Source organism: Crassostrea angulata, chromosome 10 (genome assembly GCF_025612915.1).
Source record: "Crassostrea angulata isolate pt1a10 chromosome 10, ASM2561291v2, whole genome shotgun sequence".
NCBI classification, from domain to species: domain Eukaryota; kingdom Metazoa; phylum Mollusca; class Bivalvia; order Ostreida; family Ostreidae; genus Magallana; species Magallana angulata.
Window position 1 is genome coordinate 44,461,161 of NC_069120.1, and position 134,127 is coordinate 44,595,287.

The 134,127-nt window shown below is 33.0% G+C and overlaps 9 protein-coding genes across 25 annotated transcripts; 4 read left to right on the forward strand and 5 right to left on the reverse strand.

Annotated features, from left to right (window-relative positions):
- The first annotated feature begins 1,955 nt into the window (after positions 1-1,955).
- LOC128166831 (PDZ domain-containing protein GIPC1-like) lies at positions 1,956-10,713 on the forward strand. The gene is made up of 5 exons (XM_052832237.1): positions 1,956-2,366; positions 4,532-4,901; positions 6,040-6,140; positions 7,747-7,828; positions 9,917-10,713. Exons 1-5 carry the CDS (start codon positions 2,061-2,063, stop codon positions 10,102-10,104), a joined length of 1,047 nt encoding a protein of 348 aa, XP_052688197.1. The 5' UTR covers positions 1,956-2,060; the 3' UTR covers positions 10,105-10,713.
- A 2,512-nt stretch (positions 10,714-13,225) lies between these two features.
- Positions 13,226-24,160, reverse strand: LOC128166836 (synaptobrevin homolog YKT6-like). Of its 2 annotated transcripts, none has more exons than XM_052832243.1 (8): positions 24,039-24,160; positions 21,750-21,902; positions 21,394-21,476; positions 20,511-20,611; positions 19,392-19,450; positions 18,174-18,282; positions 17,748-17,849; positions 13,226-14,730 (listed from the first exon to the last, which is right to left on the reverse strand). In XM_052832243.1, the coding sequence occupies exons 2-8, from the start codon at positions 21,851-21,853 to the stop codon at positions 14,695-14,697; spliced, it is 594 nt and encodes a 197-aa protein (XP_052688203.1). In that variant the 5' UTR covers positions 21,854-21,902; positions 24,039-24,160; the 3' UTR covers positions 13,226-14,694. The 2 variants fall into 2 exon arrangements, with proteins under 2 accessions (XP_052688203.1, XP_052688202.1); XM_052832242.1 differs by having other exon boundaries at positions 18,174-18,285.
- Positions 24,161-26,570: 2,410 nt separating this feature from the next.
- Positions 26,571-34,933, reverse strand: LOC128166832 (phenylalanine--tRNA ligase alpha subunit-like). Its single transcript, XM_052832238.1, has 12 exons — positions 34,796-34,933; positions 32,516-32,653; positions 31,206-31,307; positions 30,253-30,371; positions 29,841-29,933; positions 29,444-29,572; positions 28,882-28,997; positions 28,468-28,552; positions 27,983-28,082; positions 27,361-27,607; positions 26,881-26,995; positions 26,571-26,740 (listed from the first exon to the last, which is right to left on the reverse strand). Exons 1-12 carry the CDS (start codon positions 34,931-34,933, stop codon positions 26,635-26,637), a joined length of 1,488 nt encoding a protein of 495 aa, XP_052688198.1. The 3' UTR covers positions 26,571-26,634.
- A 24-nt stretch (positions 34,934-34,957) lies between these two features.
- LOC128166833 (calcium uniporter protein, mitochondrial-like) lies at positions 34,958-54,257 on the forward strand. Its single transcript, XM_052832239.1, has 7 exons — positions 34,958-35,092; positions 37,418-37,466; positions 42,369-42,548; positions 45,890-45,997; positions 49,808-49,968; positions 50,671-50,874; positions 51,364-54,257. The coding sequence occupies exons 1-7, from the start codon at positions 35,000-35,002 to the stop codon at positions 51,562-51,564; spliced, it is 996 nt and encodes a 331-aa protein (XP_052688199.1). The 5' UTR covers positions 34,958-34,999; the 3' UTR covers positions 51,565-54,257.
- Positions 54,258-55,537: 1,280 nt separating this feature from the next.
- On the reverse strand, positions 55,538-60,048 carry LOC128166834 (ER lumen protein-retaining receptor 2). Of its 2 annotated transcripts, XM_052832240.1 has the most exons (5): positions 59,880-60,048; positions 59,033-59,292; positions 58,546-58,798; positions 58,049-58,124; positions 55,538-56,873 (listed from the first exon to the last, which is right to left on the reverse strand). In XM_052832240.1, the coding sequence occupies exons 1-4, from the start codon at positions 59,968-59,970 to the stop codon at positions 58,054-58,056; spliced, it is 675 nt and encodes a 224-aa protein (XP_052688200.1). In that variant the 5' UTR covers positions 59,971-60,048; the 3' UTR covers positions 55,538-56,873; positions 58,049-58,053. The 2 variants fall into 2 exon arrangements, with proteins under 2 accessions (XP_052688200.1, XP_052688201.1); XM_052832241.1 differs by lacking the exon at positions 58,049-58,124 and having other exon boundaries at positions 59,880-60,047.
- A 4,186-nt stretch (positions 60,049-64,234) lies between these two features.
- LOC128165661 (collagen alpha-1(XXV) chain-like) lies at positions 64,235-86,127 on the forward strand. 15 transcript variants are annotated; one of them, XM_052830410.1, is made up of 28 exons: positions 64,236-65,239; positions 65,912-65,996; positions 72,077-72,093; positions 73,533-73,568; positions 74,255-74,281; positions 74,383-74,418; positions 74,654-74,716; positions 75,069-75,128; positions 75,262-75,291; positions 76,439-76,555; positions 77,144-77,170; positions 77,290-77,316; positions 77,430-77,507; positions 78,554-78,625; positions 79,104-79,217; positions 79,527-79,586; positions 79,823-79,912; positions 80,367-80,417; positions 80,804-80,836; positions 80,944-80,979; positions 81,317-81,352; positions 81,639-81,683; positions 82,058-82,120; positions 82,864-82,926; positions 83,047-83,091; positions 84,176-84,259; positions 84,606-84,690; positions 84,885-86,127. In XM_052830410.1, the coding sequence occupies exons 1-27, from the start codon at positions 64,979-64,981 to the stop codon at positions 84,681-84,683; spliced, it is 1,734 nt and encodes a 577-aa protein (XP_052686370.1). In that variant the 5' UTR covers positions 64,236-64,978; the 3' UTR covers positions 84,684-84,690; positions 84,885-86,127. The 15 variants fall into 15 exon arrangements, 12 of the variants coding, with proteins under 12 accessions (XP_052686370.1, XP_052686376.1, XP_052686377.1 ...); XM_052830411.1 differs by lacking the exon at positions 73,533-73,568 and adding an exon at positions 72,227-72,244 and having other exon boundaries at positions 64,258-65,239; XR_008241079.1 differs by lacking the exons at positions 83,047-83,091; positions 84,176-84,259 and adding an exon at positions 82,564-82,621 and having other exon boundaries at positions 64,235-65,239.
- Positions 86,128-89,222: 3,095 nt separating this feature from the next.
- LOC128167176 (cytochrome P450 2C3-like) lies at positions 89,223-93,668 on the reverse strand. Its single transcript, XM_052832751.1, has 4 exons — positions 93,350-93,668; positions 92,636-93,148; positions 89,952-90,395; positions 89,223-89,858 (listed from the first exon to the last, which is right to left on the reverse strand). The coding sequence occupies exons 1-4, from the start codon at positions 93,666-93,668 to the stop codon at positions 89,680-89,682; spliced, it is 1,455 nt and encodes a 484-aa protein (XP_052688711.1). The 3' UTR covers positions 89,223-89,679.
- A 13,016-nt stretch (positions 93,669-106,684) lies between these two features.
- Positions 106,685-117,646, reverse strand: LOC128167686 (uncharacterized). The gene is made up of 10 exons (XM_052833542.1): positions 117,577-117,646; positions 114,873-114,920; positions 114,702-114,767; positions 114,522-114,623; positions 108,111-108,158; positions 107,964-108,029; positions 107,822-107,857; positions 107,658-107,726; positions 107,477-107,545; positions 106,685-107,290 (listed from the first exon to the last, which is right to left on the reverse strand). Exons 2-10 carry the CDS (start codon positions 114,918-114,920, stop codon positions 106,901-106,903), a joined length of 894 nt encoding a protein of 297 aa, XP_052689502.1. The 5' UTR covers positions 117,577-117,646; the 3' UTR covers positions 106,685-106,900.
- A 69-nt stretch (positions 117,647-117,715) lies between these two features.
- Positions 117,716-118,611, forward strand: LOC128167687 (uncharacterized). The gene is made up of 2 exons (XM_052833544.1): positions 117,716-117,736; positions 118,159-118,611. The coding sequence occupies exons 1-2, from the start codon at positions 117,734-117,736 to the stop codon at positions 118,567-118,569; spliced, it is 414 nt and encodes a 137-aa protein (XP_052689504.1). The 5' UTR covers positions 117,716-117,733; the 3' UTR covers positions 118,570-118,611.
- The last annotated feature ends 15,516 nt before the right edge of the window (positions 118,612-134,127 follow it).

A 134,127-nucleotide genomic window follows, 5' to 3' on the forward strand; every position in this document is an offset into this window, starting at 1 on the left:
TATTTAGTATTAATTAACCGGTAGGAAAATGATTACCTGACGGCTGATGATCAATGAAAATATTCAGTCATAACTGGAACACACTTGTTGATCAAAAAAGTTGAAGTTGAAAACGGAAATTCATAAGAATCCGGAAAAAAGTACTTTACCACACATTTTTGTAGGGGGGGGGGGGGGGACATACATGTGATACATTTCTATAGCATCAAAACTTAAAAAGACCTCTGTTTAAAAAAATTGAGTTTTTATGAAAAAAACTGTGCACTCCCCATTTGAAAACTGTACATAATCTGATAATTCGAACAATAATAATCAAATAAAGGCTGTACATCAAATGTTGAAGTATCATTAAAAATATGCATATAAAAGTGAAGCATTTGTTAGATATGGTAATTTCCATACTTCCTCATTCCTATCAAATTCGGGGTGCTTCAAGGAGACAACTGATTTGAGCCCCACATTATTAAAATGTTTAGAAATGACCTCCCATCATATCTACAGGGTTGTATTGACTCTATATTATTATAGTTATATTTAAAAAAAAACATAGACTGTTTAATGTATATTCTGATGACATATGGGTTTTTCATCATCACCAGGACTGTCCAGGAGGACTTCAACATTGGCTAAGCTTGTATTATACAAAAAAAGATTGAAAGTTGATTTCAAACTACAGAAACATTTCCTTAATCTAAACCCCGGGAAATCCCATAGTCCCTACTAATCGAAATACGTCATATGTCAAACGGCTTACTCATAATTTGATATACCAAATAACTAACGAATTTGTTGTGTCAAATACTAGTAATTAATTCAGTTAAATCAAATTAGTAAATATGGAAAATTGTATCATATTATAATATTTATTCATATTGTCACCCCCCTCCCAAAAAGAACCTTCAGACTTTACAAAATAAATCTGCTTTGAACAAAATACCCGTTCCGTGATGTGACACCCCCTCCCCTCCCCGGCTTTAAAAATCGGGAGTGAGAGAGAGAGAGAGAGAGAGAGAGAGAGAGAGAGAGAGAGAGAGAGAGAGATATCTTGCAGAATTTTAAGATACAGAAGATTCAACTCTTAAATCATACTAAATATACAGATAGATAATGTGTATTCCATGTGAGCCGCAGGAATTGGACATTATTAATTGTCTATATATTTTTTTAATATTTTAGAGGTATTTTCCGAATATAAATAAAAATTGATATCAATAAATTTAATTATTTATATCAAATAATGATAATCATTGATATCAAATAATAATAATTAATATCAAATAATAATAATTAATATCAAAAACCTATTCTGTGATTTCAGAAAATCATTTTTTTTTGTTGTATTAAAAAAAGTCGAGTTCTTGATATCAGAAAAATTAATCATTTTTTTTTTAAATTTTGATATCAACTGAAAAATCATTATAGTATTTTCTTATATCAAAAAATCGATTTTACACATTATATTTTCTGATATTAAAAAAGCATTTTCTGATAACAAAAATTCGAATTTTTGATATCCTGATATCAGAAAATGCCTAAAAAGAATTAAAACGTAAAATAATTGTTAACGCGTATGTTGTAAATATAACTTTGTGTTTTTAATCTCTACTTATACAAATAAAAAAATGAAAAAGCAAGATTTAAGTTTGCTATTTCATGTCCATCCTTTCTACCTACTTGGTCCAATCAGAATAGACATTAGATAGGTGCATCGTAGGTGTAAATGGGGACATAAAGGACACATTGTCATTTCCGAAAAAAACAAGTCTTTTTCTTAGACAAATGCTCAGGAAGTGGATACATTTGCATAACTTTTCAAAGATGACTAAACAGTAAAAGCAAAATAAACTAAATTTTGAAGAGTGGGTTTTAAAATTTTTAAGGAAACAATGTGATGTTGCTATATCTATATCAGGAAGTCGGAATCGAGAATATTTTCCCATATAGCTTAACTTCCGCTTCCTTCGCCAAGGTGTATCATTCCAAGGGTTACCTGAGTATATGTGAATTACCGGAGTTTGAAACGATTTTACAGCGATATCTGGACTTTTAAATTAGCAAGGATGCATAAAATATTCGGAAAAAAGAATAAAAGTAAAGATAATCTCGTCGAATATTCTCAAAATTCAACGGGAAACGACGGACCCCGCCCAGCCGAAGGTAACAACACACCTGACACTAATGGCACAACGCAACAACAGCAGCCAGCGGTACAGAAAAATGACCCCCCGGCACAGCCTCCTCGCCCGAAGCTTGTATTCCACTGTCAACAGGCTCATGGGAGTCCCACGGGAATAATTTCTGGCTTTACCAACGTTAAAGAACTCTATCAAAAAATAGCTGACTGCTACGATCTACCTGTTTCAGAAGTAAGTGCTGTGTATGAAGTTATAATGTTGTTGTCGAATTTGATCTTTATCGTATCACATTGAGTTTGTTGAAATTCAAGGGGCCCAGATTCGTATCCCGGTCTGATTGGTAATAATTTCTCTCGTTCCATTACATTTGGTGCTTTTCCATTACCCCCTGAACTTGGAGGTTAACTCCTGCAAGGGGAAAGAACCTAAATGTTGATTATCAAGGACCGATGATCGTTTTAATAGGGGAGAGGAATGTGACAGTCAAACTGGTTCGAACACCTTCGCTATATATCCGGTTAGTTCAGTGGGTAGATCTAGAGCTGCTAGAGCACCTACCTGACAAGAGATTTAGGGGGACCCTAGCTGGTTCGAATCCCAGTCTGATCTGTCATCATTTCTCCTATCCCTTACAATAGCTATCCAACAACTGTACATGTGATCAGTAGTTCTCATGACAATCTTAAATAAAATGTGTTGTATGAAACATTAATGCGGTCAGTAATATAATACATATGTAGGCCTACTAAACCATTTAATGTTTAAAGACTCATGATATATACATATACATTCAGGTACAAATACAGTAATTTTGTAATTAACTTGATATTTATAGTTACTTTAATGTTCAAAACTTGTACTTAATTGTGTTTAAACAATTATGTATTCAGTTCCAACAGAAAATAAAGCAGATTTTAAATTCAGTAATGTATTATAAGTGCTTGTCAAAATTGTAATACTTGACTTAATAATGTTCAATGTTGTATATATAAAGCTACATTCTAATAAGAACTAATAAGTTTTCAAGTCATGGTACTGCAATTAAGATAACATGAAAATAGAATGGGTACATTTTGAAAAATAGAATTAAAAACCTAATATGAAGGAAGCTGAGACCAATATAGTAAAGCAAAGAGGAAATTATACATATGAGTGATTTGTACCACTGGGAAACATGAAGGAAAAGAAATTACAAAATAAAATGTATGACATAATTAATCTACTTGTGACGGTTTTTACCTCTATTTTGATTCTCATGGGAAAATTTTTAAGCTAAACAATTAACATTGATTCTCTGTAAAGAACTGTGTTAAACCTTTTACAAGTTCCTATAGTATTGTAAATTTATAAATGGAGCTGCCTTACACTTATATTAAGAATATGAGCAGTATTAAAAGGAAAAAATGCATAAAAATCAATAAAGTGTGAATTTAGTTTCCATAGCAATATCTGATGTACTCTAGTAGCTAAGTCCACTATAATGAATTTTCCTCTTTGTATTGTTACTAATACAAGTTATTAAAAAAAATCCAGTAAAAGTAAGTCAAATTGAAAATAATCTATTGATAAATTGTAACAGAGAAATATGAGTATATTAGAATATCCTTAGAAAATTGAGTAGAAATGTGTACCCTATTTTTCAAGGGCCATAGGTTAATTGAAATAATCCATTTCTGGGTTTATGGATTGAATGACTGTTCATTTAGCTGACAGTTTTTGCAGTGAATGTAACAGATTGACAGACTATATAGGACTACAGAATATATCAATAAGGTCACATCTCCACAGATTAATTTCCCATTGATTAATTATGGATTGTGTCTGTCTGAATCAGATGTGTATCCTGAAAAATGCACACATGTAGGTAATATAGGTTGAGGTAGTTTATGGGAACTGATGTGTTACTGGCTGGCACAATCTACCTTTGGATAGAATCATAAGAGATAGTGAGAGCTCATAGTAGTGCCATACCTGATCATGCATTCAAAATTTTGAAGTACAAACTGCATTTACCCATGACCTTGACATGTTTATATTTCTAGAAGAATATTTAAATCATATTGAAAGATAAAGTTCTCAAATGTAATGTACCAGGTAATAGACTACTATTAAAGAACCTCATTGCTGTTTTAACTTTTTCTTAGCAACAATGTATGTGGTTCTTTTGTTAATATTATCTCTCTCTCTCTCTTTCTGTCATCTCTCTCTATCTCTCTCTCTCTTGCTCTCAGGTGCTCTCTTGCTCTCATGTGCTCTCTCGCTCTCATTTTTTGCTTTTTTTGCTGCTACCAGTATATCAATATTGACTTTTGTAAACATGGTAAAATACATGTATTATCTGAAGCTGTAAAACTGACCCTGTACTAATTTTTGTCATTTTATTTGAACAATTACAGATACTTTTCTGTACCCTGAACACTCACAAGGCAGACATGTCCCGACTGTTAGGGGGACAGATTGGTTTGGAGGACTTTATATTCGCCCATATCAAAGGTCGTCCGAAGGAAATGGATGTGACCAAATCACAGGATGCCTTAGGATTGACTATTACGGACAATGGTGCTGGTTACGCATTTATCAAACGAATTAAGGAGGACAGTATTATGGACAAACAAGAACTGATTTCTGTCGGTGATCATATAGAAAAAATTGATGGCAAAAGTTTAGTGGGGTGCAGGCATTTCGAGGTGGCCAAAATGCTGAAGGATATTCCAAAAGGAACTACTTTTACCATACGAGTTGTTGAACCCATGAAATCAGGATTTTGTAAGTTCATATGTATTTATATATACATAAGAGGTTGATATGATTTGATAGACTTGAGTTTCTCTAAACCCACAATTGGTAAGGAAATTTGGAACATCTAAATTTATCAATAAATAGATTTGACATAATCAGATATTGGTATTTACCAGTACTACATGTTATAAGTGTGTAGTTGCAAAGAATTGATAATTATAAACACAGATCTTTATTTTGGATGAAATTCTGCCACACCAACAATCGTTAAATTTTTGAATTTTTACCTGGTTGGATTTTTGGTGATCTTATTTGTATTCTGTTTTTAAATTAACTGTCCATCAGATTAAGTTGTATTCTAAAATGATGAATTCATGGAGTATTCAAATGTTTAATGTAATTTGTCATTCTCATGCAGCAAGTATGGGTAAACATTTGTTTGGTATTGTGTTTTTATTTCATACCTTTTATTCATATCAATTTTACATTATTTAAAGCTCAAAACTTTACCTAACTTTCTAAAACACTAAAAGCAGAAGTATTTGAGTTGTTGCATTTTGAAATTATTGATGCATTGCAAAGTATTTATCATGTCTACTCAACTGTAGTTACATTTTAAGATTTCAAAAAAGTCATAAAAGTATAAAGTTATGTTGAGTTTTCAGTTTACTTGGACACAGAGATTAAGTTTCAGTTGTTATGAAATCTTCATTAGTTTTACCTACACATCTTAAAAATCTGCTTGCAAAATCACTTCAGTTCATTTGAAGGTTGTTGTCTCACAGAAAGTGAAAAATCAATAGAATGTACTAGCTTGTTCTCCAGACAGTATAAGCTTCTTAATTAGTAATCTGATATATCATGAAAAATAAACTGATTGTAAAGAAGAAAGCTCATGAGCATTTATTGTGTATCCACACCCTGGATGTTGTAAATCGGTGTACAATGTCACCAAAAATTCAACCCCATGCTCCATAGACTCGTCTTTTGCCTCCGTGGGTCCCTATTATGTTGTCAATGTGTCAAAACAGATGAATCTCTGTTATCAAGTCCTTAATGAGGTCTTTATAAAAGGTGCAGGTTTATTGAATAAAATGATATAAATGAATACCATGAGTTCTGACTCGGTGGTAAACCTCACTCTTTTTTCTTTCATATTTCATAGCATTCGTGGAGAAATCCAGCGGGAAGAAGGGCAGTGGAAACTTGGGATCAGGCAAGCAGACGTTACGACTACGGTCCTCAGGACCAGCCACAGTTGAAGTCGTGAGTACATAGATTTTGTGATTGTTCATTGGATATGTATTTTAACCGGACCATTTGTTTTGAACAAAATCATGGTATGATACATGTATACCAATAATTATACTGCTGGTATTTTCTTTTCCTTGTTGGTTCAAAGATAAAAATAGATGATTCTATAGTACATCTTTGACTAAAGATATGAAGTGCAGGAAATGAAGGGAGATGTTAATTAGGTAATTAATCGGTTGATTAAAGGACTTTCCTACAGACCTTTTGTCAGACCTATAGAGAGAGAGAGCAATGTTCCATTAGGGAGGAAATGTTACTCTGTGTTCTACTCTCAAGATGGAGAGTGATACATTATTGAGGTGATAACGGTGTTTATTCATACCTTAGCTATTCAGGTAAAATAATCAGGCTTAGATAAAAACACAGGTTTTTTATTGGACTCTTGGCAAAGTCTTCAACAGAAGCAATGAAAAAAATACCAATGACTAATAAAGAAACAGCTTTGATGGACATATTTATTGGGAGCCAAGTTCCTTATTTTGGTCTAACATGAGAATTACATGAGCATGTGATCTGGGAGTAAGGTTAGGGAGGATGAAAAGTTAAAGGCTGTAGACTTTAAGGGAATTGTATAATATAACAATGTTGATTGTAGCTTTACAATCACTGATAGCTGGCCTCTTGACCTTTAGTTTATTATGACAGTTTATCAGATATTGTGGACTGTTATAAGTGATAACGGCCACATTGTACAGCCATGTTGTTGTAATCTCGGCTCCTGTCTCCCTATCGGATAACTGTCAATGATAGGTGATACTAGTACATGGTTGGAATGTAACAAGCTACCACAGAATATATACACCCATAATATTTAATGATGAAATTGATGTTTCACTAAACTTCAAAAGCTGTAATGAAATCAGATCTCATTATGTTATAGGTACATGTATATGCAAATCAGGACTCATGCAATATTTCATGTAACTTTGATGGTGAAATACAGCAATGTGCAAAAAATCAGGACATTCCTGATGTATGTTGTGTTACTAGCGTTGTGCAAGAATTTATCTGCAAAAAAATATCAGCCCAATCTTGATGTCTTTCAATTTAATAGCCTATATAACTTGTTGTAAATCAAATAAAAGTGTTTGTAAAACAGGAAAGCTCAATGGCAGCAATAGTTTGAAGAAACACGTTTTCTGTCTCCAAGTGTAAACATATCACTGTCACATACACCAGTTGGTCTTGTATTTATTCTTTTAGATTCATGCTTTTAGTAAATTTTAAGCTCAGTGGCAATAAAAGTTTAAAGAACAAGTTTTCTGTCTTTCTAGTGTAAACGTTTCACACATATATCAGTTGACAGCATATTTATTCTTTTTGATCCTTGCTTCTAAAGTTTTGCTACTGGCCTAAGACCAATTCTTGCCAAAAACCATATAAAGTTTTATGTGTTGACAAAGTGACAAAACAATGCACTAGCAAAAAATGTTACTTGGGAGAATTGGTCTTTGGCCAGGGAAGATTACATGACACTGAGATACTGTGTAATGTAGTTAACTTGTTTTTGTTGTGTCTCCACAGTTGTATTATTTTTGTTTTTGTTGTGTCTCCACAGCCTGATGACGTGGTGAACGTAGCGGTGGATAAGGTCAATGGACTGTTGGAGTCCTTCATGGGCATCAATGACACAGAACTAGGTAAGACTCCCACACAGTGACACTATACGACCCCTCGTGTCCCAACCGACCACATAATACTGCGTAGTATCATGAAAATACCTCATGGTTCTTATTATTGCTATACACTGTATAAATGCAAATCAAAAGACCATAAATGACGGAATGCACTTCAAATGAAAAAAAAATGTTACTGAACTGAATTTTATTTTACCCTTTCTTGTGAGCATTTTAAGTGTTTATCGATGCAAATCAGGAGAATAGCACCACCATGATTTATATATAGTTGAAATATCTTGAAAACTTAGAATTTTGATCTTGACAAGGAAGTTTTGTTTCTAGGAAACAGAGTTTTATTATTTTTAAGGCAAAAAGAACATAAGGTCTTGTAGATAGTGTAGATTAACTCCTGTTTAATGAAATTGGAAAATTAATTAGAGACGTGTTTTACAGCTAGTGTTCATCTCATGTCAAATGAATTTAATGAGATCAGATGCCCCTGGCATAAGTTTTACTTACATCTATAGCCCCAGACAAGCTGATAAACTACTCTCTTTAAGCCAGACAGACATCAACTTTAAAATCTCCCAATACAATTCGAATTTACCTAAGGGCTACTCCAAATGTGCCAGTGATTAATCAGATTGTAAAGTCTTCAATTAGACTAAGGATTTTTTATTCTTAAGACCTGTGTTGATAGTAAAATATTTATCTTCATTAAAAACAAATACCTCGTAGTGCATGGACTCGATCCAATAAAAAAGTTTTGTTATTTTCTAAAGAGAGATTTGAAAGAAACAGATTGCTTTGTCTTGATACAAAGGAATTCAAATCATGAGCTTTCTCCAACCTCTTTTTAAATGCACAAAAAAAGTTACATGATGGATTGATGCAGGAATTAAATTGTTATACAGAGTGGCACCAGAGCATGCCTTGTCTGATATTACTAGTAAAAGCAATCTCATCAAGATTCTAAATGGTTTTTGTGTTTTAATAAAAGATGGAGAATAATGAAAAATGAATTACCTGTATTACATTAATTCGTATCTTCATCTGAAAGATTTGACCATTTGTCCGAGAAACTTGATTTTGAGATATAAATTAAGTTTTTCAATAATCTTTGAGTAATAGGATATGCTATTTAGCATTTATGTCCAACAATGTCCAACAATGTCCAACAAGCCGTTTTGTCAAGGATCAAAGCTAGAGCACATACGTATTATATACATGTAATATCTAAGGTCTTTTTGCAAGTTAAAATGTATGTCTTTAAATGACATTATTTAAACCATGTTTTCATTTAATAACCATAGAGAAGGTAATATCCTAATCGGACTGAATAGGATGATACATTCTCGGTTATCAAAGGAAAACCATTCCCCTTCCATTGCACTCATCAGGGTCTGTCAGGTATCGATAGAAGGTCATCTTCATGCGACCTTTACTTCTGACCAATCAGGGCTATAGAAAATCTTTTGAAACTACCGTTACATGTATTCAAAAGGAGAATACTTTAAAAAATTAATTCATGTTTGTTTTATATGTAACCCCCAGTATTGAAGAGTTACACCTCTTTTAAAACATCTGCATGTTTGGTTGGGGAATATTTAGATTAGTATGCAAATGTAGAGGCCGTGTGAAGATGACCTTTCATCGATACCTGTCAGACTCTGTTGAGTGTAAGGAGATTGGGGGGGGGGGGGGGGGTTTAATCAGACTGCATCCTCTTATCAGTTTAACAATTAAACATTATTGGCAAAGTTCATTTTGACTTGATCACAGTGGAATATTAAAAATGTTATATCATAACTGATAACAGTGATATCAAGTTCAGTTGAACTTCGATATCTTGAACACTGATATCTCGAATACAATGCATATGTCATTTTAAGAGATTTGTAAGTCCCAACCTCTTACCAGTATTTTTTAAAACTATTTTATCCTAGCTCTATCTCCTATATCTCAAATACTCTGACATCTGGAAGTTTTTAAACAGTCTTGTCTAGTACCAGATAAGGAAGTTTGACTGTAGATACCTGATACTCTATCAAAACTACGATGAAATGTAATGCATGTACTATTAACCAGTGCATTGTTTTTTCACCACAGCTCAAACAATATGGGAATTGGGAAGCAAGAAAGACAACCCAAGTGATTTTGCAATGGCTATGGACAACAGTGAGCTCAAAGACTTTGGTTTCACAGATGATTTTATTTTCGACCTGTGGGGTGCAATATCCGATGCTAAGAGTGGAAGGCTTACAAAGGACGTGCAGGAATTTAACGAGCAGTTTTAAAAATGATTACATACACTTTCTTTTTACATGAACTTACACAAGTTGTGGTAATGTGTTGTGATAACTGTTTTGTCCACATTCCCCCTCCATCCCTTCAATTGTTTTTATGATACATGAACTTTCACATGAATACATATCACCATGTTCACATTTAATACTTATAGAATTGAAAGCTGTGCTTTTAAGTTGGTTCACATGTTTGTGAAAGTTGTGTACATATATTTTTTATCAATTACCTTTTCGCACATATTTAGTCTTAACATTCCTCAATCATATTCTTTGTTGAAAGTTGATTTTTTTATTTAAGATACTATAATTAAAATGTTATTTTTTTGCAAATTTTTATTGATTGTTACAAGCTGATTAATTGTTTATAATCATACAGTTAGTTATATGCTCGAAATGTGATCTCAATGCTCCCAAAAGAATATTTTAAGAAATATTTGATTCATTCACCTCTGGTTGAGTCAGTATCATGTTTTGATATAATTGGTATTGGTCACGAGTGCCTAATTTATGATAGTATTCTTTTTTATGAAAAGAAGGAATCGAGTTTTATAGTTTTCAAAATGTAATTACAAAAAATGCATGTTTTCAAAATGTAATTACCCGGGTACAAAAAACTGGATGAGGACGTTGTCTCAGCCAATCAGGGTGAAGTATTTGTAAAATAATTACTGGTACACTTCACATTCACTTTCGTAAATGTACTGAATTCCTGCAGATTTTAGTAATGAAATATTAAGTCATGCTAGTGTGTCACTCTATACAATGAACTTGTACAGGTTTTTTCCATTGATGCCACTTTTGAACAAAATGTTATTGTCTACACATGATTGTCCGCAATGCATGGTGCAAAATGCATTGTCATAATTTATTTTTAACATGGGCAACCTAATATTGTGTTAGGTTCGCTAAGTTTTCCATGCTTTTAGAAATGACTTCTTTGAAAAGAGAACTGACATATTTTTCTATAAATGAATATGGTGCCATTAATCCCACACTTAAATAATTTACACACACGTAGACGTTAGTATATACCACACAGTCCACACCTTTCACAGGGATATAGTCTTAGCTTTCCTATCTTACACTGAGTGCAGTGTGTATACATTGGTCCAAATTAGCTTGATGCTCTTCTGGTGTTTTTTAAGAAACATTTCATAGATGTATATTTTTCCTCGACATTCCATTGATTCGCATCAATTATCTGCTCTATGGAGATGCAGATATCTTGTTTTTTCTTCAACATTGCCACATAGAAAGAAAGCTTTACCAGTATTTTGTAAAGAATCATCAATCTCTAAGCATGTTTGCATTGTCATTTGAAGGACAGAAAATTTATAATGAAATTACAATTTAAATATACAGTACAAGCTATCATTCCAGCAGACATTCATTTACACTTGGGTTTTATTGACCATTATAAAATATCTACCATAGTTAAGCCAGCTGAAAGTTTGAATGGATACAAAAGATTGCACTTCTGTAACTGGTACATGTATCGCAAGAATTGTAATTTATTCTGCACTTTTCCCATGTGTTTTGGTTTTTAAGGATAGGTCTAAATGAGGTATATATGATATTGTGTTCAGGACAATAGTATTAGCATGCACTGTGATATGAAATCCAACTTGACTAATTAGCATGTCTTACTTCCTTTGCTGTAGATTAAAGCTTTAAGTTCTAACACGAATAACATATTATTAAAGCTAGCTGCAAATAATTTCATTACTTGGAAAAACTCCAGGTTAGTGCTGTGTGTATTAAAACTTTAACATTGATAGCTTTCTAGATTTCTTTAGTTTAAAACTTTGTGTTGTGAAAGGAGTATGTGATGTTTCATCATCGAAGGTGGCTTAGGATGTAAGGAGAATTCTTTTGTCAAAACAACACTGAATTTATTTTTGAATTTTCATCTAACCCACTAAAAAATGTTGATAATGAATAGACTTGTGAAACAGACTTTGTTCTGTATTTAAGGATGATCTACCCTCAATCCTCAGTGCGCCCGTTCCAATGTTGTCTGAATGTCTCTGTGATCGATGTATGTTAAGTGTTATACCTGTAGTCATATGTCTTGTTTAAAATCATTCTGTTTTTCAACTTCTTAAGTTTGGAATTTGAAATATATGATTGGCATTCGTTTGATCATTCCATCTTATTGGCAGACAAAAAAATCTTCAGTCTTGAGAGGTGTAAACCCTATTTAGCAGATGGAATCAAGTGATTATATAATTTTACTTATGGGTAGACATTTACCTCTATACAATATATAGGTATGTGTACTTCCAGTTCAGAAGGCCAGCTAGCAAACAAAAATCATCACTGGATCACTACATATGTATTAATATTAAATATTCATCAAGGTTATATATAAATTCTAAAATGTCCTTGTAGAAATATGAGCATCTTTCTCTACATTTTTTTTTGTGAGGTCATTTTTTTATATCCATTCTTTTATAAGAAAGGCTAATCTAGTTATAGTTAATCTTTTATTTAAAGAAAAATGCATATCATAAGAATGATACATCAAACACCAGTGTTTGCTAAGAAATGAACTTATGCGAAACAAAACACGTACATTGAATCAGTTATGATTTTTTTTATCAAAACATAGCGAGGGTGGTGTGATTAACGACCCCTAACAAAAGCATGCTTTTTGCATCAGATTAAAGCCATTTTAAACAAAAATAGTTTATACCGGTTGTGACTTTTAAATTTTTAGAGATTTTAATTATTTTGTACATTAATTGGTAGACATGAAGTTAATTTATTCAATGAAAGCTGTAAGGAAGTGATGATGCTGGCTCATCACTATGTACAATAAATCTTTTCAATGAAACAACAGCTGTTGTGCTATTTATTCTTCAAGCAGTGGATCTGCTGAACTAATAAACCTATACTGACCGTTGGCCTGAATTACACTATAAAAGGGTCATCCCTTGAGCCATATTGGACCAAGAGGAGAGATATTATGATCCAAACAAGAATTGATCACATAATCTATACTATAATATATAACCTTCACCTAGAGCTTCTATGAGGCAGCCCTGTTAAATATGCCCTATGATGAAGTTTACTCATAAGTCTTCATCTTCATCTAAAAATTCCCAAGAAATCTAAGTCTTTATATTTTATTTCACTCTGACTTCCAAGAATGTTTTCTTATGATGTTATGTACAAAATAAAATGAATATTACACAATGTACATACGTTCTATGTGATGAATTTATATGTATAGTTACAGGTTTCAGTATCAAATATTCATAAATACACATACAAAATACATATATATAGATATTCACAAGCACAGTCTTCACCTTCTCTGAAATACATTACTGACTTATACTGTGAAATCCTGTTGCCTAGGCACCAAACAAACCATCTTTATTATTGCATTGTCTAAACATCAAAATAACAAATATGAACTAGACATGTGTTACTGACTTGATAATTCATGAAATTACCATAATATATAAATGTTCAAATACATTAACAGATGAATATTTAAAACAATGTAAACTTAGACCACAATCAAATGACCACATATATCTCAGATGATTGTACATGTTGGCTGTGGTTTACGATTATGCTGTTCAGTAGCTCTTCTGTAACTTCCCTGTTGTGAAGGATATTCTCCCACAATTAGCTAGTTAAACCACCATTATAAATATGGGTGTTTCCAAAAAAAAAAAGGATGAAAAAAAACTAATCAAATCACTAAGTTTACTTTCACAAAGGCATGTATCATCTGAGTAGGTAGTGAGATGGGTCATTCAATTTTTTTTTTCAAACAATTCAAAGGTATTCATGGATATCTATCTTCAAATAATTCTTATTTTCAGTGTAATATGCATTGTTATGACATTTAGGGATATAATGAGTTGAAAATGACAGATAAATTTAAACATATGTAATTTCAAAATCTAACCACCTTTTGCCACACTTCAGAGGGAATGCAAAAATAATACATGTGTTGAAATTAAAAATAGAGTTGCTGACAAAGCATAAATAAATCCTGAGAAACATCTGCTTTGAAACTGTATACATGAACAAGGTAATACAGGGTAATTCAAAAATAGAAAGCAGTTAGGGTAGACATCAGCACCTTTTAGATGATCTGGGAGTTTTCATAAGAAAAAACAAAGAACTTAATTAAAACAATTTTATGCATTCAAATCATGACATTAAGTCATGTCATTTATCAAATCACATGCTGTTTAAAATGCAAGATACACATTTTTTAAAAATATTGAATACATATAATCATCATTTTGTTAAAACAAAAAAAAAAGTGAAATAAACTACATGTATAGCACTTAATTTGATATAAAAAACTAAATTCCTGACACAAATCGGAAATCAATACAAATGACAAGCTGTAAATATTCAACACTGCAGTGCTGGTCCCTAGCTAGGTTACTTAGTCAATCTTCAAAAGCAAGAACTGAAGCCTTCCTCACAAGTACTGATAACTTCTTGTGTATCATTACAAGCTGCTATATGTCTGTGCTGTACCAAGAGCACAGATATGTAAATGTAGTAAAATCAACAGATAAAACAATGCTTCTCTACTGAATAGTGTGATCATAATATTACACAGCAGGAGTTGGTCTTCCTTGCCTGTAGAAAAAAGAGAGTAAATTATGAATTTGTAGAGAACAGAGCAAATAATGAAATTTATCTAAATGTGGAAAAACACAGTAAGTCTTTAAACTTTGTTTGAGAGTCTTTAAAAAATTAAATAGATACATGTAATTTAACAGCATGCGTGATAAGTGCATTATTGAAATAAATTTATAAAAGATTATTTAAAAGGTAGCTAGATACTATGTTTTCACCATAAAACCTCCCTAGGAAACCTGTGACATTTCCCTAATCGACAGCATGTCACAACACAGAGATTGATGCGTTTTATTAAATTGTTTAATTTCATAAATCTGTAGCATAGCAAATATGACATCATACTACTGAACCTCAAATTCCAAGTTCTAATACGACCATAACTTTTTTTCATTAATGATGATAAAATAATGAAATTCATGTCCCCCCCCCCCCCCCCCCCCAAAAAAAAAAACAACAAACAAACAAGAGGCCCGTGGGCCACATCGCTCACCTGAGGAACAATAGGTATGATAAAATCAGCTTAATGGAGTCATAATACAAACTATCTGGACAATGTACAATAATACATGTAGATCCTGTATAAATAAAATCCATTTTTCCCCTGGATATTCTTATGTTTATAATCATTAGTCCCTTTTCTAACAGGATGATTTTATAGTCATATCATATATTGAGTATTGCAGTTCTCAAAAAGATCCTTAACAATAGTTTATATATGGGATATAAACCTACATCAAACTCTGAACCTTCTTGTGAGGCCAAAGAACTGTCCTGGGGCCAAAGTCTTAACAATTATAAAGAATCATCTGGCTGATAAGTTATGAGAAGAAGATTTTTAAAGATTTACTCTATATATTCATTTGTTAAACTTGGACCCCCCATTGTGGCCCAAACCTACCCCCGGGGGTCATGATTTTCACAACTTTGTATCTACACTACCTGAGGATGCTTCCACACAAGTTTCAGCTTTGCTGGCTGATTTGTTTTAAGATTTTTAAAGATTTACTTTATATATTCCTATGTTAAACTTCGACCCCCATTGTGGCCCCATCCTACCCCCGGGGTCCATGATTTTCACAACATTGAATATACACTACCTGAGGGTGCTTCCACACCAGTTTCAGCTTTCCTGGTCTTATGGTTCATGAGAAGAAGATTTTTAAAGATTTACTCTGTATATTCCTATGTAAAATTTCGACCCCCCATTGTGGCCCCACCCTACCCCTGGGGGTCATGATTTTCACAACTTTGAATTTACACTACCTGAGGATGCTTTCACACAAGTTTCAGCTTTGCTGGCTGATTAGTTTCTGAGAAGATGATTTTTAAAGATTTACTCTATATATTCCTATGTTAAACTTCGACCCCCCCCCCCCATTTGGGGCCCCACCCTACCCCTAGGGGTCATGATTTTCGCAACTTTGAATCTACACAACCTGAGGATGCTTTCACACAAGTTTCAGCTTTGCTGGCTGATTAGTTTTTGAGAAGAAGATTTTTAAAGATTTACTCTATATATTCCTATGTTAAACTTCGACCCCCCATTGTGGCCCCACCCTACTCCCGGGGGTAATGATTTTCACAACATTGAATCTACACTACCTGAGGATGCTTCCACACTAGTGTCAGCATTCCTGGCTGATTCGTTTCTGAGAAGAAGATTTTTAAAGATTTACTCTGTATATTCCTATATAAAAATTCGACCCCCCCCCCCCTTGTGGCCCCATCCTACCCCCAGGGGTCATGATTTTCACAACTTTTAATCTACACTACCTGATGATGCTTCCACACAAGTTTTAGCTCTCCTGGTCTTATGGTTCATGACAAGAAAATTTTTAAAGATTTACTCTGTATATTCCTATGTTAAACTTCGACCCCCCCCCCCCCTTGTGGCCCCACCCTACTCCCAAGGGTCATGATTTTCACAACTTTGAACTTACACTACCTGAGGATGCTTCCACACAAGTTTCAGCTTTGCTGGCTGATTAGTTTCTGAGAAGAAGATTTTTAACAATTTACTCTATATATTCCTATGTTAAACTTCGACCCCCCCCCCCCCATTGTGACCTCATCCTTCCCCTGGAGGTCATGATTTTTACAACTTTGAATGTACACTACCTGAGGATGCTTCCACACAAGTTTCAGCTTTGCTGGCTGATTCGTTTTTGAGAAGAAGATTTTTAAAAATCTACTCTGTATATTCTTATGTAAAACTTTGACCCCCCCCCCCCATTGTGGCCCCACCCTACCCCCGGAGGGTCATGATTTTCACAACTTTGTATCTACACTACCTGAGGATGCTTCCACACAAGTTTCAGCTTTCCTGGCTGATTAGTTTCTGAGAAGAAGATTTTTGAAGATTTACTCTATATATTCCTATGTTAAAATTCGACCCCCAATTGTGGCCCACCCTACCCCCGGGGGTAATGATTTTCACAACATTGAATCTACACTACCTGAGGATGCTTCCACACAAGTGTCAGCATTCCTAGCTGATTAGTTTCTGAGAAGAAGATTTTTAAAGATTTACTCTATGTATTCCTATGTTAAACTTCGACCCCCCCCCCCCCCCCCATTGTGGCCCCACCCTACCCCCAGGGGTCATGAAAATTTTCATAAATTCCTAATTATCTCCCTTTGCAAAAAGGCGTGGTCCTTAATTTTCACAACTTTTAATCCCCTTAGGCTAAGGATGCTTTGTGCCAAGTTTGGTTGAAATTGGCCCAGTGGTTCTAGAGAAGATGTTGAAAATGTAAAATTACAGACAGATGGACAGACGGACAGACAGACGGACAACAGACAAAATGTAATCAGAATAGCTCACTTGAGCTTTCAGCTCAAGTGAGCTAAAAAAAACTTTTTTCTATCATTTTCAAGTTGTGCTATTGCTGGAGTGTAAATTATTTAAAAAAAAAACCACTTAAAGTTTGAACTAATTTGAGAGACTTCCCTTATTCCGAAAGTGTGGATGACCAGGTTTTAAGAAATAATATCAGAGATGTAGGCAAACTTACTACTTGGAAAAAAGCTTTGGCGTGCATGCTGAGTCTATCCGAATTGTCCACCATATCTTCGAGCTTCTCCCCCCGCTCCAGAATCTTCTCTATCGTGTCATACTGTCAAAGTGTCATCATGAAATATCAATATGCGTTTAATTCATTATACCTGCATACATTAAATGTTTCTGGATGGGTAACGTTGGTACACCTTTTTGCATACCTCTCATAAAACTACAGGAATGCTTCTTTAATTGCACTTGGACGAATCAATTGCATTAACAAACTCAAAACTAAAGATATCTTTACTCATTTTGATCCACTGATAAATAAAAATACTTTTGATTCGTATTAATATCAATTTATTCTGCAAAGGATTCATTCTTGTGCAAAGGATTGCTTAAACTACAATGGTCCTTTTCTTGAATGAATTAAATCACCTACCAGAATAATTTTTGTTTCATCCAATTCACTCTGAATTTTGGTCATTGAATCTGCTTGCTTGGGATCCTGGTATTTCTGAAGGTAACCGGCTAACTCTCCATAGACTATCCTACTAAAAAGGAATAAACCTAATCAATACTTAAATATCCGTATAAAATCAATATATTCTAGTGCCTTATTCATTCAAGAAATTGGTGCATTACTTTAAACACTCGCACAACGCCATGCACATTTAAACAATAAATATTTATACAAATATAATCATAAGAGAGAAAAGATTGCATTATTCATTGACAGAAAACCAGACATAAACATAATTTTCTAGATATTTACATCCACCAAGTATCATTTCTTCTATTTCTTACGGAAACGTATACATGTAGTTAATTCATAGCTCTATAGAAACAGCCAGACTGAAATCCACACGCCCCGTTTATCAATTGGACGAAATTTACAGCAGCTGAAGCTGACAAGAAACTGACAGGACAGAAATTGATACGCCCTGTTTATCGATTGGTCGAAACCTACAGCGACCCAAGAAAAATCGAGGACTGCACGAAATAATCATGGTGATGTCAGACTCAAAGTATCACAGGAGACGATTTGGCTTTTTCTTTTAACTAACGTACTTATGTACATTAACAGTAAATAAATGAATTTTACTTACTTTTCATAATCAATCCATTCATTAGCTAAATGAAAGATGTTAAAATAAAATGCTTTCTTTGGTGATTCATCCGAGTTATGAAGGTAGCGATCATTGCAAACAATATTTACATAACCCACTAACGCTAACGCGGGTTATATGTTTTTTTCTGCAATGTGACAACCTTCATATCTCAAATGAATCACCAAAGAAAGCATTTTATTGTTTAATTGAAAACATGTCAATGAAAAACCACATGAGATGCGGTAAACCATAAATATTATAGCATCATGCAAATGCCAATGCTTCAAACTTCATACTTGTAACAGTATCAATGTACTCTGCAAAACAACTACCGGTATATCACAGATATAAGTAACTGTGATAAATAACCCGATATCATAGAAGTCTTTTAATTAGCCTAAGGGAGAGATCGAATGACAAAGATGACAAATCTTAACATCATGACAGCTCTCCCATTCTTTAGTCAAACTTTTTTTAATTTTCAAAATTCACTATAAACATACCGGTATTAAATAACAACCATATCTTTAAACTGAACACCCATTTACCTCTGATTAGCTGTTGGCCACTGTGACTTAGGAACTTTACCTGTAAATTCTTCCAGAACCTGTTAAATACATTAAAAGCAATACATACATGTTCTACATAATTGTATAATACCACATCTGAGGAGAAAAAATGCCTAAGCAGTTTATGTACCTGGATATTTAAGGATAAAATATAAATTTACAATAATCTTCATTTCCCAACAATTATTTATACATACTGTAGATTCCTAATTTTATGTAATTACTTAATTCTGCCGATTTGTATCAAATTCCATGGATATACATGTAATATCAGGATCACCAAAACTTTTCTAATAATTCCATATAGTCAGGACTGTTAAAAAATGAAAGCCAGCTAGATTATATAAACTCCTAAAGGGTTCCTTCTTGTGATTTAACCATAAAAATTATTCGCGTTTAATTAAATGTCAATTGGTATTAAAACATTGTTATTTTAAATAGATATGATTTTATAAAGCAAAGGACTATGTGCGGTATCCTCAAATATCTGCCCCCGATTTCAACCAATTTTTAAATAGTATCGTATAAAAATAAAATCTTCACAATTCATTGTATAGAGGATGCCTATAACTTTAATCTTGATTTTAGTCATAATTGCTCATTCGCTGCTTATCTATGACGTCACCTAAATGACCTAATTTCAGCTAATTTGCAAACAAATGAAAATATTCTCATTTTTGCTCTATATTTTGCATTCGGAAGTATAGAGCGCAGGTCTGCTCAAGTGCGATTTTAACATATGTTTTTCTTCAGATAGATATACACATTATACTAAAAAATGGTAGTTGAGCAAGCCTGCGCTCGATGTTTCCCAGTCGAAAAACCATCGGAAAACACCCATATTTTGCTACAAAACATCAATTTATCAAAATAATGCCATCTTCATGACGTCATTTCTACATTATGACGTCACTATGGTGATAACCTTTTACACCTGTATTTCCAATATGATTTTAGCTATCTTTTACCTTATTTTCAAAGCTCTTTTTAAAACTTTGATTTTGGGGGCAAAAAATGCATAAAACCGCACATAGTCCTTTCGGGTGGTTTCCTGCAGTTTTGTAAAAGGGTGGACTTTAATTCAATGTTCTAACATACCTTATTGATAAGAGTGTGGGCCACTCTCTGTGGGTATTCATGATCTGCGATCACTAATCCCGTTAGACAATCACTCCTGACATAAACATGGCAAATGTACTCTGAAAAATATTTAATACAACATCATAGTGGTACATAATCTTGTTGTTGTCCTAAGACTCTCAATACATATGAAGCCATTGTTGTAATAAACTTTGATATATTCATATCTTCTCTCTTCAAATTAAAATTAAATTCTATGTACACCGTACATTTAAAAAAGTTATATCTTATTCTCCAAAAAAATTCAATAATGGTTGAAGATCTCCCATTTTTTTGTGTTTCAATACAGAAATCGTATTAAGGGGGATGTTGTTGTAAAGAGGAGACCAATGAACCCCCTTCATATTTTTTAAAATTTTTAATTCTTCAAAATAAGTCTGTAGCTCCGCAGTTCGACGGCTGTTTTTAGTGATTAAAAGGGCATTGTTCTGATCTTGTACGCATACTTCTCAAACAAACTGACATACATTTTGTATGTAGGACTTCATATTTATTGCTTTTATATCTGTTGGCAACACTTTTGGTCAGTTTCGGGCAGAAACAAGCCAAAATTTGGCATTTTATATTCACACTCGTTTCCCCTTTATATAAAAAGATTTTATATACTAGTATAGGGGAAACGAGTATGAATATAAAATGCCCCATAGTCGTGATATTTCTGTTATTTTTCGACTGGAGACATACCAGTATATAAGGGGTTGTTAATGATAATTAATAAAAGAAATTAAAATTTAAAATAAATTGGAAAAAAAAAATAGAAAAGGGGGGGGGTTAGTGCACGGTCCAGTCCACAAGCACCTGTGCCTAAGTTAGTGAATTAAGAGTTGAGCTTTGACCAAACCTTTTTCCTTCATAGATGCTCTAGACCCAACCATTGTTCTCTCTGCCACAATTTGACATGTGAAGTCCATAAATTCTTTTACACTGTTAAAATAAGAAACAATACTATATCATGCATAACCCATTAACCCGCCCCCTAAAATAAAGAAATAAATGAAAGTTCTGAATTCCAACTATTTTTTTTTCTCCGCACTGAACATTTCTGTATAATATTAGTGACTGTAGAAGATATTAAACTCAATGATTTGTATATTGTTCTTATTAACATTATTTACATATAATAGCATAATTTAATATTCTCACAACAATATGCAAGCATCGATTCATAAAATATCCACACATGAAAAATATGTGTACCTAGATCTTTGAAAATATCCAAATGGTGATAATTCATGTGCTGAGGCCAAGGAGTTCACTTTTGTCTCCCCTTTATGAAGAACGGCTATGCAGTAAAGCTTCATGTTCGCTTGATCCTTTCAGATAAATATTGTACTCAACTGATGTCTAAATCTGAAAATACAATAAGTATGAAAATATCATGAGAAATATTTGTACCTATCTTCAAATAATTGTACCTATCTTCAATTAATTGTACCTATCTTCAAATCGTTTGAAGATAGGTACAATTGAATTAAAGATAGGTGTAAATAATTATACCTATCTCTAAATAATTATACCTAGGTACAAATGAATTATACCTAGGTACAAATGAATTATACCTAGGTACAAATGAATTATACCTAGGTACAAATGAATTATACCTATCTTCAATTCAATTAAAGATAGGTTCAATTGAATTATACCTATCTCTAATTCATTTGAAGATAGGAAAAATTCATTTAAAGATAGGTACAATTGATTTGAAGATAGGTTCAATTCAGACATATCTACAAAGGATTTGAAGATAGGTACAATTCAATTATACCTAGGTTCAATTCGTTTTGTGTATTGTTGAAAATAATGAACGCTCCCTTGAAGACATCTCAACATGGAGGGAAACGAGGGAAGCACCAACAACGAAGATGAAAGAAGAAATAAATATATATATATATATATATATGTGTGTGTGGGCAATATATTTGCAAAAGGCATCATTTACTTATTAAAATATACATGTATATCAATAAGTAAGCCAAAAACATGTATACCCGAATACCCCAAAAGTGACAGAGTTAGGGTAGTGACGTAGTTAGGGTCACTATATACCTAAATAAAAAACTGGCTTTATTTTTTTTTCTATAAATTTTATCAAAGAATGTATAATTCAGTTGATAATTACTCTATTTATTGAAGCGGTAACAATTATTATGAGTTTTTGTTTGTTTTAAGGCTCAATCTTTCGGAAAGTTGACAAAATCATATTGCCTATTTTGTCACCCCGATCCCGATTTTATTTCGCGCCAGTTGTGACGTAACAGAAATGACGTACTATACAGGGAGTATTCATTATTGCCAATATTTTAGTAATTGAAGATAGGTTCAATTCAATTGTACCTATCTTTTATTCAATTGTACCTATCTTCAATTCATTGCATTTGTACCTATCTTCAATTCAATTGTACCTATCTTCAAATGAATTAAAGATAGGTATAATTGAATTGTACCTATCTCTAATTCAATTTGAAGATAGGTACAATTGAATTGAAGATAGGTACAATTGAATTGAAGATAGGTACAATTATTTGAAGATAGGTACAAATATTTGAATATATGTTAATTTGGCGTTCCATAACCAACAACCCCTCTATTTGATGGGGTATCAAGTGCCTATAGAAATTTTTGAAAATAAAGATAAAAAATATTAAAATCATGCATTCTGACTGTATTTTGGTCTAAACGTTCTACATAAAACAATTAATTTAAGAAATGAAGATAATAATTTTTCTATTGATCGACGTATCGCATTGATGAAAAAGTTTTCCGGTCAATTTTTTCTTTGATACGTCGATCAACAGAAAAATTATTAACTTCATTTCTTATCATTTTCAAATCAAAAACTTTGAAGTGTCATTGATCAAAAATGTTAATAATGTAAATCAGTGAAGCGTCGCGTATGAATACAAAACAACAACAGCAACAATATTCAAAATGGATGCGCCTTCATCTGATGCAGTACTATACAGGGAGTATTCATTATTGCCAATATTTTAGTAATTGAAGATAGGTTCAATTCAATTGTACCTATCTTTAATTCAATTGTACCTATCTTCAATTCATTGCATTTGTACCTATCTTCAAATCAATTGTACCTATCTTCAAATGAATTAAAGATAGGTATAATTGAATTGTACCTATCTCTAATTCAATTTGAAGATAGGTACAATTGAATTGAAGATAGGTACAATTGAATTGAAGATAGGTACAATTGAATTGAAGATAGGTACAATTGAATTGAAGATAGGTACAATTATTTGAAGATAGGTACAAATATTTGAATATATGTTAATTTGGCGTTCCATATAAAAATTGTTTCCCAACTGAACGAAAACAGATGATAAATAATTCAGACAAGTTATCACAATCAGGTCTCGATTGTCATTATCTGAGGAGGTGTTTTTTCTCCATAAACATGAGAAACTTTCCATCTGTTTGTTTCTTTACATTACTAATATTCTGAATCTACTTACATCAACGGGCGTTACTTACCATAAAATGTACAGCTTCTTATTAGTCGTTTTTTAAGATAAACATGTGATCAAGTGATATCGATACGTTGTCAACAATATGCTGTCATACAGTTACTCAATATCAATTTTTAGCATAGGCGCTCCCCAGCTAATTTTGTAAATGACGAATGATGTCTATTTATATGTTATATGTCTACCCTCCATACTATAAAATCAATAAGGCCTTGTTGATTTAATAGTTGATTTAATAGTATAGAGGGTAGACATATATACAAGTTAAGCTTTGTTAAATACTTCTTTTCCAGTATAATCTTATTCATAATCAAGTAAATTTCAGCTGATTTGAGAAAATATTTCACGGTGTAGTGAGCCACCTTAATTTGAAACGCGTACAAGGTTCTTGTTAGTTGGGATCAACTATAGTATGGAAAATGAGATCTTAAAAAGTCAAAGTTAAAGTAATTTCATAGGATGGTGAAGCGTATTTAACCTCTAGCTGAAATGAATTCACGAATATTGGATCTTTGGGTTTGCTCATATAGATCTTCTTTTAGCGATTGGCGTTCTTTTGATCTTTCTTAATTTTAATTACAGATTTGCTACAACATGTGCGTGGTTGTTACCTGTATAAGCCCCTTTCAATTAATTGATTTAACATACACAAAAAAATTACTTTGAAAATTAAAAATCTCGAGACGTCTTTAAAAAAAGGGGCCCGGTTAATACAGGGTCCTAGTTGAGCGTACGTTTTATCCTTCTGCGTATGCAGGCACGTAGCATCGGGGGGGGGGGGGGGGGGGGGGGCAACCTTTTTGCCCAACAAAGACATACAAAAAATTGAATTAACGTGGATAACATGGAGTTGCCCCCCCCCCCCCCTTAATGGGACCATGTAAAAAAATTGAATTTAAGACTAGTAGCAATTAATATTATCTTTGCTATCTTCCGCCACGAAGAAAAAGGGGAAGTTAATTAAAAATAAGATTTTGAACATTATTAAAAAACTGATTATGAAAATTAATCATTTAATTATTGAAATTACACATTTTTATATTTAATTTAGCCTGAACAAATATAAAAATCCCAGAAAGATAAGCAGCTCCTCAACATATCAAATTAAGTACCGGCTATCTAAAAATGACTTTAAAAAGTCTTTTACAACAAACTTCTCAGATAGATTATGCAAATTTATTTACTGGTAATACAGGCAATTGGAACTTAGAGCATGAATAGGAAAACGCACTCCATAAACATCGTAACATGGCTGCCTTAACAGTGATCCATTCCACAAGCTGACCGATCACCTGGTTTTATTATACAATTATTTGTCAGTTAATTAACTACATTTTACAATGCCAACACCATGATCTGAGCTATAGTTTTTCAGTGAAATCAAATTTACTGCATCTCTTTACTTTTTAGTGCTGTAAATATTCCATGAAGAAAAATCCAATCTATATATTTCAGTAAAGCTTTATAAAGATTTCACAAAATGAAATGAGCTGCCATATTAATATCAGAAGCTTTAATTGTACAACTGTAGTACATTAATTTCCCAATATATTTCAAAGTTAAACATTGAACCTCTCCTGTAACCCCAAGATTAGTCCAAGGTCACAATTCCACGATTTAGAATCTATCCTTTCTAATTATAGGATTGTACTTGTAGCACTGTAGATTTTAAACATTTTCGCTACATATTTCAATGTTAAACTTTAAACCCCTCATGGGGCCCAAAGTATCAATCGACGATTTCAACAATATTTGAGGATGCTTGCATAGTAATCTCACAACATGTAGCTTGCAGTTTTTTAGAAAAAAGAATTTTAAACATTTTCCCTATAAACCGGCATTTCTATCTGTTATCTCACAAATTGTAACATTGTAGTCTTGAGAAGAAGATTTTTGAACATTTTCCCTTATACGTATAAGGGAAAATGTTAAAAAATCTCTTCTCAAGAACCAATCTGATTAAAATCAGATCCTTTGATCCGCTCACTTAGATCGATTGCTCAAGAACTACAATGTCCCTCGTATATGTTTAACTTTGCGGATGTGGGTTATGTATTTTTTTCCTGATATAATCGCTACTTTCATAATCTGCATTAATTATCAAAGACAGCATTTTATTGTTTATATTTACATCTTTTTTTGAACAAATTAATAAATTGATTGTAAAAAATAATTAAAATTCACTAAATTACTGTCAATGTACATCAGAACGTTAGCTAAAAGAAACTGCCAAATCGTCTCCAAAAGGAATTTGAGTCCGACATCATTCATGATTATTTCGTGCAGACCGTGATTTTTCTTACGTCGCTGTAGGTTTCCACTTTTGACCAATCAATAAACGGGGCGTGTAGATTTCAGTCTATCTGTTTCTATAGAGCTATCATTTGACTATAAGTTTCCGAAAGCAATTGAAGGAATCATGTTCGGTAGTTGTAAATATATAATTAACTAAGGGGTAAACTATATCACAGAAACAAGTGCCTGTGATACCAAAGTAAAGAGTTATATGTAAAGTAATTCCACAAATATATTTTGAAAATGGTATTTGAAGTTTTTTTATTACATAAATTATATGACGATCATTGTTGTATGAGGTACGTTGTTTAATTGTCAAGAATACAAATCGGGTTATCGTACACCATTTGTAAGTTCACTTTAGGTCCAATGAGTGTTCGGATGTCGTCAATTTTGTACTTGATCATGGTGGGCCTGTAAAATAAGGGAAAAACGATCAAAATATTTCATAAATGGCTGTCCTCATCTGTTCCAGTGGTTGTTTCGTTTTCACTTTATGATCAATTCACAATTATCAGTAACCTTCTGTTAGATTTAATAATATATATGAGTACCTTTCAAGTGATAAACCCCAGGCTATCACAGACACATTTTCTGGAAGTCCCATGGGAAGTAACATTTCAGGTCGGAAAATACCAGAATTTCCAATTTCTACCCACTTTTTAAGTCCTAAAAGAAAGGGAAAATGATATATAAAAGACCATATAATCAAATACATATAAGCAAGTAAAAATTCTATTGCTACATGTCTGCCTGGCTATTCAGATTAAAAAATTCATGTTATGTCCACGTTGAATAAAAGGTCCTTGAGTGTAGAGGTAGTTAAGATACAAACTACAAAATAAAATAATTTTACCATTTAAAATCCTTAGACTATCAGGTGAAAAATATTCTAAATTTATTATGATAATCCTTATCCTTCTAAATGTACAATGTATATGTATCATTACAATATTAAATATTGGGATTAAATTCCATGTGCAAGAAAACTGGTAATTACATGTATTTAAACATTGGAAATATATCTCTTTTACCTTCGTGGTAGCTGAAGATTTCCATGCTGGGTTCTGTATAGGGGTTGTAGGCAGGTTTGAAGCGCAGTTTAGTGATGCCCAACTTTTTGAAGAATTCCTGTATGATTCCCATGAGATCTCCAAGTGTGAGTCCATAGTCTGCCACCGAACCCTCGATCTGGTGGAACTCTGCTAAATGTGTGTCATCAACATTCTCATTTCTGAACACTCTGTCTATTGAAAAGTATTTCACTGGTTTGAACTCTTTCTGCAAAAAAGAAAATTCACAAGAATAGCTAAAGGACAGCGTAGTATAGGTTTTATTACATGGGGTCATCCTTTTATTTGCTGTATCAATGTTACCATTTTGTTAAAATGTATAGAGCTAATTTGATTTTTCAGTCCAATGATTTTTGGACATTGCTCATCAAAAAAATTAAACCCCCCTCTCCCAAAAAATAGTCAAAGTGTTGTAAAATTCAATCCAATAAATTACTTATTTCATCAATTTTTTAAAAACAAAAAGAGTTATAAAAAATGCTTTGAATGTTGCTGGGGACAGAAAAAACTTTGCTATGTCTTTGAAGTCACTATATCCATGTACCGGTATGTAAAAATAAAGTTTACAACATTTTTAACTAACCTGTTGGGCCAATTGGTATAACATTCTGGCTGAGTTTGCTGTTGTATGAGTTCTTAAAATATTCTTCTCAGCTTCCTCTATCTTCCAGTCCACTTTATACCTTTAAAAACATAAACATATGAACTACTGCAAACACCACTATTTTCAGATAGGTACAAATACTGTAAGTCGTTTTAATTCTATGATGTTAAAGTTTCATGATTTCTCAAAAAGTACCAATCACAATGGTTTAAATTTCACACTCCAAGAAAACCAATTGATCAAAGTATAAGCATTAACATGTTTTAAAAACTTTTGTTAGTATTTACGATGGGTTTAATTTTGTGGGAAAATGATAAATCGCGAACATGGTGAAATTAAAACCATCGAGATTATATGCCAATTTACAGTATATAAACTACATATTCTCTCTAGCACGCACAATGCTGTTTTATGTTCTAAATAACTCCATTCCAATTGGCCACCATTTGTACATTTGGTCTTACCCTTGTGAACCATGTCCTCCTTCCGAGTGGATTTGTTTTACTCGATATAAATAATCCATTGGAAAGTCCTTGGCAACTCTTGGTTCTGTGAAACAATAAACATACTTTGGTCATTCAACCAACTGTTTTATGAGTTCATAAACACAATTTTGGTACATTAATGGTGTCTATTTTTGTAATAAGTGTACAGTAAACACACTTGCAGCAAACGGGCATAAAACAAATTAATATTAACAGCAGTCACTTTTATTTTCCTAATTTTAAAAATGTCTAATGAACTTATAAATCAACAAATTCTGTTGATAATGAATCAAAATTGCTTGTCATGGCGCTTTGCTATAACCATGATTTGCTATTATTAATATTTTCCAGAAGTTATATCAAGTACAAAGAGCATTTTTGAGTAGTCCTGACCTGAGATGAAGAAGGTGTCATGTGCGTCCCTGGCCGGGTGTTGTTGGGGTTGGAACAAAGAGTCAAAGTTCCAGAAGCAGCTCTCCACAAAGTTCTGTGTGGGCATCTCCGTGAACCTTCAAACAGAACAATACTGACATCAAGCTAATAATTTTATCAAAAGAACCACCTAACTAACTGCTAAGTTTTATACACAGGTAATTCAGTTTATATCAAAATAAAAAAAAAGAAATCTTTGAGGTTGAAAATTTTTTTCATCAGTTTATTCCAATATTTAAAATGTGCCGGTCCTGTTAATTACTCAAAATTTCAATATTTCTTCTTTTAGAAAAAAGCTAGAGTGATTTTTACCATGCAATCTTTACAAATGAATAACACATTGTAGTTTTTTTGTTTTGTTTTTTTTTAAAGAAATCCTTGTGGTTCCTATTTCCTGGAAATAATAATTAAAACTGTGTGTTTAGTGGAATTCTAACCCCTGTGGTATATTCAAATATAAAGGAACTGATAAAGTTCCATAACTGATGAAATACTAAACCTATAGATACAACCATGCACATACCCCATTTCAAGGAAGATCTGTCTGTACTGGGCCCTGACCTTGAGCAGGGGGTGAAGGTGACCTGCTGCAGGGGGCACCCCAAGGGCGTCAAAGTTGTACTCTTTGAAGGCTTTAGTTTTCCAGGATCCACTAAAGATTTATTATATTAATACAGACAATAATCACAGGTAAATTTTGTTCATTAATTTATACATTTGTCAATGAAAAGTGAAAAACTAAACAGTTAATGTTTTGGTAAGGCATTCAACTGATTCTACACATTATATACATGTATGTGTACCTAATTTAATCAAGTCTTATAATGTCATATTTTAAGCTTATCTAATACAAATTAATTCTATATAATTTTATCAATTTAAATATTGTATTAATGTAAGGTTAAGAAAATAATTTGTACCTCTGTATCATTTCAGGAGTCAGGTCAACTTCAGCCTTACTAATGGACAAAGTGAAGTTATCTCCCTTGGAGACTTTATATCCAACTTCTTTCCTGTGAAAATAAAATAAAAAGTAGTTTAATAGAACAAAATTTAACATAGATACAAACACCAGTATGATTTTTTCCCAAATAATAGTCATCAAAAAACCAGTTTATCACCTATAAATCGCAAGATAAAGTTGTCTCAAATAAAATAAAAGTTGCATAACAGTAACTAATAATTTTGTTCTCTCCAGTTTTGATCATCTTCATTAAGAATCATTTTATCCTAAGGAAGAGCCATCATTATATCCTAGTAATTCATAAAAGTTCCTGTTCAATACACTTTTATCAAGTTCCTGACTTCCATTTACAGAAAAATAAGACTAACACTTCTGTGATGAGTTTCCTCTTCTTGAAGTCAGCTTTTTGGTTATCTGGTATGCTTCCTGAATCTTTTGCTGCAAACTTCAACATGCATTCTTGGACTGCATCTTTAATAGAGTCAATCTGAAAGCAGACAATACTCTTAATAAATGTATATGAAATATAATAATTTTAAAATAGCCACACACACAAAAAGAAAATATAGCCTATATTGTAAACAGATCTAGACGAAAATATCTTTGGTACAAGATTTTTCTGATAGAAATTTAGAGTGAACAATATCTTAAAATTTCTTGATATATATTATGGTATAATAAAATGTTACTATAAAGGTGCTGTCAAGCGATGCGATTTTTCAATCAATTTTCAATCAATAAAGCCTATTCAATACATGTTTATCATTGTACAGGAAAAGTCATTGTGACATCAGATTCTCACCAGAGAGTTGATTGAAAATCAGACGCTCATTTAATTTTTTAATCGACTTTCAGACTTTGCTTTTGACTTAGACGGTCACACAGTACGATTTTAGTCACTAAAATATCGCATGTGAGAATCGGATGGAAAATTGCAATTTTTTTTAAAAGAGAGTCAAATGAAAGAAGGAATACACTAGCTAGTCTCAGGCATGTTACTACTGTAAACCTATTTTATTTAGCATGTATGATATTTGGTGGAAAATGATTTCTCACCAGGTTAGCATGGATTTGATTTAGCACATTTCTGAATTCCCTTTTATCTACAATGTATTATGTTTACAGTACATGTATTAAGACATGTAACCCGGAAAAATTATATTCTCTCTACAGAAAAAAAACAGGTGTACAAACCTGTCAGGTTTGTCTCAAAGGTCAGTAGGCTAATTTACATGCATGCACACTATTAAGAACAGACGTGCTCTTGTACAAACTAGTCCGTCAGATACACACACACACAGCCACTGTAGTCTAAACAAACCTTTTTGAATACTTTGGGTCCACCCTCACAACTTTTATCCATCGTTACCCAGCCAGCCTGCATTGCTTTACTAAAACCTATTTTTGCATTTGGAACACTTTTCTAAAAAGAAAGAAATAGATGTAATTAAAAATAAATTTCTAGTAGATCATACAAAAGGAATTTAATACTTATAAATCCTACTTACATAAATTAACCAGGATTTTATAACGGATAAGTAATAAATACACTTTATGTTAAAAATAAGTTCATTTTTTCAAATATCATTGTAATAAAACTCCTTTATTTACTTATTTCATCTCTTATGTTATATCCATAGGGAATAATGCATGGCAAAATCTGTATCACATCCCACATCACTGAGACTCTAATATCAGCCAGAGGGCTTATATTGGTCCAAGGTTGACATGGGATGTGATAAAGATTTTGACATTTAATGTTGTTTTTCTTATAATATTTGAATTTAGAAAACAAGTTTTTTATTTTCACGTTGAAAAAAAAACTTTCAGGCATTTAATCACCATCTTAAAACTGCATATTTTTGATGTTCAAATGTATTGTGACGTCATCTATACTAAAAATGTTCAGATCTCAACGCCAAAGTTTCGACTTCAGTAGGGATGGGACGATCCACCGTTACAGTATTTATTTTGAAGATATTTGGATTGATACATTTACCATTAATACAACGATACCTAAGCAAACTTTTTTATTTTCAAAAAATATCCGAGCTTCATATATCAGCTACTTTTAGTCTGCACACCTAATATGAAAGTACAAAGATAAAGGAAAACCTCATTAAGTTGTCAAAACTGTTAGGAAGCTAAATCTGGAGTGTGGAAAACTTTTGGATTACTTGTTTATGAAAAAGTAGTGTATACGAAACTTAAGTAATTTGTAAATTGTGCAATGCTCATTTTAAATATAATAAAATAACTTTGGACATGCGGAAATACATCGATTGAATAAATTCTAAACCCTTATTCATGTTTTCATTTAGTTGCAATGTATTGTGATATGATGATGTATTGTATCACATCTCATGTATTGTGATATGTACCAAATCGGTTAAGTACAGTATCGTCCCAGCCCTAGACTTCAGATATGCACAGAAAAAGAGAATAAGATCTAAGGTAATTCAAATAAAAAGTGCAAAACAAGTTCTGGAAAGGTGTAATAAAGGGTAAAATAAAGGGCGATGATAAGGGGTGTGATAAATGCACATGCTACTTTTCATAGCTTCATATCAGGGGTGCAAAGAACCTGTATTTTATACCAAGTAAGTAATAAATGTTTGTATTGGATGCTACCATTATCTGAGCCTGGGGAATCCCCTCTGGTGGTACTGCATTGTACACCCTGGCCTCATGGCTGCCATTCGCTGCGACATCTTTGCCTTCATCTGTTAACTCCCAGTATTTATTTGTGTACTGCTCTACTTTGATAATCTTTAAAATAAAACAATTCAAATACTTTATAAAAAATACAGTCATGAATTGTAAGAAGCACATGGTAAAAACCACAGAATGATTACACACGGCCAAACGTGTATCTATGTATCTTAATTTTAATAAAATATCATAAAATAACACTACTCTAGTGTATTGTGGACTAATAATATGGGCGCCTGTAAAGTGCGAAACGAAATCGAAACGAAACGAAACGAAATCAAACGAAACGAAACGAAACCAATCGAAACAAAACGAAATCAATCGAAACGAAACGAAATCAAACGAAACGAAACCAAAAATCCAAACGAAACGAAACGGAATTTAAAGAAAACTAATATCAATTTTGACTACATAAAAGTGAAAATAAATTCATAGAAATAAATTTTTGAACCATAAAATATAACTACCTGTATGTTTCAGATTGGCGCTGTAATTTTTTAAGCCGATTATCCGAAATTTGCAAAAATTATATAATTATGTTAATAAGTGATGTACATTCCTATACCTTTTAATGTTTCTTATTTGTTTCATTAAAAGATAAAAATGATTTTCAGACGTTTTGAGAGAGAGAGAGAGAGAGAGAGAGAGAGAGAGAGAGAGAGAGCTTAAAAATTATCAGCGACATCACATAGCAAAGTATATATGCAAGTTTTGGAAGAGAGAGATAGAGATATGATGATGATACTGAAGGGGACATTCTAACAACAATTTTCTTTCTATCGATTTGAAATATTGTAAAAATGAAACGATCGAATACAATGTGATTTATAGCATACTGGTTGGTTACCAGTTTCTAACATATAATAAGAAAGTATAGCATGAATTTGGACGTCGTAGTTTGACAAAATTAAAGTGCAATATAAAGAGGTTTTTTACCTGTTCTCTTTCTCTCCCTTTCACACGCAAACACAATGTATTTGAATCATTTTTACAATATTTCATATCGATATAAAAAAAATCGTGTAGTTGGAAAGTCTCCGTAAATTCTGTAAACGCACTATATTTAGGATGTACAATATTAGGCGGAATATAATTTTTCAACAAGTTAACATGGATTTGATTTAGCGCATTTCTGAATTTACCTTTTTATCTACATATATATTTTACATTTGGCAATGAACTTGATTTTGCGGACGCCGTTTTCCGCCAAAAACGCAAAATAGAATACATAGCCAAAGGGTTAAGACAGTTTTAGAATACGTTTACAGTATAATCATCTTTATATTGCAAATTAATTTTGTCAAATTACGACGTCCAAATTCATGCTATACATATTACAACAGTTCTTATTATATGTTAGAAACTGGTAACCAACCAGTATGCTCTAAATCACATTGTATTCGATCATTTCGTTTTTACAATATCTCAAATCGACAGAAAGAAAATTGATGTTAGAATGTCCCCTTTAGTATCATCATCATATCTCTCTCTCTCTTTCTTTCTTTCTCTCTCTCCCAAACTTGCGTATATACTTTGCTATATGATGTCGCTGATAAGTTTTAAGGCATCTCTCTCTCTCTCTCTCTCTCTCTCTCAAAACGTCTGAATATCTTTTTAATCATTTAATGAAACAAATAAGAAACATTAAAAGGTATAGGAATGTACATCACTTATTAACATAATTATATAATTTTTGCAAATTTCGGATAATCGGCTTAAAAATTTACAGCGCCAATCTGAAACATACAGGTAGTTATATTTTATGGTTCAAAAATTTATTTCAATGAATTTATTTTCACTTTTATGTAGTCAAAATTGATATTAGTTTTCTTTAAATTCCGTTTCGTTTCGTTTCGATTTTTGGTTTCGTTTCGTTTGATTTCGTTTCGTTTCGATTGGTTTCGTTTCGTTTCGTTTGATTTCGTTTCGATTTCGTTTCGCACTTTACAGGCGCCCCTAATAATATAGATGTATATGTAAAAGTCTTAGTTCGAATTTCCTCTACTTCCTGTTTCAGTTATCACGTACATCACATAACTTACAATATGCTCATCGTCTTTTTGTAAAAACAGCAATTTTATAAACTTTATCACATATATATGCAAAGTAAAAAGATTATTTTAGAAATATATTGCACATATGGCACTGGTGTCATGTTGCATCATAGCCGGTTTGAAACGAAAGCTAAAAAAATCTTACATCGCCAAGTGACTGTAGACTCTTAACCGCCCCAACAATCTTTTGATGATCCTCCTTAATCGATTGTGATAACTTTAGTGTGTCTATTTCACCTTGTTTGTCGACTTCTGTCAACACTACTTGTGACAAGTCGGCCATGCTTGTGTTTGGAAGGATTTTACATCGGGCGTGGGATTCTTGTACGAGTGGTTTGCAGGACAGAAGATGGCTTCCGCTAGACTTCTGTGTGTTGTTAGGCAGGACTTTTACCAGCAAGTGCACGGTGTGTTGAGAAGGAACCTACTCCGAAAACAACAAGTTAGTATTTTATTGACCTTTCAAGTAGTTTTTATTCATGAAAACACAATCTTGTTCACGGATTCTTTGATTGTTAACATTGCAAAATCCCATTGGTACACAGTTTGTGTCAGGTCGGGGCACCTGAAGTGTCCTATATGAACTCATTGGCAAAGCCTAAGTGAACGTTGATAGATTGTTTTGTCACATTATGTCACATTACCGATTATATAAGTTGTTGTTTAGTAAAAAAAATTTCTTAGTTTTTGATGGAAACAGGAAGAATATATATGCTATCAAGGGAAATTAAATGAAGTGGATTTTAAAAGCGATTACGTGCGATTTCTCTTCCTGATTGCGACTGTTGTAAATCGTAATGAAAAAAACCCCACTCCTTTAATCTCTAAGACTTCTAAGTCATTTTGTAAAATTGCTGCAAATAATTATTTTGTATCTTTTATAGCATGAAATTGTGTTTAAATAATTATTTACCTAAAGCTACATGTACTCTTAAAAGAAAATGAGTAATTTTTAAAAACATCCTTCTTCTTTTATAGAATAAATCTTAGTATTTTTAACCTAAAAGATAAATTAGAATGGATCATGAAAATAATGAGATAATTAAGAATGCTGATAGTCTTTGAAGTATAAATTTCAGTGTTGGCAATTCAAATTAAGTTTTTTTTACTTCTGAATCTGATGCAGAGATAAACTTTTTTGAAATTTGAATTAATATGAAATTTAGAAAAACTTCGTCTGATTTATGATAGTTTTGTAAAAGTCTGTAGTAAAGTATTTTATATATGTAGAAATGCCTAATATGCTTGATACTTATAGATGTTCATACCATATGCAAAGCCATTCAAATTATGTGCATGTAAACTAAAATAATCAATAAATACATGTATATCTGTGATTGAATATGCAGCGTTGAAACTTTACTTCATGCACTTTATTACTGTATTATAGAACAGAACAGTGAAATCATGCAAGAAAAAACAAATCCATTTATTAGCTGCTTAGGATCAGTCAACTCATGAACAAAGTATTGCCAGGTATCTGATTTTTCAGGGTCCACCCTCACAATTTTTAAAGGTTATGGTAACAAAATATGCCATTAAAATGCTGTACAACTGTGTAAACTTGAAATAGTGTCACACACTGTTTTGATTTTATGATAAGACAATCTTTTTAAATTAAATGTCTAGACCATTGAAATGCTAGGTAAAGCCACATAATCATTTAATAATAAGATTTTCTGGAACACAAGTGTAAGCTTTAGTATATGACCTAACATATTACATGTACATGTAATGTTGACTTGACACCATATATGCGTAACCTTGCAAGAGAAAAGCTTGCTGCCTCCCACACCTCCTACTACAAATCCATGGGATTTAAATTTCCTCAGCCATATCTTGCACACACTGACACAAAAAGGAACTTATTCAAGTGAACAGTACACAGATGATTGTGTATCAGCTGAGTGATTTCTAGTTTACTTTCAAACCAGTGAAGATTTACAAGGGAATTGAAACGAGAATGATGTAGCAGAAATACACTGCTTGTAATACATGTACACAGAGTATAAGATGCTCCCAGTTTTTAAACATGAGTTAATGACAGCTGTCTGGATTTCATTAGCATGAGGTTAAGATATAAGACCCTTTTTGCTGCATTGTTAATGTTCTGTAGTGGTAATTATTATACTGGTGCTCAGAACAATATATTGCTTCCAGTGTGTATTATGTAATGATGTACACACAGATTTTGCTGTACATCTTTATGTGTCCTTGTGTACTTGGATATAAATGCCAAAATAATGAAAAAATGGAAATATCTCAAACTTCCTCATACCATTAGATTTTTAAAAAAAATTTCACTCTTACCGGTAATTGTTTAGGAAATCATAAAAAAATGAAGATGGGGATATTTGAAGTGGAAGTACATTTACTCCAGAGTAACTTATGTTTTACAGCAATGTGGTAGTACCTTGCCATGTAAAATGAATAACAGAGTTTAAACAAATGTCATCATAATTTTTATACATAGGTTCAGCCAATTGCATATACCTGTACTATTCTCAAAAATCAACCTTTTAATATATTTAACTGTATACCTCAAGTTAGACAAATTATTACACTAAATTTAATGCTATCATAGTCATAAGGATATGAAGTGTCATTTTCAAGTGCATTTGTCAATCTGTAGATTACATGTATTGTATGTATTGTGTGTTTATCTGAAGCAGCAAGAAATAGTCAAAATTACCAGTAAGTATGCATATTTACAGTTTGAACATTTCAAAAAAATAATGAATACATCAGTTTTCATTTTATTTTTCAGATTAAACCCCTGATATGTCCATGTAGTTTTTATTCCTCACTTACCAAAGGTAATTGTGTTTTAAATCTATATCTATCAATATGCATCTCTCAGTATACCCATAAATGCAATGTGTTATTCTTTTTTATCTTAGTGCTCAGCAGACACTGGGCCAGATAATTAACATACACACATGTAGTTTGGCACAAATTCTAACTATGCCAGTGATGGTTTCCCATTCCAAGCATATTCATTTGCATATTAGTATTGACAGATAAGCATATTCTATGGTAGTCAGTATCAGCTACGATGTGAATCATACAATGATATTATTATTGCGGTGACCCGAAGTCTCATTGTGGAAGCTCTGAAAAATCAAATTTCATATTTCCCTTGATATTTCTCTTCAGCGTCAAATAGGTTGCTTTAAATTTCTGATGCTTTTGGGTTATGAATAATGCATATTTATAAATGTTTGATTTGCACAGTATGCATTTAGAAGGTACAAATTGCTTCTATGACAGGACATACAAATAGATTTTTAAGCCATTGGCATGAAAAAGGATATCTTATTTGAGTACTGCATGTAGGTAATTTGTATGTATAAGCTCTATTTACATTTAACTATTTTCTAAATCTGTCCAGACTGACACAGACAGGTGTGATGTTTGGTGCATTTCACTGAATATGGTACAATGATTAAACTGGGTATGCATCTACATGTACATGCTTGTACAACCATTGGGAGTAAATCAGTGTGTGTACATGTATTAAGTAGTACTCTATGAGTAGCAGTACATGTATGCATGAACAATCACATATTTAAGAAAAAACGACATATTTACTCTCTAAAGTTCATGTGAAAATATGGGTGAATATTTTAACAATTATTCAAAACCAGCAAACAAATTCAGAGGAAAAAAATTCCAATACTGAGTTGATACGAATAGTGTTCCTACACTGAGTGGCCTTCAGGCTTCATTGGTTAGTTGTTATCATGCACTTGAGTGCTGTTTTATTGTTGTCATTTTATCATTAAAGGACTTAAAAGTTACAAAAATTGTCAATTATCTGTCATCAGGAATTGATTAGTAGCGCATTTTGTCAGTGGGAAAGTGCAAACTGAAATTAAAAGATAAATGAAAATGGTCGACAAAAGCAATTGAATTCTCCAGATCACAAATTTTATAGTTATTGCAAAGATTTATGGTGAACAGTCTCTACACTTGTAGATGGAATTTTAGGTTTCATAAGATACATGTACAAAAGAAGCTATAAAATGACTGCTACAAGTAAAAGAGGCCGTGTTGGAGGTTGGTTTCCATCGTAATTCATTTTAATACCAACAGTTTTGTGGTAATGACTCGGTACTATTATTGACTAGAATTCTGCCAGTGGTAATACGATGCTCAGGATCTATAGGTTTTTTTGTTAGTCTCCAGAGGTCCCTTTTTTGTCTTTAATGATATTATTATGATGGTTAAAGCAACAGACATATTCAGTGGTAATGATTGCAGTGTTGGTTGGTGCCTTTGAACTGTTGCAATTTTCATTCCCAGTTTTGTCATCTAACAGAAATGTTGGTTATTTAGTAATTCATTGACATTTTTTTTTTAGATGTTGGATCAATAAAATTTAGGGTTTATTGAAGAAACATGAAAAAAAAATCTTGTGGGTTTGAGAGAGAGAGAGAGAGAGAGAGAGAGAGAGAGAGAGAGAGAGAGAGAGAGAGAGAGAGAGAGAGAGAGATGTACTGGTATTTTTCAAGAATGATACCAACTTCATTTAGGATCAAATTGAATATACACATGCACTTCATAGACTAGAATTTTTAGGGATGGCTGGAGCTAGATATGGAAAAGAAATTGAATAGATGAAAGAACATTTTTGAAAGGAAAAATTACAGAAAACAAAGTTAATTGCTAGATAAATATATATGTACAGCCTACTGGCACTAAGATTATTGTATTATTCAATTTGAGTCACAAGAGTAATTCTTTTAGAATTGAAGTGAACCAGATGGGTTTCCAATGACTGATATATCTTTATTTGATAAATTTTTTTTACTGACGGCTTCTGACATAGCAAAAAACATTTTTTCTTTAGGGTGACTTAGTGGCTCTTTGTAGATTTTTGAATTTTAGTGGCAGCTGTACTTAAAAATTTTCTATTCTCTATAAGCTAAAGTTTTAAAAAACTCTCAGGGAGAGAGGGATGGGGAGTTTACTTCTAGAGTTTATTGAAACTTATGCTCATTAAACATTGACATAAAAAGGGGTTTTAATTGTCAAATTCTACAACAGAATATGTGCTATTTTAATGTATTGTTTATATGAAGTGTCTATGACATCTTAATCTGATTAACGGATACTTTCATAAGTTACTGCTCAGACAATTGGACCAGTTGGCTGTGTTCCTACAGACTCCAGGTGTGACACAAGGTGACAGATGTGGCTCTTCTTAACACCTACACTCTAATCTGATCCTGGGGTGTACTGGCTGGGGGGTTACTCTGTCAAGAATGATATCTCCATACATACATAAGTCTGGCAGCCAGGTATTAGTTTGGCCAGCAATGATTCTGTAGCAATGAAATGGTTAACCATACATACATACATACATACATACATACAGAATGGGTTACTTGAAAGATTTGATTGCCTCTTTTTTGACATTCACAACCTTGTGGAGCTTTATCATAATGGAAATCTTTCAGATAGGAGTAGTAATTCAGGGACTTATCATTTCATATTTAACTGTGAGTAAATTTAGTCCTTGCAGATTCAATCAAATACATGTATTGCCGAGCTTAGGTAATGGTTTTCAAAAAAACTGTCTTTTTTTTATGGGTACACAGTAATTAAATTTTGTGTCTCTGTTTAAGGAAATGGTAGGTAATCATAATAATCAAGTTGGACTGTAGGGTTCAGACAATTCATGCTGGACTGTCATTAATCAAATGTCCAAAATACATTGTCTGGCTGTATATTGCCAAAGATCAGCAGCCTTATGAATAATCTGGTGAATAGTCAAAAATTTACAATGAATCTTTTCTTTGTTAGGAAGGGTAAAAAATAAATAATTCCAGGACGAATCCTGCTCAAGACTTATGCTGATTGTCTGCTTATATCAAATAAACACTCAAAGATCAGTCATCAGTAGAAATGGAATGACAACAGCAGATTTGTAGTGGGAAACAAAATTGATTGAGTAAATTCTCAGGGGGGAAAAGTATAGTAATATTATCAGATCCTAAATGTTTTATATCCTTGTTTTCAATTAAAACACATAATTGCCCTTTCCACATAGTTCTGTATCTAATTTATGCATTACTGGGTAATTGTCAAAGGGAAAGCAGTTCTCATGGTATTCTTGCTTAGCATTTATTGAAGCATAATACATATATATGGTACAATGTCTTTTTTATTATACCCCCTGCTCCGAAGGAGAGGGGGTATACTGTTTTACCCTTGTGTGTCTGTCTGTCTGTCCGTCCGTCCGTCCGTCTGTCTGTCCGTCCGTCCGTAACAAAAATTTCTGTCGCATTTATCTCAGCAACTATATTTGCAGATGCTTGAAATTTTAACACAGTGTTTGTTAAGGCATGCCATATCGTGGGATATATTTTTGTACCAATCGGACGCCAACTTCCTGTTAAATGACGACTTTGCTTATTTTTTAACCAAAATTTTCAAACAAATTTTCATCAAAGAATTTTCAGCAACTGTTTATCGCAGATGCTTGAAATTTTTACACAGTATTTGTATAGGCATGCCATATCGTGGGATATATTTTTGTACCAATCAGACGTCAACTTCCTGTTAAATGACGACTTTGCTTATTTTTTAACCAAAATTTTCAAACAAATTTTCGTCAAAGATTTCTCAGCAAATATTTATTGCAGATGCTTGAAATTTATACACAATATTTGTATAGGCATGCCATATCGTGGGATATATTTTTGTACATTGGCGTCAACTTCCTGTTAAATGACGACTTTGCTTATTTTTTAACCAAAATTTTCAAACAAATTTTCATCAAAGAATTTTCAGCAACTGTTTATCGCAGATGCTTGAAATTTTTACACAGTATTTGTATAGGCATGCCATATCGTGGGATATATTTTTGTACCAATCAGACGTCAACTTCCTGTTAAATGACGACTTTGCTTATTTTTTAACCAAAATTTTCAAACAAATTTTCGTCAAAGATTTCTCAGCAAATATTTATTGCAGATGCTTGAAATTTATACACAATATTTGTATAGGCATGCCATATCGTGGGATATATTTTTGTACATTGGCGTCAACTTCCTGTTAAATGACGACTTTGTTTATTTTTAGCCAAAATTTTCAAACAAATTTCCGTCAAAGATTTCTCAGCAACTATTTATCGCAGATGCTTGAAATTTTAACACACTATTTGTATAGGCATGCCATATTGTGGGATATATTTTTGTACCAATCGGCATCAACTTCCTGTGAAATGATGACTTTGTTTATTTTTAGCCAAAATTTTCAAACAAATTTTCGTCAAAGATTTCTCAGCAGCTATTTATCGCAGATGCTTGAAATTTTTACACAGTGTTTGTTAAGGCATGCCGTATCGTAGGATGTATTTTTGTACCAATCAGACGTCAACTTCCTGTTAAATGAGTACTTTGTTTATTTTAGCCAAAATTTTCAAACAAATTTTCCTCAAAGATTTCTCAGCAACTGTTTATCGCAGATGCTTGAAATTTTAACACACTATTTGTTTAGGCATGCTATATTGTGGGATATATTTCTGTACCAATCGGATGCCAGCTTTCTGTTAAATGTCGACTTTGCTTATTTTGCATATTCACATCAGAGCGGGGGTATCACTAGTGAGCATTGGCTCACAGATATCTTGTTTATGAACTTCAGAAGTATGACACGATTGAACAAAGCTTGTTGCGTAGAGTGAATAAACTTATCATGCATGTTTCCAGATTTCTCAGAAGCCCGAGTAGAAGTCAGAGATGGCCTCTCGGTGTTTACAGTGCCTTTACCATCCCGAAGAGAAAACTGTGAATTCACGCTTAAACCAGTGTCTCAGACAGTGGGGGATCTACTCAATTACATGACACAAGAAGATGGGGGCATTGACAGGGCAGCTGTGTACACTGATGGTAAGTCAAAGGGGGCGAGGTCTACCCCGCATACCCTGAGAATGAGAGGTTGAATGAAGGGGGTAAAATTTATTGGATAAGTAAGAGAGGGTGACATTCTACCATATATAAAGGATAAGAAATTAAGAAGGAAAGAAGAATATTTTTAAAAGAAGTTAGAGTGGTAAATTTCCACCACTTAGAATGTTTAACTTAGTAACAGGGAGTGACATTTTTACCCCATATACAGAATGCAATGACAAGTCAGAGGGGTTGACATTTCTACCTCACCATATGCAATAATTAAGAAGAGTTGACATTTTTACCCCACCACATACAATGGTAAGTTAAAGGGGTTGACATTTTTACCCCACCACATACAATGATAAGTAAGAGGGGTTGACATTTCTCCCCCACCACATACAATGGTAGGTAAGAGGGGCTGACATTTCTCCCCCACCACATACAATTGTAAGTTAAAGGGGCTGACATTTCTCCCCCACATAAAATGGTAAGTCAGAGGAGTTGACATTTCTACCCCACCGCATACAATGGTAATGTTAGAGAGTTTGACTTTTCTCCCCCACCACATACAATGGTAGGTAAGAGGGGCTGACATTTCTCCCCCACCATATACAATGGTAAGTTAGAAGGGTTGACATTTCTACCCCACCACAGATTATGATAATTAAGAGGGGTTTGCATTTCTACCCCACTACATATAATGGTAAGTTAGAGGGGTTGAAATTTCTCCCCACCACATACAATGGTAAGTTAGAGGGGTTGACATTTTTACCGTACCACATACAATGGTAGGTAAGAGGGGCTGACATTTCTCCCCCACCACATACAATTGTAAGTTAAAGGGGCTGACATTTCTCCCCCACCATATACAATGGTAAGTCAGAGGGGTTGACATTTCTACCCCACTTTATGCAATGATAAGTAAGAGGAGTTGACATTTTTACCCCATCACATACAATGGTAAGTCAGAGGAGTTGACATTTCCATCCCACCGCATACAATGGTAATGTTAGAGAGTTTGACATTTCTCCCCCACCACATACAATGGTAAGTCAGAGGAGTTGACATTTCCATCCCACCGCATACAATGGTAATGTTAGAGAGTTTGACATTTCTCCCCCACCACATGCAAGGGTAGGTAAGAGGGGCTGACATTTCTCCCCCACCATATACAGTGGTAAGTTAGAGGGGTTGACATTTCTACCCAACCATGATACAATGGTAATGTTAGAGAGTTTGACATTTCCAACCCATCACATACAATGGTAGGTAAGAGGGGCTGACATTTCTCCCCCACCATATACAATGGTAAGTTAGAGGGGTTGTCATTTCTACCATACCACATACAATGGTAAGTTAAAGGGGCTGACATTTCCACCCCATCACATACAATGGTAAGTTAAAAGGGTTGATATTTCTCCCCCACCATATACAATGGTAAGTTAGAGGAGTTGACTAATTATACCCTACCACATAGTACAATAAAGTTAGTGATGTTTGTATTCTATATTTGTTTGATGAATTTATGATGGTCTTTGTCTCCCCTCCAATTGCACCTCAATTATGACTAGAGTTCATATAGTAATCTATGGAGTGTTTTCCTTCCTTCCTTCCTTTTATGAGTTGTTCAGGACATGCACTCAGGCAATATTGTGGTATTTTTACAGTGGGTTGGAGATGTAAATTTGTCAACAAAACATTTTTTTTATTTTTCCAGAAAGCTTATTGTCTGTTAGTGTGTGTCTTTAGTTTTAAATGTTAATTATAAAATACCTTCCTCAACATGTTCTTGACATAAAAAAGATCAAAGAAAATGTATGCCTCATGAGGAATACAATTTTTTTAACATGTACTTTTGCTGTGAGTTATGCTTCTATGAATCGCAAAGTGAGTTTGATAGATCTGAATCAAAATAAAAAGAAAGGTGTTTATTTTCATTATCAATGAAATGCCAGGCCTGTCTCAATTGGATAAAGAAAAAATGAAAATTTGTTATTTTACATGACACTAATATCTGCTTAATTCAGGAAAGCATTTTAACAGTGTAGATTATATCTCAAGTAGGTCAAGATATGGCTCAGCCCAATGTAACTACAAGCTCCACTTGTCTGAATGGAAATATGATTGACAGATATCTACTGCTATCTGTCATCTATCAAAATGACAGTGGGAGTCTGAGATTGAACCCCCTTTAGGCAGAAACAAAGTAAAAACAGTGGTTGACCTTCAGTTAAGATGTTGGTGTCTGATTTCCTGTATAAGGATATTAAATGTATTGTATGCTTTAATCACCCATGATGATCATTAATTAAAATACAGAAATAGACTGCTAGATAGACGTTGAACTATTTTTATATTTTGTTACTGTAAAAGTGGTTATTTACACGTGGGGAAATTTACACTAGTTACGCGGTAAGCTGAAAATCGCGTAAAATGCCCTTGTGCATATGGTAAAATATTAAACACTTTAGAGTGGTAAATCGCGTATCCGCATATTTAATACCCACGCGTATTGTCTGACAATAGAAAACGTGTACTTAACCACCAGCGTAAATAACCACTTTTACAGTAGGTTATAGCTGAAAGATTTTTGATGTTTCACAGATATTATTTTATTTGACCAATCTTTAGACCTTGAACTTTTGACCATTTTAAGATATGTAATTTTATTTCAGATGTTGTAACGATATTCAGGTCCACCATTACTGACTGACATTTACCACTTGACCTTAACCAGTAGAAAATGTATGATATTTTATAGATATAATATTTTGTTTCAGATGGAGTATGGATATCCTGGTCCACCACTATTTACTGACCTTTTAACCTAGACCTTTTGATCTTAACTTCTTTGTACTGTAGCACATGAGTGATATTTTATTGATATTTAATAGATATACTGGTAATCTTTTGTTTCAGATGGAGTAAGGATATCTAGCTCCGCCATGACTGACCTTTGAACCTTGACCTTGAGCAATGTACCTGTATGTTACTTTATGATATAGGTATAATCTTTTGTTTCAGATTTTATTTCAGATGGCATATGGATATCATGGTCCACCACTATTGACTAATCTTTTGACCCTGACCTTTTGCCATTTGATCATTTGACCTTAACTTCTCTGTACTCTAGTAATTTTATGATATTTTATAGATACGGTATTTGATAGGTATAATCTTTTGTTTCAGATTGTGTTAGGATATGAAGGTCTAACACTACTGACCAACCTTTTGACCCTGACCTTTTGACCTTTTAACCATCTGACTGTAACTTTTCTTAACTGTAGTAATTTTATAATATTTGATAGATATTTGATAGATATAATCTTTTGTTTCAGATGGTGTAAGGATATCCAGGTCCACAACCATAGATGTCCTACTGAGGCATAACTTCAAACTCGTCGTTAACAGCACAGAGTATGATATCAAAGCTCCAGAGGGATTCCGTACGTCTAAATGTTCTTTTTTATTAATCTCACATATTTTGATTTCTAACTCTTTTATTAAAGAAATATCAATCTAGAGGTTCCCTCTAAATTATGTAAACATTATATTTAGCATGTATGATATTTAGAGGAAATTGGCTTTTCAACAATAATTGGTACATATATTACATGTATTAGATTCGATCAGCTTATTTCTGTTTGTATCCATCAAATACATGTCTGATGATTATGGAGGATTATGGATTATGATAATAATGATTGATTGATATGTTTAAAGGGCAGCATTTCAATTTGTCTCTTATAATCATTGGTATCATTTATAAATAATTGTTTTATATTCGAATGAAGAAAGCATGCGAAAATAGAAATGCATTATTTTTTCAAGACTCAAAATCAAAAGGGAGATTACGTCTTAGAGAAATTTTAACTGGTGATAAACTGTTAGGATTGTTAATGAGACCAAAATCTCCTCTTCAATATGAGGGTTAAACCAAAATCTCCTCTTCAGTATGAGGTTTATACCTAACAAGGCAGAATCTTTGTGTGTAGAGCGGTGATTTATTGGATGCTGCAATTAGCTGTTATTGATGCCCCCTAATTAAGCTCCCTCAGATGTATCTTCTGGAACAGACTGAGACCCCAAAGCACAGATCTGAATCAGATTATTGACCATAAACATGGATGTCTGCTGGTGATCACTGTCTGGTTAACGAAGCACAGCAGCTTGTTTGGACTTGTAGTGTCTCCGCCTGGTCAACATAGTTCTCTTATGGCACTAAAGCACGATTCGCAATTGCTTTCCTAAAAATTAGATTGCTCCTGGAGGTGTACATCGTATACATAATGAAATCCACTCAGATATTGGCTATTTCTCTGATATTAAAGCCCTGATTCAATAATCCAATACAGTTCTACCAGAAAAATATATCATAGGAAAAAAGGATTGCAAATGTTTAATTTTAATGAAAGCTGAGTCTAGTACCGGTAATCTTAAATGGAGGCTGGAAGTTTATCCCATTTCATGTAATATTAGGTGTCGAGGAGCAGAGTGCCTCTACAAGTTTAATCAAAGCTGATTGACCATCATATAAATATGCCCTATGATTGCATTCTGCATTGCAAATATGCATTGGACATATTGTGACCACGATTTTGTCACATGTACCTGGTTAATTTCCACTGATATCTTGAGAGCCTTTTACCTGAATAGGAAAGACACTATTTGATTAATCCGCCCATATGAAGACAAGACACCAAAAGGTGAATAGGGAAATAAATGAGGTCCTTGAAAAATGCATATTTGACTATAAGGTTTACATAACACCTATATGGTAATGTTAAAACAGCCTTCAGTCATGCACTGATTTTTTTTTAGTGAATGTTAGTGTTTTGTGAGAATTTCAGTTTTTTAGAGAGTATACCTGATGAGTTTGATTCTGAAGAAAAGAGAACTCATCCTATTAATTGCAGTATTCCCCTGCACGTAATATTTATTTATAAGCATGCAACTCTTGAAAGGATTCTCAGATTTGATGTTCATTGACAACTGGTATGTCTAGACTCTGACTGAAAGCCTAATGCATGCATGTTTATATGTTGTGAGACATGCTGCATAAAACTTTCACATACCAGTGAATGGAGTCATCAAATGTAGGTGGATTCCTCAGTCAAACAAGAGGGGCATTGTTTATTCTTTACTTCCATGGAAAGGAGCTGCTTTTGATATTTAATTAAACCAAAACATTAGGTACCATACTTATAATAAGTGTTTAGAACCTAGCTGCTTGCTGTATCAAGTAAATGAGTAGACAGCCTTATTTGCTACAATTGATTTAAAGTTTGAATTGAATATACTGCAAAGTAAAAACCATCTGTAACACTTTTATAATACACGTACCAGGGTAATTATATATGCAAAGCTTACTTCTCTACCTTCCGTCTAATCAAGAACTTGAAAGTGATTCAGCAATAAATATGCTAAAAAACATTTCCTTCTGTGATAAGATTCCTAAATACAAATTTAACATTTTCTAAAATAACATTTCTTTCACCATGGACCTAGCTATCTCTCTCAGGATATCTCAGGTCACTGCTCCAAAGATTTTCTTTTCTGAGGCATCCATCCATATTTCTCAGTATGTTTTTAGGCTCTGATCAGCAATATGTGAGATATATACCTGGAACCCTCTCTTCTATCATGCTGGGGATGAAATGAACTTAATTGTGGTTCTCTACCACCACTGCCATTTTCCCTGTTGTTTGTTTATGTCAATGTGTGACAGCTATAAACCTCTGGAGGCATCAGTTTTTATCTGCTACCTGTTTATTTACTATGACAGTGATATGTAGGTTCATTTTTTTTCTTGCTGAAATGTAAATTGATTTCGCGGATCTAGATGTTCTATCCCAATTTGATTAGTTGGGCAAGGATTGATGAAATATATTAATACAGTAGTTTGATCAACAGTAACCTCATCTTCGCTAGCCAAGGGTTTTCGGTCCGCTCTGCTCCGTATATGAGGAGAGGTGCAGATCAGAAACCCTTGACTTGGGAAGATGGAGTAATCTCTAATATAATCTTGTATATGTACATGAAATAAACTTTGAATGTTTTTTTTTTTTTAAATTAGAATTTAGTTGAAGTTTTCTATCTGTACGTCTTTTTAACTCTATTTCCAAACACCCCCCTCCCCCAATTATTGTAAAAAGAAAGTAATCATGATATTTCCAAGTCATTAAAATTTCAAACCTTGTAATACTTTAGGGAACTGAAATAATCTATGCAACATTTAATTCACACAGAGGAAAGCCAGTAAGTTACTTTGTGCTAACAAAGCATTTATAACAAAGCCAGCAATTTCCAGTCTATGGAAGTGTTTTACCAGCTGTCGCCCTTTCTGCATTTTGTGTAGGCGGGTGTGTCGAACTCTGAGGGGGATCCTAATGACCTAAAACTACTGCTGACTCTGAATCAATAAGGGGAGCATATTAGTATCATGTAATATTGATACTCTACCTGAGAATAATGGCTTACTGAGAAGTGTCATTCCCAGAGAGTATGTCGTTTATCAATTCCACTTCAGTGTTTATCTACCCATGTGAATTGATTTATTGCTGATAGAATATACCCCACTCAGAGTTATTGTTTTAGAATATTGATTTGTTGCTAAAGTGGAAACATATGCATGGATATTTACAAGAAGTCAGTTGTAAAAAATTCATGTTTAATACATGTAGCTAATGTTTGCATAATACAAAGAAATCTTAATGTGAAATTTTTAAAGGATCCTCTAGCAAAAATATCAAGTGGCACTGTCCATTTGTCAATGTGCATTGTCTATTCATCTTCATTTACATCCTATAATTTATATAATGATGTTCATACTCTAACAGCAAGTTTTAGTATCATCAAGACATGCAATATGTGTATACATATATATTGTAGATACAGCATATATAAAGATATGTGTAAACCTGTGAACAGGTTTTGAGATGATAATGAGTACCTTTCAATATTTTCAAGTAATTAAGAAATATACAGTATAACCTGGGAGATATTATTACTTCAAGATATCTCAGGGTTTGAGTTATTGAGGGAAAATTGGTCAGGACTTCAAAATCACTTAGACATATCCATGGTATTCAAGACATCTGTGTTTAAATGTAGTATGAAATATTAAAGGATTAAAAAAAAAAAAGAAAGATGCTAAATATTTGATAGTGAGGTTTTGGAGGGAGTAAATATGGCATATAATCATTATGCACACTGTATACGATGGAAATATAAGATGTGTGACTAATTGTTTGCAGAAGCTACCACCAGTGAGGACCTGAAGGAGCTGTCTGATGCCAAGAACTTAATCGCCCACCTCTACTCATCAATGAATGTAGAACAACATCAGATAGAGCAAGAGAAAGAACTCCTTAAGAAACTAGAACACCTGAAGATGGAGTTAGCTCCCATGGAAGAGGTATATGCAGCAGACTGTTCAATGATTTTCAGGGTCAAAGGTGATGATTTTATTAAAAAAAAAATTAAATTAGCCACTACATTTGATGTTATTGGTTGAAGAAACAAACACAGTTTCCTGCTTGTACATAGCTGTCATTGTAATTGATCAGGGTGTTCTATTAAATGGCAGATTACCAGAGTAATGAAATTTCCCTACAGACAGTCATGTTTTAGGCTCCAAAATATCCTCATCAAACTGTCTAATCAACCACAAAAAGTAATTAGGTTTTAGATCGATCAATGTGTGTGTCCAATGTTTGTCTCAGATCTTGTCTACCAGTATTTGAGGTATCTGTCGTACAGGTGAAATGAAGTTACAATGCAATGTGTTCAGATCTACATATAGATATCTTATGTGAAATAAACTGATGTGATATACAATGCAATGTGTAATAATTTATCATGAAATTTATCTTACTCAGTGAATAATATTAAATATCATTTAGAAACATAGGAAACCTTTAACCTGGTCAAATCAAGGGTGCACAAGGAATAACCCCATGTTGTATTCCATACACCTGAAAGCCTGGGGTCTCTGAGTACCCGGTATATGAAACACAACTCAAGGTTAATCCTTATTCACCTGTACATCCCAAATATTGGACCTGAATTATAATGTTGTAATGTTATAGATGTAATATTTCTGATTTGATAATTGTAGAAAATGAACAAGCTGAATGCTGTGGCTCAGCGGCGGACCTCGTTCTTGTCATGGGCGGGACTTGCAGCTATGGGGGTCCAGTTTGGGTTCCTGGCCCGCCTGACTTGGTGGGACTACTCCTGGGATATCATGGAACCGGTCACCTACTTCGTGACCTATGGCACCACCATGGCAATGTTTGCATATTTTGTTCTCACTAAACAGGTAAATTATCAACATTATTTACACTTTTAATTTTACTTTTCGTCGTGTGTAAAAGTATTCAAGTATGTTTGTCTTAAACATTCAAGTTTGAATCATCATAACATTGGAACCTACAAGTTTTCTATACGATATACTGCTTTTAGTGTAACAGGAATTTTGGTGGTATCAGGTCAAATGCTGCTGCATTGAAAAGGGGAACAACTCAATTTTTCTATAAAAATTTTAAAAGTGAAGATCAAATTATACCCATGTTATCCATGTACAATATTCCTAAGCATTGGTTTCTCCCCATCTTTTTCAAATATTTTGCTAGTTAGGACACTTATTGATATACACACTAATATATTTATAGGAGTATAAATTTGCAATGTGTTTCATTATAGAAAGACCTATAATACAAAATCCCTAAACATTGCTTTCTACCACTAATAATTTTTCCAGTCATGAAGCTGAATATTTCACTTATATCATACCGATATATTTTTGTAGGAATATAACTTTGTGGAAGTCAAAGACCGACAGCATTTACTCTCCATTCACGGCAACGCCAAGAAGGAGGGAGTGGACATCAGCAAGTACAATGAGCTCAAGGAGGCCTCGGCCAAACTGGAGTACGACATCCGGCGACTGAGGGACCCCCTGCAGCTTCACGTACCCATGCTGAATCCGTCCAAAGACAGCAGTCAGTGATCACCATGTTCCTGTGTCAGCGGGCATTAGTCTTAGCAGTTGAGAGGATAGGCTGGGTTGATAGTTAGTCTGGTCAAATAGCATAAGAATATACACCTTCAATAATATAGTCAATTATCTTCTCTAACTCTCCCTGTAGCCTATGTTATTTTTTCTTGTTAATTTTGGTAACTGATTTTTAATGAAGTTTTTTTCCACTCGGGACTGATATATATTTTTCTTTTTTAATGTCAAAGTAGAAAGTGTTAAGTTGGAGAGAATTAATTTAAACTGACTGAACAAACCTGTGATAAGACAGTCCTGTTGGTAGCTCGCCACTTCTTTAGGGGAACAGTCTTAAAACCTGTTAAATCCCTTGGCCATAGTAAAGAGAGAAAAACTCGATCTATCAGCAGACAAGTTTGGGATTAGTAGAGGCAGCAATATATCAAATAATCAGCTATTGATTTTGATAGCAGTTATTATTAACCTTGTGTTGTGAACAAAGAAATCAAAGTTTTTGAAAAGAGGAATTTCTAGGCTTTTTTCATAGAATAACAAACAGCAATTGCAGGGTTTAAATGTTAACTTACAGCATGTAAAAGAGAAGTGGTTTTGGTTTTTTTCTCCCAAAAGAACAATAGTATGAGAAAATTAAGTCATTTTCTTTTCTGACATGAAAAGGATTTCAACAAAGGTTGGACAATTGTGCTTTTGTTTTAAGCAGTGATATAATTGGCCTGTCAGCGTCCAATCAGATTTCGTATTTTCGACGACCTTCCCCTCCCTGATGGTCCTGACTAGCTCTTGGTTGTCTGTGATTATTTCATGTGATAGGATGTGTGCTTGTCCAAACAGTGCCTGGTTATAATGATGGTGTGTATTAAAGCTCTCTCCCTTTCACTCCATCCCTCAAAACAAGAATAAAATGGAGAGAGAATTAACTAAGTTAAGCAATCACTAATGAATTAAAAGAGAGAGAAGTTCCATTTGCAAAGTTTCAGACTCGAGTTGAGTTTAAGTTCTTTGTTCTTGAATTGAAATCATAGTTATCCTCCTTATTCCAAGAATAATCTCTTGTACTGTCGATGTTAAAGAAAATAAATTCTACTTAATTCTTTTTTGTGAAAGATCAAAGTTCCGTTTTATGCAATTTATGCATTTTTTAAAATTATTTTCCTGTTAATCTGTATGTAAGCATGTATATTTTATTATATTCTTTAAACTCCACAAATACACTGTACAATCAATTTAAATGCATTATTTTTTCTGTTAAGCTATATGTAGCTTGTATATTTATATGATATTCTTTAAACTCCACAAATTGTCCAATCATTTTAAAAGAAAGTATATAACAGAGGTTTGGATTATTTTTCATATAAAAAATCAACTTTTTGCATTGTATGTATGTTGAGTTGTTCTTCATATACTTCTGAATTGTGCTTTGATGCTCATTAACTGCAGTATTCAAATTTTTAATATTAAAGCATTTTTTAAAATGTACAATTGCTTATATGGAGATTAATCTTACAAATCTGTACTTATTGCTTCAGAGAACTGAGCTGTAAACAAAGAATATCGCTATAGCTATGTACCTTGTATACACCTTTTATTAAATATTGGATGGATGAGGTCAATATAATGGTTTGTGTAGTTAAGGGTAAACGTTAGTAGAATTAAGTATAACAATAGTATCATAGCCAATTTTTATGAGCACCCACTTTGATATATATCATAGTTTTTGCATGAACCATTAACTGACTGTAGTAGCAGTAACACACACATACTAGTACATGTACTTCAAAACTATTGGATTAACATATCATTGTTTAGAATTACATGTTGTTTGAGAATCCACTTTAAATTATTCATATGAATATATCTAGAATTTGCTTGGAAATATCCAAACTGTGCTTGGAATTCATTTGGGTCAATCAATGATGTTTTGAGGAATCTGCTTAGAAATATTCAAACCCTAACCCTGTGCTTGGGAATCCATTTGGATTCATTCAGAAAGTGCAATGGAATCTACATGGAAATACCCAGACTGTGCTTGGGGATCCATTTGGATATATCCAGAAATGAGAATGTGCTAAAGAGTCCACTTGGAAATACCAGTATTCAAACTGTGCTTGACCTGTTCAGAATTTGCTTAAGAACCCTAACTGTGAAGTTATCACAACTTTTTGAAGTCACTGCCTACATCTAGGACCGATGTTGTGTGTTAGTTAGCATTGTGTGAATAATACACTAACGAAATTAATTTTGACCTGCACTGTTGTGCATGAATCCAGCACAATGTGATACAGACCGAGATATTTTTCTACACCTCCTCTCATTGTAAATCAAGTCCACCGTGTCATCTGAGACGATATAGATGGCTCTATCAATTTCGCCCGTTTTAAGCGATAGTTAGAAATTTCCCGGTTCATTTTTCTGTGACTTGTTTCAATGTTTCTATTGTTAGACCAATACCTTTGTTGTTATTTATTCTTTCCATTCCTTTTGTAGGATGTATTCGTATTTAATCCCTTTTTGTTCCGCACCCTATAAACTTGCACCCTTCTCCTCACTGTACGTCTTCTGACTGGGTTGTGGGGGTATTTATAGAAATATTTATATATACACTAGTGTCTCAAATCATTTGTCCTTTATGTGTTAGACTAATTAAGATTGAAAAAAAAAATGTGGAAAAATAAAGGTTTACTATAAAACATCTTGCTTTTATTTATTAATATTTACATTTTGCAGTTCTTTTGACTGTGGTTATACATATACTACAAATCAATTTTGTTAGAATATATGGTCCAATACATTTCATCAAGGATTTATTTTTTGGCACAAATGGATTTGCATAAATATTAAGAGTATTATCGGTTGATTGAATACTGTTGGGCATAATCAAAGTATGCAAGTACTATAGATATTTCATTAAAATGTGGAAATGTTTGCTGGGAGAAAGTTGCAAATTTTACAATGAAAAAAGTATCATTACTTAAAAAGTTTTGTATAAAGATACAAGAAAACAATTTGCAAAGAAAACAGTAGTTTCTTTTTCAAAATACGGTATGCCCTAAAATTAAAAAGATGTTCATATGACAATGTAATAAAGTTATGCACTTGCATTCTATTTTCGAAAGGGAATACACATAATTACTTTAAAAATATGTCATATATTCCCAAGATTTACTTAAAGGTGACAAAAAATTGCAGATTTTCTAATGTTTTTTTAATAGGAAGGAAAATGTGTCAGCAGCTGTGACCCATGAAATCACACAATTAAGTTATAATGTTAATTTTATTGTGGGCAAAGACTGCAGATATAGTTCCCTATTCAATGAACTATTGAAAATAGTGATTTGCTAATTTAAGTTTTAAGGAAATGCTAAGAAAGAGCTACCAGTATACTCTGTGCCTAGTTTCTGCTTCCACCACTCTTTGCTTTCTTTCGATCATCATAAATACCTTTGTGTCCAAACTACATTCATCCACTAAGATGAAAAAAGTCCAGATTATCCGTTTTGAAATGCCCCCTCTACCACTTCAGGTTTCAATACACAATGCGGATTTTGCATTGCGAAACTGTGGAAGTACCCCAGATGATAACGTTAAAAAAACCTGTGCAAGATATTGCAAGCGACTTTCAAATGCAAAAAGGATGTAAACATTTCCCATTATACCGGTCAACGCGTGCAAGAAATCTCTTCTTTCTTTTGAATTTTCCCCCCTCCGAGTGAAAATAATAAGACACTGTCGATGATATTTAGTATATCTTTCCTTTCATCAATTTCAATTGCACTTTTTTTCACAGATATGTGTATTTTATAAAAAAATCGTCCAAATGTGACAGAAACAATAACTTGGGACAGACTAAAGTAGCTTAAAATTTTAAAATGAATCCAAGGAAGATTTGGTATGCCATACAGACAATTCATGAATAAATTAAAATAACAGTCTTTCTTAATGCCAATTCAGAAATAAAACAACAAAAACATTCTTTTCTCCAATTTTATCCATTTTCATTTCATTCATAAAACAAAAAATTAAAAGAGAACAATACAGTTCTAATAAACCGCGGAACACTTGAACAAGACAGTTTTACAAACACAGCACTTCCTATCCAATGGTTACTGATGGCGAATTCTCACTCCACTCTGTCATACGCTCTCTAAATGCAAGAAGCTTATACACATAAATATATAAAATGACATTCTACAATGATCTATTCTGGATACACATATTTTACATGGTATATGGTACCCTTGACAGCATGCATATGGAATTTTGTGATTTATACCAGGCAAAATAAAGTCTAGTGCAGATTGATATATGTATATATATATGTTAGTTTTTTGACAAGTTGTATATTTCAAACATAAGCCCAAATGTTATGCTGTCTTTATCTTTTAACACTGTCTTCACATTGGATAACTGACAAACATTATTAGTAACACTGAATATAACTTAATTTCCATAGATATTTACAATAATTCAATGCTACAAGTAATTTCCAACCAAGAAAAACATTTGCTCAAAACACTTATGTACTATAGAAATTTCTTTATAAAATAAAATACTTTTGCATTTTAGTTCATGTAGTAGAGATATAATTAAGCATTCTGTAGCAACAGGAAACAATAAATATTAATTAAATGAAACAGCCTCATGACAATTCAAGGTATAAACATGTATCAATTGTTTGTTACAGATGTCCAGTCTATACAAATATAAAATTCCTCGGGAGTGATAAACACATATTGGGTTATGAAAATTCCAAATTAACACATCATTTTACCAATATTCACTCAAAGAAAGTAAAATGCACCCCCAAAATAGAAAAAAAAAAGTTATGGAAAAACCTTCACCTATACAAGAGAAAAATCTTATCTTATTTTAAAAAATCTAAATTTAAAAGAAATTGTTACAACAAAAAATCTTTTGACTAGTAGTGGACTGACATTATGGATTTCTCCTGAAAATAGGAAAATCTGTGTTTCACAACTTTAACAGTCTCTGAAAACTTTATATAGAGCATTTTAACATTGTAAACCATCACTCATACACTTTTGCATGCTTGAAATGATACGTGAAAACCTATGCAATACACAAACTATACATTAGTGCAGTAACTGCCAATTTGTATCTATATAATATTCACATTTGCATGAAACCCGAACGGGATAGTTCTTGTTGAAGACTTGGCATAAACTGCTATTTTAATCGGTCCAGGCGATTTGTCTCCCATACACAGACAAACTCAAAAAATTGTTTTATCCAAAACCCACACTAAATAACTTAAGCTGGTAATGAAATCTTCTTTCCTTTAAGCACTGAAAAAGAAAAGATTAAACAATGTGAATATTTTGAGATTTGCATGTATTGTTTCTTTGAGTTTATTACTAAATAGTATGCATCATATTGAATCATTCAATTTTACTACCAATTTTTACAAACAAAAATGAGAAACGAAAGTAAATTCAAAGTTGTTTTATAAATACAGAAATTTATTTTTAGGAAAAGCAGGCTTTTCCAACTGGACAGAACTGCATACAATGTATAAGTGTAGTAGATGTATATTATCAGCAATGTGGGAGGCCACCATTCTAATCATGTTTATTCTTGTTAAAAGTTACGAGCATAAGAAGTAATTTAAAAGCTTGTTTTAAGAAGAAAAAGCTATAATTTAAAATAACACCATAAAGCTCTGGAAAAATAAAAATGCTCCCACATTTAAAAAGAAAGAACTAGGTACAATTTCAGACATATTTTGCCCTATTTTAGAGTGAATTTAAAAAATATCACAAAAAGTTGAAATGTATCGTTTATTTACACAAAAATACCTGTAAATTAAGAATCTATAAATAGTTACGTGATTAGACTTTCACAATGTTAATTGTGACGTCATAAACAGTGCATTTTCCCGTAATTTTCATAAAACTGAGCAGAAGACACAAGTTCCTTAGTGGTTTCATGAATAGAAAAATATGCCCGCAGCCGTCACCCACGATGAAACTCATATTATAACTTTATCATGTGATATCACATAAAATATATCAATTTCATTGTGGGCCATGGCTGCGGACACATTTTCCTCTTCAAAAAACTATAAGAAAATGTGCCATTTTTCATCATTTTTTACTAAATCTTAGAAATATGCCAAAATGTCTAAGTCATAATTATTTTTTGAAACAAGATAACAGTTTTTAACCTGGTGCTTTATATACACACATGTTCAAGATGGTACATGTGTATTTTAATGAGATTTAAACAACTTTTGAATTTAAGGGCAAATATTGAAAGAAACTGTACTTTCTTCTTTCCCACACCATATTCTACACTCCTTGGAAAATGAAATTATAGAAGATAATCACACGATTTCTTTGTGCATCTTGGAAGATTTTGATAAGCTACCTTGTAAGCAACTGTAAAATTTAGTGAATAAAAAATCTGAAATCATGCACAAAGGACCACGATCATCTATACACAGAAGAAATGGTGTGAGTACCTGCTCTACACTTCCAAAAGGGGCGCCGAGTCCTTGAATACGATCTCATTATTTGTAAACAGAAGCGAGCCCTTTCCTGAAAGTCACAAAAGTACTTTACTTACCTTAACAAAGATACAAACTCTATGCCTATTACACTTCAATACTTTTGTGTTTGTTTGATAATTACTGTTAAAGTATATCTATATGGTTAAATTTGGGCCTCAAGTCATATCCGATCAAAATAAGCCTTGTTGGGTATGATTTCAAATTAAGTAACAGCACTATTAAGAAGAACTTAGCATGTCATTTTGTGTAAACAGGTACTGTTTGCAAAGCAATGAAAGTATTTGAGGGCATGCATATTCATTATTTCAAAAAGCACAAACAGTTTTATCTGCATCCATTTCACGCCTTACACTGATTTTGGTGTATAGGTGTATTGAGAAGCATTTACAGGAAAGTGAAAGGACACTGGAAAAAGAAGGTTGGCTATTGTTCACAAGAAATCAACCTACCCTTGGTAATATACAAATAGAAGAAATCACAGTATAGGATGGTCTGCACAACTCCAGCAACGACAGCGATGAGGTCAAAGAAGCCTTCAAAGTAGTATCTGTAGATCCAGTTCAGGAGGTACAACCCTCTGTAGGAGCCCAGGGCGAACAGGTAGTGGCTGGTGATGGTCTCCGCCTCGCCGGTCTTGCTTACCATGAACAGCTGGGGAAGAATGGCCACAGATTCCAGGTAGATGGAGAATGTCCACAGAATCTACAATGTTTAGGGGAACATTAAACCAAAAATCGTTAAATTACCTCCTGGCTGGTAGTACATGCATCAATGAAGTTGTAGACTTCTTCAGTTGGTAGTTAAATTTTTTTTTACAATGTCAAAGGGATATGAATATGAATGTAATATTTCAAGAATGCTGAATTCATATAAGTAAGCTTTGTTATTGAATTAACTTTTTTTTAAACAGTATTTACTGAATTAAGTATACCATACCTCAAGGGGAGCAAACTCATGGTTGACAAGGAAAGCCAGACCTCCGACCGGTACGACCAAGAACTCAATGCGGAAAGTATCGTGGTTGCTGTCGTAGGTAGCCTTGAACTTGTGGTACATCAGGAACAGGGTAAAGTATGAAGCAGAGATGAAAAACACCTTCATACATGTGTTATAGATGGATACAAACGATGTAAATAGATCTAGGTATCTTGTGGTAAATACTAAGGCAAACAAAATCTGGCTCTTCCCTGATATTCCTGTAATAGGACAAAAAGAAAAATTTAGTGATTGAACCTGAGCTGGGAAGACATTTCGAAGTTATCATAGTCATTCATTATATTGCTAGTCTTGAAAGATCATACAACATCAGTTGCTCATTCATGCATCCGAACACTTAATCTTCACATCTGATAAAACTTGATAATATCAACTATTTCCGCAGTGCATAACATATGGAAAAGACAATTATCATATCTGATTCAGCAGTGACATTGCATTGAGCATTTCCATGTATCACCTCCATCCCTAATTAGAAATTAAAATATATAAAAGATCATTATATCAGCCGACTTTGAATTTAAAAGAGAGAAGTTAAATACTATAGACGTAAACAGTGATAAACACGTAGTAGACTCGATTGCACCCGAAACACATGGACTGCAAAGGCAAAAATGTGCAAGCAGTTTAACAATGATTCCCACTAAGCTAAGAAAATTAACAATCGATTTCCAGTCATTAAGAACTCAAGATTTCACACAAAGCCGTAAGCGGCAATTTAATAAGTGATCGGGAAAGGGTTTATGTTAAATTTTAGACCAACATTACTTGAAACATTTATACTCACCTGCAACTGAACGGGTTTTCCACATTTTAATTAGCAATATTATAATTGCTAATAAATGGGACATGTCCCCAATTAACCTAAAAATGTTCATTTTGTCGGAGTATCTGTCAGTCGCCGGCCGTGTGTTTACACGTTTCAACAACTATGGCGAATGCGACGTGGCCCGAACTGCTTTGTGGGTAATTTAGAAAAAAAAACCCGATCCCGATCCATTAACTTCCGGGTGTTACGTGGAAAAACAGGAGTCCCTGTTCTGGTTAATTATTCGTACAACATAGTTTTATTGTATAACAATAAAGGGAAGATATTAAGGTCGACAAAAGAATGATTATGTTTGAAAACGAACTTTGATTCATTTGATGATTTTAAAATTAAAATATGTACATGTGTATGTATTTTCTCTTGCATTACCTGATCTATAAAATACTTATTCTTCTAATTGATTTTATTCAACGGAGCTATAGTACCCTTTTAATCATATTTCAAGAAATGTGTACTTAAAAAACCCCGGAAAACAAAAGCATCATCGATATCATAGTTAAGATAATCGAGTAGCAATTTAACTTAAAAATTTTAATATCATTATTTATATTAAGCCTTGTTTAGTATTATCTATTATTGACATGCAGTAAACACAGTCCATTATTACCCCCCCCCCCCCTCCCCTCCCCAAACCAAAATGAAACGGTACGTCTTCGCTCATGTAAGCATCAATGACCAGCTAACCTTCATTCTGAACAAATTAAAAGCATCTTAATTAACAAAATCAAATACAATACAATACAAAAAACCTGGTACAATTCATATATAAAAGTGTTTTTTTTTTTACATTTCTGTGTTCAAATTGTTCCAATATATTTGACTAAATTTTTAAATCAAGGCCTTTTTAAAATCTTTAAAATAAACATTTTAAAAATTTGTTTTAGATGGTTCACTACACCCTAAAATAGTTTCTCAAATTATCATAAAATTACTTGATTTTGAATGGTAGCACGATGCACAAAAATATACAAGTCAAATAGGCGAGAAAAATATGCAATTTTAGATTTGAAAAATATTATCTTAAAGGTGGATCTCTACACCAAATAAGTGTAGGAAATTTTTGTTGCATGCATTTGTTACTAATAATAGGCCCAGCACTCAACAATTTAAGACCCCAAAGTACATTACTCTACTTTCTAGAAAATTTTGAAAATATCAGTCTTGCTCCTTGTTCCAGATAACCCCTTATTTCTCAATTTTTCAAACATTTCTGCTTTATAATTCTAATGAAAGTAAAATGTTATAAAACTTTGAAATGAAAAACAAATAATCTTGAATGAAGTTTGTATAATTTTTATTGGAATCCACATACATTTCAAAAGTTTTAATCGGATGTCAGACATGTTGTGACAATGCAGCGATCCACCTTAAAGTTTTTAATTCAGTAATTATATACAAAAGCCCCTAGCGGATTCGAACTCACTCTATGCGGTTCACAGCTAGACTCGATATATTAACCACTTAACACCCCCCCCCCCCCAAAAAAAAAGAACCCCACATCATGTTCTTAGTTCAGAAGTTTATTTCCTCTTTTTGTAAGTATGAAATTTATCATGACCCCTTTGGTACATGTAACTTTCAGTGTTGGAGTTACTTCTCTTTTCTTTTCTTTTCTAAACGTATCCACTTTTTGCATCAAAACAAGTTAAAAAATGACGAGTTAATGATGAGTTAAATATGCATAGATTGCATAGTCTTTGCTCAAAAGCCAAACATAAGATGAAAGCTATAGTCCCCTCCGGTGAAAACCGGTAGGGGACTAATAAATGTAGCATTAGAACCCACCACACATGTTATCTTTATGTCTGAATAGACAGTGTGATACTAAGCAATTTTACACAAATGATTTCTGGGTTTTTTACTCAAACCATAATATATATTCTTATAGATTTTAAAGAACCATGATCGAGTGGCCAAAAACCTACGTCACATTGCTGTTTGACACAGCTACCCAAAGTCCAAACTCTTGTGAATATGGTTCCATCTGTTTCTGTTGGTTTACTTTTACTAATACATGTAATTAAAAAATAGATTTGTGTTTAATTTGGATATATATTTCTAAAGGAAGAGTTGAATGAGTGTAAGCTGGTGATGCGGAAGTCAAAGAAGAGGTTTCCAATACATTCCTTAAACCAGGGAGCAAATTAAAAATCTCATTTTTATTAAACTTAAGGTACCAATTGTTTATTGTCATCATTATTTTATTTTTTAAATTACTTACACGAATTCTTAAATGTATTTCATAATGTTTAAGGTCTATTGTTTAAATATTGATTGAAAAAACCACTTATCATAACTTAAATATGACGAACTTTCATAGTCATTCTTTTTCAGTGTCCCATTCCACTTAAAGAACAAAAATATATTCTTGCATACAGAAAGATCCACAAGCTGACAAGCGGAAAAGTGAGATTTAATAATGGCCTGTTTTGATTACATGCCCCCTTTTTTTAGCCTAATCCAAATGTTTACTGTGACAAAAAGTTTGCGTTTGCTATCCCTAATCACCACTTTCGGCCTTTGATAAATTCCTCTGTTTTAGCACTTTAATAACGAATTAATCCTTCAGAGCCATTTTAATTCAGGTACATGTACTTTACATCACGATACATACTATAGTATAGCAATTCAATTAAACATCACACGTGGTAGAAGAAAATTTGTCCCATTAGAAATACTGCATGCCTTAAGCTTGCATGATAATTGCAAATATTTACTTAAAGATATGATTTCTTTTATTTGATGATTTATAGTGAATTAATCTTACGAACAGAAAATCATCAGGAAGATTAATATTAAACCAATTTTACATATGTTCTACCCACCTTATTCTAAGAGGTATAGTAAACAAATATACAAATCACGAAAAAAGAAAAACATAACAATATATATAATTTAAACAATTGCAAAGGACCCCCCCCCCCCCTTGAAAAAAATAAAAGTATTGATATGTCAACAGATTAAAAACGATCTTTGTCACCGTTTTAATTTCGATTTAAAGAAAATCGCTATCTGTGAAAAAAAACCCCCAACATATAACGAAAAAGAAATGCTTAATAATTTTATATCATCATTTACTGCGCAATCAAACACAGCGCGTGATCTGATGTTTTAATCCTGTTCCCCCTTCATCTACGTCTGCTTCTTAATCTTATCTGTCCTGTAGAAAAACAAGCCTCAGTGCCGTCATCTTCCGCCGCTAATAAATGAACCATTATCATTCACTGCACCAATAACTCCGACGAGTGCGAGCCATTCTTTGGTGTGAGTTTATGATGATAAATGCTGTATTTCTCTCATCTCCTCGCAATTCCTTGCGCTTTAATCGCTGTATTTTCACTTTTTATTAACTGTTTTAGAGGCGACATAGCACCCGTTTTTATAAGGGAGATTTATTATGTAATGCGATAGTGAAATCTGCACATTAAAAAATCCTTTTCATCTTATTCTCTCAAACGCAATTTTTTAGGGGTAAACGAAGTTTTGATTGAAATGGGAAGGGTTATGAGGTTATATACACATTGTAAGAAAAGACCCATAGGACTCGGCATCAAAATCTTAACCCATTAACACCGTGAAATATTCTGGCAGATTTTGTCGGAATCTAAAAAAAATATTTCATCTATTATTTAACAAAAAAGTTCGCTTTTTGCGTTTTTACGATAAAAACATAACAACTGAATTTTCATTCATTTCAAATCATTTCTGTCTTTTAACTATTATCCTTGTAACATTTTTAAATACTGCATGAGTATCTCGTACAACTCTTCGATAATTCAAAAAGGCTTTCTCACAAGTTATGTTTCAATTTGAAAGGGGCATTCACTCGTATAATTTTAGGAAAATTACATGCAGATTCTAAATTGCCTTAATTTAATGAAACACTGCAATATTTTTCATCTTGTAAAATAACATCCCCGTGAAAATACACGATGTATAGAAGCGTCTGTTTTCATATCAGCTATAATAAAAAATATATCTGAATTTCAATAATTGTCAAACGTCAAAACTTCATGGTAACACCCCACGTACATAGAGAGTGAAGGTACCACTGGGCACGTGACAATGTAATTGACATCTACATGGTTCCTATTGTGTACTATGTCGGGTTCGATCAATGAACCTGTACGTGGGCAGGCGTACAGAAACCTCGGGGTTGGCTGACCCACCGATATTCTCGCCAAAATCTCGCGTACTCTCACTCTCTGAATCAAATTCACATCACACGGTTGCCAAATTGGTCTAGAAAGCGACAGTACCGCAAATGCACTGTGTGAATTGCACAGTTGGCAGCGGTATATCTTCTGACAACTTACCCGACTATTACAGATGTTTTTCAGGGGTTTTTTTTGGAGTGCATGGTTATGATAGAGAACAATAAATTCCAAGAGCTATCTCAAAGCTCGCACAGCAATCGTCCCATTACATCGCCATTGCTCATCTACACCAAATCAATGAAATCTTGTCAAATATGAGCTACCACAGCTTGCTTTTTAAGATACGGATTTAAAAAAAAGGAGGGGGAAAAAGGATACATGATAGCGTAAAGGAAGTTAAATATTTTGTGTATCAGCCCTGCATTGCTAGTTGCTCCCTGAGATTCGCGTGTTGGAACATTGCCGCCTCACCGCTCTCTACCAAACCATGTGTTATTTTATCACTACGGATAACAGTCTATAGGAGAATTCTTTTTTTTTTTGACGTAGAACTATATCGAAATCCTATTATTTTGTTTTAATAAGAGTTAGTTAATATGGCAGAATATAAAAGACGTTTACAATGTGCGACGCATCGGCGGAAAACGGTGAAATTTGAATCCAGTATCCCAAGTTAGAACCCACTGCGAGTGTATAGGACCAAAACACGCGACCCTTGTTATAAGGCCTTTTATCAAATCATCTTCTGGAAGATTGTGCCTTTTATTCGGAATTATCACACAGTGTTCGTCCATGGATTTACACAGTGGCGGGGTAATCTTACAGCTTTTGTTGAAATGAGTTAGGGACATTTAAAAAGATTCAGTGGGACTCGATTTCTTGCATAAAAGGAATAAAATCATGGAGAAAGGCAGGTCGGTAGCGACCAAGAGGCGTCTAGAGACGGACAAGTGTCTGCGATGTTCTCTATGGATGTTTTCGGGAATAGCCATCTCTCTGATGGTCATATTGCTGGGGTTCACGATATGGACGCTAGTGTCATACCAAAACACAGTTACCGCCCTTCAATCAAGGGTCGATAAACTGGAAGTGGACCTCGATTTAATCCGATCTGGCAAAGAGGCCTTAATCGCCAAAACAGTTGAAGAAGAAGTTTCTAAGGTAAAGTTTCCTATAATGACTTATCTTATATCTAGATTTTAAATTTCATTCAGAAATCGTGGTAAAAAAACGGGATTTTGTTTGAAGTGTATATAAGATATCTGATAAGAGGCTCGGAAGCAGACGAATAGACTGAGATATCCCTAATAATTGATGGCAATACATCACGTTAATTGTGAGTACTAGAGATCACCTGACACGGGTTATTTGTGGACCTGTCTGTTACAGTTTGATATATGTATCTAGAGAAACCTGGAAAAACGCATCAAAACTACTCAGTTTTATTGCCTAGAAACTCTCTGGTAATATTAGTCCTCTAAATAGAGTTTTTTGAAGCATAAAACACTGTCTACAAGGAGTGTCCTTTCTTAATGTTGTATTCTACTTATATATACATGTATGCTTATTGGTAACCGGTCCCTTTCGTCTAGCCATTATTATTATAATAATGTGAAATTGAAAATACTCTTTTGATAAAACAATGAACATCACCGACTCATCGAAAAAGGCGAAAAAATATTCCCGCTGTGAAGTTCCACTCCTAATGTCTTAGTATTGCTATGTAGTATATGTTTATTTGTACTCAGCCCCTTTCATTTAATCATTATGTACGTTGACGTATCTGTTTCATCGACCTACTAATGGTACATGTACCTATTTTTATTATTACAGAGGTTAGAAGTGATGAAAACGCAGCTACTAGCATTCTACACGCATTCCCAGCCCAGGTACAGAAGACAAGCCTGTAATTGTCAAGGTAGGTGTTCAAAGCTCGTGTTAAACTTCATCTGAGAAGTCCAATGAACCCTTAATATTAAACCCAGGGACCAGGACCGTCAAGCAATATTTTGGCTTAGGTCAGAATTTTTTAGTTGCTCTATGATTAATTAAAGTTGACAAATAGAAGTTGATACCGATGACTTTGTCCCTCTTATGTCGTAATTTGATGGGCATTTCATGGTAAAAAAACGCCCCAGTAATTTAGTCTGTCTGGAAGGTATGGTGTTTACAAACCTTAAGATCAGTGAGCAAATTTAAGTTCTGTAATTTCTACACCAGTTAAAGAATGACCAAAAAGACCACATGTGAAAGGCCGGGTCTTGGTATCATTAGGTACCAACAGTAACATAGTTCATAAGTCATAGCTCCGTGACGGACTAAGAGGTATATAGCGTTCAAAACTGAACTCTAGTCTAGAAGAGACCAAAGTTGTCTCGCCTCAAAGGATGGCCTTGATATCAAACAAGGAGGGCTCTGTGAACTTAGCAGGAGAAGCACTGTTTGGTTGTGTTTGAAGTTGCTATGATTAGAAAACATTTTAGGTTCTTCGGACGCATCACATCTTTTTGCGGCATCGAAGTCTCCCTAACTTTGTGGTTCCATCATAAAACCCCGGTACACCTTCCTGGTAGCTTCCTTACATAATTGTCAAGAGTTTTTCAAAAGACATCTTGTTGCCATAAAACATTTGCCACCTGAGGAGTTTTTTCCTTGCATAGAAATACACTCCAGGTACACCACTGAGACCGGTGCAATAAGACTTAATTACAGTAATTGTCTCAAGCAATCAACTATGTTGGTGGTATTCCTTAAGCTTAAAAGTCAAGGTCGTTTCACCGAAAAGCCCGTCTGCCTTACACGAAGTGTAATTTTGCGTCAAGATGTAGAAAAATGTCGTCACTGCCTCCAGGATGAAAGTAGGCACAAGAGCGAATACAGTAAATTGCGGTAGAGTGTAATGCTTACGATCGCTCTGGATTGTTTCAACACGAGCCTTGTTTATGCTATGCAATTAGCCTCTACTGGTATTATGAGATAAGAACTGCGAATGTAATTTATTGACATCGACTTTACATACAGATCCTCTTAAATTCGATTACATTCGGGAAACGCGTTTTACTTAACAGTTTATTATTAACTAATAATATTTACGAACGACCCAACAGCGCTTCCACGCGCGCGAGAACTGCCGTTTTCTTCACGTGTAAAGCGCTAACAAGAACTTCAATGTCATCGAACCATGACATGTTTAAGTTCTGGATGTCAAAAGAAAATTTGTGTTGTGGATTATATGTTGTAAAAAAATGGGCATGCTCGCGATCAAATTAGGTCTGTAGACACTAATTAAAACCGTTTCCTGTTTTTAGGGTTTAAGCACTCTTAATCCGTTTCCCTAATTGAATAAACGCATTTTGGAAAAGTGCAAAATATTGTTTTTGCATTTCAGATTTTTATTGGTTTCTGGAAAGGAGAGAGAGAGAGAGAGAGAGAGAGAGAGAGAGAGAGAGAGAGAGAGAGAGAGAGAGAGAGAGAGAGAGAGAGAGAGAGAGAGAGAACGGCTGAAACAAATATAAACGTATTTTGAATGACTCTGAACTTTGGCTACATTGTAACTTGAAACCAGACTGTTCTCTGTTTAAACGGGTATCAGGTTTTATAGACACAATTAGTTCTCCCTTTTGTATTCCTGTAAGCGATCTCTATCAGAATCGCACCTGCAGAAAATGAACTATTGTAAAAGCAACGTTTATTGACTGAAAAATTTAGAATTCGTGAAATCTAAATTACTGTTGATCCATGAAACACTTGTTGTGAGTGATAAAATTCAAATAGCAATTTAAATTAAAAGTATCCACCAGGTTGCTTCCATTAATTGCTAAATTTTACAGCCCCATTATCCCGATTTAATAAAAAATGTTGCCCGTTGTAAAAAAGTCTATTATGTCTCCTGCTTGGTTTCGTATTAGTTACTATACATATCATATATAATACTAACTAACCAAAAAATGTTAAAGAGTGGATATTTTGAATAAAAACTAAATTTTTGTGCTTAAACCTTTAACTTTTCAAAGACTATACTCGAACTTAAGTTTTTATGTATCATTAAAATCGATTTCACCAAAATTAAATACATGTAGTTTTACGAAAAGAAATGGATTAATGAAATGATCGGTATAATTTTATAAAACGTCAAAAAAAAAAAAATTCCGAACTTAATCTTCCCATAACATTTAGTTAAAGTAGCTTGCGGTCCGGGGTTTTTTCTTCTATTTTATATCATTTCTTCAGGCCAAAAGGGAAAATGCAAAACGCTGTAACAAAAACTTTAACACTTGTCTGACAAAAAAACCTTTACTATAGGTCATAAAAGACAAATAAATCTAAAGTATGTGGTCGTTCCAGCACCGAAACATAAGCCAATGTCTTCTTTAGAGTTGGTTTTATCAGAGTAGTGGGGTGTTTAGCCAGTGGTATACAGGCCGGACCACCTCTGTACGTGTTCGATGGGAATTCTTGTTTGATTGATGAGGAACCACTAAACCGATTCTGGTATCAATAATCAACAAGAAACCCGCCATGTTGTGACTCGAAAGTGATAAACAAGCATCGCATTCTGTAACCAAACACCGGTCCGTGCTCTATAATCGAAGCCGACAGACGCTCAAGACGTGGGGAGATTGTTTATGTGGTCCTGCTAATAGTTTTTAATTTTTTTTTTATTTTAAAAGTAAAATAAAAATTTTGTTTAAAAAAATGCCAAAAAATTTCTGACTGTTGTGTGATTGTTGAAGGAAGGATTAAGCCTTAAGCTGCCAAGGAACTTAAATCTGCGCGCTGTTAAAAAATGATGACAGATAAACATATTTTTAACCCAGATTTATTTGACTGTATTAGATAGCATAGGACGGTATAGCCTAATCATGAAAAAATTGACATGCAATATAAAACGATTTTATTCCTTTAGTATGATTTAGTGTCAAGAACAATGTTTGATATGCAAAGAATGTAAGTAAGTTCTCCGAAGGAAAACATTTATAAACATATTTTACAAATCATAAAAATCGGGTGAAATATCCCATTTATTTTATCAGAGAGCTGAAAGAAGAAATGGTTCAAAGTAAAGCGGATTAAACTTGTATTCCTCTTTTACATTGTACTTGTACCCCTTCTGCCGAAAACCACATGTCCGAAATGCTTAATGATTTGCCCCTAAAAATATACAAGCATAATTCAGATTTTTGTAGCTATGCCATGAAAATATACAATACAATCAAGTTAGCTTCAGAAACTCTTTCATTTAACATTATAGAGACTACAACAACGCAAAATACCCGTCTCGTACATTAACATTTTTAACTGTAATATCAATAATTTAAACATGCTTTGCAAAAATGACTGAAAAAAAAGATTCGTTTCAAGGTCCGTGTTTTGTTTTCTAGACTAAATGTATTCAAAAGACATGTATGATTATGTCCTTGGACCTATAATGTTTTCCAGCCAGAAAAGGTGAAGAATGACTCAGCCCCTCACGTTGAACTTTTGTTACATTATCTAAACAAAACTTTAATGGTAAAGAATTTAGAGAAATCTATCCGTGCTTCACCCTATCCATTCATAAAAATGACCTCTGGATATAAGATAAGATGCCGTTTTACTTTAACCGAATCCTTAACACAACAGATTGCGAAACAAGGGATATTTGATAACAACAAAAACAACAACAAACACTAGGGATGAAATACATGTAATTGGCATTTATATAACTATTCTATTAATATAGATCTATGCTTTAAATCATGCACTAAAGTGCATGACAACAGCAATTCACGTGAAAGGGAATCACGGGTTTTGAGATGCTAGTATTCATGTACCTGTGAGGACAACTGAATGAAAACAGATAATTTCAAAAGTTTCGATGTGATACTAGGAATGGTCTTGACGAATAACAAATTATTCTTGAAACTTGAACAACTGCCCGAAGGGAAATCCTGACGGAGAAATTACAGCTGTGATAAGACAGAAGTAGATTGCTCATTACGCTTTATTGGTTCATGCTCAAAACAATTGAAATAGGTTTACAAACTGCTAACATGTGTCTTATTAAAATGCAGCAACTGTGGTTTCTGGTGGATTAGTGAGGAAGCGTTCCTTGTGCACAATAACAGGCGAAATTAGCTTATTGTCCTTCCCTGGAGTTAATAGAATCAAATTTTATTTACGGTTAACGTAATAACATGCATTGCTATTATTAAAATAAGGAGATAGTGAATTAAATTTAAACATTAGATTAGTTGAATTTTTTGCACTGCAATGATATGAATAAACCAAGAGTTAATCTTAAGGAAAGTGATATAGGGCATCAATCTTGAAAATAGTGTTAAAAATTTTCGTTGGGTAAATCTTTAATGTAAAAAAAAAGACATATGCTAAATACACCTATCTACGACAATTAACGGCATAGCTATTGTTCACCAGCTGTATTCTGGCATACCCCAGATATCTAACTAACAGTTCAGATCCATATTAAAGAGAATGCCAGCCAAGGGGCCAGATAACTAGTCTATTTTTGCCGCAGTGTGTAATAATTTTAACAATAGAAAACATTTATAATAATAAAGTAGGAAACTGGCAAAACGACTTGTATGCGTTTGTACGCTTCTCTGTAAATTTATGATTACAGGAGCTAGAGTTATTACATCAGAAGCAAGTGCAAAAAACACTCCCCCTAAAACTACTCATCAACAGGTGCTCTTGGCGTAAGAACCGGCGATAAAGCGAAAATGGATTCACCAAGACGCGTGCGCTTTTGATATCCTTTCATTGAAGAATCCCTGCGCACTAAAATGGGAATAGCTTCACGTTATGAATGAAGTAAAATGGGTCTGTGGTCTACAGAATATTAGCTTTTGTCTGGGCTGTCTGGGAACTGAATGCGTTTCCTACAGAGTTGTTGGGCTTTATGGGTTATGACGCAACACACATAAAACTAAGGAACCATGTGGAACAAAAATCTAGCTTAATTCAATTGCAGAATCGGTTAGATATGAGTTTTTAAAAAATCTATGATGGTAAATGTTTTAGTTATCCTTTGGACTTACAAATAAACAACCTGCTCTTTATAAAGAGAATATTAAAAGAGATAACAACAATTTTATCATCAATACAAACATTATCAATGATAAAAAAAAGTGAAGTATACGATATTTAGATTAAAAAAAAAATGATGTGTGAATCAATACATATTTTGCTGATCCTTGATAGCTTATCACAACTTCATGTCTATAATACTTTGGTGAAAATTGTCGATGTTTTGCCACCAGGGCTAAAACAGTTTTTATTAATTAGTTAGGAGATCGACCTAAGTGAAAGAGACAGAAACTGTAGAAAAAATAGTCTACAATTAACTTAGGGGAGATTTTTACCGTTCCATTTGCCATCTTGTACTGATTTTTCGAGCTTTTCACAATGTGTTTTAAATTTGACCAAATAATTCTGGAATGCGCTTTAAAGCATACCTCTGATGCTCTTTGTGTGAACACCAACCCTTTGGTAACGAGGGAGTTTTGTACAAATTGTATCAGTCAAAAAAGGCGGGTATGGAATCTCGGAATTTTATATTGATTCTTCTTTGCATGTGTTTTCTATGAAGAAGAAATTGTTTTGCTTAAACGAAACAGGCAGATAATTGTAAATAACTTAATGTATTAGATTTTATATAACAATATTCACATATCTAAAAATAAAAGGTAACACCTGTTAATGTAAAATATCAACTGTACATCCAAATACATGGAAACACTTTTTTTGTTATTTTTTTTGTTATTTTGACTTCTTTACCTTGTGTCCTTAAATTCCATGAATTAAACTACATGTATAACCAAAATTTATTTAGTTTCAAAATATATCCATTCAGACACCGCCCTTTCCACAGAGCCCCCTTCTAAACAAGAGATTGCTGTGTGGGTTTTCTAGCTCCTGTTCTTAGATATTTATTTATTTACGATGACATTTTGAATGTGTTAAATGATTACATTAGTATTACTTTGTATTTTGTAGGACAGAAAGGAGACAGGGTAAGCCGGTTTTATTTTTATCTTCCATTCCTGACTTTCTCATACATTACCAAAACATAAGAAAGTATAAAATAAAATTTTGTCAAATTTAAAAAGAAATAATCATTGTACATTGACTGTCTGTATGTTTCAGGGAGATGTTGGGTTTCCGGTAGATTTTTATTCCTAAAAGTTCTTTATTCTGATGATTTTAATCCCTGTATACTAACAAGTTTGGGGTTAAAATAGCTATCTTTAATATATACATGTATATGAAATATATAGCCAAAAAATCAACATTTTATCATCTTGTAGACACAATAGCTAATATTTATTAGAAAAACGTTTATAGTTCTAAATCTATGTATGTAGATGCATTGACCTGGCTGTGGTTTCAGATATATTCGTGGACGTTGATATGTGGATTTAGTGAAATTTACAATTCCATATATAACAGTTCGTGACCAGTGAGCCTAACAATAGTATATATCATCAGATATCGTACTTCTTTGTACATTTATTTAGTGAATAGACTTAAGAGCACCAAAACATGCTTTTCAACGAATATTGATGAAACCACATTATCCATTGCAAGCTTATTGGTAAATTAGTTAAAAAACTAATTAGTCATCATTAGCTGTTTAGTGATAATTTCATTACAAATTGAACCATTATTTTTTTCTTTTCTTTTTGCAAATTTAAATTACTGATGTTTCTTTAAAAACTGTAAGACGTCCTTAAACAATTGACGCAAAGTAATGTAATTTCCGGCAACAAATTGGTTCCACTTAGGGTATTTTACGTCAGACAAGCCTATAGGTGTACAGACACCTAGAAACGTATACCTCCCATGCCGAGACAAACGTCTAATCGCCCTATCTCCCTGTGAGCTCTTCTTGGAGGTCACCCAATTGTTCCGGGTAGGGTGAATGTTAATGTCACTTTGAGGGGTCTGGGCTTTCTCAGCGCTTCTTTCCAGACAAGCCCTGCTGCAGTTAACAAGGCATAAATGCACTTCTGATAGCCTCCTCTGTAATTATGTCGGTTTGATGGCGTATAGTGATGTATGAGTGAGGATGCTTCCAGTTTGACAAATGTCTTTATTCTGTTTCGAATGCACTGAACATGAAACAGATTTGAATTTGAAAGGGGAAATCGCTAAAAATTAGTTCTGCCATTTGTCTGAGAATTAGGTAGAATACGCACGTGTTAACACAGCGTTGAATAGAGACCCCTGATGGTATATTAGAGCTTCTATCCATACAGATAGACAGACAACTGCTGCAATTGCAACAGTCGACAGATGCAGTGAAAAATTTCATTTAAATTCACATGAAATTGATGCCAAATACTAGTACCCGATCTTGACCCCCTTATTTTAAATTAGATCTAAGTCTAAGTCTATGATATACAATTTTTAGATATATAGATATGAATTGACAAAATAACTTTTATTTCAGGGACCTAAAGGTGATTCCGGCTATCCCGGGTTCCCGGTCCGTCTGACTTTTACATTAAGATTATTGTTATACGCACTTTTTAATTCACCAAAAAATGTCTGCATGATAAGAGAAAACAACCAATATTACGTTTAAAGTGTCTGAAAAATGTCGATGCACATTGCACACGTTATTTGAATAATCATTTTTTGTTTTTGTTATAATTATGTTGATATGAACTGTCCAAAACTATTTAACAATGCCTTGATTCTAGCTATTGGTAAATAATTTGAACCAATTCATTCATGTAATTTTTTCCTGTCAATTCTTGTTATGCATGGTTCTTTTTTTCATAACAATACACATAAACAGTTTTAACAATGTAAAGTTTGTTACTAACATTGAACTTAACAAACTTTTGCCATAATATCTTTATATCTACTTATAATTTTATTTAGTCATTTGCTAATTAAAAATATACAGTATATCTTATTATGCTTTATTGTATTTGTAAATAGATTTTCTTAGTTACATGCTTTTAGTAAGATTGAGAATAAAGTTATTAATGAGAGGCAAAGATGCAAATGCAATCTAATTATGAGTGTTTCTGTTTAGAAAATAAATGCAAGTAAAATATTCGATCCATTTCCTCGTGTTGCATGAAAAAAAAACTAATCCTCATAAATTACTAGTATTACATATTTTTCTAAAAGAATTGATTTCATAGGATTTATTTGTTGTAGGGTTCTATTGGGCAAACCGGACCGCAGGTAAAGATCTACGCATTCAGTCCTTTGGTCTTAAAGCTTTTATATTGGAGACCTTTAAGTTACATATTTTTCTTGATATTTTTAATACGTAATATTTCTAGGGAGAACCCGGTCAACCAGGACCCCCTGGACTGAAGGTAACATTCTTTATACATTGGTTTACCTATATGTAATCAGATACACAAATTAGAACAATACAATAGTTTATGGCCACAAAACCTATGACCACTAACGTTATACATGTACAGTATATATTATATAAAATGATGCACCCAGATATATATATGTAAAACAGATCTTTTCATATTATATATTATATATAATATTTTCATCCTGGGTTATATCAAATATTGTAATAATTCAATGTTGTAGGGAGAAAAGGGGGACAAGGGTAATGAGGGGTTACCTGGGTACGATGGAGCACCGGGCCCAAAGGTAAAAAATATACACTCCCAAAATTCCTATAAATCTATATCTTCTGCCAAACATATTTGTTTGTAAAACCATCCTACTTTATGAGATAATTCTTGTATCACGGTAATTTTATTAATTCGGAGATTAATTCAGAGATTATCTCTGATCAGAGATGAACACGTTTTAACATTAAGTATATTTCCTTTTGAACATCTTGTAGCAGGAATGTTACCTCCATTTATACATCTCTTCTCACCGCAGGGATATATAAACAATTATGAATTGCTTTTGATAAATTAGAAGACTCGCAACATATTCCAGCTTATCGCATCTATTCTGGTTTTGAAAACATGAATTTAATTCTGATCTACAGGGGGTCAAAAGGTCAATACGATTCCAGGACGAAACCTTCCGAAATATAGTAGACCTAAAGGTATCGCCGTCACGTGACTTAATTAAAAAAATTGATCGGATTTATTTTAAAATTTATGAAACAATTTTATTAATTATCACTTAAAACCAACCATTAAGGATTTTTCTACCCCTGACCTTTTGGATTTTATTAGGGAGCGTCTTATGAAGTTATAACGATAAAGGTTTGTATCGGACGGCGCATGCTCAAGTTTGTGATGTAGTTGCATGCCAGACTTCGTTTAAGCGATGCTTTTTGTTCGAAATATATTTCCTCCTGGAAATTATTTTAAAGAATATATTTAATAGCTAGACTAGTAGGTATTATGATACATAGTATTTTTTAAGAACATGGGCTTTATGCAAAAAAAAAATCACGTGTCTAGATTTTCGTCATTCTAACGGTAAACATATGCATGAACAAATAATGATAGACACTAAATCACGAGGAGAACAGAGAACAAATTTTGTTATCTGCCTGAACTTACATCAGATGAAAAAGAAAACCGCAACATCATGAAACACAAAACATCATCAAAATAACAAAGAGTGTTTATTCAATAAACAAACGTTGTTTGGAAAGCAGCTGTAAAACAGTAAGAATCAGACGAAGGCTGATGAGTTTCTCAAACCACAAGGTTACGCAACTCCCAAACTACAAGATATTAACGCATGCATCCGTTATCTCCTTGCATGCTTCTTGTGGGGGTCTGTGTGTGCGAGCAGTCAAGTTTTTCAATATCCCTTACATATCCCTAACAATGTTGTCACAAATTTTGTGGAGTAACCTGCGATATGATGCATGTTTTATGATTTTTGTTTTCCTCAGTTATGTCTTGGTGATATTATTGCTTATGCATGACATTGACCTTTGACCTGCATGTCATTGAAGGGTGACCGAGGACCTAAGGGTGTACCTAGTTCCGCTCCAGATGGTGCCGAGGAACAGCTGGAGTTCCTTAGGGTAGTTTTAGGTTACCGTTGTCACAAGTGGTAGAACACTTACATTTTTACTGACTTCTAAGTTATATTTGATTGTGAATATATTCATTACATTCATTTGATCATCTTCACAATGTCAAGGTTTTGTGATTATGGAACTCCACACAAACTGTGGAGTTCCGTAATCACAAAACCTTGACATTATGATGTCATTTGATTATGGTACGAGCATTTGTGTGTTGTAATTAAATTTAGAGCATTTGAATGTTTTTGTATAATTCAGAATATTTTGAATTGGCATTTTAATTTTTTCAATAAAAGTGTATAACTATGATAAATATTGCCATTCATATCATATAACATTTTAAACATTCTGGTTCTTTGATATAGGGAGAGCCCGGAGAACCTGGGGCTAAGGGTATACAGGGAGACCCGGGCGAACCCGGACCCAAGGGAGACACGGGACTGCCTGGATTTGACGGTTTACCTGGACCAACTGGACCACCTGTAAGTATAGAGCCGATATTAGATGTTTAGTGTTAAGTAATTACATGTAGCTTGTATCAAACGGTAAATAAATTTAATTTAAAAATATTTTATTATGAAATATATTACATAAACGAATAGGATAGCAAGCATTGCCTATACAAATCCTCTCCGACATACAAGGTCAAGGTCATTTATACAAAGTTTAGTGCCATACAATATTGACAATAATATTACAAAAGATATTATATTGATAAATATATGCATATACGTATATATTTGAAATATATGACCAGAAATGACAATACGTATAATAATACCTATTATAATATTATAATTTGTAGTAACTAGTAATGATAATAATTAGAAAAAAAGAAAAAAATACAGACAAAAGGTTTTATACACAGGTAAATAAATAGGTGATATAATAGCTGATATCCTACTTTAATAGTTGATATCCAAAAAAGCTGATTGCTATCAAACGTTACATAAAGAGCAGCTGGTATCCAATATTAAAAAATAGATATTGGTACTCTAAATGTATTAAAAATTATACAATGTATGAAAGTTTTGATTATAAGTCATACAGTAATTAATTATTTTTTCTAGGGAGAACCTGGGCCAAAGGGAGATCGCGTAAGTTTTCCACGTTGCATCTTCACTCTATTCACCGTTTTCATATACTAATATCTCGACTTTTATCACTTTATATTGTAAACAACTTTTCAACATTTTGTCATCCTTTAACATTGTAGGGTATACCAGGAAACCCTGGAGTACCGGTGAGTTTTTAAATCCTTGTTTCGTTTGACAGAATATTGAAATGCGATGTTGAGTGTGAATTAAGAAAATGTAAAATGCTTTTAAAATTACATTGGGCATGTCCTCGTGACAGGGAAGTAAGGGTATGATTGGGGTTCAGGGGCTTCCTGGTAGGGGTGATCCGGGACCTCAAGGTCCAAAAGGTCAGCAAGTAAGTCTCAATGCATGCGTCTGCGCATGACGTCATTTAAATGTGCCTGATGATGACTGCATGGCGTCAAAACAATTTTTACACCCCGTGAAATATATGTATGTTATTTGCTCAGAAATGAAATTTGATGTATGTAGTGTATTTGTCTAAATAATCTTGTAATATGCATGATGTCTGCGACGTGAAGAAGGCTGCACTTTAAGTTTTGAATTTGTATCGGGGTACAGATGAACTGAACTTTATTTCAGGTAGTGTTATCTGTCTCCGATTCAAGGGGGTATCCTGCAGGGTATATTAAGGGCGAAAAGGGGAATTTAGGAGAACGGGTGAGATGAATCATCCCTCCTGTGATGATCATGCTAGGTTACTAATCAGCTATACTCGAATGGTTTTGACGCTGTAACCGAGACATGCACTCTATGAACAACTTTCCAGTAGGCTGCAGCAAATACAATTATTAATGAACTATTATGCTACTTAATTCTAAACCTTATCTGCTCAAAGCGCCACTCAAGGACATGTCGCATGGAGGTTTTGTCCAGTTCAGAAAACGCAAATGATCAGTTAATTCCAAACTCACGTGATGTCGAAGAGGATCAATCACGCCAAAGACGGTCGCGAAATCGAGGCTGTCTCACAAGAGGGCGCTCAAGAAGGCGGCAATTAGTGGAGGTATTCGACAAAGCCTTGGTGGCGGGATATATAAGTTGCTCTCTGCATGACTATGTGTTTGCTGCAGTCCTTTAACACTGTTGTACCAACTAACATCTTTTAAGCTTATGGGAAAGGTTTGTATTCATGGCTAGATATGTACATAATAACTTAGAAATGTACGTGTTTATTGAGCAAACTCGAATTCATCTTTATATACAATATGTATGTACACCTCGTAATAGAATATTGTATCATTGATCAGTGCTCACATTTAAAAAAAACGCTTATGTTGAAAGTTGCACAACAAGAGTAAGTCAATTTTCAAGGAACAGAATAATTAAGCTGATGATCTAATGCTTCATTTGATTTAAAGAATTTGTTAATCATAAAAGGGAGAGATAGGCCTTCCGGGCTTACCAGGAACTAAAGGCTTGAAAGGCGACAGAGGACGACGCGGGAAAAAAGTAAGTCGTCTGCCTGATTCTGTTGTCAATGAATATTCATGAATGTGTTCTATGTCATTATTGATTTGGATGTTTTTAGCATGCATCTTCCGTTTGGCATGCTGTGTGTATATAGAGTTTCTTTTCTGTAGCTACAACAGAAGATATGGTAGAAGTTTAGTGTGTGACTTAGTGAGTATTCAGTAGTCTTCAGTTAATTTTTAAAATATTGCATGTTTTGGAAAATAGAAAAGCATGCTCAATGCGTGACTACTTTATTCATGTTATATACATTTTGTTTGGTATTCCCAAGATAAAAGCTTATTTGCATGTACTTTTAAGATTTTGATTAAAGTGATAGTTTGTAATGAATGAGGATGCTTTAAAAGCATGTCTCCTGCAACTGAATTTTCAAAACACGTTTCACTAAAACAGAAAGTCCGTTACATCATTTTTCGTTTTTGCATTGTAATCTGTATCTTAATATGAACCTTTTAAGGGAAAGCGTGGAAAGCGTGGGGTTGGTCGACTAGGACCCCGAGGTCCCATTGGTAAAAGAGGCCTTCCAGGGCTACAGGGTTCAAAAGGTGACAAGGGTGCCCCAGGAGAACAGGTTTGTCTAGTTTTAAGCATCCATTCGGTGTTTTATAAAAACGTGTATGCAGAAAAGGTCAACACAAGGTATTATTAAAGACATATGACAAAGATGATAAATTATGTTATATTAAATAAAATAAAATTATTATCCCTTTCGAAAGTCATAAAAATAGGGATGCTTTTATTTTGCAATGATACCATAAATTTAAAACAAATACTAGCATATAGTTTTGCTTCATGTTTGTTGCTATGCAATTTATAAAGTTACACGTTTTTTGCAAAATAAAAACCCCAAGTAAATGAAACAATCTGAATTGTATTACAGGGAGACAGGGGCCTGGGTATTCCTGGTAAAGATGGAAAGCCCGGCACAAGAGGGATCCCTGTAAGCTAATTATACCCACTGAATAAACATTTGAAACTTACTTTTAACAGCTTTCATGTTTCTTTTAAATTTAGATTTTTAAACACTATCAATCATTTAAAGAGTCGAGAGCAGAACATGTAAGTAACATTTTGTAAGTTAAACTAGATAATGTATAAGAGAGAGAGAGAGAGAGAGAGAGAGAGAGAGAGAGAGAGAGAGAGAGAGAGGTTATTTAGTACCTTTTTTTTTCTTAGGGAGATAAAGGTGAAAAGGGTGATGAAGGTCCGCTAGGACCTCCGGGAAATGATGGTCAGATAGGACCTCCGGGACTACCTGGGCCTCCGGTAAATACTTGATTGCATTAAATCGAATACTGTCAAAAACTCGGGTTTAATTGATATTCATTGCATTACAGTTTCTGTGGATTCCATTAATATTACAGTTATGAGGAAAAGCAAAGTCGAGGAGAATGGTCCTATTTATAGATCTAAAACCAGACATTTTACTTCGTTGTAATTCTGAAATCATTGATCGTATGAACAACGAAAATTGTAATTCAATGAATAATAAACAACATGATATAATTGTAATGTGAAATTTGTTTGGTTTTTATCATGAAAAAAATATGAATATCTGTATTTGTAGAACAAAAGTAACAAAACGAGAAATGATAACATTTGTAAACTATGTTACTTATGTAGATAAAGTAAATCTGTTAATCAATGATATTGCAAATGCTTTTATTTCAATGTATGAAATGCATCTAACTTAGACCAATACTTTTAATTTTATTTTTAGGGAGACACCAGCATTATAGATACCTCTGATTATAAAGGCATAAGCCGTGTTGTAAGTTATCTTTAAGCATTTAAACACAAAAAGTGTAAACACAAAGTTCAAAGAAAGTTGTTACCAGAAGGTTTTTATCTCCCGCTCAAGGTGTCGTTTTCTAAAATATACATCTAAAATTGAAGAAAGTAATTGAAAATTGGTAGTTTTTTCTTAAATTTCCGTTAGTTAAAGTTTGCAATTTAAGGGTCATTATAGCACACAATTACAGCCATATTTTCTGCATTGTTTAAAGTGTGTTGCTTTAAAAAAATATGATAAAACATACATATTTTAAGCACGCGTTTATGATTTTTGCTGTTTAGTTAAGAATGTAGTATCATTTGCATTTCATCAGTATAAATTCATATAGCTCCCTTGAATGAAACGTTCTGTTCTATTCTCAGATTCCTGGTCCCCCTGGTCCCCCGGGTCCTCAGGTAAGTAGTTTTTGCTTCATCTTCATAAACAGGTTAGCACCAACAAATTTTCAAACAATTTCATTGGTAAATTTATGATGTATTGAACAATTTTCACATTTCACAAGGGTCAACAAGGAGTACAAGGCAGGCCTGGAATCAAGGTGAGTATTGAACATGATACTCTTATCATTACCTTTTTTCATGTACTGTGGAATCATCAATTTTCGTGGGGGCCAATTTTCGTCGATTCCTGAAATTTTATAGGTTCGTGGGGACGTTAATTCGTGTATTTTCATATACCTACAAAACGAAATATGACTTTATAACCCTAATATATTATTCGTGGAGGATGTTAATTCGTGGATAAGAAGTACCCACGAAATCCACGAAAATTGAGCCACCACGAAATCTAATGATTCCACAGTAGTCTTGTAATTCTTATAAATGAATGTATCAAACTATATACCGTATTCTAAAAATTGTTTTTCATCTTTGTAGGGCGAAAGAGGCCCTGTTGGTAGCAAAGGTGAAAGGGTGTGTAAAATTCGCTTAGTTGCTATGATATTTTTCATGTTTATATCTAGATTCCAAAGTGAATTTTGTATGTTAATGACTATGTACATGTATCTAGGTCATATTCCATTTTCAATTAAGAATTTAAAAAGGGAAATTTGTCGCTTGGATATGACGTTTATTGGTCAAATCTTACGAAGCCCGTGTTTGCTCTTTACTACACATTTAAGGAAAATTAATGTATTTGCAAAGGTATATTTTCATCGTTATGCCATTGCTACTCAACACGTTTACCGTTTTTGTTTAGGGTGATAAGGGAGAGGAAGGACAATTGGGACCCATGGGATTGCCCGTAAGTAATTCATTCTGATACTGAAAAGTCAGAAAGTAAAGTTTGCTTCAATCATCATTAGTCCTCGCCAAAAACATTCTTTTTAAATGTTCATTAAGGCTTTGAACAACTGATGCTTTAATGTTCCATACCTTTGTGTACAAAGATATTAGAGAAAAAGTGTTGTTTTCGTGTCTGGATTTGTGAAGCCATGCACGTAAATCTAGGAATACCATCAGCTGTATTACCGCCATGTACAGTGTAGTTTACTGAATGGATATTGTGGAAATTGTATTAGCTGCTATTGTTGTTAGAATATTGTTGTGAACGTTTCCTGAAGAAATAGAACTGAAATTCATATGAATGCATTGCAAAATCAAATTCAATTAATCAAGGGGAGCTTTGGGCCGCCAGGTGTAAAGGGAGAACTAGGTGACACTGGTTTGCCGGGCCCGATGGTGAGTCATTGATTTAATACTTGTACTGCCGTTCACTTTCAAATTTCACAATTGTTTTCCCACAGATTCTTGAAAAAGCATGACAACACAAACACAAGTATAGTGGTTTGACGCAATCCCAATAAAATGCATGATGCACCACTATGATATGGTCTTATTAAATGGTTATTTTAATTTTAATTTACTTTTTTGCATCGTTTTTGTTACTACTTTGGAGAGAGACACAACTGACTTTTAATTATACGGGTATTTCTTTTAAAAATTACGTTGGATTATTTTAGATAAAGTTATTGCTGTATTTAAACCTATTACAGAAGAATCTATTATAAAAGCACTGGATTCTGTTATAGTTTTACAATTGTATGATTGGCACAGTACATTAATGCATAAGGGATTATAGTGTTTGGTGCATGATGATTAGCACGACTTATCTTTCTTTCCAGGTATTCTGTGATAAAGATTTGCGGTTTCGAACTTATGGTTGCAACTTTCAACACAAATGTATTCTCAATATAACATGCAATAATAATGTTTTAAGCTTGAACTAACCACAGAATATATTTATCTTGCACAAAATCGTATTTTGAATAAAAGATACACACCATCCTATTTGTTGAATGCTCACAGAAAATGAGAATTTTTCAACCATTTGTTAATGCTTTAAAAAAAGTTACCTCTCTTTTTTCTTTGAAATCATTCCTGTCCTTTTTTCTTCTGCTGAAATGACATTATTTTATGTTCAGGGTCCACCTGGTCCCCCAGGACCTGAAAGTGCAGGTGCTTGTTCCTGCCCGAAAGGCGAAAAGGTCAGTGCTTCAACTCTATGAACTGTGTTCGATTGATCTTTCTGTTCCGGTTTTCGTTGGATGTGTTCGTACCCTATTTAATCATTTTTCAATCCTTGTGTGCATTGTTTGTTTGTTTAGGGGGATAGGGGAAGAAGGGGGAAGCGTGGACCAAAAGGAAATCAGGTAGCAAGCGTACTTGTTTATCTATGTTTACAGATTGATGCTTAAAGCTGGTGTAGTTCAACAAGAATGCAATAATGCATTATTTCCCTTTTATCTCGGATTACCCTTAATAAGTTTGCGATTTGCATTGTTGTGATCATTGACACCCAGGTCCATTATAAGACTAAGAGCACTATTCACTATTTGTCGTCACATTCAGGCATTTCATTCACCCGAACACATGATATTGAACGGAAACGCGTTTCGGCAAAATTATGAAAATTACTGTTCTGGTAAGGAATATCAATTGAAAGACGAAACAAAAACAGGCGCTGAAATCCATATTTCAAAATTTTCAATCACTGAAGAACCTATCTGTTTTCCTTTTAATAATCGCGATGCGCAAACCTCGCATTGTAGTAAATCATGCGGTGGCCGCATTGACCTTAGAAAATGAATATTTTTGTAGAAACAGAAAAAAGAACAACACGTTCATTCTTTCTTAGATTTACTATCTTCTATTTACTATGTTGGAGGTAGTGCGGCTGTTGACGGTCTACTAGATATTGTAGACGTTATGACCTTATGAACAACACTTGTTCCATGTGCAAACAACGTAAGGCAGCGCTATAGGTGTAAGAAACCACCCCCTTTTTTCAAAGAATATACCCTCTATTATCGTTTTATTGATTGCAGCTTGTTTTTTTTTCAAACATATTAGTACATGTACAATATGTAGTTCATGTAGTCCGTACAATCTGAATGCCTCGTTAGGAAACATTCTCGACCGCTTTATATACGCCTGTAGCAGATAAGGAGCTATTAAACCAAATAACTTTTATGAGTTCAAGTTGTGATAGGCTTTGAAGCTTTCAGAACGTCAGTAAATCTCATTTTAACCTATTGACATGCCTCAAACAAATCACATCAAATGTAAATATGCATAAAAAATTCTCCGATGATAATTGCAATCAAGTTTTAATGCCAGGAAAGCAACCACAGCTTACAAAAATATGGACAAATATGATAATTGTTCCCGTTTAATGGGGATTCCTTGATCGAGCGTATTATTATTGCTAACTGTAGCTGAATTTTGTCTGGTCAGGGGATTCCTGGATTAGACGCCCCCTGTCCGGTGGGTGATAATGGCCTTCCATTACCTGGTTGTGGTATTCAGTATTATAATAAGGTAATTGGCATGCCATTGTCATGTGATCTTTCTTAGCATGAATATTCCACCTCCCAAATATCACTTAAACACACTCGTTGGTTGAACTAAACTTATTAACCATTAAACTTTAGTTTAGTTGCGCACATGTTTAATACATGTAATTTATTGATTGTTGGATATTTTTTTTTTAGTTTGGTATTAAATATAGATAAAAAATGCACATATATATTTCTAACACGTCCCTGAGTAATTAGATGTGTAGAAATGTTTACATTAATGAGTTTTTATTAACAGCGTAAGCTTACTTTGTTAGTATATAATTAATATTTTTCTTTTTGTAAATGTTTGATTTTATATATCATAGGGGGCCCCTGGTTATTCATGTCCCATTGGGCCAGACGGCATACCGCGCTGTGGAAACAACGGCAATACCAGAGGATAGAGATGCGGTAAAACTTAAAAAGTTTAAAATATTTTCTTTTTAAAATGATATTTGACGGTTGAAATTTTGATAGTAATATGAAAAATAACATCTTACATCTGGGTTATTCTTTTTAAAAAATCCCATCGATTTGTTCAACATTTTTATGTATTGAAGAATAAGAATCATACAAATACTTAAAAACTTGCTTCTTTTAACCAGTTGTTTTCCATGGTGCTTGTTTTCATCTTCATCCATGATGAATAACAGGGCGCTGTTATCCCAGAGAAGTTTGTCAAATATTGAATCATTGTTTCATATTTATGAATGTAAAGTTCAAAGAACTTTACTATTTGACATTATGAGTTGAGTAACTACATTTTATCATATTTTATAATCCCACAATGTTACTCGTTGCTTGTTTAATTTTTTTGAATTTTCTAATGTAAATTCTACTGATGTACTTGGAGATATTTTGATACTGATAACATCAAAATATATTTGTCAAAAAATTGAATGTTAAAAATGTATTTTTGCTTAATTTCAACATATTTCTACAGATTTTCTGTGACTCTTTAACACATTATTCTGAATTCAAACTTGCTTGATTGCAAAAGTACAATAAACGTCTTTGCGAACAATATGAAAAATAGTTCAGCATACACAATTCGTTTAAATTGATATAAAGATTTTAAAGAGATTTTTAATTATTTTTTTCTCGAAAATACGAATTTTAATTAACTGACAGTTTATATTTCTAAACCGATTGAATATAGCTGATGTATATTTTGATGAAATATATATATACGAAATATCATGCTTCTTAGTTAATCAAGTTTCGTATGTAGGCAAACATGCCACTTTAAAACAATAGCTCCTAATTTATAAAATGTTTAACAGACAAATATTTTTATTCAATTATGTTTTATTTTGAAGCTCTACCTGAAACAAAGTTGTACAGGTATATGATATATATACAAAGATAAAATATACAATTTGTAGCATCAAAATCATACTTTGTTGATGTACATGTATATCCTTTTAATGTATATATACAATTCAATTAAAATGACGTAAAACACTAAATAATCCCAAATTTTATTGATGTTTCATTGATACGGATGCAATTTTTCCTAGCCAGGGTTTTGTCAAATGAATAATTAAACATTGAAATGAAATATTTACAGCAATGTTATCTAATAAGTCACTGTATTTTTCAAAAGCCATTATCTCAATAAGACACGTTTTTTTAAAATCTAAAGACATGTCAGATATAAATGTATTTGCAAATAAATATCTTTCATACCAAATTAGACAAGTTAATTGATAAAATATAAAGCATAAATCGATAGATGTACAACTGTTCATTTAAATTGTTTATGCTTGTTTTTGTTAATGGTGTAGTTAACTGCACTTGATTTTTCAAAATATACATTTTTATCTTAATAAAATAATAATCAATTTATTGCAATCGTTTTTATTTTTTTCGAATCAATGTTAAATGAGTTGTTACCACACCTGAAATGATTGAATACTTAGTAACGGAAGGGACATTAGATTAAGAAATGAAAAGGAACTAATAATTATTGACTATAAGTGTAATCCAGCAAATCAGTTTACTTTTTATACCTTGTATACATGAAATATACCATTCATGAAGAATCGACTATTTGATGCAATAACATTGTAACTGACCGTTTAATCCAATGAAGTTACGTATTTTCCTATATTGTAAACGGTTTTAATGTATTGTACTCGTGCTTCTGTAAGAACGATCTTGATAGAGGATTTCTTTCAAATAAAAGGTTTGCAAGATCTGTTTGAGAGATTGATGCAGGCGTACGTGACAAAATAGCAACATCATTTTCTACTCAATCCGAGGTAATTTCCTCTTTTCTATGTGAGCATAAAATATCACAATTGCAGTTTATATAAAACAAAAGACAGTTAAAACTGTGTCAAGTGTTTATAATTTTAGTTCTAGGAAATATCACCAGTAAGTGTCGAAAAGATGAAAGTAATAGTTGACTGTGTCACTTTCTCGGCGCATTTGAATTTTTTTAAATCGATGGAATACAAATAAATGAATTTCGGACACAGTGCAGCACGCTTGAAGTCGGATATTGTAATTTTCATGAAATAATCGGCCCCAAATCTGCGAGGAGGGTTAAAACCTTGACAACTTTATTTCGCGATTTCCTTGAGATTAACTGGTTTGCAGCGACTAATTTTCGCGACAAAGCCTTTTTTTAAAATAACGATTATATGGTAAATACTGGTCCATGGCAAGAAATATTCGCGACATTGAACTTCGCGAAAATTTCTCGCACGCGAATAAAAGTTGGTGTATAGTATATCTCTCTCTCTTCCCATACATTTAACTGCTTATCGATAGAAATTCAGAGACCTGTGGAAATACTCAGCCAAATAAAAAAAAATAAACATGTATACAGAAAACTCAACATAAAGAACATGATTATAGTAGTAATAAGAATGTGTGCTATACTAGTGCACAAACAATTATGTAACATCGTACATAAAAATAACGAGGCCGATGGACTGTTAGCTCTAACTTTAAAGTCGATGGTCTTGTAAATAACGAGGCCGATTGCCTGTTACAATGTAGCTATAAAAACGAAGGCCGATTGCCTTGTCGATAGCGGCCGATGGTCTTCATTTACCGACGGTCAGATCAAGGCCGATAGCTTGAAAGCACTGAACTGTTGGCAGATGACCTGTTTATATAATGACCGATGGCAAAAGTGACCGATTGTTTTAAGTACAATATTTTTTTGTTTTGAGCAGATTAACACATGTCAATGACTTAGCAATAAGATTGACCATGTGTTTGACCCCCTTTTTGAGTAGTTTTCCTTGATCAGACACCAGAGGTACATCTAGTGGGGTAGATAGAAGTGGATAAGTACTTGACAGCAAGGCGTAAAAAAAAGCAAGAAATTGAATCGAACTATTAATTATAACTGATATATTTTGAATTGCACATTTTATCACTTGATTGCATTTTGACCTATAGTGCTAAACCTTTTTTATATTTACAATTTTTAATTTCATTAAAACATTAGATAATGAACACGACAATGAAAATAGTTTTAACTACTTTTATATAAATAATATTTATATTTTTATGGCAATTTATTCTATACAAACATGTTTAAGTCTGTCATTCTTTATTCAAAGCACCTCTTTTTGCCGTCATGTAAGTAGCATATTGTTGGATCGAAGGAATTGTTTTTGAATTGTGAATCGTATGTAGGTAGATTTAGTAGTGTTAGGTAGGCCAGGTGTTACATTGGAGTTGAAACATTGGACGATTACTCTTGCATAATATAAACCGTTATTCATAACCACTTGCTTTGTTGATGCTTGTAAAATATTGCTTGAACTTGTCATCAGAACACTTTGCTATTTATTAGGTGTGTTGGTGGTTTGTTCCATGAATTGTAACAGCACAATGTTTATCGTATTGAATTTTGAAAAAGGATTTCTCTCAAGCAAAATGAAAAAAAGTGATCCTGTTATATCAGCTGTTGTGTACCAAGTTGAATTGTTTTGCAAAAAGTAGATGTTCATGAATAAACTGAAATAAAGGATAAGTGTGTCCGTTTAAAGTGATCAATAACATTTTGTTTGTCTAGATTATTCTGAATGTGATATGATGGTACCCTACTAAATTAAGTATTTATTATTATCCTACCCAATTAAGGACGTCGGACTTAATTCGCTTTGCGCAGATATATCGCACACCTAAAAGGGGTATTGTTACGAACATCGAATTGTCAATATTACGTCACAATCACTTAAACCAAAACTTAATGAAAAATCGCTTATGACACATAATAACGACACTTTTGTCCAAACAAACAGAATGTTAACATGTAATGTTAATTTCTAAGTTTAGAAATTTAATGTTTTATTTCTAAGCATAAAAATTTAAAAGTTTAGATATGTTATTGTAATTATTTCTGAAACAACTATTTTCCGGGTTAACTTGTATGATTGCAAAAGTACAAAAACGTCTTTTCGAAAAATTACGAAGATTATAAAAGCATCACACAGAATGTGTTCAAATTGATATCAATATTTTTAATACAATTTATTTTATATTATTCCTTCTTACAATTTTTTATACCGACAGATTATATTTTTAATTGAATAAACAAATTTTGATTCAATAAAGCTGATTGAATAAAGCTGATGAACATTTTAATGAAATATATATTTATATTGAAATATCATGGTACTTGGTTATTCAAGTATGATATCATGTGTCGGCAAACAGGTCAATCATTATTGAAAAAGTGGTTCCGAAAAGCCTCCTAAAATACACAACAGACTAATGTATTCATCCAACTATCTTTTGTTTCAAAGCTATAATTACAACAAAGTTGTCCAGGTATTTGATATATACACAAAGATAAAAAAGACAACTTTTTGCATCTTAATCATATTTTTATTTATGCATATATTTTAAATGTGTATATGCAATTAGAGGAAATGTAAAACACTTACAAATCCTATATTATATTGATGTTTTTATGTTGATGTAATTTAAGGTTTAATCAAACAAAATCTAAACATTGAAATCTAACAAGACTGTGTATTTTGCAACTGCAGTGACGTTTAATTTGTATTGGAATAAAAACCTTTTTCAAAATGTAGAAAAGTGTCAGATTTAAAGCTATTTTATCTTAGATAAATGTATTTATTAAACAAAGTAATTGAGAAAATATATTAAGCATAAATGGATAAATTTACAATTGTTCATTTCAATTCTTTACGCTTGTTTTCAATTGGTGTTATTAACTGCATTTCATTTTTTAAAATATGCACTTTTATCTTAATAATATCAAAATCAATTTCCTCTGAACGTTTAATTTTCTAGAAGGATGTTTTTTTTATATCAAAAACCACTATGTTGTCAATATCTATTACAAGTCCTATATATTGTTTCAATTCACCTTTGCAATTCAGTTCGTGTAACAGTTTCCCAAGAATTTTACCGTTTCTCTAAAATTAGTTGGAACGATCTCGGCATGTTGGTTAGGCCCAGATTTCCCTCAAAAGGTGGCAAGCAATTTGGTTTCTCTGGTTTTATCTCAAACCACTGTAGAAATCTGGCCAAGAAAAGAAATAGTTCCATTTTGGCGAGGGATTGTCCTATACACGATCTTGGTCCTATAAAAATGAAACAATAGTTAAATTTAATTTAAAACAGTAGTTTTGAAGATAATCTAAACAATAAATTAAAACCAATTTGAAATATTTTACCAGTAGAAAATGGAATAAGCTTTTCTTTCTGTTCCCCATTGCATTTCCCCTCCTCATCCAGAAATCGTTCTGGTTTGAAAAGGAGAGGTTCTGGAAAAATTGCTGGATCCATCATAACAGAATCGATTGCAAACGTTACGCATGTCCCTTTTGGGAAAAGGTATCCATTATATTCAAAATCCTTCTTAGGAGCATGCGGAATCCCGAATGGCGCAACGTTTGCATAGCGTTGGACTTCAAGGATGAAAGCCTCAACATTTGGCAAATTTTCCTTGTCTTCCATCTTGGGTTGACTCTGACCAATGGCAGTATCAATATTTTCGCGGAGGGTTTCCTGCCATTTTGGATAATGAATTAAGGCAAGAAGTGCCCAAAGTATTGTATTAGATGTTGTTTCAGTTCCTGCACCAAACATTTCCCGTATAACGATCGTGAGTTGTTCATCTGTTAAAATAAACACACATTTTAGATGCAAATCAAGTCCAATTATACTTTTAACAAAAAGAATTAAAAGTTCAATCATTTGAAAAAAAACCCCTCCAAAATATGGTGCACATAAGAAAAAAGTCTATTATTGCTCTTTTGGGGTCATCCAATCATTATTATTCCTCCATTATTCTAAGTAAATGTCTAAAAGAAGAAATAAACAAATGTGTGAAGGGACAGCTCCCTGTCGTTGACAATGATCTTTTAATCATATTTATAGATATTTATAGACATGTATGGATAGTGAGAATCAATCTTCTTTTTAAAAAGTCGGTCTATTATTAAGATGTTTCGTTTCCAACGAAAGACCTTCTGGAGATTGCAGAGTTTATTTATGTATTCCGTCTCTAACGGTAGACCTTTTTGTTTTCATTCTATTTCTCTTTTCCTTTTTTCAAAGAAGACCTTACTGTTTTGTTTTTGTTTTTTTCCTCTATTGTGTTGTTTTCCCTACATTTTTTTAAAATTTGAAATGCAATTTATAATAAAAGCTTATATCGTGTTTTGGAAAATTTCAGAGATGAAAGATACATGTAGTAGGTAGTGCTCTATGTAAATCTCTTCGTTTTGTTGATTTCACTTGCTGTCTACAAAATCGTCCGATTTTGGTTTTTATTAAATCTGACATTGTCAGACTTTTTGCGAAACAAAACAAGAGAAAAAAAAACGGCGTTTCGAAGTTTTGTATTTTAGAAGAGTTTTTTTTCTTATTTAAGGCACTGAAGCAATCTAAAATAATTAAATATATTTTACATTCGTTGAGATTTTGGATACAGTCAATTAAATGTCTCTTTCTGATTTTATTCACGCGAGATGTCATAAACGGTAGATGATCATGGTTGAACAACGAAACTTTCCTCGTCAGATCAAGGTAGTTTTTGCAATATGTATTTCATGACATCTTTGTCGAATTCATTGGATAAAGTTTGAATTTTATGGAAAAAATTATATTCATTTTATCAGTTTTTTTCAGTTCAAATAAAACTAAAGCGATTAAAACCAAAACAATTTTAAAACTTCAGATCAAAGTTGCCTATGCAACTTCGCACCTGACGACATCTTAATCGATTTGATTGGGTGAAATTTATACTTTTCAAAATGTTTGAATTCATTTAAAGCAAGTTAGAATGAGTTCAAAACGATTCTCAAAAATCAGATCTTAGTTGCCTTTGCACTAATGCGTCTGATGACATTTTAGCAGAACTGACTGATCGAAGTTTAATTTTTTTTCAAAAGGACTATTATATATATGATCTGGGCCTAAAATGGCCCCCTAAAATGAACATCGTCGTTTTACTGTAATTCTTTGTTTTCTTTGTACAAATATATATAAGTAATGTTTTAACATAAAGTTAATTTTGATCCAAGTGCCCACAACTTAGAAATATGACATCGTAAAGACAACCTTTTCCCGCCATTTTTAACCAAAAAAATAAAAACAAACAAAAAAAAAACCCAGCTTGTTTTCCAGCAGTTTTTCTTTCAGAAAACATAGAGTGTATGCTTGAAAAAACGAAATATTTTAATCAGATATGTATCTACCAAAAACTAGTAAGTGACGAAATGTTTTTCCTTGGTCAAGCATGCGCTCTATATTTCCTACTCGTAAAAAGATAAGAAAAATATCAATTTTTGACCGGTTTTGATTGAATTATAGGAAGGGTGTCACTTTTGACGTCATATACTGCAAGTGAGTGCAATTAATCAAATAAATAGGTGAAAAATACATTTTATATCAACTCTTCTTAAAATAACATAACATTTTTTGTACCCGAAACACTTTAAATAATGGTGAACTATGGGGCCAAATTTAACTCATATCATATATAGTTCTTTAAACTCATTTAAATTGAGTTAAAGTGACATTAAATTATTTTTTAAAACATCATATCTAATCTGTTCTTGCAATTCTGCGTCTAGTGATATCAGTAAAATTAAATGACTGTCCAAGGACGTCTTTGTTTTAAATGATTGAATGACGTTTTAAATTTTCAAAAATCCTAAAATGAATCATAATCTAAATAGAAATAACTCGAGAACAAACGGAAGGCCAACTCGTTGTTCTCAACGAGATCGCGTCTAGTTATGATTATTATTTTTATTTTGGAATTCGTCAAGTTCTTTTCTTTGGTTGGCCTGCTGTGTTTTTTTTTAAAACAAAAAGACACTTTGTATCTGTAATATTATGAAATATAAACCTGTGAATGTTGAATTTCTTCCAGTCCCTCTCCGCTTCTTTTCCATTAGAAAACTATCTATAAAATCATTTATGTTGTTTTCATCAAATTTTCGTCTGTGCTCTTGAATCATCTCCTTAGTAAATTCGTCTATCTTCTTAAAACTTTTCTCCATTTGTCCAAAACTAGTCATTGGCAAATGGTGTAACGTTGGAAAAATGAACACTGGTGAAGATGGGTTGGTACTGGCAAACATTTTCTCTAGAGATATAACCAGTTCTTTAAATTTGGCATCTTCGTAATCAAATCTCCTTCCAAACAAAAGTGAACAAATAACATTCGATACAGAGGCATCAAGAGTGCTCTTTATGTTAATTGGCTGTTTATCTTTTTTTTCTAGTTCACCCATCAGACAATCTACTTCCTCCATAATTTGACCTTGTAAACTATGAGTTCCAAAACCAAATTTTTTCATTGTTGCCACAGCAAACTTTGCTTGCTCTTTCCATAGTACCCCAGATGCCCACATCAAACCTACAACAAAACAATGTACGATTTATTAAGATAAGTGCTATCTATCTATCTATCTATCTATCTATCTATCTATCTATCTATCTATCTATCTATCTATCTATCTATCTACCTATCTATCTATCTATACTTTTCTTACCATCTATCTTTTTTCACCTGTATAGCTAATCTTTGAATTCAACCTTCCAATGAAACTTTGCATACCTTTTTGTTTGTTGAAAACTCCATTTATTATAGTGTTTGGCCGGTCTGAAAACAAGTCTCCGTGCGTATATAGTAACTCTCGAATATTTTCATATCCGTGAACTATAATCATTTGGTGATGGAAGATCATTAAGGTGTAAATGTCTCCATACTTCTTTCTTAGATTTCTGTGTGCCCGCACCGCTTCTGATGGTTTAAAAAGTCCGGAATTCCCGATGACAGGGTAACATGTCGGACCTGGAGGCAACCCTTTCGGTCGCCCTGTAAACTTCCAAACTAAAGCAACCAATACAACTATAATGGCTACCGTCACCAACATTCTGAACTCGATTACTGATATTCGTCCACGATTACTTCTATTTATACAGAAGTTTATGGCATTGTGTCAAAATTAACTACGACGAAAATCATAATTCATAACATAAGTTTATTTAATAGATATTACCTGTTAAAACAAACTCTCTTTTTTTTATCTAATCAGAAACCATGTTTCTGTTTTATCTATTTTTATCTAAAATGTTTGATAGCTACTTGTCAACAAAGCTTGTCCACCACAAAAGCAAGTGTTATTTTATACAGTTAACATTTAAGTGTGGCATTCCTGATAAAAAGCAGTTGATACTAATTAGACGAAAAATGCATCTATGGTAATATAGCCGAACATTGATAAACAAACTAATACAAAATAAATAAAACAGTTGTCAAACCTTTAATGCATTGAAGCTAACAATCAAAACATTCTAAAATTCAAAAAGTTCATGATTTAAACAAGAGGCCAACTGCTGTTTCCGTTCTCCAAAGTACTTTAGCATCAAGTCCCAAAGATGGACCTTGTCGCCGGGTGGCTTTGCGGCTCCAAAATAATAACGTTCAGTATATTTACGTTGCATTTATTCAGTTGATATTTTACAAATAAATTTCCAATTCTTCAACAAACTTGAGATTAAGGTACAAAAAGGGATCCAGAATAGTTGGACTCTGGTCAGTAATACTTATATGTTACATGGAGGATGAAATAAGGGGGCTAGTAGAAAACGTCCACTCTCTCCAATCGCTCCGCCCAGACTGAATTCTTAAATGCACGGGATTAGAACCCGCTTAGTAAAACCAGTTGAGTGAGCTTTAAACTATGGAAAGCAATTCTGACAATAAATTAGTAACATTATAAACGTAGCACAAAATGTATGGAAAGTAATTATGGACGTAAATTGTGACATACCTCCCCCCTTTAATAAAAAAATAATTTTTTTATACACAACAATTTATGTACATGAACTATGTTTTTACGTATCTTTTTTTTTTATTTTTAGATAAAAACAAGATAAAACTGTTCATTTCCTCATTTTATTTACACTGAAACACTCTCTTCTACTGTCACTCACGTCTGACGACTTAAATAGTCCGCTCCAACATTGTCTTTTCCTCTAATTGCAATAATGCGGAATCGATATGGCTGTAACAGCAATGCCCAGCGCATCAATCTAGAGTTCACTAACTTTGTTTTGTTCAGATACATGAGAGGGTAATGATCAGTCTCTAAGATAAACTCTTTTCCATAAAGATATCTATGAAACTTTTGCACTGACCATATGATGCCCAGACATTCCATCTCGATGGTTGAGTAATGTTCCTCACTTGTCTTGAGTTTGCGACTAGCGTAAGCCACTGGGAGTTTGTGATCTCCTTCTTCCTGTAGAAGCACTGCTCCAAGTCCTCTATCCGATGTGTCTGTCTGCACTATTAAAACCTTAGAAAGATCTGGCAAATTCAAAATCGGAGATGTGGTAATTGAGGATTTAAAAGTTTGAAAAGCTAGTTCTTGAGCTTCTGTCCACTGAAGTTTGCTTGGTGAGAACTTCCGAGTGAGATCTGTTAAAGGAAGTGCAATTTGAGCAAAATTCGGAATAAATTTTTTATAGAAATTTACCAATCCTAGAAAAGACCGTAGCTGTTTTTTCGTTGCAGGATGATTTGCCTCTCGAATAGCTTTGACTTTGTCGGGATGAGGATGCAGTTTGTTGTTTCCCACTATATGTCCTAGACATTCCAGCTTTGGGTACGCCAATGAACACTTCGTTGGCCTTGCTGTGAGATTTGCTGAACGTAGACGCTGTAACACCTCAGAAAGCACATACATATGATGATCAAAAGTATCAGTAAAGATCAAAATATCATCGATGAAATTGTCCACATTTGATACATTTTGCAACACCTCACGCATGAGACGACAAAAAGTTGCTGGTGCTGTGACCAACCCCAAAGGCATTTTAGTGAACTGGAAAAGACCTAACGGAGTCTGAAAAGCTGTCAAAGGACGGGCAGAATGAGTCAACGGTACCTGCCAATACCCCTTAGACAAATCTAACCCAGAAAAATACTTATATCCTGATAGTTTAGCAAACATTGCATCGACATCTGGCATTGGTTCAGCGTCAAATACAGTGATACGATTGAGAGCCCTAAAATCAACACAAAAGCTATGTCTTGTCTTTCTTGGTTACAAGGACTATTTGGGATGAATAGGGACTATCTGAAGGTTCTATGAACCCAAATTCTAGCATCTTGCTCACCTCATCTTTGCCAGTGTCCATCATAGCAAACGGGATCTGTCTTGGACTTACTCTTACAGGTCTATCTGTTGTCGTCCGTATCTCATGTTCGAGTACATGCGTATGCCCTGGTACGTCTGACAAAATATCACTATACCTGTCCAGAAGTTCTTTCATTTTCTGCTTTTCCTCTCTACTAAGCTCTGGATTTACATCTACATCAACGTGCGTTTCTCGAGACTGAACTTCCAAGAAATCTGTTTCTTGACTACACTCAACATCTGAGTCATCAATCTGTTCTGAATCTACAACTGACATAACACAATTCACAACTGGTTCACATCTTTCTACATATTTCTTCAACATGTTTGCATGATATGTCTTTACTTTGCCCTTTAAATCTAACTGATAGTCTACTTTACCTAATCTTTTTGGTATGGACCTTGCCATTGCATTAGGAGCTTGTTACAATCAGATGGCAAAAGAACCAAAACTTTCTCACCTGGTTTCATATTCCACACTCTAGCCTTCTTGTCAAAGTACACTTTATGTCTTTGTGTTACTTTATTCAGATTCTACTCCCATGTTGATTTTAACCGCTCTCGGAGATCTAAAACGTATTGGTATGTAGACTTTACCTGCTGATCTTGGATTTCCTTTGTCCACAATTCTTTCAGAATTGTCATTGGTCCCCGAACGGTAAGGCCATACAATAACTCAAAGGGAGCAAACCCGAGGCTTTCTTGGGGAACCTCCCGATATGCAAAGCACAGTGGGTAAATATTTATCCAAATCTTTCGGTTTATCTATACACATACGCTTCAGCATTTGTTTGAGTGTACTGTTGAAACGTTCCACTAGCCCGTTACACATAGGGTGATATGGCGTAGTGGTCAGCTGTTTCAATGAAATGAGCCTACTTACCTCCTTCATAAGCCCTGAAGTAAACTGACTTCCCATGTCTGTCAAGATTTCTTCTGGTATGCCTTTATAAGAAAACATTTCGAGAAGAGCATTAAGCTACCCGCTCTGTATCTATTCCAGGAAGAGCCTTGGCTTGTGGAAACCTTGTAGCGTAATATACTAACGTTAAAATGAAGCGATTACCTTTATCTGTAGGAGGATGTAATGGGCCCACATTGTCGACTGCAACTCTTTTGAAAGGTACATCTTTCAAAGGCATGCTATCTAGCGGAACTTTACTCACCTTTCCTTTTGACACTGTCCTTTGACAGGTATCACAAGATTGACAGAACCGTTTGATATCGGACTGCATACCTGGCCAAAAGAATTCTGACAAAATTCTAGAAATCGTTCTCTGTATTGCTAACTGCCCTGACATAATTGATTCATGAGCCAGCTTCATTACAATATGGCGAAACTTTGCAGGAACAATGAGCTGAGAATACGTTTTACCTCTATCTTTCCCCAATCCTTCATATTCACGGTGCAGTAAACCTCTCCTTTCAATCCATTTTACTTTACCATCACGTGATCTTCGACCTTCTCTTGCATACTGACGTGCTGTTTCTAGCGAAGGATCTGCTTGTTGTTCTCGCAGTATGTCCTCAGGACTGATTTCCTCTTTGACAATTTCCGGAACCTTAAGTGGTGGGTACGCTTTCTGTTTGTTTTTTACCTGCTTTCGCGTCTCCACAGTAGACACAGTGTTTGGTTTCCACTCTGGATCTGGATCATGTGGTTTTCTTGCGTTATCTACTTCATCTATGATCAAATCAAATACAGGGTTATCCATACACCAAACTTCATATTCACCAGATGCATAAGGGGAATCAATAACAACTTTTGCCACTGGGACCACTCAATGTTCCGACACCCTGAATCTCTAAGTAACGTTACTGGTTGACCATCAACGTAACCCGCTGAGAGTGGCATTGGTTTTTGCACAGAGTGACAAGCAGATGTTAAAACAGGTGTTTGGTCACTTACTTCAGTATAAATTGATGGACTTTGGGTGTAGATAAGAACAGCGCAATTCTTTGCAGTAGCGTGACAAGTGACTTGTTTGTCTTGGTCGTCCTGCGCATATACTGCTGCACTAGAATTTCTGTTTCTGAATTTGCATTGTGGTGCTATATGACCGTGTTTATTACAAATATAACACTTTCTTTCATTTATTGGAACAAACCTTGACTTCTGTTGCTGTTGAGGGTGTCCTTCTTTTGGTTTCTCTGGTATTTTATTTACTTCAGCTGGTTTCCTCATGACTTTTGAACATAGGTTTATCGCACTTGTATTCCTTGCTTCCCTGAACTGATCGGCCAGTGTACACATCTCATCAGCTGTCTTCGGAACGTTTTGCCTAAGAAAGACTGATTATTCAAAATTACATAGATGTAAAATTTGATCACGAAGCATAAGATCAACTAGATATTCCAAAGTACAATCGATTTTCGACAAATCAATCCAACGAGTTAAATACGAAGAAAGTCTAACTGTGAACTGAGAAAATGTTTTCCCAACTTCAGGTCTGCATGAACGATATTTCCGCTTAAAATCATCTTCAGCCATATCGTACCTACGAAGTAAAGCTGCTTTGAGCTCATCGTAATCACTGACTTTTGCTGTAGACATGAGAGCATACACATCCAAAGCTCGTCCTTTTAACAGAGCACTTAAATGTGTAGACCACAACGATTTGTCCCAACCCATAGCGGTTGCATATCTCTCAAACCTTCTCAAATAGCTATCAATCTCATCTTTATTCTCTTCGAATGGAGGAATTTTGGGAAGATTGGGCTTAACCATTGTGTCAACAGCCTTACCTCTAGCAGTTCTCTCTGTCATTTCTAACTCGTGTTCCTCTTCTAACTCCTTCATTTTCATTTCGTAGTACAAACGTTCCATCATTAGTTGATGTTCTCTTTCATCTTTTTCTTTCTGACGAATTTCTGCTCTCTCTTCTCTCTGAAATTTCTGTTGATCACTAACATATTTTTTCAACTCATCATCTTTGTAACCTAACCTTTCACCTGCAGCTATTAACTCTTTACTGAATCCATATTAGACATTTTGTAAGACACAAATACTTTACTAACACATTGGTTTTGACACAAATACAGCAGTACTTCTTTGTAATCTACTAACTTTTTATTTCGACCACTTTTTTTTCAGCAATTGACTTTTCAGAGTGGGCGAAACAATTGTACTTTGTTTTATTTACTTTGATTCAATTACCCTGACCAGTCTCCACATACTCTGAGGAAGTCCAACCAACACCCTTTCTAGAGATTTGGATCCCAAATGACCAAATGACCGTGTCTCCTACAAAGACATGCAAGACAACTAAATAGATTAACAAATGTGCGTACATTCATAAGCAATGGTAGAACACACAGCAAATTTAGATAAACATTGTACAAACTAATTCATCTGCTTGGTTTCAAAAGAAAACTTTTAAGTCAAAATTCTGTTTCAGATTAGTTTTCAAGACACAATCATATTCTTTTTTAATTCACATAAAGTTTTGTTTTTAGAAACAGTAAAACTTGTTTAAGGAATTGTATCACGTTCCTGGGTTTTAATCAGGACATCGTTGAGGAGTGTAGTAATTCTGTAGGTATTTGGTCGGCGGAGATATTTTCTCTTGGAGGATAACTTCAAAGATAGTTAATATGAGTAGTTGTTCCCGTAGGATCCTGAGTCAGTTAAATAGAGATCTGATGTAGGTCTTGAAATCTTTAATTTGGTATCCTTGGAGACGTATCCCTGGATAGGTATCTCTCTGTGTAGGTATCTTATACGACATGATGCAGGATCACTAGATAGGTATCTTTGTATAGATATTGCTGGATCCTTAAAGAGGTATTTTTGGATAGGCACTGCAGCATCCCACTTCTGACACCATTTGTCGCCGGGTGGCTTTGCGGCTCCAAAATAATAACGTTCAGTATATTTACGTAGCTTTTATTCAGGTGATATTTTACAAATAAATTTCCAATTCTTCAACAGACTTGAGATTAAGGTACAAAAAGGGATCCAGAATAGCTTGACTCTGGTCAGTAATACTTATATGTTACATGGAGGATGAAATGAGGGAGCTGGTAGAAAACGTCCGCTCTCTCCAATCGCTACGCCCAGACTGAATTCTTAAATGCACGGGATTAGAACCCGCATAGTAAAATAAGTTGAGTGAGCTTTAAACTATGGAAAGCAATTCTGACAATAAATTAGTAACATTATAAACGTAGCACAAAATGTATGGAAAGTAATTATGGACGTAAATTGTGACAGACCTGTCAGGGAATCTCATGTTCGCATATTTAGCTTCGTTATGGAGTCTAAACAATCGTTGATGACTACTCCGACTGTCATCCCTGGTTTTATTATTTGTTGTTTGCAAACATCAATTCAAAAAGGAAGGAGGGGGGGGGGGGGGGGCAAGAGTCTGAAGAATACCTGAGTGTCTCAAGTGAACAATAAAGTACATGTTTACTATATAGCCATATATGTTACCACCACCTCCAACAAAAAAGCCTGAACCCTTGCTCCATGGGCAGTTAATTTTACAATTTATTGACATAATAACAATAAATTTAGCTTATCTTCCACAGCTGTACAAAAACGTCATTAGATTTACTATGCAACGATATTAACCATACCCAAGTCCCTTAACCCTTGATTCAAGGGTCCTGAATTTCAAAATTTAGGTAGATGCATTCATGGACTTAATACCGAGCGCAGCGAGAGGCGGGCGAAGTCCGCCTCGCGAAGCGAGGATTAATGGTAACACGTATATATAAGAAAATCAGTGAAAAATGAAAGTTGAATCAGGGGTACTAAGGCCAAAAAAAATTTCTTCCAGCCCTGGGCGCTGCCATATTGGCAGCCATTTTGTTTTTAAAAAGTTAGTTCGATCATTGATTGACTGGTACTCATCGATGTTTATTGCCCCTGAACTCGATTAAATAAGTTCCAGTGTTTCAATAGAAGGTAATTTAAGTTAAAAGAAATTAAAAAGGAAACCAGATAAGTTTCAGTAGCGCTTCAAGCAAGAAACACAACTTGTTCTATGTATGTCTTATCAAATTATCAGATGGAAAATAAAAACATTTACGTCAAGAAACTGATCTTTTAGATACTTAACAAAATATTTAATTTTATTACAGCGGCATTCATATGAATTTAATTGATGAACAATGAAAGAAGATATAAAAAAAAATCGAAATCACGTAACTCTCTTCGGCTATTTCCGAAGACAAAACTTGAACGTTTTACGTCTGAAATATGACGTCATAATGTAGACTGAGCACGCGACGTTTAGTTTAACTTTGACGAATGATTTGAGTAGGCAACCATGCATGCGGATCCTTCTGTGTGCGTTTTAAATAGATTTTATTATACAAAAATCAAACTGCACTGTGTTAAATCTGCGCTCGGTCCAACGGTCACACCGTTTACATATTAATTATATGCATGGGCGAGTTTCAAATGCTGTTACTTTGTATTTTGTCTTAAATAATGTACTTTCTGTTCAGTAACCAAGTTGTACAGAACATGGCACGAATCTTTTTTAGGTCTTGGTCACAGCTGGTCGTACGTTTTTCTACGCGTGCTCTACTGGCAGATATCAATGAAAATCTTGAAAGACACGCAAGTGCATCTTACAATTTTGGAAGGATGTACGATTCCCGTAAACACGCACGGGGGCTGTTGGGCATGCACAACAATCACCATGGTTTCCTTGTAACGTACATGGCACTTGCGCTTTACCAAAGGAACCCGAATGATGACCGTACGATTTGAATTGCATGAATAACGTAAGGAGATCTCACATGTAGCTTGAATTATACGTGCGTCGACTGCAAGTTGCATGTGCGCACCAAGAACATATAAATTGAACGCACAGTAAACGTACGTCACACTTATGTCATGCTCACACCAATTGCTTATAGTGCGTGCAAATTGCCTATAACAAGGTTTTGATAAAAAAATTATTATGAAAAAATCCTAAAAAGGCTTAGGAGATTTAATCACATTCTTCCACATTCATCAAAACCAAATCAAAGATTCTATTATTAAATCCCTTCTAAAAACAAAAATCAAACAAACAAATACATTGTACGTTCTTTTTGAAGAAAAAAGGAAGGAGGCAAAGAAAAAAAAAAACAGGACAAGAAGGAACTGAATATTGATGTAGATATTAGAAGTGGAAGAAGTAGAGAAAAGGCATAAGATTTCTCAATTACTTCGATCTGCAGGCGTGCTAATTAAGAATCATTTACATTTTCAAAGGAGGAGAGGGAAAATGATCTTCACGCGTATGCAGAACAATATTTTAGCTAATTAAAACCCAACTACACAAAAAAACTCCAACGTATCCTACTGGAGAAAGTTGTTGTTTTCGTGAGTATCGTAATTCTTCTTTTAATCAGAGTTCTTAATTTCTTCATTTTGAAAATATTGATTATCATCTCATATGACCAGTAAAACTTTATAAAGATCTATAAAAATGGTTTCATGATTGTATCAAAATTAGAATATCAGAAAAAAAAATTGTAGACTTTAATTTTAAAATGTATGAAGAGTAAATAGTGTCACTGATAACTTTTGTAAAGGCAAAGTACATAATGTAATTCGACTTGGATTCTTTTACTTTCATTTGAAAGTTTCGTCAAAGCGTTTATCGAGGATATTGTTAAGTCCAACAAAAAGTCAACAAATTTATAAAATCATTTTATATTACATTGGCCGGAAAATTTATAAGATTGATAATTAGTTCGCTGAAATTAGATTTTTGCACAGACTTTTCTAGATTTCAGATAAGTTTTCAATAATTTTTGGTATGAGATAAGAAAAATATATTATGTTTTTAAAATTTTCTTCACGTGTCAACCAGTGTAGTTAGTCTTAATCACCTAAGCAGAAACTACAGAATAATAGTATTCTTTTTGTTCCAGGTTTTTTGACGTTTCAATATTTACTTACAGTAGATATATTTTAGTCCATGTGTAGAGAAAAAGGGTTCTTTATTTAACGGGGAAAATAAAAATTGTCTGTAAAGCTATATTCGGGCACAGAAAGACGTCGGTGCAATTGACATGCAGGTGATCTACGACGCGGATGTTATTACTGCCGTTTGAAAGGTAAACGTACCTCTTGTGCAAGATAATCTTTATATGGAAGTATGGTTCCTACAGGCATCGCACGTTGCAAGAGGCAACCCGTCTTTAAAGCTGCTTGGTCCGATTTTATATCAAATTTTATGCACGCTTTTATACGATGGTTATGCTAAGTATATGTATGATAATAGACATAATAGTAGTTTTCCAAGTCAATTAAGCCGAATTTCAACGAAGAAAAATACGTACAAAATTTGCTAACAAAACAAACGACATAAAAGGGTTACGCGTTATTTCGCCTCATGTTAAATTTCACCCCTGACGAGGAGACGGATATGGTTGTATTACGACTTTGTAATCGCTTTGAATAAAGGTCGAAATGATCAGACAAATTGCAAATAAACATGTGTACGTTTTGTTCGCTAATATTTCTGAAGTTTGCTTTCTTTACAATTGATGCATAGGATGCGGGTTGAATGACCTCAATCATTCGGGGGACGAAACCAAACGGTTTCTTTTTCTAAACATTCCCGTGATGCATTTTGGGTTTGTTTTTTCGTTTGCCCAAAAAGAAATTATTTTTATTTACTTTGAATATTTCTAACTTTGAAAAGAGACTGATTCTGCTGGTGTAAATAGGAGAAAGTTCATATCTTTCTTAGATAAATGGTTTGTATGGAAAACATTTTGATACTGTAATAACAAATAAATCGGACCAAGCAGCTTTAAAGAAAATGTTACATGACACCTACGATTGGCACGTCAAACGTCCGTTTGTCTAACTGCACTCGCAATCATTTCAATACAATTTTAACCGCTACGATCAGCCACAGGAGCCTCGACTGGAAAAACCCATAGAACACGCACGATCACAAAACACGTACACGTACGGCCAGTTGTAACTGATTACTTACATATGTAACCAGATGACTATGCATAGATGAAATTTACCTTTTATTTTGCTTTATATTAATTCAATTAATTGTTTGTTTATTATGCTCTAGTAACTTAATGACTGTAGGGAAAAAGGGCACTAGCGCAAAAGATGGAACACTTACATATTACATAGTGAACAGTGATAAAGTTCATAAAGCGTGCTGAACAAGAAAATTAAGTGACAATGGTCCGATTAAATGTGCCACCTAAAAATCAGGAAGATTAAAACTCTCAAATGATAATTGGTCACTGGATTGTATCAACGGATGACAGAAATCAACTCTAAATTGTTAATTGAATTTAAACAATTAACATTTATTATTGGTTCGCACGAACTGTAGTCAGTAAAGACGTATTAACAATTGCTTTTTTGTAGATAACCACATATGCATAAGCTTTTGATCTTTGAGAGAGAGAGAGAGAGAGAGAGGGGGAGGGAGGGAGAGAGAGAGAGAGGGAGAGAAAGAGATTTTATGTCCAATATTGATTCATTGTTATATATATTTATGAATATCACATCACATTATCCGATTTTGTAATACATCAGTTTTACTCTTTGCTTGTTTGAGTTTTTTAAAATTTATTTTCTAATGCATATTCTAATCATATACGAACATAAACATATTTTGTTCGTTAAAGAAATGATAACATCAAAATAATTTTGTCCAAACCTGAAACTTAGATGCTGACATTTTTGTTAATTTTCAACATAAAAATTTAATACGTATAAACACGTTTACACATTTTCTTTGCTGTTTCCTCAAACAATTTTTTCCGATACAAACTTATATGATTGCAAAAGTACAATAAACGTCTTTGGGAAGAATTTCGAAGAATATAAGAACATTTCACAAAATTGGTTTAAATCCTTATGAATATTTAAAAAAAGGTATTTTTAATTTTTCGTAAATTTGAATAAACTAACAGTAAATGTTTCTAAACCGATTGAATTTAGCTGATGTACTTTTTAATGAAATATATATAAATTTTGGGAGTTGATTTTAATCAACTCTCCTATGCAGTTACTCAGACAAACCGAAAGTGGAACAGTGTTTGGACCTCAGCACAAATCATTGATGCTGACAAGACTTAGTTCTTAAAAATAATCGATAAATTCGATGTAATGTAAGCTATAGCATAGTTTTTCAAGGAAACTTATTTATAAATACCTTGAAAATAGTCAGATTTTAAATGGTACGAACAATTTAAGTATTTTTTGTAGTCATATGTATTCCTACGCCAGAGTTCAATACAGTCTCGTTCAACTCGACGCTCGGCTGTCTCCGTAAATCCTTGTCGGAGATTTACGGTGTCAGCCGAGCGTTTTGGCTGAACGAGACTACAGTTCAATATTGCTTGGATCTATACAATTTTCGAGAAATATTTATATTACTGATACATAGTTTGATTGAATTAATTTTATCTTTAAATATTATTTAACATGATTCATATGGGGATTTCTCGACATTCTTGTCGAAAAGTCCAAAAATTCATATTATAAAAATGTGTGTAATTCAAATTAGAAACTACATGTACTTGTCATGCAAATAACATATCATTGATTTTAGAATACATAAACATCAACAAAATCAACTCCCGTCAGTTCTTCAGTACTTTGATTATTAAATATCATGTTTCTTAGTCTATTAAGCTATTAAGCTTAGTCTTGGTTTGACAGATATCTTACTTTATGATAATCAGTTGTGTTTGAAGGTTTTTATTTTTTTTTGAATAGATCTTAGATAATAAATAACAATATGTGTCATCCATAATCAAAAAATAAAATCTTTATACTTTTATATTCAGAAATTAAATACAGTGGTGTGTTTACACATCTGTAAGATTAATATGACTAAAACACGTAAGATTTGCGGACAAATTTGAACGAGGGCAAAACATGAAAAAGTAATAATTATCAGTTTCAGCAGTAAAAAGAGACGACGTATCTATAAGAAACTCTTCGTTATCAGCGCTTATACCGTTTTTCAATAGAATGTTCTTAATTCTTAATAATTAGAGAAATGTTAATTTCGGTTTATAATCGTCTGAATATTAACTATGTACAAACTATAGTACCAAGTGATATCTAGTTCATTTCGTCGACAACACCTGTAAATGTAAGTACGCAATAAAGCTCGAGTTATATCCCTTTGTATACCGTTACGTGAATGGAACAAATGCAATCAAAGCGTTTAGAAAATATCGCCATTCAGATCACGGAAAAATGTTTGCAATCGAACATATAATTTAAAAAAGTTAGGAATGTTTCTCCTTTATAAACAGATTGTAATTGTCAAGAACGTGATGCAAAAAAAAACCCCCAAAAACAACAACAAAAAAACCCACAAAAAACAAAACAGTAAGTTTTCATCTTTGTTGAATTCGCTTGGTAAGTTGTAAAACTTTGGTATGAAGATTTAAGTAGTTACGTTCTATAAAGTTTTATAAAAAAGATTCTGCTTAAAAATTCTGTAATGATACTAAGATGTTTGAAAATATCAAGTCCGTCAAGTCAAAACTTTTTTTTCAATACAAACTATGAAGTTTGATAAAAGGTATTTCACTATGTGAAAAAGTTCTCGAAGTTTGTGTACATTTGCATATAGGCAATTTGACATTTTTTTAAATGTTTTTTTAATAGTTACTCCTTTGTTTTCTGTAATACAACTAGACTTGACAAACATCTAATTCTCAACAATTCGTCACAAAAACTAAAACTTAATGAACAATCGCTTATAACGCAATTTATTGATGTTCTATGTAAACAATACACACTTTATGTGGTGCAAGTAATGGCTGACATTGCTATAATTTTATGGGCAATGCATTAAATGAAAACATAAAAAACCCAAAGTGGCTACTACATGTACTTATCTATGTTATTATTTATATGAATTAGTTGATTTAACTTAATGATAATACAAGAACCGTATAAACACACAAGATTTTAAGTTAAATTCAAACAAAAACAATTCTGAAAATAATTAGCAAACTGAGCAGCTGTGATCTTGTCCTTTTTGAGATGGATGATGAGTGGTTTCAGTTGACGTCTTGTGATTTGGTTTAGGTTTCTTGTGCTCCGAAACCGATTTTTTCTCTTTTATAAATGGTTCCCCGTTTTTCATCCTGCAAATAAACTGATGTTTTCTCGTTCCACTGGCGATCTTGTACATGTTGTCGTCCTCGTCATAAATTGTTATGGATGCATTCTTCCAAAATCCTGCAGCCTCTGTTTGAAGGAAGTCAATGCAGGCCTGAAGAAGACGGCGAAGGCCTGGTTTCTCATCAACTCCTTCATGACCTATGTAACGTACGATCATTTTCCCCAGATTTCTTTTGTTGATTTCTTCGACATCCAATAATTCGTCTTGGAACTAACAAAATTTATTCAATGATTGATTTCTTTTTCAAACAACACTTTTATAATAATTTTTCTAAAGTACAAATAACTATCTTAAACGATATTTTCACTACATCTTTTTTTTAAAGATATTTAAAAATTTCACCCACTAGGACAATCTGTTGAATATTATTATTTAAATTATGAACAAATCACGTACACTGAAAGTTCCCCGATGCTCCTTCATTCTTTCTACTAGATTTTTCAGATGTCTGTCATTGGGGTTGCTCTGAGTAACAGTGACATGATTTTAATATTTAATTCATATGCAGACGAAATAATATCATTTCAGTTCAGACTTAATAGTTCAAGATAGTGTGAAATTTGATTACAAAACATACTGTTATTATGCCTTGAATTATATTCGTGGTCATGGTCAGAAAATCCATTATGTCTTTTTTTTCTTGTTCCTGTGACAAAGAAAAGCAACTACAATTCTATAACGGATTGGTTATTACCATTTGAAAAACAATTCCTTTTGCATAGATCATCCCATTTATCAAACCTTCATTTTCTTTCGAAGCAGCTCTTGTTCAGCCACCTAGGAGATAGAATTCATTTATTTTTAGTTATGAAAAAATCAAGATTTTGAATTTCATACTTAAAATGTATATAAACGCTTAAAAATTCTATAAACATTAGGAAACCTGAAGGTTGCCTCTACAAGTTGTTATAGTTCTGTGAAGACTGCTCAGTCGCTCTTTCTTTGCTTCCTGGAAATAAAAATAAAGAGACATTTTTATTACTTTTTTTTCATTAAAGTTCCCTTAAGTTATATGTACCTGCAAACTTACCTGTAGCCTTGTTAGATATAAAATAACTTTTTCGTGCTGTTGTGGCTGCTAAAAAAGGTAGAAAAAATTCAATCAGTTAATGTAAAACTTTTCTGTAATTTTCTAAACGCAAATATTTTGTTTAAGCAATGTACCTTATTTACGCAGTTTTGTGTTTTGGCCATTTAGTGTTCATTTTATCATCTTCCTACGATAATTTATGCATTTATGATAAAGAAAACGGTCTTGCCTTAATATTTTCCTATTTTCAACAAATCGTTCTATGATATTCGCGTAGTCTGGTTTTTTTTTTTTTACATGTACATTTTTTTAGTAGTTTAGTCAGATTAAGTCGAAAAAACAATTTTAACGGCAAATGATTACTATTGAGTTTTTTGTCATAATTAAATATTGCTGAGTCCGAAAAAATCTGCTGGTTTTCATGAAAATGGCGTTAAGTAAGTGAAACTGACGATTCAATATGACGGACGACTAAACTTAATATTTTTTCTTTAAGTCTCTTAATTATTGAAAAACAATTATGAATTGGTCCAGCATTATGGTCCAGCATAGTATTTCATTGTACCTAAGTGTGCTGAGTCTGAAAAAAATATGCTAGTCTCCCCCGAAAAGCGTTAATAAGGTGTGATGACGATTAAAAGTGGCGGACAGACAGAATTCATCAATTTTTTATAAAGTTTCTCAAATTGGAAAACAATGAAAAAAACATTAATAATTCAGTTTATAGAATTTTTTTATAATAAGGCGTGCCTTATTTGAAAAAAAAAAATATGCTTGGTATTACAAAGCTGACGGTTTTTTTTTACATGCAGGTCAAAATGGCAAACAAAATGGCCAACAGCCAAATTTTATATAACTTTTAAAGTCGTAGCTGCTCTTAAGAAATGGCGATTATCAGGTAAAGTGGAAAATCAGATTTCATTATTCTTTTTTAAAATGTCCCCCCCCCCAAAAAAAAAATCGGGATACAAAATCATAAATTGGTCTAGCAAACATTTTTGTCGTAATTAAGTTGTGCCAAGTCTACAAAAATGTATTGCTCTTAACGACTATGGTGTTAATTTTGTCAAATTAATAAATCTATCTTAAGAGCCCATAAAAGCGAAAAAATCGGCGAGTATTATACTATTGATACCAAAATGTAGGTGACAATTAAATTTGAGGACTTTTAAAAATAGAAAAAAAACTTCACCAGGTGGTTTATTATAAAAGTTTTAATTTTTCTGTTTTGTTTCATCAAGCTACAAAATCTATATTACTATATTAAAATAATAGGCTTTAATACCCAGAAATCGGAACAATACTGTCTTTTGTTAAATATTTTTTAAACATCACTGGCACTTGAAGATTACCAATTTGTTTTTATTTTTTCTCAATCTAACTTCGCTAATTAGAAATCAACGAAAATTCCTTTAAAAGATCCGGAAATCATATGGATTTTTTGGATTTTACAGTCTGACGCATGCACATTACATTCACGCTAAATCGCGGGAGGCTCTTTAGTTTATGTTTTCACAATATCACATTTGCATGGATAAACTCAGAAACGATATTGCAAATACGTGTAAATTTTCATTAAAAAATTGTCGTATATTGGAAATATACGGGAGATAACTCTAACTCAGTGCAATCCCGAACTCTAACTCAGTGCAATCCCGAGAATTCCGAATTTCATCATGGTGTGTAAATACGAAGCGAGTAAAAACGTTAAAAAAGAGTTGAATTCTTCATTAATATGAATTAAATTTACAGAAATTAAGGTATTTACAGCCTCAAATTGGTTTGTTATGAATAATTTGACTGTTATTTTCAGTTTAGCCTCATTAATTTTCTCCAAATCGTTTCGGAGCGATTCTGCAAGTTGTTGCTACGGGAGGCATTTTAACTGTGGTGAAGGCCTGTGCCGAGACACCGTTAGATTATTCTAACTAGGCAGAGTGTAGTGAAATTAAAGGCTTAAAGCTTGGTTATGTAAAAGTCAACAAAACGGTGTGTTAACCAGTATGTCTTTTTTAAGTAGGCAATTGATTGCTAGCCGTATATTTAATTTAAAATATGTTTTTATTGAATATTACAAAAGTCATGTTTATATATATATATATAGAGTTATTTAAAGAAATTTCATAATTATGTGACTTTTATATTCACTTTTCATTTTTCACTCATTATATGATAAACAAATTTTTAACTTATAAATCAATGATATATTACTTACAGTTCGTCGACAGGAAACACACAGGTGTCGTACCATGTTGAAAGAAGTTTGGGAAATGACATATAAAAGCGGAAAGTTGGAAATATTTTTTTCAAACAAAATAATGAGGAGTATCTTAATTAGCCTTTGAGAAGTCATCCGTTTGGAGAAGCAAGAAACACCGTGCTTGTTGTTTTAACAATTATTGTTTTGATGTGTAGAAATAATTACCAAATAATAATGAGTGGATTGACACAATTAATTATCTTTAATTTTTTTGTTGTAATTTCACATCGTTACCAATGATAATGCACAATTATACATGCATAAATTTTGCAATCTTTGTAATAGTTGATAACATCCATTTTATTCTTATATGTCCTTTTTACCCTGAATTACGGAAGCAATAAATAAAAAAATTTATTACAAGAAACCAAGTGTTTTAATTTACTTTTAAATTACTTTAACGTTTTGTTTCTAACTTTTTGTATACGAGTTGACTTTCAAATTATGGTGATTTTTTGTATACGAGTTGACTTTCGGTTAAATATACGAGAATTTTTGTATACGAGTTGACTTTCAGTTAGGTATATGGGGATGTTTTTGTATACGAGTTGACTTTCGTTTTTTAATGCGGAAATTTTGTATACGAGTTGACCTGTATACGAGTTGGTCTGTGTTCGACTTGACCGGACACCGTGTGTCGATGTATCTATTTTGTAAATTTCCGATATGATATGTAATGTCAACCCGTGCACGCACGGGTCAAAGTCTAGTATAAACTATTTTTACAATCCTTTTTGGATTGATAAGTTTTTGATCTAGAATTTGCAAATGTCTTTACACTCAAAGGTGGCACGTTGTGCTCACTTATAAAGATCCTACAACCTGTGGGACAGTTGCAAGGTATAAAATCTTGTTTCAGTTTCTGAAATAAGATCGTAGGTAATTTATTCCAGCAGCAAACAACCATTATTCAAATGTTTCATCCCATCTCGACTGGTCACGGCAATATGGGATTGCATAAAGATGCTTATCTTCCTATCATATTACCTAGCAGTGTGTTTGTATCATAAGCAAGTGTAAGGCATTTCCTAGGTTGGTGCATACTCTCGGGTTCTGTGATTTTATAAATAAAGCAAATTAATCCGTGTCAATGGGCAAGATGTCTTTTTAAACAATTAACTTAAGAGCATCTCAAATTCTTTGATTTTCTGGTAGTAGTTGTTTATACACACATTATCAGTCTTTTTCCTCGACATGCTGAAGAAATAAGAAGTTTGGTCCCACTATATCAGTTTATGAAATGAACCAAATGGTAATTAGCCTAGTAAGCTGTTTTTGAGTATTTTCTCTACAACAGCATTGGCACGAATGAATATCGGAAATAGGTTTGAACATCCATCAGCAAGCTTAGTTATGAGGATGTGATGGAAATCGACGCTGGCATCGTCCAGCATAAAAAGTCTTAACTATTCCTCTAAATAAGGATACACATTACATTTTTCCCTTTTTCTCAGAACATTTGGACTACAAACATATTGACAGTTTTGAAGGAAGTTGTTTTCTACCTAAAGTAATACACTGTAAATTGTTTTAACTATAAAAGACTTAAGAGGAAAAAATCTTAAAAATCAGTGTTTATTTCTCTTGACAAAATATTCAGCGAAAACGTTATTTGTTATCTATCTCATTAGCTAACAAGGGCACAAGATACGGCATATCCCAAAATATTTAGCTCTACACAGGTCTAGACTCTAAACCACGTGTTTGTCGTTGAATATATACAGACTGCACACTACCACGGAAGCTGCTGCATGTGCCTTGAAAAAGTAGTCCCCATGAAAAATGATCATCATTTAACAAAAATAACTCTATAAAAATGACCGGGTGTGCCACATCCTCTTACTGTAACTATTTCTACGTCAGGTCGAAGAAACCGCGTTATAAAGTGAAATAAAATAAGAAAGGTTTATGAAAAAGAAGGATATATAAAATCATGGAGCGTGTAAATAACAAATACGCCTAAATAAGACAAAATGGAGAAAAAAAAAACATTTTTAGTGAGGTGTGATTTTTATGTGTTCACGTGTTCCAAACTTGCCAGCTTTGTATAAAATGCAACTTGAACACTTTACCCCTCTAAAAAGTATGAAAAGAGGAACATGAAATCTGGCTGTTGGCTATTTTTAAAGCCATTCTGATCTAAATAACGCCATTTTAGTAAAAGCCAGGATATATCCTCAGAATCGATATGCCATTTTAATAATAAAACCTTTGTTTGACCGGACTCTAATTGTTTATTAATGCTTTTTCCGGTATAATAAATCCTTAAGAGAAAGTTATGAAATCTGACTGTCAGTCTATTTGAAAAAAGCCAAATTTGTTCAGACTCAGCACGCCCAATTGTGTTGATAAACCTTGATGGATCCGAAGTGTATTTGTTCGTCTCATGCGTTTCCATTTAAGAAACTTTAGGAAAAAATTATAAAATCAGGTTTTCCTCTTTTTTGACCTAACGAGTAACGTTTTCGTAGAGACCAGTACAGCACACCTTATTTACATGTAGAATGATAAAATTTGCTGCAAAGAATTATAATTGGTAGATACGGTCCGTTTCTACATTTCAGAAACTAAATGCCTACCACAATTAATTGCCTTTTTTTTTAACATATTTAACGCCGTTATCTTGAAAGGCTGCATATTTTTCCCGACTAACCATACCTTAGTTATATGTATGATTAGAAACTTTGCTGACCTAGCTTATGATATTTGTTTGTCGCACCCCTTTTCTTCATTTTAGAAATATAGAAAGAAATTGCAAATTTTGTTACCTAATTCACGCCATTTGTCGAAAGCCAGCATAATTTTTCAAGATCCAGCACACATTTGATAAGATGAAATTCTATACTAGACCAGTTCATTAGTATGTGTCGTGATTTTTCCTTATTTTATATATTTTCATGGAGAATTTTTAAGTTTGGCTGTCCGCCATTTTGAATCGGAATTTTGACCTATTTAACGCCATTTTCATGAAGGTCAGCATTTTTTTTTTCAGATGCAGTATCCTTTATTTGCCGTTAAAATATATTGCTGGAGTCAGGACAAGACTATGCTGTGTAAGCCAGAAAATAATAAAAATCAAAGTACTGAAATACTGACAGAGTTATCTTTTTTTATTATTATGTATTTACAGAATTCTCGACCTTTTTTGACAAGAATTTTGAGCTATAGATTGAAAAACCATACTGAATCATATTGTTTAAAAGATATATTAAGGCCACAAAACTCTACGACTCTGGATTACGTATCATGCAGTAATCGAAATACTTATGGAAAATTTTATCCAAGCAATCGTAATTACTCCACCATATCCGCTGGCGAAAGATAACGTTATTTTTCGCCAGTGGAAAAGCCCGAGTAGTAACAACTGTGATAGCGAACTACATTGGAATACATATGACAAAAAATATATATAAATTGCTCGTATCATGTAAAATCTATTTATTTTCAGGGTATTTATGAATAAAGTTCCTTATAAAACAATGCTTCTGATAAAATTACATCGAATGTATTGGTTATTAAGTTCAAAGTTTTGTAACCGATTATAATTTTTGCATAGGTCCAAACGCTTTTACGCTTTCGTTTTTCCAAAGTTATTGCTTAGTTAATTCAAACCAACTTCCCAAAACGTAGGCTATCATTGTTAATCAATGGATGTTTTCTGTACATTTAGATTGAAGTGTTGTTATCATACGTCATTGAGCATATTTATGCCTAAATTGGAATTTCTCTGTTAGGAACTATCCATGTATATGTTAATGTATAGTTTCATCTATGTATGCCTTTCTTAAATACAAACACATATTAAAGGTTTTGATGGCAATGCAGACAAATGAGTGTTCAAAAGTATCTATATACCAACCATAAATATTTTTAATAAAGTTTACTTTAAAGCATTGCTTGAAATATGCTCAGTGTGTTTTTGCTAGATACAAGGAATATATCGGTGGACATCTTAAGTGTAAAAAAATCTTAATCCAATCGATTGTTTAGTATTGTAAACTGTTCGTCATAAAAATGTTGATTGACAATAATTTGTAATTTTGTAAAATTTTTGCACAAATTATCTCTTAATTTACTTAAATGATCAATTAGGTATCGGCAAAATAACATAACAATTAAGAATTCGATCGCAAAAATCAAATGTATATTACCTGAATATGGCAACTTAACTCGACCAGGTCTTGAAAAAGCAGTTGTTTTATATTGATGGTATCTGTTGGACCAACTGATATATGTAAAGCCATAAGTATTTCCTGCAAAGAAATAAAAGCAATAAGCACAATCAAGTTTGACTGAGTATCGGGAAAACCATAATTATTGGGTTAACTTACCTCTACATAAGTACTAAACGATTCCAAAAAATCACTTGTAAGAGATCGTTGTTCTACATTACAAGCCTAAAGTAAGAAATATACCAGTATAAAGTATCAACTTGAAAATAGTCTAATTATGTAAATAAGTCCTCAAAACTAATTAGATAAAAATAAAAGAAAAACATTTACCTCCATTGTACGAAAAAAATTCATTACTGTCAGATCAAAATTTTCCATCTGAAATATAACAGATGACCTTTTATAAAACATAAACGCACACTTGTAAGCACAAGCATTGTAAAAAATCGTTATTGCATGAAATAAACACAGAATATCGAGAAGACTTGAAAAACAATGAAAAATAAAAATAAATTCTGTTTATTTACAGCATATGACTTGGTACCTTTATATGTAATGTTTGTTTTGTAAAAAGTTTGTTTTTCCTTTTCCCTTTTCTCAGTGAAATATGGTTTTAATTGATCAGGAAAACTAATTCATTTTCTATTATAATACAAACACTCAGCTTGACGGTCGTTTAAAATAAAACACGCACCAAGCAGCTTTAAGCTTGCGACCCGACAAATAACATTCAAGTTATGGTAAAATCTAATCTTTTCTGAGTTAAGCCTTGTAATTATTTAAATAAGTAACATAAAAGTTAAAGATTATCTCATTAAATCGTGTCCCTGTCTCTTTAACTATACCTATATAAGCCAATATATTACTGAATAAGTAACGCGTCACTGTGTGACGAATGAGTGGTACCTTGACAACAGATACATATTTTAAGGCACCGGAATGCAAAATTAAAGAAAGACCGAGATAAACATTTGAACGACATACACAAAAATGGTAAGATAATTTCTTAGATGCAACAAGTATAATGAAATATGCCAACTGTATTGGCCTCCTATTTTTTAATCATTATTTGTTGTATTTTTAGGATTTTGATTATATTGATGATGAAGTCTTTCAAACCGCTATAAGAAGGATACCCCCCAGCGTTAGAAGAAATAGATACATTTCCAATGCCTTAGCAGACGTACGTGACGATTTGGACCAGAAACTACGAGGATGCGCCGATAATGTTACCGTTGAAATCCATATGGATGACTACTTATACCTACCGATCACCCTGAGAAGTGGATCCGGCAGCAACAAAATCCTTATAAAAATTGACGAGTGGGGGAGAGTGCGGTATGAATGGGTCAGAAAAACTTGGTCAACGTATTTCAACAATGCAGTTGATACAGTTAAGAGCATTGCCACAACAATTGTGAGTGGGATAGGATCGTTCTTTGGATCATTGTTTGGTTCAAACAAACGCCTGGAAGGATCGTCTAGACAGTACCTAACTTATCGTTGACTTTTAAAGAAGTGCATGTGAACAGAACTTTGACTTTAAAGTAAAAGTTCTCATTTGAAGGTCACTTTTATAATTATTAACACAAAATTGTAACAATATATACTAATAGACTTGTTTCACATAAACAGTTTTCTTTGATTTGTTTGTACTTCATTTGTCTTTATAATTAAACATATGTCTTTTTAAATAAATTAGCTTGCAAAACAGAAGTTATGAATTTTTTTTGCTTCGACAATCTTTTATATCGTGGAATTGTCTTTTAGTATTAGCTTCATGTTTTTGGATTTCGTTCATTTTAATTACATAAGGATTAGACACTCAGGAGCTGAATAGCAATTTGTAAACACAGAATATTTACTTCCTTTCAAAATATACAAGTTAATTTACATATGTTTGATACAAAACAGCAATGTCTTACAACCCAGGGACTTCGGTATTTGAAATATAAAAAAAAAATGCACGCAAAAATGAAACATTTATTTAAATGAAAATTTTTTATAGGTATAATTTGTTTTCTTCGTTTTGATTAACATACCTTATCCGTAAGATTAAAAGCACAAAGGTGCTTTTGCAGATAAATAAAATACACTATATATGCATGTTCGAACAATGAAATCATTAAGCGTGAATGAAATTTAAAGACAACTTACTCTCTGAAGTTTGTTGGAGAGGAAAATCATAATAGTTATATGAATGTTTAATGTGTATTAATTACACATCATAGATTTTCATTTCCTTGATAAGAAATGAGTATGTATATTTCTTCCTTAATTCACAGAATATGTCCCATTTTTCTCTGTGCAATGATAAAAAGATGCCATTACATAACATTTTGTAAAAATCTTTATATTAGCCCATGATCACATTTTATTAGCTCGACAAAGATTGAAGGCTGATATAGACCGACTATTAAGCAGTGGGATATCTAAAAAATGTTATCGACTGTGCAAAACTCTTTGTGAGTTAAAATCCATCATTAAATATCTTGAGACCCGAGAATTTTTCACAGTTTTTACAATTTCCTAGATATCTTTACTTTGTTTTTTTTTTTGCTTTGAAAATCATTTACTTTTTGTCAACTGTATATAAAATAACTAGACGTTAACACATGACGTCATATTTTGAAACTCGGAATTGAAGGTTGTCCGAATCATAATAGACGAAAACTAATGACCAAGAATTTTAGGAAATGATGTGATATATGATTAGTGATTATATATGATTTTTGTTCAACGAGTTGTGCCAACAACAAATTGGATAACAATAACAAATCATTTAGCATTAAGAATGCTCTTTAACACTTGTATATATCTCTTTTGCAACTAGAAAAAAAACAATTTCGGTAGCTTTTAGATGCAAAAGATCATGACACTTCTGAACCGAAATCCGTGAAAATTTACAATATAACCAGAATATTGTTAAAAATTAACATATATAATTGTTTTAAAATATGCCAAATTGGTTGATTTGGTATAAAATACATTGGTTAAAAAATTTAAACTTATTCTTGTGAAAAACATAACATACCTTTCTTCGTCAATATTCCAACCACCTAACTCTAATGAATTGGACAAAAAAGGTCTTGCATTTAAAGCGGCGACTGCTATATTCTAATCTTAGCTGTATTTAAACATACTGTTTACACGAACCAATCATTTTCAGAAAACATTTGAGTACATATAACATGGTAAGTTTTATATGGTATCTCAAACGCTAATGTATTTAAAAAAATATAAAGCAAATGTTCAAGTTTGCCAATAAAATTTTATCTTTCAGAAATGTTTTTAAATTCTTATGATAATAAAAATGCAGAAGAAAAACCGACTAAATTAATTGCAATTAGTCAACAAAACTCGTTAACTTTTCTCACGTTATTCCTTGTTTTTTGTTAATTGTTAAAAAGTAATTCTTAGAAATACATTTGTATGTAGTACAATGTAATATTTTAATGACTGTTTTCATAATTGACTTCATTTACGTCACAAACCGACAAACATGTGTCATAGAGTTAACTGGCTAGACAAGATATATACATTATATCCTTTGGTAATGTTTAATGAATTAATGTGATTGCCTGAAATCATTTCATTTTTTTATGTTGCTTTTAAGGAAAGGGGGGAAGTCATTGATGAAGAATTGACAAGAGCCTTTGCAAGGGTGAAGCGTAAATTTAATGATTACGACGAGCTCAGAGAAGCGTTTTATGACGTTCGAGACGAGATCACCGAGGTTGTGAAAACTTGTTCCGACAATGTGAGGGTTGTTATATACATAGATGATGTTCTCGATGATCCGATTGTCGTTGGTATTGGAGCCGAAGAAAACCGACTCCGGATTTCTATCAGAAGTAACGGAAAAGCTTCGTACAGCTGGACAAAGGAAACGTGGAGCAAAATCTTTCGTGATGGTTGGGAAGGAGTGAAATCGCTCACAAAGAAAATACTTGGATTCATTGCTTCAAAAGCTAGAAGCGTTTTTGCACTAGCAAAGGAAATACTCCCCGCGATATCATTTATCTGATTATGTGCATTCGTGAAGTCTGGTTAACTAAAAAAATGGAATAAACAAGTAAAAAAAAACATTAAGAGTGTTGGGCAAATGTTGAACCATGCTTGTGTATTATGTGCCATACAAAAAAAAGAAGAGAAAGGAACTAATATTCAAACAGCCAAACACATTTAAATAAAATTGCTTTTTCTGATCGTATTTTTATTTTTATAATGAAAACAATAAAATTGAATTGATTAAATTTCCTAAATGATTCCACATTTTGGACCAAAAAATAATAGATGAAAAAAAAAGAAAAAAGAAATATCTTGGTTATGAAAGTGAAAAACTCCATGGTAGAGGATTTACTGAATAAATAAGTTAGTTTCTTTTATGGACCCTAAATCAAATCAAAATAAACTAATTCAGATAATGAGTGTCCCCTGGTTAAGGAAAAAAGAGGGTGGAAGGCCAGAAATAGAGTTTTTAATGTCTCAGGTGACATATTGCCATTGGTATTCGAACATGTGAAAAAACTAAATGCATATTTATGATGTCAATGGAGCTCTCTAACAAATTGTGAAATTCATGCATATGGCCACTGGATAAGGGGATCAGGTCCTACAAAATGTAAGGTTAGGCCAAAATGGCCACATAAAATATATTAAATCTTAGAAAACCCTCTTGTCTACCTCAATGTATAATTGTCAATGTAAGTCGTTTCTTTCACTAGTTTTTAATATATCGTACATTAAATATTCTTTTTGGAGCTATTATTCTGTATGTTACAATGCAACCCAAACAACGACGCTCTATCACATCCCAAAAATGCCACGATAAGGATCAAACCCATTTAGTAGGGATTTATTTTAGTCTGAAGTCTCCAAATTTCTTACGACGTCCAATTTTGATAGAACTTTAACCGTTAAGATGATTTTACTTACAGCATCATTTTACTTTTAGGAATTTTAAGTTTACTTAAAATGCTTTATATATATTGATTTTACAATTTTTCGCAATACGATTTATCGCACTCTTAAATGTGTATTATCAAGAAGAAGAGAGTGCTCTATTTGGTCACGTAATGTTGGTGTCATCATTTGACCAATGAAATTAAATGAGGGAATTCTAGCGACTTTCTTTGTTTAGAAAGACGCGCTAATTCACTTTCTTTCAGGACGCCGCACGGGTAATACCTTTGAATACTTATTCTGTTCCTTCGGACCATTTCTTTAAAAAAAGAGCAACATATACCATGTCTTGTTTTGTTTATATACATTGTATTATGTATCGAAAGATGGAGGTGATGGTCATACTTAAAGTAATAAGTCAAAGCCCTTTCATACGGAAATCAATTATGGATAAAGTTATTTGTAGGAATTATTATTGTCAGATTGTTTTGTCAACAAGTTTTGTGTTTTAAATCAAGAGAAAATATATAACCTAAGTTTCCTGAACATTTAACACAAATATTTGATGGCAAAAAATCCTTTTTTCCCCAATATAAAAATATTGCAATTAACCTCGGTATATTTAGTGTTTGAATTGCAGTTTACTGGCGTTGACTTGGATAAGATGTTTGGACCGAATGTCTTCTCCACTACCTGATGAATAATACAATTGGTGTATATTTCTCCTTATGTAAGCATTGGAAATCGAATTGAAATTGGCGGTCAATTTTCAATAACACACAGCTTATATCCAAAAATAAGCATTCATTGCCTAAATAACAAGCCTCAAACCTGATCACGGCATTTGAGCACAAGTAAAAGTCATCACGCGTTTTCATAGATATATTACTGTCATATATTTAATAAAACATTATCTAGCTAACCTAGCCAATCTGATGTATACTTTTAAAGAATAATCGGTGAATTATATGTTTAGCAGCAGAAGCAATTTAATGGGATGTTCTATGGGTGTTCCATCTATTATTCATAGCAATGACAATTAAATATCATATATGTTATTTATATCCTTATATAATATATGATATAATGGTTTGGCCTATAAAAAATTGTGTGTTTAGGGTAACACTGATGAATAAATTAGGTAAGGTAGGTAGGGATTTTCTTTAATTTTATCATTTTTTTCTGCATGAATCCTAAGAATGTTTGTTTGTGTCATATCTAAAAACGTTTTTTTTTAAATATAAAATTCACAATCGGATAAAAACAGACATCTAAAAATGGTAGGATCGGGGCATTTTTGTAGGTTAGGTCGGGTTACCCTAAACACACAACTTTTTTTTAGGCCTTAAAAGGCGACGATAAACAATCATACGATTAAACATCATTATAAATACGTGCAGTATTTAATTTGTGAGCATAGTCTAGAGTGTTAAGGGCTAACGATATCCAAAAAATAAGCATTCAATGCTTAAATAAATATTTCCTGATTTATGTTAGGAAAAAAATCACCTCTATGGCTAATTTGTAATGTATGGTGAACTATTGGATGGCCAAGAGTTCATGTAATACTGTAAATTCCTATTTAAACGCGGGAAATTAATATCCGCATAAAATCGCGAGAAGCCCGAATTTTAAAATCTCGCTTTTACTTTTCGGACATATGTAAACTGCATGAAACTATGATAAAATTTCGGCATACTCAATTTTTTGCTCTCGCGCCAGGAGACGACAATGTGATCGAAACCATAACGACCTAATATGAATTCAATGTAACTTTTAAAATTACCCTTTTCACTAACATCAGAACTTTTTAAACGCTAAGCATATGCGCTAGCGCTTATTAGGGGTGCGCCAAATCTCATGATCTTTGTATAAGCGCCACCTAGTGATCATGCTACCAGGCTGAAGCTAGCAGCCACTAACAGAGGCACTAAGCCCGTAGAAGCTAGCAGCCACTAACAGAGGCACTAAGCCCGTAGAAGCTAGCAGCAAATAAGGAAATTCATTAAAGTACTGAGAGTACTTGAACAGAAATTTATATTTTACTTTATTATCTGCATATTTTAATAAAATCAAGAAGATTTATGCATGAATAATTTTTTTGAGCATGGACAACCTCGGAGGCCGTAAAGCTCGTCTGGAAAAATATTATTGCGTGTGTGTCTAATGAATTCAATTGAATACTGGTATTTGTTTATTCTTATGCATAAAAATTGATCCCCAAGTCTGTTAACTTTTATCCAAAAATAACATGCATCGAAAATCATAAAAATCCTCGTATTACAACAAAAACGGGACGGTCAGACTTCTTACATTGTGATTTTATTCTCATAAAAAATGACCCTCAATCGAAAACCAAAAACTTAGAAATCCAATGATGAATTTGGGATTATTTTGTGTCAGCCATGTTTTGCCATACACCTTGGAGAAAAATTACAAGAGACTATTTAGCTCACCCGAACTTTGGATTTTTTAACATTTCACAATGATATAGGGGTGAAAGGTGGTTCATTATCTACCTTATCTTTGAAGTGTGCATCAAACGAATACGGGACAGTGTAGAGGACCCATGGGGCTACTGTTTCTTGGTTTCAAATTTGGGCTGTAGGGGTACCACCAAGTGGCTCCCAGGGGTTCTGGATCATTTCAGGGGTTTATATCTTACTTGAGTTTGATCACAATAACTTGGAAACACTAGAATTAGGTAGAGGGCCTCAGGAGGTATTCATAATAAGCGTTAGAGAGCACCTATGACCCCTGCAAGGGTCCAGTTAGCTCACCTGAAATTTGCATTTTTTAGCATTTCACAATGATATAGGGGTGAAAAGCGGTTCATTATTTACCTTATCTTTGAAGTGTGCATCAAACGAATACGGGACAGTGTAGAGAACCCATGGGGCTACTGTTTCCCGGTTTCAATTTTGGGCTGTAGGGGTACCACCAAGTGGTTCCCAGGGGTTCTGGCTTGCTGGTGAGCTAACTGGATCCTTGCAGGGGTCATAGGTGCCCTCTAAAATTTGTTTTGCTATATGAAGAAACAAACCAAAATTTAAGAAAGTAATTGAAACCAGATCGCCGTAATTTTCTCAGCTCAACAAAGAATTCACGAATTCAATTTTGTGCAAAGTTCATTTCCAAAATATCCTCAGCATCAAACTGTCACTGGTGATATTCTGTTGCCCGTAAGAATTAACATACAGATGTTCTATACCTGATTTTACTTCACAGTAAATCGCAAATCCTTATATCCGTTATGATAGCAAACCGTCGCATTGCGCGTCCGTTGTTTACTTGTCTTGACTGACTGTTTACTATGACGTCACCTTGTTTTGGAGTCGCGAAGAATTATTTACGTCATCGTTGACGAATCATCAAATCAGAGGCGATTATTTGAAATAGAGGGAATGTTCTCTAGATATTATTCCTAGCCGGTCAATATAAAAAAAAATATTGGCCGGTCAATATTTTTCGGACGAGCTAATATCACAATTATTGACTATTTGTCTATGAAGAGTTATATAGTGAGAATATACTACTGATATATATATATATATATATATATATATATATATATATATATATATATATATATATATATATATATATATATATATAATATGTGAATATGCGTAAAAACTAAAAACGAAAATAGTCCGTCTTCCCATAAACTAGGGTTATCTTACTTGACGTAAGAGTTATCTTCCCTTTATATCAGGTGCCGGTTAATCGAAGATACGGATGTCTGATGGTTAATTGACTTATTGACTACAATCTACTGTAGAAGCACACATTTTCTTTTGGTCAAAATGTCATTGTTTTTAAACCAAATACAATTTCGCTGGCATTTAATTTCGTCATATCGGTTTCTATTGTATTCATTAAAACTTGGGTTCAAATTTCGTCATGGATTTAAATTTGTTGATTTATACCGCCAACAAAAATAACGAAATTAAATCCTCAACGAATATTTCTGCTTCTACAGTTTTTAAAATTAGACTTGTATAACCTCTCCTGTTCAATACGCTAGATACAAATATATAAAATATAAAATTAGATCAGCAATATGTGCTGTTGAACGCGATGGCGAAAGGCGTTTGAATGTTGTTAATAATCATCCAAAAGATATGACTGTCATGAGTCATGTATATGTAGTACCTCAAACTAGTTGTGAAGAATCAATTCGCTAAACTTAAGAAGCTGTGATTGTCATATGAATTGTTATGAGAAAATTCCAAAAATATATTTCATAAACAGTTTGTGTATACAATGGACGAGCTGAAACAGATTAGTAAAATTTAAAATCTAAAGCATGCATGCATGACTTGATTGATTCAGCAGGTGGAGGGTGGATGTTGTAATTTGTTGGTCACTTGTATTTGATACTCTTAAGTGTAAACGAGTATAAATCTATTATTATTTTGTTGTTGTGACTTTATAGTGAGACAGTCAAAGCTGATTTTTTTTACCGCTTAATTATATGTACTGTTGATACTTGACTAATAAAAGAGAAGTGAACTCAGGAAAAAATTTAACACCATATTACTTGCGAATTTTACAACAGCTATTAATTTTTTGTAAATACATTAGAAGGTATTTTAACTCGCTTCAGAACTATAAAAACACGTCAAAGTGATGTCAGTAAATAGGCTATATCATAAAATGCAAAAATTGAAATAAAAATTTGTTATTGAAAATGAAACACCTGTATGTATTTAAAATAATAACCCAAATTGTTTAATCATAGACTTCTAATATAGTTATGCCTATTTGTTACAAGTTTGCTCATTAGCTCCTCGGCAGCTTATTTAGGATTAAAATGTGGTGATCGAACAGTGTTCAAATTCAAAAGTCCAAAGGAAAAATACAAAACAAGAGCAGAGTAAACATGGACCTTTACAAAAATTAAAGATAGGATCAGGTGCCACAGAGGAGTGAGTATCCTCTGCTGAACTGTCACAACCGCCGTGTTTCTTTGTCGTAATCTGGAAAATGAAAATATCCGTTATTTTCGCAGATTTGATAAGTAGGAACAAGTGTGAAAAATAAGTCTGTTTATACAATGTACCCAGGGAATCATGATTTGTACAAACTTGAATGAACATTACCCGATGGTGCCTCTACAAAAGTTACTATTTTCCTGGCTGATTTTAGGAAGAATATTTTAAAACACCAACGATGTTTTAATAGTTTCAAACTATCTATTCTTGAAAGAAGGGGTGGAACGTTATTATGAGAAACATAATTTCCTTTTCCCAATAATTTGTGCCAAGTTTTGGATTAAATTGGCCCAGTGGTTCTGGAGAAGTAGCCAAAAATGTAAAAGTTTATGAAAGGACGGACAGATAGACGAACGCCAGAAAAAAGTGACAAGAAAAGCTCACTTGAGCGTGAGCTAAACAATTATAAGCTATTGTTATTTTGGGAATGTAGAAATTTGACAAACTTTAGGAAGCTCGAAGAAAGTTTCTGATAGAATGTGCAAAGGATGAGAGACTGTTCAGGAAAAAATCATTGATTTCTTAATTTTATGTTATAATAATGATAGTTTGATCAAAAAAGTTTAGAAGTTAAAACGATTTGTAAAAAAAAATACTATTTAAAATGTACCTTGTAATTTTGGCTAAAATCCAAACTGAATTTGAACAATCTTCCTCTTTTATCTTATCTTAATCTTAAGAAAATACCTAATTATTTCAAGAATGCTTTGCACACAAAAAATGGCAGATTAGTAGTTCAAAGGTTAATGAAGCACGAAGTCGTCTTGGTTTTATCGATGGATACGTCAAAAGTCAATGTTGTTTGACAGATAGCCTTAAAACGTCGATCTCAAACTACTAAATGATCAAGGTAATATTGTGGGAACATTATATACATCATGTGTTTTATTATCTACCTTGATTTAATCCAAAAAAATTATCAATGCAATTTTCAGTCACTAGCAAACACCACAGAGAAGAACAAAGAGTAACGTAATGATCCAAACACACAGACTATGCTTCTTTGTATCAGAAACAATACAATTCTTATATGCATTAATCGAAAACAGTGACAAATCGACTTTAATTGTTGTTTTGAAACTGTTATCTTATATTGGGATTTAGAGTGACTAGTTAATTTTGCAACTAATTAAATGTTTATCTATAAATTTTAAACTGTGAATTTAGGTACATGTATATGGTGATGAGCAATTATATTCAAACTGAAACACAAGACAAAAACACTATTGCGTCCTCTGTCCCGGTGTTGAGTTACTCTTGCCATTGATTGTAACGAAAAGGCGTGAAGGAAAATTACTTATTCTCGACATTTAAGAATAGTATTGATATGACTTTGGAATACAATGTTCATTACGTAATAAAGAAAAAAGCTCTGATCTTCGTAAAATGTGTGTATATTACCAAAACAGTTTTAATAGAATATGCAAAGGATGTGAGACTATTCTGAAAAAGTTTATTTATTTCTATATTTTATGTTATGATAATTACAGTTCGATCAAAACTTAAAGTTAGAAAATTGTAAAAATGAAATATCAATTATTGACGTGCCTCTTTGAATTGAACGCACCTTGCAATTTTGGCTAGAATCGATGTTGCGTTTGCAAAATCTTTCTCTTTTATCTCATTTTAATCTAAACCAAATATTGTTCTGATACTATATTCGGTCATTAGTAATTATTAATCAGTTAATGTCATAATGTTGGACAAAAACAAATTCATTAAAATAAGTGAATTGAGATCCAGTTATTAATCTGTTGATTTTAGGGTTCTTTTTCATCCCGTCAAATGTTGTTGCTGCCACTAACAGGATTAGGCCCAGAACAAAAACATTTTAATCCAAAATGACCTTTATGGTGGGATTTAAGCGGGATGAGAGAATTTGATCTTGATTTATTATAAAAGTACTAGAATTGAAGAACTTGATCTTGAGAAAAGCACAATATATTCTTATCATGCATTTTTGATCTAAAACTGTCAAACTCAAACCTACATACAGCGCTTGAAAGAATTGATTAGATATGATGACTCAATGTTTTGAATTGTTTCTTAATGCTGGAGTCCTGGGGTCTTCCAGCCTTTCCAGGGAGAATTGGCGTTATTCCAGGAATTCCCGATTAATGATAAAAATCCAGAAAAGATAAAGTAGCAATTAAAATTGTAGTTACACTGTGAAGTTATTTCATTAGATTAATAGAGTCATTCATTATTACGAGTGTGGAATAGTAAAATTCCACCGAGAGGACAAGATTCCCGGTCAAAAAATAAGTCTCTGCCTAGTCCTAAACCGCGAATCTTGCCCCTGAGGTGGATTTCACTATCTCACACGAATATATAATGAATGATTATTTTGCTCGCATTATTTTACATTAAAAACGATGTCCAACAACTTTTTGATATGACGTTCAAAAGTTAATTGTTGGTTTATCATTCCGCATACTGAAAATAGTGCAAGTCAAGAAGGGGGCATACGACAAGTTTTTCACTAAAGACATGATAAGTTGTAATCAATTAAGCATAATAATGACTTAATTGATAAGCTCATTTCATCATTTATCATTTGCTAACAGCATTTGATGGTTGTTTACATTTTACAGCAGCGGCATACCTTTACACAGTGTAACACAGAAAAATAAGTCTCACACTGTTTAAACCAATCTCACATAGGTGATAATGCGAGAATAACACTATTACATACTTTTGCCAGTAATGGATTCCACCTTTCTCATCTAGAAAACCGTGCATTTCTTTGTAAGCTACAATGAGAACACGAGCAATATCTCACGAGTGTCTTGGCAGTAGACAAGGTTTTTGCCCTGGTCAGTGTATATTGCATTTTGAAAAAAAAATGTGAATGATACTTAATTATTTCAATGATTATGGTTCATGAAAATTGCATTAGAAAAATACAACGCTGTGAATTAACAAGCTTGAAAAATTCGTTTGTTACATTTAATAGTTAAAAGTAAACTGAATTAGCAAATTGTTCAAATAGATATCAAGTCTACATGTTGCGTGGATTAAAAATATCATTTTTTGTAACAGTCCTCATCAATCTTGACTTCTGAGGATACACAATCTCTTTGCTTTTAACACGCTGAATAAGTCCACAAGAGTATACATTTGTAAGCAATACAACACGTACTATACGTGCAATCTTTTTAAAATTAGACTTGTAACACCTCTCCTGTACGATACGCTAGATACATGTACGCTAGGTACAGGGTCTTATTATAGCCACCCTTCTTAGACTAATTCTAATTAGATCGACCATATGTAGTTTTGAGCACCATGGGGAACAGTGTTTGAATGTTGTTAAAAAAATCATCTGTCAGAAATGTACAACTGGTAATCTATTAATTTTTCTTAAAACAATTAAAGACTATCAAAAGAATAGTGGAAAAAATCAATGAAAAACAAAGTTTTACGTGCGACATCGTGATGTTTTTGACGAGCTACGTAAAAGTATTGTTGTTAGTATGTCTTCTTAACATCATCATAAAATGCTTAAAAACACAAAATCTTGTATATAGAAAGAGTTGGCTAATCCGAATTAACACAAAATTGTGTGAAATATTTACCTTAACTCTTGATGGCAGTCGTACGTAAATAATTCTACTCGGAGTAGAAGTTACTAACAATTGTTCGTTTCTCGTAACGATCAATTTGTATTTTTAATTACGTCTCTGATGAAAATTATAAAAAAGCCTTATCTGAAAACAATAAATATTAAAGTTGAAAATATACATATTTTTTAAATGAACTAATTAATTTTTATGCTTACTGTACATATGCAAAAAGGAAAAGAAAAATTATAAAATTTATACTCCTTATAGTTTCTATTAAATCGATGTATAATGTTATACATTGTTGATCATAAATATACATTAAGCACTAAGGCATATCTTTTTACGCGTTTATGTACGCAAATATAACAACAAGCAAACAAGCCAAAAAATGTTTATTTACCCAAGTTGAGAACAGTGTCATTTAATCGAACCAAGTAGCGTCAAGAAGATAAATTTAAAGATACCCATATATTCATCTCTTATTTAAATGCACAACAAAGAAGTTTGGATGTATATGGAATGACCAGTTTTACCATGACATAAAGTGCAAAAAAATCGAAACAGTTTCTATGACGAAAATGCAAACATTGTAAAATTTATGACATTGATTTGGAAGCAAGCTGGTATGAAGAGATGTCAAGCTTAATCATTTCACGACCATTTAGACTGGAACCACAATTTGAAAGGAGGCCGATCCAATTTTATGCACTATTTGAAATGAACAGAGCAAGAATTAAGTTGGTACATCTAATAGATATATACGAAATGAAAATACCAAAAAAATTGTCTGCAGAAGAGCAATGTTTTTTAAAATGACGTTGAAACAACCTAACATGTAAAAGTAACTTGAATCTTAACTACCTGAGGATGCTTCTACACAAGGAACATCTCTTCTGGTCAATTGGTTCTGGTATAAAAGTTTGACCTTTCCCCATATTGTGGCCCAACCTACCCCCCAGAAACCTTGATTTGTACAAACTTGCATGTACACTACCTGAGGGTGCTTCTACAGAAGTTAATTACAGTTTTTCTGACCAATTTGTTTTTGGGAAGATTTTTCAAAAAATGCCAAAAAAGTTTCAATAGTTCTAAATTATCTATTCTTGAAAGAAACGTGGCTCTTAATTTCAACAAACATAAATTTCCTTATAATGTTTTGTGCAAAGATTGGTTAAAATTGGCCCAGTGGTTCTGAATAAGTAGTCAAAAATGTAAAAGTTTATTGTCGCAGGACAAAATGTGACCAGAAAAGCTCCATTGAGCGTGAGCTAAACAGTTATTTATATTATATGCTAATGTTGAAAATTTACAAACTATAGGAGACTGGAAGAAATATATCTGATCGGCTAAAATCCATACCGTTTTTTAACAATCTTCCCCTTTTTAATATAAGCAAAGTACTTCATACTTTAAAATTCAAGAAAACTTTGCGCACAAAAGGGCAGATTTGTATTTTATAGGTTAATATTGCCCGAAGTCTTCTCGATTTAAGCGATGGAGTCCTTAAAACTTATTATTGTCGGAACTGAAGATAAATTATGTGTTTTATAATTTACCTTGATTTAATAAACAATATTATCAATGCAATTCAAAATGACTAGCAAACATCACAGAGAAAAATGTTCCCAACATACAGACTATGTTTCTTGATATCACAAACAATATCAATTTTTGACATGAGTCAAATACAGTCGACAACAGAACAAATGACTTTAATTATTGTATTGAAACTGTTATCTGATATCGGGATCAGTGACTAGTTATTTTTCCTGGTAAGTAGAGACGCTCTAATTAATATTCATCGTGAATTCGGGGCTATGGTGATAAGCAATTTTATTCAAACTGAAACAAAAGACAAAAGATAATATGAACTAAGCTAATATAAAGTTAGCGTTTTCTGTGACGATGTATAATTAGTCTTGCCATTAATTGCTACGAAAAGGCGTGAAGGAAAAATACTCATTCTCGACATTAAAAAATAGGATTGACATCACTTTGGAATACAATGTTCATTACGTAATAAAAAAAACCCCCGGGGTTTCTTCAACAGATGAATGCCGATAAAATAAGTTTGATGTTTGATTGATGTTGGTAAAAATTGCATTCATTGATTATAAGAGAAATTATTGACTAATGACCTCGGGCTATTTCTGCACCAAATCTGCATAAACATAACTGATTAATGTTAATAAAAATATTATCTAGTCTGGTCTCTGAAATCAAAAACATAAAATATGATTTTGATATTGACAAAAATATTTTAAAGTTGAAATGACACTATGATAATTCCATGGTCGGAAAAAAAATGTTATCCTTAAAAATAAAAATCAAATACATTCACTGTGCACTCAACGGCTGGTATAATTATAAACGATATGAAATTTATATGCATTTACTAATGAACTAGAGAGATATTCACAAATGTCCTTAATATGTAAAAATAAATATTGATATGGGTAATAAAATCATAAATATAGATTAATTTTAAATTAAAACTGACAGAACGTTTAAAAGTAAGGAACAATTAAAGTTTTTAAAGTAAACAGGTTTTGATACCTCTTTATATCTGAGAACAAAATATTCACCATGATAATTAGTTAATAACAAATCATTTGATTAGTTGGATTCTGATTCCTAAAATTTATCGAATCTTTTATTGTTCCCTGTCAGTCCCTAACTTTGATTCCTAATATCTCTCTCGTTTATTAACCTATTCTTTTGGTTACATGTCGCACGATGTTGTTGTCGTTACATATCTTACTTGATGAAAATACCTATCCGGTTTTGAATTAATCTCCTTTAGTAATATTTGACGAACAATTTTGTCAAATGGGGATAGCTTTTTCGGTGACTGTCAGGGTCTTAAAGATGGTTTGGAAGTAGAAACATTTAAATGGTGCAAGATACTATTCGTTTGTTTTTTAATTGCAAATTAAAGAAGTATATCTGTTTTTCTATAATTTTCAAGCATTTTCCTTTTATTTTTACATCTGAAAATAATTTGTTTAAAGATGTATTTCAAAAGTTGTGAATTTTACTAAGACTTTTTATTCGTAAGGAAGAAAAAGGGGCTGATCCCCTGTTTGAAGGGGATTAGAGACTTTGACAGTTTCAATTACTTGTAAAGCAAGAAAAGTTTCTAATGCATTATTGAAGCAAAGTTGTTAATTCTGATTCCTTTTCTTTATTGAATATAAGGTTTTTGTTATAACCATATAGGCAGTTTTAGCAGAAACAGTTATAGCAGGATCTCCCTATTTTCTGTTGGAGTGCGCACGTTTAAGAAGATTGTTCTTGACTGACTGATACATGAAAAGACGCGTAAAGATTATACAAAATAAAATTCCCTAATGTTTTCATTGAAATATATATTTTCATTGCATAAACGGGAACCTTTTTAACTTGGTTTTAGTTGCTTGTTTCAAAACTTTGCCCCTCTATATATTTAGATCCGATATACGCCGTCGCCCAGACGAGATGGGAGTTCACATGTTAATAACGCTCCTTTATTTTACGGTAACGGAGACATCTTGAATTGTGACGTGTTATTAAAATGATTCCAATACATGGTAATTAAACTTCAAGGCCGGAATTAATCACAAAATGAATGGGAAGCTCAATTTTTCTGCAGCTTTTATTTCAGAAAGGCTATTATCAAGTTAACTTTGTTGTTCATGATTTAAAAAAAAATATTAATTTTTGGTGTTTAAGTAGCTACCAAGGCGTTTATCGATCGACATTTAAATTTTCATCTCGTAAACTTGAATTCTAAACAAGTGATTGACAAAAGAGGCGGAGATATGCAATGTTTTTGTTAACATAAGAAGTTGCTGTAGCTATATGCTCTGTTGATTACTCATCGATCACAACATGAGATATAGATCGGCAATATCTTTTATCATTGATTGGAATTCAATCTTTCACATGAATAACACTGTTTTGGAAATAATTAAAGTTTATAAAAATCTAAAGCATAATCACGTTACTCTTAGTTGCGCATAAAAATCCTCACCGAATCTACATTAAAGATGCATAAAATGTCCATCCTTGGTAGCTAAATTATTGATAATGCGAGTAAGTTCATATGCAAAACTTCCTATTTCTTATTTATACACCCTGGTTATGTTTGATCTTTCCAAACAAATCCCTATGGAACAACAATGTCTTAATTAAAAGGAGGATATCTGTTTCTCCATTGGTGTGAATTACCTTTACTTTCAATGGCTGTGTACATTCCATTTAGGAACCATAATGCTGGATGTGATGCACAAACGATGCAAACAAAGCTGAAAACTTTCACTCTTTAGTCCCCCAAACGTGATTTATAACAAAGTGATCACTGGGTCACTGTCTTCAGAATTTTGTTTTAAGATCTAGACCTGCTCTTGTTTTTCTCAACAGGAACTTTATCAAAATCCCAATACAGTGTTTCAAAAGCTAACAAAATGTTTCTGTACGGCTTTTTTTACTTCTAAAGCTGAAATATACATACATTTCTACATGCTAATTATGGTTATCTTTCATTCTCTTCGTTTTGACACTGACACCTAGTATGAATATGGTGTAAATAAGGGGCATATGAATATGCTTGCTTGTAAAAGCAGTTGAAATTTATATAAACGTTGTATTTTAGTTTTCAACAACAAGCTTTTAATTAGTGTTCCTATGTTCTTCTCACAACTTAATGCCAATCTACAGGTGTTTTAATCAGCTGAATGAAAAATATCCCTACAGAACCTATGGTTATCCTTAGTAAGCTTCATAATGTTAACACAGTAATTTTCCCCGGGGAACTGCTTAAACTTGAATCAAGTTTCATGCTTGAAACCATTATGTGTCCAATTGTTTCAGGTGTTGTAATTTTGAAATGTTATTATCTTTAAACATGTATTACAACATGTATAAAATTTAAAGATTATGATTGAAACACTTATAAAAATTCATAATTTAAAAGGCAATTAAAAAGAGAAAAGTCCCTTTTATAGACATGCATGAGCTTCCTCCAGTGTATAAACTGAGCCGCATGCAATGTTTACTCTTATCAGTATCACTGACAGCCTTACAAATCTGTGCAAGGTAGCAAAAAATCTAGGTCGTCTCCGGCCTCTAAAGCTTAGTTTGTTTCCTTACACACGACCGTCCTGTAAAAGCATTATGTATTACTGACATGAAAACTGGGATAAACAACTGTATGCTACAAGGCAATTTAAACGAACACGGGATTGAATCCGCTAATAGGGTTTCTTTTAAAGTATTAGAGGATAGTAATTTACGATAAACGAACACGGAATTGTATCCGATAATAGGGTTCTTTTAAAGTATTAGAGGATAGTAATTTACGATAAACGAACACGGGATTGAATCCTATAATATGCTTTCTTTTAAAGTATTAGAGGATAGTAATTTACGATAAAGATAAGAAGATGATTTAATAAAAAGAAAACTTAATATTCGTCTATATCACTTTTAGAGTCCAAGGCCGTTAATGTTTTTTACAGTCATTTTCTACCCTGCGGAAAAATTCCTAATTCCGATACCTAAGACCAGTCAAATAGAAAGATGTAAGAAACCTACTTCAAAACCTCTTTTTTCTGTCAGTCCTTTAAAAATATCAAACAAGAAATCTTCACGGATAAAGACCGACAACTCTAATTCCTTCATTTGAAATTTCGGCATGTCCTGTCTGTCGAATGTAAATAAAAGCTTCTGCTGCATGCTTTTGTCTTGTTTTCGTTTTAATCCACAACTAGGATAGTATCTGATGAACACACAACATTAAAACCCAAAAGTATTCGTTTCCCGATTTTATACGAATTAAATTAGCATTTTTCCCTGTCCTTTTTCCAATTAGCATGCTTGCAACCATTCTTATTAAATTAAATTTATTGACAAAAACACATGTAACGCAAGTCATACATCAGTATACAAATATAATTAGTACATACATTTTCTTATGTTAAATGCAACACGTATGAAGTTACAAATATTTCTTGTTGATTTAACATCATCTTCTCTAGCCAAGTGTCCGATTCGTTTTTCTCATCTCCCATCAAAAAGTGAACAATATTCACTTCGTAGTTGTTTATAAAGAGGACATACAAATAAAAAATAATATTC

Coding starts and splice junctions, on each gene's coding strand:
- LOC128166836 (XM_052832242.1), bottom strand. CDS start 21,853: ATGAAGCTTTACTGCATAGCCGTTCTTCATAAAGGGGAGACAAAAGTG. Junction 21,477..21,749: donor GGATATTTTCAAAGATCTAG/GTACACATATTT, acceptor TTATTTTAACAG/TGTAAAAGAATTTATGGACT. Junction 14,731..17,747: donor CCAAAGCTTTTTTCCAAGTA/GTAAGTTTGCCT, acceptor TTTTTTCTACAG/GCAAGGAAGACCAACTCCTG.
- LOC128167686 (XM_052833542.1), bottom strand. CDS start 114,920: ATGGAAAATTTTGATCTGACAGTAATGAATTTTTTTCGTACAATGGAG. Junction 108,159..114,521: donor AGTTAAGTTGCCATATTCAG/GTAATATACATT, acceptor TACCTTTTTTAG/CAGCCACAACAGCACGAAAA. Junction 107,291..107,476: donor AGCATCGGGGAACTTTCAGT/GTACGTGATTTG, acceptor AAATTTTGTTAG/TTCCAAGACGAATTATTGGA.
- LOC128166833 (XM_052832239.1), top strand. CDS start 35,000: ATGGCTTCCGCTAGACTTCTGTGTGTTGTTAGGCAGGACTTTTACCAG. Junction 45,998..49,807: donor CAAAGCTCCAGAGGGATTCC/GTACGTCTAAAT, acceptor AATTGTTTGCAG/AAGCTACCACCAGTGAGGAC. Junction 50,875..51,363: donor ATTTTGTTCTCACTAAACAG/GTAAATTATCAA, acceptor ATATTTTTGTAG/GAATATAACTTTGTGGAAGT.
- LOC128167176 (XM_052832751.1), bottom strand. CDS start 93,668: ATGTTGGTGACGGTAGCCATTATAGTTGTATTGGTTGCTTTAGTTTGG. Junction 90,396..92,635: donor AAGAAATTCAACATTCACAG/GTTTATATTTCA, acceptor TTATTTTAACAG/ATGAACAACTCACGATCGTT. Junction 89,859..89,951: donor GCTTATTCCATTTTCTACTG/GTAAAATATTTC, acceptor TCATTTTTATAG/GACCAAGATCGTGTATAGGA.
- LOC128166832 (XM_052832238.1), bottom strand. CDS start 34,933: ATGGCCGACTTGTCACAAGTAGTGTTGACAGAAGTCGACAAACAAGGT. Junction 28,083..28,467: donor GGAGGACATGGTTCACAAGG/GTAAGACCAAAT, acceptor ATGTTTTTAAAG/GTATAAAGTGGACTGGAAGA. Junction 26,741..26,880: donor TGGGGTTTATCACTTGAAAG/GTACTCATATAT, acceptor CTTATTTTACAG/GCCCACCATGATCAAGTACA.
- LOC128166834 (XM_052832240.1), bottom strand. CDS start 59,970: ATGAACATTTTTAGGTTAATTGGGGACATGTCCCATTTATTAGCAATT. Junction 58,799..59,032: donor ATGAGTTTGCTCCCCTTGAG/GTATGGTATACT, acceptor TAAACATTGTAG/ATTCTGTGGACATTCTCCAT. Junction 58,125..58,545: donor CTATTTGTATATTACCAAGG/GTAGGTTGATTT, acceptor TGTGACTTTCAG/GAAAGGGCTCGCTTCTGTTT.
- LOC128165661 (XM_052830410.1), top strand. CDS start 64,979: ATGGAGAAAGGCAGGTCGGTAGCGACCAAGAGGCGTCTAGAGACGGAC. Junction 74,717..75,068: donor ATGGAGCACCGGGCCCAAAG/GTAAAAAATATA, acceptor TCTGATCTACAG/GGGGTCAAAAGGTCAATACG. Junction 80,837..80,943: donor CTGGTCCCCCGGGTCCTCAG/GTAAGTAGTTTT, acceptor ACATTTCACAAG/GGTCAACAAGGAGTACAAGG.
- LOC128166831 (XM_052832237.1), top strand. CDS start 2,061: ATGCATAAAATATTCGGAAAAAAGAATAAAAGTAAAGATAATCTCGTC. Junction 4,902..6,039: donor ACCCATGAAATCAGGATTTT/GTAAGTTCATAT, acceptor CATATTTCATAG/CATTCGTGGAGAAATCCAGC. Junction 6,141..7,746: donor GACCAGCCACAGTTGAAGTC/GTGAGTACATAG, acceptor GTGTCTCCACAG/CCTGATGACGTGGTGAACGT.